The sequence below is a fragment of the Chenopodium quinoa genome, unplaced genomic scaffold (genome assembly GCF_001683475.1).
Source record: "Chenopodium quinoa cultivar QQ74 unplaced genomic scaffold, ASM168347v1, whole genome shotgun sequence".
NCBI classification, from domain to species: Eukaryota; Viridiplantae; Streptophyta; class Magnoliopsida; order Caryophyllales; family Amaranthaceae; genus Chenopodium; species Chenopodium quinoa.
Window position 1 is genome coordinate 3,077,540 of NW_018744693.1, and position 142,646 is coordinate 3,220,185.

At 37.7% G+C, this 142,646-nt stretch overlaps 13 protein-coding genes, 1 long non-coding RNA gene and 2 pseudogenes across 21 annotated transcripts in view; 8 read left to right on the plus strand and 8 right to left on the minus strand.

The window, feature by feature from the left end:
• Positions 1-1,530: 1,530 nt before the first annotated feature.
• On the plus strand, positions 1,531-7,599 carry LOC110702600. 3 transcript variants are annotated; one of them, XM_021880334.1, is made up of 4 exons: positions 1,531-1,818; positions 1,946-3,201; positions 6,739-6,867; positions 7,214-7,598. In XM_021880334.1, exon 2 carries the CDS (start codon positions 1,952-1,954, stop codon positions 3,101-3,103), a length of 1,152 nt encoding a protein of 383 aa, XP_021736026.1. In that variant the 5' UTR covers positions 1,531-1,818; positions 1,946-1,951; the 3' UTR covers positions 3,104-3,201; positions 6,739-6,867; positions 7,214-7,598. The 3 variants fall into 3 exon arrangements, with proteins under 3 accessions (XP_021736026.1, XP_021736027.1, XP_021736028.1); XM_021880336.1 differs by having other exon boundaries at positions 1,675-1,818; positions 6,744-6,867; positions 7,214-7,599; XM_021880335.1 differs by lacking the exons at positions 6,739-6,867; positions 7,214-7,598 and adding an exon at positions 5,770-6,145.
• Positions 7,600-8,714: 1,115 nt separating this feature from the next.
• On the minus strand, positions 8,715-12,065 carry LOC110702602 (UDP-glucuronate 4-epimerase 3-like). 2 transcript variants are annotated; one of them, XM_021880337.1, is made up of 2 exons: positions 10,335-12,065; positions 8,715-9,062 (listed from the first exon to the last, which is right to left on the minus strand). In XM_021880337.1, exon 1 carries the CDS (start codon positions 11,816-11,818, stop codon positions 10,466-10,468), a length of 1,353 nt encoding a protein of 450 aa, XP_021736029.1. In that variant the 5' UTR covers positions 11,819-12,065; the 3' UTR covers positions 8,715-9,062; positions 10,335-10,465. The 2 variants fall into 2 exon arrangements, with proteins under 2 accessions (XP_021736029.1, XP_021736030.1); XM_021880338.1 differs by lacking the exon at positions 8,715-9,062 and adding an exon at positions 9,117-9,411.
• A 489-nt stretch (positions 12,066-12,554) lies between these two features.
• On the minus strand, positions 12,555-15,184 carry LOC110702322 (annotated as a pseudogene).
• Positions 15,185-17,912: 2,728 nt separating this feature from the next.
• Positions 17,913-26,763, minus strand: LOC110702603 (probable E3 ubiquitin-protein ligase RHG1A). 2 transcript variants are annotated; one of them, XM_021880340.1, is made up of 6 exons: positions 25,781-26,763; positions 22,726-23,715; positions 22,239-22,430; positions 21,965-22,098; positions 21,304-21,414; positions 17,913-18,451 (listed from the first exon to the last, which is right to left on the minus strand). In XM_021880340.1, the coding sequence occupies exons 1-6, from the start codon at positions 25,982-25,984 to the stop codon at positions 18,400-18,402; spliced, it is 1,683 nt and encodes a 560-aa protein (XP_021736032.1). In that variant the 5' UTR covers positions 25,985-26,763; the 3' UTR covers positions 17,913-18,399. The 2 variants fall into 2 exon arrangements, with proteins under 2 accessions (XP_021736032.1, XP_021736031.1); XM_021880339.1 differs by having other exon boundaries at positions 21,965-22,119; positions 25,781-26,726.
• Positions 26,764-29,408: 2,645 nt separating this feature from the next.
• LOC110702604 (beta-amylase 8-like) lies at positions 29,409-41,125 on the plus strand. The gene is made up of 10 exons (XM_021880341.1): positions 29,409-30,153; positions 32,271-32,492; positions 32,567-32,647; positions 32,945-33,148; positions 34,036-34,230; positions 34,334-34,498; positions 35,408-35,668; positions 38,452-38,664; positions 38,845-39,064; positions 40,882-41,125. The coding sequence occupies exons 1-10, from the start codon at positions 29,695-29,697 to the stop codon at positions 40,914-40,916; spliced, it is 2,055 nt and encodes a 684-aa protein (XP_021736033.1). The 5' UTR covers positions 29,409-29,694; the 3' UTR covers positions 40,917-41,125.
• Positions 41,126-42,505: 1,380 nt separating this feature from the next.
• Positions 42,506-43,186, plus strand: LOC110702323 (70 kDa peptidyl-prolyl isomerase-like). The gene has a single exon (XM_021880026.1). It carries the CDS (start codon positions 42,506-42,508, stop codon positions 43,184-43,186), a length of 681 nt encoding a protein of 226 aa, XP_021735718.1.
• Positions 43,187-47,401: 4,215 nt separating this feature from the next.
• On the minus strand, positions 47,402-52,952 carry LOC110702605 (annotated as a pseudogene).
• Positions 52,953-54,906: 1,954 nt separating this feature from the next.
• Positions 54,907-58,150, plus strand: LOC110702606. The gene is made up of 3 exons (XM_021880342.1): positions 54,907-55,054; positions 56,449-56,650; positions 57,647-58,150. Exons 2-3 carry the CDS (start codon positions 56,460-56,462, stop codon positions 57,831-57,833), a joined length of 378 nt encoding a protein of 125 aa, XP_021736034.1. The 5' UTR covers positions 54,907-55,054; positions 56,449-56,459; the 3' UTR covers positions 57,834-58,150.
• Positions 58,151-58,774: 624 nt separating this feature from the next.
• On the minus strand, positions 58,775-71,603 carry LOC110702609 (ferrochelatase-2, chloroplastic-like). Of its 2 annotated transcripts, XM_021880344.1 has the most exons (10): positions 71,069-71,603; positions 70,076-70,397; positions 69,836-69,979; positions 68,516-68,617; positions 60,754-60,857; positions 60,542-60,668; positions 60,010-60,162; positions 59,736-59,836; positions 59,524-59,633; positions 59,245-59,382 (listed from the first exon to the last, which is right to left on the minus strand). In XM_021880344.1, exons 1-10 carry the CDS (start codon positions 71,152-71,154, stop codon positions 59,375-59,377), a joined length of 1,257 nt encoding a protein of 418 aa, XP_021736036.1. In that variant the 5' UTR covers positions 71,155-71,603; the 3' UTR covers positions 59,245-59,374. The 2 variants fall into 2 exon arrangements, with proteins under 2 accessions (XP_021736035.1, XP_021736036.1); XM_021880343.1 differs by lacking the exon at positions 59,524-59,633 and having other exon boundaries at positions 58,775-59,382; positions 71,069-71,596.
• A 1,581-nt stretch (positions 71,604-73,184) lies between these two features.
• On the plus strand, positions 73,185-74,021 carry LOC110702610. The gene is made up of 2 exons (XM_021880345.1): positions 73,185-73,234; positions 73,323-74,021. The coding sequence occupies exons 1-2, from the start codon at positions 73,222-73,224 to the stop codon at positions 73,937-73,939; spliced, it is 630 nt and encodes a 209-aa protein (XP_021736037.1). The 5' UTR covers positions 73,185-73,221; the 3' UTR covers positions 73,940-74,021.
• Positions 74,022-78,744: 4,723 nt separating this feature from the next.
• On the minus strand, positions 78,745-88,065 carry LOC110702611 (rop guanine nucleotide exchange factor 14-like). Its single transcript, XM_021880347.1, has 9 exons — positions 87,578-88,065; positions 87,258-87,396; positions 86,303-86,427; positions 81,082-81,468; positions 80,848-81,002; positions 80,688-80,762; positions 80,285-80,554; positions 79,816-80,166; positions 78,745-79,602 (listed from the first exon to the last, which is right to left on the minus strand). Exons 3-9 carry the CDS (start codon positions 86,391-86,393, stop codon positions 79,207-79,209), a joined length of 1,725 nt encoding a protein of 574 aa, XP_021736039.1. The 5' UTR covers positions 86,394-86,427; positions 87,258-87,396; positions 87,578-88,065; the 3' UTR covers positions 78,745-79,206.
• Positions 88,066-96,049: 7,984 nt separating this feature from the next.
• On the minus strand, positions 96,050-99,167 carry LOC110702324 (methanol O-anthraniloyltransferase-like). Its single transcript, XM_021880028.1, has 2 exons — positions 98,736-99,167; positions 96,050-96,772 (listed from the first exon to the last, which is right to left on the minus strand). The coding sequence occupies exons 1-2, from the start codon at positions 99,165-99,167 to the stop codon at positions 96,050-96,052; spliced, it is 1,155 nt and encodes a 384-aa protein (XP_021735720.1).
• Positions 99,168-108,113: 8,946 nt separating this feature from the next.
• LOC110702612 lies at positions 108,114-111,000 on the plus strand. The gene is made up of 9 exons (XM_021880348.1): positions 108,114-108,652; positions 108,752-108,828; positions 109,348-109,407; positions 109,493-109,525; positions 109,609-109,686; positions 109,762-110,406; positions 110,495-110,635; positions 110,733-110,816; positions 110,909-111,000. The coding sequence occupies exons 1-6, from the start codon at positions 108,646-108,648 to the stop codon at positions 109,993-109,995; spliced, it is 489 nt and encodes a 162-aa protein (XP_021736040.1). The 5' UTR covers positions 108,114-108,645; the 3' UTR covers positions 109,996-110,406; positions 110,495-110,635; positions 110,733-110,816; positions 110,909-111,000.
• A 40-nt stretch (positions 111,001-111,040) lies between these two features.
• LOC110702325 (trichohyalin-like) lies at positions 111,041-113,423 on the plus strand. The gene is made up of 2 exons (XM_021880029.1): positions 111,041-112,390; positions 112,479-113,423. Exons 1-2 carry the CDS (start codon positions 111,138-111,140, stop codon positions 112,561-112,563), a joined length of 1,338 nt encoding a protein of 445 aa, XP_021735721.1. The 5' UTR covers positions 111,041-111,137; the 3' UTR covers positions 112,564-113,423.
• A 21,199-nt stretch (positions 113,424-134,622) lies between these two features.
• LOC110702326 (protein FAR1-RELATED SEQUENCE 1-like) lies at positions 134,623-137,391 on the minus strand. Its single transcript, XM_021880030.1, has 5 exons — positions 137,317-137,391; positions 136,218-136,977; positions 135,674-136,003; positions 135,302-135,352; positions 134,623-135,218 (listed from the first exon to the last, which is right to left on the minus strand). Exons 1-5 carry the CDS (start codon positions 137,389-137,391, stop codon positions 134,623-134,625), a joined length of 1,812 nt encoding a protein of 603 aa, XP_021735722.1.
• Positions 137,392-141,175: 3,784 nt separating this feature from the next.
• Positions 141,176-142,646, plus strand: part of LOC110702613 — a 4,188-nt gene continuing 2,717 nt past the window's right edge. The window contains exons 1-2 of one of the 3 annotated variants that reach the window (XR_002507500.1): positions 141,176-141,352; positions 141,638-141,863. This is a non-coding gene — a long non-coding RNA (uncharacterized LOC110702613). The remainder of the gene's footprint in view (positions 141,353-141,637; positions 141,864-142,646) is intronic. The other 2 variants (XR_002507498.1, XR_002507499.1) reach the window with 2 other exon arrangements.

A 142,646-nucleotide genomic window follows, 5' to 3' on the forward strand; every position in this document is an offset into this window, starting at 1 on the left:
TTGGTTTTGCTCGATTTTCTTCTTTTGTTCGGCTTTAGTGTTTTAAGGGGCATTTTTCACCGGTAAGGAGGGGGTCACCGGCAGTGGGAGGAGAGGGCTTGGTTAGATGAGGGGGTCACCAGCGGTGGAGGAGAATGTTTGGTTAGAGGAGAGAGAGGAGGGTGGTCACCGGCAGTGGTTTGGGCATTTGGAGTTTTGGGTTGGTGGTAGTCTAGGTGGTCTAAGATGGTGTCTAAGTGGAGGAAAGGTTTGTGTTATTTTTAAAAGAATAATTTAATTATTAAAAAGTAAAAGAAATTAACCATGGCTAGTGAATTTATATTAAAATAGCAATTCTCTTTGGTAATCAATAATTCAGGTTTACCAATGATAATAAGATTTTCGCATTTCACCACTGAGAAATTTAAAAATTATAGTGTTATCAAAGAGAGTTTCCCTTATTTTTTTGTTGGAAAGAAAGAGTCGACCCCTATTGATCTTCTAGATAAATGATTGTGCACACATTGGCAGTCCCCACTCCATGTGTCAATCTTTGCTGGAGTCATTCTAACTATGATGTTACAGAGGAGCAACACATACAAGGGCGAAGGGCGAAGGGACCCAGGGGGGCTGGTGGAGGCCCGGCCTCCCCGGCCTAGATTTGTGGCCCTTGATTATTAACTCTTGGCTCCTCTAAAAGTTATTATTAATAGTGATGAAGACACATATAATATAGTAAATGAAGCTTGTCATATTGTTTTTAGCATTGTTCAAACTTCAGAAGAAAATCAAACAAAACAAGTATTCTTAAAAATTCTTTGACTAATGATTTTGCTACTATGAAAAATCGTAGAGTACGATTCAACTTTCTTTTTTTTTTGTAACAATAAAATACTAGTACATTTTAATTTTTTTCCATCAATATGTTGTTTAACAAGTCCGCCCCCCAGGACTTGAAAATCCTAGCTTCGCACCTGAACACATATAAGTAGAAGGGCACCTACACCACCAATGATGTTTCCACCATTAAAGCTTCCCCGGTCTCCACCAACGTTCCACTATCTTCCTCACCTTCATATTCCATCGACAATATCAATTAGATGAATACCCTATGAAGAAAGGGTGAAATTTAGGGCATGATCAACCCCAAAAGGTAGGGATGACTGTGTCTTTCATTGAAGCTTCAATGGAGGATGGAGGAAGGAGACCTATCAATCCGACATTGATGAAGCGACGTGGCATTAGTCCCACTTATGCCTGCGTACCTGGAAAATGTACCACAATACCTCTCACTTAGAGTCTGTTCTCATTTACTAAATTTAGCAGAACTGAACTGAAGTTAACTGAATATTTTATGAGAGAAGGAAATTAGACTAAATTGAAAATAAGATGAAGAGAACATACGCTTAATATAGAAAATGTCATTTATCCCCGTTAATATATTTTTTTTAAAGGTAAGATAAAAAAATCATTACGAAGCCCTCCTCACGAGGGGTATTTCTAATGTTTATCGGGTTGATTAACTTGTATTAGGACTTCCGTACAAGAAAGTAGTACTACACTACTGCGAGTAGAAGATAGAAATCATAGAATGGAGGGATAGCTCAAGAACTTTATTCCCGATTTTAAGATATCTGACTCGGGCATATAATTCCTCGGAAGAAACATGTTTCTCTCTCTCCCATGGTGAACTAACTACTCGTGACGTTCAAAGTTGTCCTGGTTTGGCAGTGCAATCCTACTCCACCGTATTCCCGCTGCTCACGCGGCTGCTCATTGCCCAACAGGCCAACACTATTAAGGTTGTGCTTGTGGTTTTTGGATTTCAATTCATACAAGGTACTTAACAATAAATATCTATTCTACTTTTAATTTCAAATTTTTCCAATGAATTCAATTAGAGAGATTGAAATATTGAATTGCTGTTCACTGGGTTTGTGAATTTAAATGAGTGATTGATTTGCAGGCAATTATGATAATGGGCATTCATAAATTTCTTAAAATTTGTGGAATTTTGGATGAATTGCATCTAGGAAGAACAAAATTACTAGACCCATGTCTTAAATGTACAAGATTTTGTCATTTTGAACAATACCCATCTATTAATTCATCGTTAGTGAAAATTCCTCAAAGTAAGGTAGGGATTTTCTGGGATTTGGAAAACAAACCCCCGAATTCGGTCTCTCCGTTTGAGGCTGCGATTAAATTGAAAAGGGCAGTTTCATCTTTTGGGATTGTTCGATGTATGGTTGCTTATGCAAACCACCATGCATTTAGCTATGTGCCTCCTGCAGTTAGGGAGTTGAGGAATGAGAGGAAGGTGTTAAATCGTTTAGAAAACAAGGGAGTTATCAGGTCTGTTGAACCGTATGTATGTCGGGTTTGTGGGAGGAAATTTAGGGTGAATGAGAAGCTTATTGAGCATTTTAAGGTTCATGAGAGGGAGCATCAGAAAAGGCTGAAGCAGATAGAGTCTGCAAAAGGGAAGAAGAGGGTTACTTTGGTTGGGAAATATGCAATGAAGATGGAGAAATATAAGAATGCTGCACGGGATATTTTGACTCCCAAGGTTGGATACGGATTAGGGGACGATTTGAAACGTGCTGGCTTTTGGGTGAAGATGGTGTCTGATGAACCACAAGCAGCTGATGTTGCTTTAAGGAGTCATATAGTGGATATGATGGATCATAGGCGAATACAATGCTTGGTCATTGTCTCTGATGATTCTGATTTTTTGGGTGTCTTGAAGGAGGCTAAGGAGAGATGTCTCAAGACTGTTGTCGTTGGTGACAATCATGATGGGGTGCTGAAGAGAAATGCGGATGCCTCTTTTTCTTGGCGGGATATTTTGGTTGGTAAGGCTAAAACGCAGGCGGTTTCAGTTGTAGGCCAGTGGAAAGATCGCGATGTTTTGAAGAGACTGGAATGGTCTTATAATCCAGATCTGGAAAGAGATGTTTGTAAAGGGAGTAATGCCTGTGATTTTGAGGATGTTCAGCTTGAGGAGGAAGATACTGATGATTCAATTGAAGAAGATCATGACCGTTTGCTCCACAATGATGATAGACCTTGGTGGGAATTGGATCCAGTGGATGATGGTGCATCTTCAAATCCGTTGACTTGATTGTAGACACACATATGAAAGGACATCCTTCGTGAATTATTTGATTGACAGGATGATACGATTGCAAAGAAAGCAGCAGAGAGTTCCACTGAATCAATGTGAGTTATTATTTACTGTACCCTTTTCAATGCATCACATTGACCTTATAGCTAAGCTATTGCTGTTGATGTGACATGGCTGTGAAATTTAACACTGCGTCTAAGTGGGTCTTGGGAGGGTTCTTGAAGGTTATAGGTGTACATGTAAGCATTTGCTCTATACTTAGTTGCTTATAAATATAAGTTTACTCATGTTTTCCTTCCATTTTCTTATCTAGCTCAAATATTAATTCATGTGGACTTGCATATGTACTATGTTTGATAATTCTTGCTACCTGTAATTGAATCTAGAGAATGACATCAGCTGCAGCGCACTTGTGAGAAAACAATTCTCGTGTATCCACTTTTGAAAAAGCTTTGAATTGGTTTATATCTTTGCTTCTTAAACCCATGGTTGGATTGATACTGCAGAATAGGAATGTGTGCCTTAATACAGTGAGATGGTAGACCAAGTAAAAAAGTTTCCCCTGATCTCTCCTGATAGTTTCCCTTTCATTTTTTAAAAGTAATGCATGCACTAGTGGTTCATATAACTATCAAAGTTAATTTTGGAGTTGATATTGTTGATGGAGTTAATTTTGCCTCAAATATTTTAATTTGTGAATCATTGAGCAATATGTTGACGTCTAAAATCCATAAAAATGTCTTGAGGTCTGGAATCTAAGAAACTGAAAACTAAAGTCTCCATGATTAGTGGGAGCAAATATACGATTGAGGACACTGTCATGAACACAGTAGTGATGAATTGATTATTTTTACTTCGAAACAATCAGATCAGCTTATTGATGATCTCTGTCCACTGGCCACCAGTTAACCCTTGATTAGAACTCAAGGATGCAGGACATCTAGTACATGTAGACATTAAATAATTGATCAGGATGCTGATAAGCTTTCGTATTAACAATAGCATTTCTTTAAATAAAAAAAAAAAAAAAAAGAAAGAAAGAAAACACTCAATGAAAACTACAAACATGTTGAAGATCTTACTGCCCATACTGTTTTGAGTTGTGACTGAGAGGTCATGAACTATAGCCTACTCCTTCAACTAGCCAGGAAGCCATTTGACCATTTCCCTAAACAGTCTTCGGTAACACATCTGTTGTTTTAGTAGGGGTGTGGAAAGGGTCACTAAGTTGGTTTGGTGTGTATTCTAGGCCTATTCAGTTTATACCAATTGGAGCAGGGTAAAACACTATAACATAGCTACTCTGTCTTTATGGACATAGTGAACACATTGTTAATTTGTTAGTGAATTATGTAAAAATCAGCGTTGTTTTATTTTTTTTTTGGGTTATTTTTTCCGACATATGTTAATATAATATTTGTGGAATTAGAAGTGATAAACATTGCCAGAATGCTATTAATAGCATTTGCAAGAGTAAGGAAAATTCAGCCCTACCCCTCTCCCCACCAATTGTGGAGGGTCGGGGTAGGCAAATTTAGGACTTGGATCCTATGACAACTACAACATTCCACCTTTCTGTCATGCAGTGTGCATTTCAGAATGACTAAGGTACCCAAAGAATTATGTATTCAATATTTGCATGCCATATATGGTGTTCTTGTATGTCCATTGAGTTGCTTGAGCAAAAGAAAAGTATTACTGATCTGCTTGAATAATGTATCCATTGAATTTGATAGCTGTACTCATTGAATGTCTATATTCCACCTCCTCTATAAGACGGCCTACGACTACATGATATGTGACTTCTTATTTTTCCCTGCTTCTGGCTTCTTATTCTCTTCTTATGTCCTGAAATATACTGATCCTCATCTGCTGAGATCTTTAGTAACATTAAGAAAGGGGCTTGGTAATTCCTAATCAATCGTTCTACATTGTACATTTCAAAACCCACCCTATAAAAAATGTTGGAAAATTTGCCAATTACTACCGCAAGTTAATACTACTTTGTAAATTACTACCGCAAATTAAAAAAGTTGTGAATTACTACCGCAAAATTTTTTAAGATGTTGCGATTACTACCAAACCCCCATTAAACCCAACTATGACGTCATTATATCACTTTAACCCATGGTTAAAGCCATTAACCATGTCGTCATTATATCCCTAACCCATTTTCTTTTTTTTTGGGGCTGGTTATAGCCCTTAACCATGGTCAAACACGGGTTAAAGGGATATAATGACGTCATAGTTGGGTTTAATGGGGGTTTGGTAGTAATCGCAACATCTTAAAAAAATTTGCGGTAGTAATTCACAATTTTTTTAATTTGCGGTAGTAATTTACAAAGTGGTATTAACTTGCGGTAGTAATTGACAAATTATCCAAAAATGTTACCTTGGAACTTAATTTAGAGCTATTGACATGTGATGATTTGAATAATGATCAATCTAGAACCCAATGTACTGGCCTAAAGTATGACGGATTTAATTAGGTTTCTGGGACTTATATTCTTCACCTTTTTCCCTATAGGTCAAGATGATAGCCGATAAATCCATGTCCTATCTCTTAACGTTTTTTTGCTAATATTGTCCACTATATTTAAAACACAGCTACATATCTTTTCTTCTTTCTAGATTTCCTTATATAGCTAAATTTGGATTTACAGGCCCTTATCAATGAAAATGTCAAAAGGATCTTTGCCTTTACATTCCTATATCAAGATTACTGTCAGAAACATAGTGACAACCAAAGTAATTAAAATCCAAAGATGGCTCACCAGCAAACTTCTCAATTCTCATCTTACTTTTTGGAGAAACAAATACTTGTGGAATTGCAACATTAATTATTTCAGAGGTTTGGTAGTTTGATCAATGGTGTGGCTGGAAAAGAATGATAGGTACTATCATTTTTTGATGGAGATAGTTGCGCATATTCAGCATATACTCATGTATGGAGTTGGAATTATGCTTAAGAGACTCATATTTAATTTACTCTCAGAAAAGAGAGAGAGAGAGGAGAGGAGAGGAGAGAGAGAGAGAGAGAGAGGGGGGGGGGGGGGGTTGGTAAGTGTGCATCAATGTACTGGAAAACTCAAATATTGAAGAGCTTTCAAAAATGAACAAACATATCTTGTGTACTTAAAGAGTGTGTACTTATTTTATGTGTAGTTAGGTCCTCATCACATATGATGTTTGATGTTGAAATCAGAATGTTCTTTCTGGGATTATCATATTTTCAAGCTTCTTTTATGCTGCAATATCTGAATGTGCTTGAAGAGTCAGAGTAGTATGTATGCCATTATGGCTAATGTTGTGCTAGGGAATCATTATGGCTTTATGGGAATGGGATTGAGAAATCATGAGCAAATTTTTTGGAGCCTTACCCTCATTGCTCTGTTCTGAAAATTGTATCTGGCAGTGACAGTGATCCCACTCCCATGTTTTTAATTTTCCCATGGTAACGGGGTTATTAGTAACAGAATTGAGGGACGTGATACAGTGATTATGTGATCTAAATAAGCTTACTTGAGTTAAATTTCCATGATATAAGCAAAGCCTTTTATCAATTTTTTTTTTTCTCTTAATTTTACTGTAAGTAAAACAAACTGTTATGCAAATGCTCTTTTTTGCTGAAGTGTAGGTGTTGCCTCAGAAAAGAAGGCCTGGTTCTCATGCATGACACAAGGTTCCCTTGACAGGAAAGGGAGTCAAAAATTTGCAATAACATCCGACGCATGACAGTTGAATCCCACAAACTTTTTGAGGTAATTATAAAATAATTCGCCTGCTTGATCTATGTGATTAAAAAAGAAGTGAGCTTCCAATATGGAGTCGTGGAGATGATCATTGTTCAGACATTTTGATGTCAAGTTTCTGCTCAAAATTTCTGTTTCTTCTTTCCCCTCCTTTGAGCATCGTTAGGAAAACAGAAACTTTCCTTTGATAGCTCAAAAAACTCATATTTGAGAGTTGGAGACAAAAAGAAAGATTGGGAGCTGTTATGTGTAAACTTAGTCGTTACAGTGTTGAAGACTGTGAATAGTATATGTTCAATTTTTCAATGGAATGGAAGGTTAGGTTATGCTGCTGATCTCTGAAATTTGTATGCAGATGGAACATACTGTCAAGGCCTCTGGCCTCGAAAGGTTGGCTGTGTCAAAGTTCAAACTTAGCTAATGCAAGTGTGAGAACTATCGCCGGCTCAATTTTTATTTATATTGATGTAAACTTGTTTGAATTGTTTTGTACTAGATGTGATTATTCTTTAATTGTTTTGGTAAGAATACTGTGATTAATAATTTGTAAACACCGACTTTTCAACCAGAATATCTTTACGTAGGTAGTTAAAATTTTCAACAAGGACTGGTCTAGTGTTGGTAGCACAATTGACAAATTCTCTAACGATGGAATTCTCTCACAATCATTTACTACTTCCCTCTGCTCCCAAGTCCCAAATACTAGTATTAAGATTAGGTTAAATTACTTCAAATTATATTGGTATGGTAAAGTGGAATATTGAGATGCAATATCAAAGGACCTATCATATACTTTCCCCTTTTAATTTTTAGTTACAACACTTAAATGATTACACATTTGCAATTGGCCTTCTTTGTTAATTTATAATTTTACAATAACTACTTTTTTTTTTTATTATTATTTATCTATAATTAAAATTATGGAGGGTTAAAATTATGCATTGACAAGTGTAAAAGTCAAAGTGTTGCAATTAAAAATACATGGGAAAGCACGTAGAATGTAGACCTGTCAAACGGGTCGTTTGGGTCGGGTCGATTTTGGGTCAGCAATTGTTTAGGCCAGGTTTAGGTTGGGTCGGGTCAATTTGGGTTTCGTGTTAGCACTTTGGGTCGAGTCAATTCGAGTTTGACCATTTTTCGAGTTAATTTCATGTCAGGTCAAGTTTGTGTCAAGTCACCAAAATAAATTCATTTTTTAAAAAAGTTGGAAAAATAAAGTAAAATCATTGAAAAAAAAAACCGTGAGTACCATTACACCCTATTCACTTCAGGAATCAGGTCACTTTGGGTCGGGTCAATCCATTCGGGTTAAAATTGGGTCGGGTCACTGAGTCGGGTTATTTCGAGCATTGGGTCACATTCGGGTCGGGTTTGTTAGGGTTCATGTCATTTTCGGGTCAACTTTTGGGTCGCAGGTCAAGATTGCAAGGTCTAAGAATGACTCTAGCTTAATTTGGATGTACAAGGTTACTTTTATACGTAAGTGAATTTGAGTTTAGAACACCATGGCTGGATGGCTACATGACTGACCAAAGATGGTCACCAACTCACCACTAACCAAATGACACTTCCTCGGTTCTTTTTTCAAATTGCAACGTCTGAGGGGATAAGCTGTATTTTAGAGTACTAGTAATTAGCCTATCAAGACAACAAAACAACACAGCCGTCCACCAAGAAATTCTTAAGCACAATAATTTAAACAGCAGCAGCCATAACTAACCAAATCCAGAAAATAAACAACTTCTAAGCTCAATCAAGACCAAATCCAAAAAGCCGCCGTTAGAAAAGCCATTAATCAGGAGAGGAAACTTCTAATCTCAAGAAAAGCAACAATTCAGCCAAAAAAATCAAAGATCTGATCAATTAACCATCAATAACATTGATTTTTCCAATCCGAAGAATGGTAGAATGATTCCTGAATTTTAAAAGAAAGCCACTAACTTCAACTTTCAGATTTTTAAAAAACATTACAGTCGCAGCTGCAACATTTGCAATACAACTACTAAAGCAAAATGTACGAATTTCAAGGCAGGCCTTATTGCATAATGTGATCATATTGCAACTTGACATGAAATTAGAGTTTAATCAACAAATCATGTCACAAGCAGCAAATAAAACCCATTCATCGATCCTGCAATCGTTGAAGTCCTTGAACCACAAGGATATAGCAGGCAGCAGGCAAGACACGGTGAATCAACTCAAAACTGCATAAGTGAAAAATTAGATTTCAGCACTCCAAAAAAGTGTAACGGCTGTTCAAACTATGAATTGTGAATATCAGTACATAAATCTCATGTGAATGTCATTAGTTCACCTCAAAAGTCAAAAACTCTGAGAATTTACAAGTAATGTCGTTGTCCAAACAGAAAAACAGATTTACAAGTCATTCAGCATCAAAGACAACCAGACTATATAAAGCAATAGGGGTCCATCAAAACCATAACAAATGCCAGCTCTCCTGCTAACAGATATCCCATGAGGGAGCAAGTTGTGGTGATCTCTAGCATTACCAGAGGTTCAAGTCTGCTCTGGCTACACAGTATCAGCAGAATCCTGCATCGTTGTCTATATTACTATGTAGCACAGAAGATCAAAAGAACCATAGAACAATCAGTCAAATCATTTAACCAAATGCAGTAGAGTATTGAATTTTAATCTTCTGGGCATAGGCATAAGTAACATGTGGCAAGGCCAAGGACCCATAATATGGTAATTGAAGCATCTATGCCTATAGGACTCAATAGTAATGCTCTTTAGCGTAACACAATTTAACCTCTCGAGATATCAAATATAAAGACTATACACCAAAATCCCTATAGAGCTTATACACAAAACCATTCCTTCATGAAACTCCAAAGGCAAAATCATACGCCTTACATTCTTTGGTCCATCTCATAGGATAAGAATTTAGTTTATTTTGACTAGTTCAATTAGGCTCCTAATCACCAAATAATTTCTGGTTTTTGGAATAAATGATAAATATTGAAAGCTCTAACATACTAGATGATGTAATTATCATCCTGATTTCATAGCGTTATCCTCACCGTGAAGGGAGGGAAAATGGAGGAGCCGATGGAAGAGCTAGTCAAGAATAGCAAATTATACACTGCACGGTCTTGAAGCAATTATAATCCTATACATACACCCGCAAATCAAGAATAACTAACAGAGGGGAAGGGGGTATCATTCCATACATATACTGAATATAGACACAGAAAAAATAGATAAATCAAAGTGCAATATATCAATAAAATCTAGTAAAATACAGAGCAAGTTTGGACAAAACCTCATCTACCAATCTAAAAGTATTGCAACTGGTATTTAAGATCATAACAAAACATAAATGAACCGGCGTAGTGTTATTGAAACTGTAAAGTTGTAGTCTGAATTCAGAAGCTGTACATTTGCTAACTATTAGTGATACCTAACCCTAAAAGAACAAAGCAATATGTGGACAGAAAAAACAATGAAGATACCTCCACAAATACTCGAATCGAGGTATCCTTCTGCAGACAGAAAACATGGAACAAAAACCCTCCAATTTCAGCAGATTGCCAGAAAGCAGACTTCTAGCGCGATATCTCCTCAAACATCACAAGCTCCAATTTCACCAAACAGAGCCACTCTTCTTCTTCGAGTCTGAGTAGTAACTCGAATACCATCTAACAAACTTCTTCAACCCCGTCTGCAAATCAGTAGAAGGCTTATAATTGAGCTCCTTCTGAGCCAATGTGATATTCGCGTGTGTGTATGGGACATCCCCATTCCTAGGCAGCGGCAAAATCTTCTTATTAGCCTTAACCTTAAGCAGCTTCTCCAATATACTGACCAACTCGGTAACACTAACAGGCGAAGTATTCCCCAAATTAAAGATCCTAAACTGCGCCGGCCCCTTCTTCTTCCCACCAGTCCCGGTACTCTTCTTGGCCGTATCCAACGCCCCTAAACACCCCTTCACAATATCATCAATGTAGGTAAAATCCCTAGCAACAGTCGAATGATTCGGTCCCTCAAACACCTTAATCTGCTTCCCTTTCAACATATCCTTAGCAAAGAAGAAATACGCCATATCCGGCCTACCCCAAGGTCCATACACCGTAAAGAACCGCAACCCGGTAATGGACAACCCGTATATATGATTATAAGTATGTGTAATTTCCTCCCCAGCTTTCTTAGTAGCAGCATACAAACTAGCAGGTTGATCAGTTCTATCTTTTTCAGAAAATGGAACTTTAGAATTCAATCCATAAACAGAACTACTAGAAGCCCAAACAATCGAAGGTTGAGGATTTGCAGATTTACAAACTTCCAACAAATTAACCAGTCCAGCAATATTACTATTGACATAAGATTTAGGGTTCTCCATTGCATACCTTACCCCAGCTTGAGCAGCAAGATGCATCACATGAGTAAACGCAACAACATCAAACAATTTCGTCAAAAGATCTCGATCATTGATATCCCCTTCAACCACGAAGATTCCAGCACGTTCCAGAAGCTTCTGACGAGATCTTTTCAAAGAAGGGTCATAGTAATCATTGAAATTATCAAGACCCAGAACACCATCTCCTCTCCTTCGCAACGCCATTGATACATGGGTCCCAACAAACCCAGATGCGCCAGTTACGAGCACGGTCAACCCGTGTGTGCCCTGTTTCACCCGTGCAGATTGCCGAACACGGCGCTCCCAATCGTGACCACCCCAAGTGGCGGCGGTTGCGGTGGTTTTGGACACGGCCTGGAAAGTATCCCCGTGTCGGTGGGAAGAATCAAAACGAGGGGAAGCGAAGAAGAGGAAGAGAAGAAGAGAGAGAAAGAGGAAAGACCAAAGGGTAAGTTTAGAGACAGAAGAGTACCATCGAATTCTATTGAAGTAAATCGATGATTTTTCAGGCTTGAATTTTCCTGGGGTTGATGGGATATCATCCGCCATGTGACCAATTGCTTTGAGCTGCGACATTGATTGAAAAACTGAAGAAATCAAAACCCTAATTTCCGAAATTGAAACAGCAGAAATCTGGGAAAATTAGGGGTTTGGGAAATTGTTGGGAAAAGGGAACATTTGAAGAAGAAAAGGGGAGAAATTCTTGAGGTGTGCGATAATGGTGGGTGGGTGGTGGTGGGGAATGAAGGAGGAGAGATAAAGAGGGAAAAAGGGGAGAGAAGATTAGTTGGCAAATTTTAATCTTTTAACAATTAACAACTAAGTACATACTTGCAACTAGTGATTTTATTGATTTTTTCCTTTGACAAAAGATTTCATTTATTTATTGTCTTGATTTTATAAATATTATTACTACTCTATGATTGATGATTGAGAAAAAAACTTATTATTGAATGAAATTAGTTTTTTGCTAATTTATTATTGTTTTGGTTCTTTAATGTTGAATAAAATGAATGTTACTAGTACAAATTTTTCGATAGTGTGTTGGTGGCTTTGGAAGTAGCGCGACGAGAGAAGTTTCAATGATGATCCAAAGATCCCCTTAGACCAAGTGAGTCTATAAATCATTATAATATCAAAGTTTACTACGTGTGCCACAAATGGGGTTTGATTGTAAACTTTTCATTATGTGAACTTCCAAATTTTACAACTTACAAGTTTAAAATGGTTACAAGGTAAAAAAAATTATTTTATTGCAGAATGCATATTACATCTGATATAAATATCAACTATCCAATTTTATGCAATTCCATTATGTATCATTTGTGACTTTAAATCTCATGAATTTTATGTCCTCAATAAGACGATGTAATGCTAGCCACGACGACCCACCTTCCCTCACAGCTTGAGCTGCTGATTTGGACAATCGATTTGCCCTTTGTGAAAACTCATCCCTTCTTCCCTCCATAAGATCCCTCACCATAGCCTCAATCACAGCTCTGTCACATATATCTTTCATGTCAATTCCAATATTCCACACGTCGCCCACAAACCTACTAATCACCAGTTGATCGATACCATTAGGCCAACAAAGCATAGGCACTCCTTCCACTATGCTCTCTAGTTTAGAGTTCCACCCGCTATAAGTCAAAAACCCACCAACGGCTCCATGCGCCAAGACCTTTTCTTGTGGCGCTCACTTTACAATGTAGCCCCTATCTCGTGTTCCTTCAGCAAGTTCTGTTGGGACTTGTAAGAAGATATCATCATTATCTTCAATTCCAACTAGTGAGTCAGGCCGCCTAACCCAAAGGAATCGCGTTCCACTATTCACTAGGCCATACCAAAACTCAAATAGTTGGTCCATTGTCAAAGGAACCACACTCCCAAAGCTAACAAAAATCACTGATTCTGAGGGTTGGGAATCAAGCCATGATATGCAGCTTCTATCTTCTTGCCATAAACTGTTGGATGTCACTCGTTGTTCAGATTCTAGTTGTAGTCTAGTCCTAGAGTGCAAGTGAACTGGACCAATTGTGTATAGGTTAGGACAAAGAGAATGGAGTTCATCAAGTAGAGGTCCTTCTAGGTCATCAAAAGTGTTAAGTATATGTCCTTGAGCCTTTGGCAATTTTCGGCACTCTTCAAGTACTAGTTGGATGTAAGGGTTTGTAATGTCTTGAGTTCGGCATATACCTGGAAGGTCACACCACCTTAAGGCGGTCCCTTCTACTCCTGGAATGTCACTTATTGGCTCATTGAGGTCCTTTCCTACATATTGAAACAAAAGTCAGTCATAATGAGCGCGATCAACTATGAATTCATTCAATCAAAACGAGGAAAAATTAAATAAGTTGATGCTTGAGCTACTAGATCTACAAAACATGTTTAGAGTTTTCTTTGAAATAACTGACATAATTTCATAGCTTTATCAGAATTAAAGCTGATCAAAATATAATCTAATTTAATCAACTATTTGCAACTAGAAATGGCTAGTTAATTAGTCAACCTGGTTGTTCACCTTGATTGGCTTAGCCCTTAATTAGGGCAAACCCTTTCAGATATATAAGTATCAATTTTTTTATTTAGTTTCTTTTCTTATTCATTCCTCTCATCTCAAACTTGGAAATACCAACATTACTCCACTACTTTTAAGAAAGTGTTACCTAGTTAAATTTTATAGCATAATTCATCTATTTAGTATTTACCTTTTCTAAATATTTTCTCAAATAACATTCTAAAAAAATGTTACAAGTATTTTTTTAAAAAATAGAGGACGTAACTCAAGTACTTTCTCCGTTACGCATTATGTGCAACAATTGCCAAAAAGGGAAATTACACATTATGTGCGACAAACTTTTTCTTTCCTTTTTTGGTAACTTTTTTAATATGAAATTAATATAATACCCCTATTTAAAAACTAATAGCACTATTTTTAGTTACTAATTAAAATTAATTAGGGGCCGTTTGGTTGGGGTTAATAATCAAAGGGAATCGGAATGAACTGATATCATTCCCTTTGTTGTTGTTTGTTTGTCACTTTTTTGATTCCCTTTACCCATTTTTATTTTTGAGTTCACCCATTTTTAGTCTACATTGATTCCCCACCCCCCCAGACTTTCCCATTCCCTTTCCCTAGCCACCACCATTGTACTTGCCGGAACTAGCCCAACCACCTCGCCACGGACCTAGTCCCCACCGCCGGACTCGCCGCACTTCCCCCACAACTCGCCGGAGCCCGCGCACCTCCCCCACCTCTCCCCTCGAAAACACTTCCCCTCCCCGGAAAAACTTCCACCACTAAGCAAAAACCCTAGAAAACACCATCCCTCCCCTTAAAAACGCCGGCCGACCTTCCCCCCACCCTCGAAACCCTAGCGGCTAGGGTTTCGAGGGCGGGGGAAGGTTGGCCGGCGTTTTTAAGGGGAGGGATGGTGTTTTCTAGGGTTTTTGCGTGGTGGTGGAAGTTTTTTCCGGGGAGGTTAGGGGCTGCGAGGGGTGGAGGAGGTGCGCCCAGGGCTGCCAATTTCCGTCGACGTTGTGGCTGGGCGGTGGGGTGGCTCCTGGTGGCTGGAAAAGTGAAGAAAGGGGATGTGTGGTGGTGATGGTGATTCCCTTTGTTTATTGAAAACCAAACAACACAGTACTTGGAAAGGGTTTCATTCCATTCTCCTACATTCCCTTTGTTCATTCCATTCCGATTCCCCCGCGCGAATCAAACGGCCCCTTAGATTATTTACATTAATAATTAAAAAGTTAAAAACCCATTTCTCTACCCTGCCACCATAATCACCGACCACCACCATCATCACCGACCACCCATGAGAACCACCGTACCAAACCACCAGCACCTTCGACACCAGACCACCGACACCAAGGCCACCATAAACACCTTCGATGCTGAACCATTGCAACCACCAACATCATCTTCTTCATCTTCATTTAGGGTTCATCTTCGTTCTTTATCGCCGCCACCGCCACCACCAAGGATTTCAGATTGAAATTCGAAACAATAAATAAAAGAGAATTGGGTGTGCGATTTGTGCGATTTGGCTGAATTTCGCTGGTGGATTTCGATGGTAGATTTCGATGGTGGATTTCGCTGGTATGGTGGGGGTTTTGGGATCTCACTAGTACGGTGGGGGTTTCGGGATTGTGGTGCTGGTGGTCGGGGCTTCGGGATTTCAGGTGGATTTCGGAGTTTCTGGTGGTGGTGGTCGTTTCTGGTTGTCGGGGTTACAGAGTTTCGCTGGTGGTTGTCGGGGTTGTCGTTTCTGGTGATGGCGGATTTGCGGAGTTTTTTTGGTGGTGGCCTTGGTTTTGGGATTTCTCTGGTGGAGTTTGTGGCCGTGGTTGTGGTGGAGTTTCTGGTTGTGGTGCTGGTGGTAGGGTTTCAGGTGGTGTACGGATATAATAGTGGTGGTGGAGGGGTGTTAGTTGGTGGTGATGTGGTAAATTATTAGACATACCACTCTTTAATCACTTGCCCTTTAATCTTACTAATCAAGGCTTAACATCTTTTGTCTTGGAGTTCGTGTCAATCTATTTGTTGCACATAATGCGTAACGGAGGAAGTATATAAGTTGATGCCTAATACGGCAATAACCTAAAGGACTCAGAATCAAAAAGCTTAGGAACAAAAAAGCAGCTAGCCCAAATACAACAAGGACTCAGAGTCGAGAAATAAACCACCGGAATCCCCAACTCCATCGCTTTCTCACCCACCGCTGTAAACACCCCGTCAGCGATCAAGCACGTCGCCGGCGCCGGAGATTCCAGAAACTCCGGCAAACTTCGGATGACCTCGGCTTCATAGAAGCTCACCATGGAGGCAAACTTCGCCGGAGGCCGGGGGTCGTCGCCGGAGATTCCATCGGAAAATTGGGAGAATTTAACTCGAGGAAAGCGAGACGGGAGGTCGGGGAGACGTTGGTGGACGAATTCGGCGTTGAGGAAGGTGATGTTGAGCTGGTCAGAGGAGAGAGAAAGGAGGTGAGCTAGCTTTAAGAAGCAGTTTATAGGGCCTTGTAGTGGTAAGGGGAGTAGTAACACTCTTGTATGAATACAATAATTTAACGTGTCTCTAATTTAATATAAACACTACATGACCCAACCTCACCAAACACGACTTAGAGGTTGTTATATACACCCGAGTGTGTCGTATATCAATGAGTTTTTGTTCTCATTTTGATGATTGTTTTTCATTTAATCATCAAATGAAAAGCAAAAGCTAATCTTATGTTAGTTGGGTGTATGATACATCCTATTGTATATAACAAATTCTAAGTTATCTGAATTAATACCACGAATATAGAGTATATGAAATTTGTATGGAAATGATGGAACTAATCCTAATATCACGTCAACTCACATGGATATTAACGTAAATTACAAACTAAGATTGAAAGCTTAAAGAAAATATTCAAAGTTTATTTTTATTTAAAAAAAAAATATGCAAAGCTTATCACTTACAGTCTATATTGTGTATAACTGAAATTACTCCGGACTCTATTATACAAAATAATAAGTCATATATATATATAGTTATATTATGCATTTAAAATGACTTAAACTAATGTATTAAAGTAAAAGTTTGGAAACAATGCACCTAACATTATTAATTATTGGGTTGTTTACTTATAATAATCCCCATGTAGCTAGCCATAACTAAAATATTCCACCGAAAAAACAAAATTAAATTAAACAAATATATATGGTGGGGAATAGATGTAGATTTTATTTTATTTTCCGTTAAAAGCTCACATCATACTATTGCTTTCACTCAATACAATCCACTCTTACCTAAAGCTCCCTTCGTAATCTTTTGTTTGCTCCATATGAATAAGGTTCATTTTATTAAGTTTTGGTTGTATAAAGTTCATCGGAAAGAACATTGGTGGAATCACCAATATTTTTTGCGAGTATCAAAGCGAACTTTTATGACTATTTAAGACATGGAATAAACTTAAAAGGACAATCAAAAAAAAAAAGGTTTGAGCAAATAATAGGGGATTGACTGATTGAGTACTTAGTCCTCTAATTCAATGATACACATCTCGCATGGGCATTAAGATGATTTGGAGGTCCGTAAGTCGACACTCCATGAATAAGGGCATGTTCTCTTACGTTGAAATTCAGTTCAACTCAATTCAGCTCCTAATTTCCTTCTCTTACAAAGTATTCATTTCAGTTCAGTTCAGTTCAACTCAATTCATTTCAGTTCAGCTGAGTTCAGTCAATGAAAACAGGCCCTAAATAGGTTTCTACAATAATTACAACTTCTTTCACGTGAGATTAATTGCAACACTTACCTTTTTCATCTGTTTCGTATTAATTATAACACTTCTTTATTTGGTAAAAGTCTACTATTATTTCATTATTTCTCTCCACTAATCTCACTTTCACTACTATTTCTTTCTCTTTCCCATCATCAAATAATACTCATACCAACCGTACTTACAGTATTATAAAATCCTCAGTATGGTTCTCATTTTCACACTATGTTTTTGCCTTACCAAGCTAAGTGTTATGATTAATCAGAAATGGAGGGAGCATGAGGGAAAAAAAAGAAAAAAAAAAGGACGATTTCTCGTTCTAAGATCCCAAACTTAATATTGTGTCTGTCACCATTAAAATTAGTCTGATTAGCTCTATACAGCTTAAAACATAATTACTCAATGAAAAGAATGACTTAAATAACTGGAATGGGATATTACATTTAACAGTTAATGGATACAGGTTGAATCAGCTCCTGATTGCACAATATTCACAAGGCTATCCAACCGAAACAAAGCAAATAGACTCGAGCTATATGTAACATACAACACCCACGTACATTCATGACAGTTGAAAAAATTCAGGAAATGGTTTGGAAATGGTGCATTGATCTCCTGTCCAATGTCATGCCACACTATCTTGTTGTATTCTCTTGCTGATCTTTATGGGCAGTAATTAGATATCAACCACTTCATAATGTTACAACAACTTGACTATCGAATCTTCATTCGAGTGACCAGTATCAGAAGGTCAAGGGAACAAAAGCCTAAGCAGGAAAATCACAAATCTCCCGAGAGCATCACAGGCTTCACAAAACAATTTATATTTTTGTACACTCTCCTAGTAAACACAATGCTAACAGCCGCCTCCACTCTCAACAGCTACTGCGTCGAATCCGATTTGCAAATGTCTCCACGACAAAGCGGACATACCCTGAGCAACAAGGAATATAGACGGTTAAGGATGTAAGCATCCAAAAAAAGGCATATTTTAAAAAGGAACAATCGAACACACAACAAGAGCAGCGACCAATTTGTGATGATAGGTGTTAAAGCGAGCAACTTGGGACTTGTAAGAGGCAGTACATGGAACAGATTAACTACATCAACAGGGTTGACAGCTGACTAATGAGATTATAAGAAAAATTATTTTTCTAAACATAGCCACTTCTCTCCATTAATTCATCTATAATTCACTCATCATCTACCACACCACGTCAGTGAAAAGTTTTCCACTGTTAAAGCTGCTACTATCCATAATTATTATGATATGATTAGTAATCATCGAATCCACTCCGTCAATACATTTTTACGGTATCACAGGTTCAATCTGCTCCAGTTCACTGTCTTCATAAATTTATGCAAAGCCGCTCTGACCAACACTCCAACCAGATGTATCAATCTATTGCAAATCTTTGACTGGACAGGCCCACTTAATTACATCAGTGGGCCAATTATTGGACTATTTTATGAGAGTTAGTATAACAATTCAAATTTGGAACAAAAATATTCAGGTGCAAGCCTCCAAGACAAGCAATCCTCACATGTGACAAGAAACTAATAAAACAGAGCATTTTCAAATCTTGAGAGAATCATGACTGAATGTAATTATAAAATTAAAGGTTTCACATTCTTACTTATTATAAAATTTCTAATGCATAATGCAGCCACATTTGTTGTGTCATTAACTGGTTTTTCTACAGTCAACTAAATTATTTTGATTTTGAAGAACCTTTGGAAAAAATCCCATCGTTCCCCGTTTGGTTCACAGATACAAGCCAAATAGAAGAATTTTGGATGTTAAGATTGTTTACAGATACAAGCCAAATTGATACACAGCATCTAAACACAACTTTTATAGATGGCATAGATATAGAGCATCCCCTTGACTTGCATACACTCCCCCTTGTTCTAGACATTTTTAGAAACCAAGCATTACCCTTCACTTCAAAAACCTAGTGGTCAGCTCAAGGGTAGGGGGTGGTACAGCAATGTGATTTCCATGGGTTTATGCCAGTCTGTGGCCTGATCTTGCACAGTTTATACCGGTAACAGATTCACTCCGGGCAAGTAAACGAAGCTAGACTTACCTTGATCTTTTTCTCTACTGCGCCTCTTTTACTTCTTCCTTATTCTCTTTGTCTTACCCAAAAACTGTGACATACATATTTTAAGCTTCTCATTACCTACAAAAGTCCACCTTTTTCAGTACTCCTTGAGCTACATTTTTCAGTATTCTTCATCTTTTTCTAAATTAAGCAGCCCCGTAGGAGAATAGTGATGGAGATGTACCATGGCATTCTCTTAATATTTGAAGGAGGTTATCTTAAAATACAGTCGATACCAACTATGAGTAGCCTAGTTATTCAAGACCTGGGTTCAGATTTGTGTAAATAAACCATACAAACACACATATGGTCTGTATAATATCAGTTCATCACACTTGTATAGATATTCCCAACCATTGTAAGGGATGCAACACATTACATGATGTTTAATAAAGATTAGAGATTATGACATAAATCAGTGCCTAGTATAAATTGGAATAAAAACTACAACAGTCCCCTACAAGTTAACATCTTCCATTTAAAGATGTCCTAAAAGGAAATAAAGTATTCTTATAGTAAATCTTCCTATATTTCTCTAAGATTGGGCCCATACACCCACACTCTCAATAATCTCTGTTTAAAAAGTAGACGGTCATCTGCTCCAATTATTTATTAATAACAAGTTCAGCATTTGCACATTACTTTTATTTCAAATTATTGAAGTCATACAAGATCCAGATTTTATTCCTCCCCTTGCACCTTCCAAAATCTTAAGATTCTTAACTAACTCCCACCACCCCCTCCCTCACCAAACCCCAAAGGCTAAATTAACCCCCCCTCTCCCTTGACACACATCATCATCAAGATGGCCTGTCGAAGTCATTGACAATACCAGAAACCAAATAGAGCATTTAATCTACTTCAAAAAGCCACTTTTAAAATGATCAGCCCTTAACACTATTCTCTTCACTTTAATCACCTACACAATCTCCCCTTTTGTGCTCTTTGCTCAATACCCAAATGTTTTACCGGCAACTGCAAGTGCCCAATGGTGAACAGGGAACTCCCTGCCCCAGTTCCTCACCGGTAATGATCCAAAGTCATTATCACGCTCAGCTACACTCGAAGGATATTAGACAATTTAAAGAGCATTTGACATGTGCAATCAAGGATCACAAGCATCCAAAAGTCAACAATAATGAATATATGATTTATAAGTCTAAATTAGATTTTCCTTGGAGCACATACCTACCACTGCTAGATAAGAATAAAAATTCATTGCCGGCAATTTATAAAAGGACAGCAAACCTACATAATCTTCCTTTTGAACCCCTCAAAAATATGTCTCCCCGTGTAACACATGAAATTAGTTAAAAAGGAGAATAGGACCACATCACATTGCCTTTATAATCAGACGCATTGTAGTTTCTTGTATGCATAACATGTTCATGCTATTGTCTACATGTGCAGCAAAATTGTCTTGTATGGTGCAGCTTTAGCAGGTTAAAAAATCTTGGCCTGAACAAGCTCATATTCATCAATGTACTAAATTCAATTGTAATCTACTGGTTGAATCTTATGGTTTGATTTTTTATTTTTTTTTCCTAAAGCCCCCACTTAGAACAAGATCACCAAAAATACTGCAATCTTAGATGTGGCAGGCTTGGCCACTTTACAATTCAAACATCAATAATCCTGTTTTAGAATTTTATGAATATGAACAAGGGGCAAGATTTACCTATGAATTTCCTTCAGCCACTTGTCAACACACTTCTTATGAAACTCATGATGACAGGGCAATATTCGCATGTCATCGCCTTCCTCGTACTCCAAAAGGCATATGTAACATCTGTTGAGGCAGTCAAACCTTCAAAATTAGATTATCCTATTGCCACAAACATGTTGAATAAGTTGAGATAGAACACATAGAGCATAGTAGCATACTGAAGGACAAGGTATATATTTTATTTTGAAAAAAAAAAAAAGAATACCAACCCTCAAAACCGAATCCTACAAGTAAATTAGCCTAGACTTCTACTGTAATAATATTATGGTAGACGTAAAACATTGGCACATTGCCTAACATAGATCTTAAAAAATAAATAATTAAAGATGCATACAAAAATAAAACCACAGGGGTGCAAGTAGAATAAGGACAAAACAACTATGTTGCACACAACTGTTTCCCCACATTGCCTAGAATTACAACTACTATAAAAAAAATAATTTGAACTGGCTCTATCATCTATTATAAGTTGAATTATACCCAAAAAAGTTCGTAATTGTGGACCAAAGTGGAAACATGGTTAAATGGATTAACAAAAGCAGCAGTGCAAAATTTACTACACCATACAAGGTGGGTTATCAATCATTCTCCTTCAAATAGGATTCAGACTTACTGTGCAACCTCCTCGCTCTGAATTTTTGTTGACTTAGTGTATGCTTTTACAGGTAAGGATTCTACAACTTCGTTTGGTGCTGGAACTGATCCAATCGAAGATACAGAAGGTCGGGAGGATAACACCACTGATTGCTGGTGAATTTCATCCAGAACCTAGTTAATTAAGTACAAAGTATTAAACAATCAACTGATTCTAAAATGGCAATTGAGAAAGAATAATAAATGGGATCCATTGCTCCACAGAGGCACAAAAGAATGGTAGTGAAAAATACCTCAAACAGAGCCTCGGCTAGCATAACAATTCTCGATATACTAGCTCGAGCACCATCATTATTTGAATTAGAATCTCTGGTACTGAAGCGACAAGAACAACGACCAGTACGATGCTGCCCTGACAGAATACAATACCTTTCATGCCCTGATAGATTCTCAAAACGACTACCCAAACGCTGAAGAGCCCGTACCTGAAAATGTTTACATCATTAGAAGGTGGATTAAAAAAAAAACATGCTAATTGACTTGACATTTTTGAATGATAATTTATACCTATCCTTAAACCATATTCCAGTTGGATCATACACAACATACAGAAAACTAGAATCTAACAATAGACATGAAAAATAATTAGAAGCTAAGTTCTATAACAGCACAACATAAAGTTTATTTAGCCAAGATATTTTATAAGTGGAAAAGCTAGGTAGTTGAAAGGTAAGCGAGCAGTTTTATTAATCGCCATCTAGCAATAGAATATAAACAGACCTGAGACCTAATTCTTCTTCTCCGCTCCAAGAAATTAGATCTATGCTCCAGTGAATCATGATGCCTGCCTTCACTAAGGTTTGATATCTCAACATCATTATTTTGGCTCACGAAATAGGAGTTAGGCATGTTAGGCAACGGATATGGAGAAGACACCAGAGAGTTAACAGGATTTCCATCAGAAGAAGTTCCTCTCTCCTGTGGCAAAGGAGAAAGAGTCAAGTCTGAAAATGATGATCTTCGTAGAACTCTATCACGGAGCCTTCCCACACTTAAAGTTCTACTAAATCGAACATTGCGATCTGCTGGTTCTCGTGCACCGTTTCGACGGTCCCCTATTCTCCTGTTCAAACCCTCCACATCTATATGACTTTCAAGAGAAGGTAAATGGACATCTGGCCTAATTCTCTCACTATCATCATCCACCAGATCTTGTGCAGAAATGACCTCATTATCTTGCAAAGAGCCAGACAAAATAGGATTTTCAGGGTGCCGAACTAGATTTATAGAAGAATCGCCATGAGATCCGACCGAGGTACTGGTGAATAGAGAATTCAGATTGCTATTATGTTGACTTGCATTACCGTTAATTAAGCGGCGGGGAAAACCTCCTTGCAGATGAAGGTCTTCTTCACCACTTGAAATGGCGAAGCTTGTGGGAGAAGAAGGATAAGCCCTTGACGAGCCTACACTGGCAGCTCTGCTCAGTCGAAAACTAACACTACCAGGAACAAAACTGAAGCGAGATAAAAATCGGCTCGAATGATTCAGAGATTGGCCAGAGAAAGCTTGCGATGAACTTCCATCAGCCCTGCTGCCTGCTCCAATCGCATGATCCCATTCACCAAGCTCAATATTAGAAGATACACAGGGCATGTTATCAGGCCCGTCAACTTTAGATGTTTGGTAGCACTGAACTTTCACTTCATCAGACTCTGGTTCAAGTCGCGGCAATCTTGTCCGACTAGCTTCACCATTATGATCTATAACCTGTAGGTACAATCATTCCATAAGCTGAATGCATCTAAAAAAGTGACATGAGAACTATATTCAGACTTGGCATTAACAGTCCACAAAGTACGATTATGATATATGGCTTCTCCAACTATAAACATTTGGGAGGCAGGACAATCAATTGAACCAATACCTCATTATTTGAATATTTAAACTTGTCATTTCAACTAAAAATAACACATATTTTCCAACAGCAGATCAAAGCCTCAAAGACGTAAGTTCTTAACTTCTTATCTAGAACTACATGTTAGAATGGTTTCTGCTTTCAGTGATCAGACTGGATCACATGCAAATTACTGTTGAGCATCTTGCAACACTCCAAAGGAAATGTAAGGCCCTTCTAAGTGTACTAGTAAGTTGTCATTTTCTTAAAGGAAATACTTTGAGACATTCAGGTACAGTACACTAAACATTAAGGATTGAAAGGTTGAACTGTGAAGTCGCAGCAAGGAGTTGCACATTCCCTCAATAAATGTCAGTATACCTATTAGTTACATGTTAAACCTGATTTTAGTCTAGTAATCCCTACATTTCACATCAATAACACTATCAAGTGAATCATCATAATCACACATTTTGAAAGTCTGAAGTCTGAATATCCATGGATGTGAGAAAACCTTACAAGTAAGCTTGATCAGTGAAAATTCATATCAACATTTGTGAGACCTTTAACAATAGGGGATAGTTGGATACTCAAAGAGTACTATGCATCTCCAATACCTTCACTGCCATTCACACCTAACTTGAAGTCCCAACAATCACATTGCACAAATCTTATTGAAATCCTTCCCACATACTGGTGACTTGAAAAAGTTAAAATTTATAATAAATTTCTTATTAAAATGCTTTCCTAAGGAATTTAAACATGCTTGTACAGAATTTGATCTTGTGACCTCAAGTTTATACAGTAAAGTGTTCAACACTAAACCAAGCAATATAATGAGAAGGCATCACCCAAACCTACAAACTAGTTCTTTTATAAACGATAAATTGCAATATTACAATTTCTACCTGTAATTTCAGACTTTCAGTTCATTGATATATACTTGCCCCTGTCCACAAAGATGATAAGGATTTCTAAAATATTCGGAACAAACTTGAATATACAGGATGTGATCAACACAATGTACACACTTTGCATAAAAAGTGTACGAAGGGTTGTGTTGGCAAAGGAATAATTCGTCAGAGTTCACTTCATATTCATACTAACAGATATTATGTTACAGTTTGACAATCTATACAACTACATCACCAATGATGATGTCTATAGATCAAGAAAAGAACACGATCCTCTGTAAAAGTGACTCAAATGAGTAATATCGAAACCAGAAACTCCAAATTATATATGGTCATTTAGCAGCTGTGATACTACATTTATCAACATAGGAGAGGTGAGGAATTAACATACTAACACCATAGCGGATACTAAGAAGTAAGAACCAACACTATAATTCAGCTACTTCTTACTATTAAACTCCATTTTTCCAATAGAAAGCTTATATTATAAAGCAACTCTCTTCTGAAACATTTTGGGGAAGGTGGGTGTGGGGGGGGGGGGGGGGGGGGGGGACCTCATATAGTGCTCAATAATACCATAATCTATAATTGGATTCACCTTTAAACTTTTATATTTTGTGGGGCGCAAAACTATCCTTTCAAGATTGAATCCATCATAAAGGTTAGATATACTACTCCTTCCTCCCAAACATAACAATGTCTTCCACCTTAATGAGTTGCAACTATTAACATCGAAACGATAAGCATCCATCCTGTCTATCAAACCCGAAACAAACCCCCTTAAACATCATTGATCATTCCACCTCTTGCACACCAAAACCAATAAAAACACGAAATCATTACAAAAATACACTACATTTTCAGCAACAATCTGTCAAAGACAGCACAATGCACATCAAATTCCAATTACACATTACATTCACATAAACCAATATTCAAATTCAAAAATATAAAATAAAGAACCATAAAATTAAAACCCCTAAAATATAAATATGATTAAATGTAAACAATGAAAAACAATCACCTGATCATCATCATTATCATTATCATTATCATCATCGCTTTCATAAGCTCTTGACGACGATCCAAGACAAGGAGAACTAAAAACTCCTCGATTTTTACCCCTTCTCCTACCACCAACAACCGCCGATGAAAACGACGACGTAGAAGAAGCAGAAGACGCAACACTACCCTCACTACGACGCGTTTTACTACTCCCGGATCCCATCTTCCTCCTCTTTCCCCCAAATTCACCAATCACAACAACATTATCATACAAAAAACCCTAATCGCCGGAAACAACACCCCACATTATAAAATCAAAATCAAATGAATACCCACTTCAGATCTACCAAGAATAATCAATAATCAATTATTCAACATAATTTCAATTAAATAAAAGGTTTGCTTGAATTCTGGGTCAGTTCAAATAATAGTAATAATGTAGTAGGAGAGAGAAAGAGAAAGAGGAGAGAGAGTGAAAGTAAGTGAAAGCGTGAAAAAGAGAGAAATGAAGCTTTTAAGAAAAGAACATGGCGTTTTTGTTGATGTTGGTAGTGATTATGCCCTATTTTTAGGGCGGATATTTCGATTAAACTGTATTTTGTGTGTTTGGGTTTTGATGGGGTTGGTTTTATGTCTGCACAAATATTATCATGGGGTCCATGTCCTTTTCTTGCTCCCCCTACTCTTGTCCTAATGTAATCTCAATTTTTATTTTTTGTTTTTTTCTTTTTAATTTAGGCGTGGAATTGAAGAATTTTTCAATTTTTAAATTTGAAATGTTCAATTATGGTGTCTTGATTTGATTATTTTTGATAGAATTAGACAAACTTTATTTTGCGCCGTTAAAATGAAATTAATGTATTTTGACATGGTTACACGCAATTCTCATTTCTGTTGATATGGGCACACGCAAATTTCATGAAATTGTTGTCAATGTAACACATACTCTGTATTATCTTTAACAAGGAAGTCAAGAGCAGTTCTCCAATACTTGTTCCTGTGGATAACATTAGCTAAATTCAAACCTTCACCTTCCAACTCTAGAAATTGTTTTATACACCCGGGTACACGGTGCACCCAAGAGTATTTTTTTTTATCATTTCAATGATTATTGCTCATTTTATCATCAAATGAACAAACAAATGTCCTTGGATGTACCGTACACCCGAGTGTATATAACAATCTCTCATTCAACTCAGCTTGATGAAAGACATACTATTCTGCCAAGTTGTGGCAAACATCCACATAAATCTCACTGGGAAGAAGGAAAAAATATCACCTTTTATGTATTTAGCAAACAAACAGTGATCCAAACTTGTCGCATAGTTGACCAATTGAAAATTAAACTACACTATAACTATAATTGATGCATGCTCACTATTACATAACCCACACCGTGCATCATTGGAAACGTGTATGTCTCTCGGCAAGCCTTCCCAGTGTTGAGGATTTACTAAGTTTCAAGGAGCATTAATATTACTTTCATACATCATTTCTAACTCCAGCAAGATGCATATATTGAGCACGCACAAGATCCAATTAGCCAAACCAATAACCCATTTAGTGTCTGTTCTCTTCAGATTATTTTCAGTTCAGTTTAGCTCTAATAAGTTCATTTTAGTTCTTAATTTTTCCTTCTCTCATAAAATATTCAGTTCAATTCAGTTCAACTCCAATAAGTTCAGTTCTCAGTTTAGTTCAGCTCAGTTCAGTCAATTAGAATAGGCCCTTGGTCATATAAACAAACGTTATCTAGGGATGTTACCAATATTTGATATCAATCAATGTTAATTATTATAAAGTTGTCTATTACTGAATGATCGTAAAATTTTCAATGCATAACTTCGCCAATGGCCTTAGAAACACCTAAAATATTGATTCAATGCATAAATGGTTGATGCTTTTAGCATTTCGCAAAGACATCGGTGTCTCTTTAAAATCAAAAGGCACCAATTCTTACAAACCAGTGCCTTTAATGCCCTTTTTTCACTATTTCCCTTAAATGCATGCATACACTTACATATACGATAATACAAACTTAGACACTGTATATAGTTTCATTAGTAATGCTTGTCATATTCAATTAAAGAACTTCAATTTATTCAACCGATACTATAAATGAACCAAATAAAAAACACTTATAAGGATTACAATCCAAATTTTGAGGTATTTTCACCAACTTTACAACTTGAAAATAGCTCACAAAAAAAAGTCATAATGAACCTTTTGGATTATTTGAAATACCAAGTGATCCATTTCAATTCAATTGAGTTTTTCACTTTTGTAAACTCTACATAAATTCAAATATGGGTACAATAGTTTAAATAAACATACGACGAAAGTTTTCAATTGAGGCTCATTTTGCATTAAGATAACGAGAAAACAAAAGTCAAGCCTATTCGAGCAATGGAGATCTTAGGCCATTATACTAAAATGGTTATAAAGTGGATCGAGTTAGCTTTTATCTCTACCTGTGTGACAACTTATATTTAGCCCACAAATGGATATACATAGATTATCATGGAGAGTCACTGAATATAGTTGGGTACATATCTTAAGGGCACTTTGCGCGTTTTGTAGAGAGATATTGGCCGAGAGAGAAAGTGAGTAATTTGGAGAATCATCACCAACATTCTAGGGGACCGTTTGGTTGGGATTAATTATCAAAGGGAAAAGGGTATCATTCCCTTTGTTGTTGTTTGTCGTTTGTCCATTTTTGTCATTCCCTTTCCCCATTTTTATTTTTGAGTTTACCCATTTTTATTCCAAATTGATTCCCCACCCCTAGCCCTTTGCATTCCCTTCCCTAACCACCACTTCACCACCAGCCACCACCTTCTAACCTATCTCCACCACCCAGTTGCCCACCGACGCCCCTCCCATGCCCACCGACTCCCCCGATAAACCCTCATCTCCCCTGAAAATATTCCTCCACCACACAACCACCCTCTCTTTCTCACTTTTCGGGGGGGGGGGGGGAAGGGTGATCGACTATTTTCGTGGTTTTTAGGGTTTTTCCGTTGGTGGGGGAGGGTTTTTGGGAAAGAAGATGGGTTTTTTTTGGGGGGGAGAGGGGGCAGTAAGGGGTCGAGGAGGGGCGGCGAGGGGTGGGGAGGGGCGGCGAAGGGGGTAGTGGGGTGGCTGGAAAGGTGAAAAAAGGGAAGGTGCTGTGTTTATAGTGGTGGTGGTGGGGTGGTGTTTAGAATGGTGGTTGGATTCTTTTGTTTTTTTGGTAAACAAACATCATAGCAAATGGAATGGTTGTTTATTCCATTCTTTTTCATTCCCATTGTTCATTCCATTCTGTTTACTTTGTGCGAACCAAACGACCCCTGGATTTATATTTGAAGAGGTCAAATCCCAATAAACATGCTGCAAGAGTTATGGAGCATATGCGAATCACTGAATGTAGCCTGAATGCATGATGTTAGCATAGTCTAAAGTGTTAGGCAACCTATTAAAAGACCAACTCATTTGATCGGATTCAAGTGGTGTTCCACTCCACCCGCCCACATATTTAACATTTATTAATGTCATCCTAATTAACTAGTCAATCACCGAATGCTCCTTTTTCATCCATGGATGATGGAATCTGTGGGTGGTGAGTTAAGCGAGTGTTGGACGTGAACTAGACGGAATCATAGTTGTGTGCGTGTGAAGCTTATCACTTGTCGAATTTGACTCTTTTTTAAGCTCATTGCTTCTCTTAATGTTTACGTGTACTTTTACTTCATTTTATTTACGGTATCTATTTTAGAAATTATGTATCGGTCAAACCGATACGTACCATGTACTTCAAAAAAAAAAAAATAAAAAAAAAATATAGAGGGATTACCACGATCAAACAAAGTGAGTGACGGACTTAGAGGAAGTGATAGGAAGAAAACACTCCAAGTCCAAACTCCACCGTCGATGACACCCAAATAAATCAAAATGAACGGCACCGGCGAAAACTCAACTCCGGCAACCTTCGATCACAACGAAATCCAGCAAAATCCCCAAATTCTCAACCCCCGAATCCCCAACCCTAACCCTAACAATTTCCCCCACTCAAATTCCCACCATTACCATCACATTTCTCAGCCCCAGCAACAGCAGCAGAGCAACCGCCGTCCTCGAGGCTTCGCCGTCACCGCCGGAAATTCCTCCGGAAGCAGCGATGGTAAAGGGAGGAGAGAGAGAGAGAAGGAAAAGGAGCGAACCAAGCTTCGGGAGCGTCATCGGCGAGCCATCACGAGCCGCATGCTTTCCGGTCTCCGGCAATACGGGAATTTCCCGCTTCCTGCTCGCGCCGACATGAATGACGTGCTCGCCGCTCTTGCTCGGGAAGCTGGTTGGATGGTTGAGCCTGATGGCACTACTTATCGATCTTCTCCTCCACCTTCTCAGCTGGTTTGTTTCGTTTTCTTCCTCATTTATTGTTATTAGCGGTGATTGAAAAATTGATTATGTTATATGGAACCCCAATTGCTGATTATAAGCATTAGTTATGATTTTTAAATGATCCTGTGTTAATTTAGGAATGCACAGCAAAATCACGCAGTTGGTTGGTGGTTATTGATATTTGTGTAGAATTGTGTAAAACTCGAAACTTATTAACTAAGGAATTTGCTTTGTATACTCTAGGTTTCTTTTATTTGTTTTCTTGGTATTATTTGTTGGTGGTGGTTTTGAGTTGTCTTTGTTTGTTGAGTGATAATATGCAAAATTTGAGACTTGTAGTTGGAATAAAAGATGTTTGGGTGGAAGTGTGTACTTATCTCTATTCAGTTGTGGCTTGGTCTTCTGAAAATAAAGATTTAATCTGCAACGCGTTGGATAACCTGATTGCTTGATGGATACTAAAGGTAGCCTTAGCACTTCGAAGGTAAAAATGGGTATTGCCTGTTAGGTGTTGTGTCCATGTTATATATGGGACATTATAATAAATGAAAAATTGATGGAATTTACTATGGTTTTGGTATCAGCATTCCTTGATTGCGTCTGGGTAAAAGTTGTTTGTTTTGGTTCCTTGTTGTAGCAAGGCTCGTGCTGTCTTTTTATAATAAGCACAAACTGAGAATCTTGGGAACAAATCTATTTTCATAGAGAACTATCAGCTGTAGTACTTGTAAAGGAATTATTCCTGATTTTGTATGGTATAATGACTGGCATTTACAGAATGGAGTAAATGACAGGGATTAAATGAAGCGTAAGGATTTCCTGGGATTTATGTGACTTTAGTGTGGTGGAAGTGATCAAGAGCTTAAGATTAAGGAATTAGGGAACATAATGGGGAAAATGACAGGGAATTTTTGTGCAAGGAGAGGGAAATATGGTGTTTCGGCACAAGAACATGATACTTGTGGAGATTTTGGTTCAATGTCACAATTAGCCGAATTAGGTGCTGGAAAGAGTATATAAATGAAATCATTGGAAGTATATTAGTGATTTGTGGATTTTATACTTCTAGATTTCTTTAGGAAAAGTATTGGCTACAACAAAACCAGAATCTGAGATGTTTATTTAGAAGTTGGATATCTGTAAGCTACTGCTGTCCTAAGACATCTTTTACCACCCCCTGATTGATTAAAGTTGCCCCAAGCCCCCAAGGGCTAAATGAAAATTTGTTTTCTCTCACCTTTTACCCTTGTTCAATTAGATCAGAAAAGAGCATTATTATGGTTGGACAACCTTACTACACTGAACTTGCAGATGATACAAGCTGATGATATCTGTCCTTATCCATTTCACTAACCTATAGTATGTATTCTCATTCTAGATTCTGTGGTATCCAGTCCCATTTTGTCTCAATAAACTTAATACAGAAAAGAAATCGTGGTAGAGAATTTACCAGTAATGGGATGTTATAGAAAAGGACTTCATCTGGGAGGGTGCAGCTTATTTTGTTCAGCTGTGTGCTTTTTTTTTTTTTTTTTTTTTTTTTTTTTTTTTTTTTTTTCCTGTTTTGCTTGGCAGTTTTCTGTCCCATTTGTTTTGTGTTTTTTTCTTGATTGACAGGGTCATGACTCTTTTATTTCTTTATCCGTCTGTAATGTAAATACTGTTAAAAATATATAGCTTGAAGCATGCAAATATAAATGCCTATTGCTGGTTACAGTTGATTGCTGAGTCCACCTTGTGGCTGTTCTGAACTGAATATTGAACGGGCGGGGAGCCTGAAGTATTATTAGTTTGCATTTGTTTATAATTTTATATGCTATGTTGTTATGATCACATCAAGATTGTTAGATGATCATTATGTTCCACTTAATGTGTAATTAATCGAGAAAATCTAGGAATACTATTATTTTTTAAGCAATGCTCTTTTGTAGCACGCATTAGTTTCATCAGACACTCTTCTAGTGTAAAGGTCAATATTTGGTCTGTTGGGTCTGTGCCTCTGGCAAAGTCTTCAAGGTCTTTTGTCTGTGTCACTGTGTGAAGCTGAAAATTCCTTACACATTTTGCTACAAGAATTACATGACATGTGGCATTTAGATGAATTAAATAATTAATAATGTTGACAGGGAGGGCTTCCTGTTAGGTCATCTGAAAGTGCCCTTTCTGCTAGTTCTTTGAAGAATTGTTCCATGAAAGCATCATTAGACTGTCAGCCAGCAGTTCTTGGAATTGATGAAAATTTGTCACCAGCATCTCTTGATTCTGTTGTCGTTACAGAGATGGAAACGAAAAGTGAGAAATATAGCACGAGCAATATTGACTCACCTGAATCTTTGGAGGCACATCAGGTATCATACTTTTGCTTTCTAGTAGGAGGAAGCCCTGCCTTTTCTTTATCTGATAATGTGGTTTTATGCTTCAGTTGATACAACATGTTCAATCAGACTTTCACGAGGATAATTACTCTGGAACCCCACATGTTCCTGTGTATATTAAGCTCCAAGTAAGTGATACAGGGTTTAGCCCCTTTTTTTCGTTGCATTTTTTTTTTTGCTTATCCATTGATTACTTGCTGTGTTCCTTGACTTAATTTTTTCATGTTCTATCTGTTTTGTTTATCTTCTACTGATCGTCTGATCAATACTCTTGCTTATGATATTATGCATTGGCCTTTGCAATAGCCGCTACTTGAAGCCTCTTTCATTTCCTCTACAATATAGTTACTGTTTAAACTCTCTATGGCTATATGATTACCTACATGTAATATAATTTTTGTATTCTATGGGCTTAACTATGCTAGAGTGGCATCATCAACAGTTACTGCCAGCTTGTTGATCCTCACGGCATTAGACAGGAGCTAAAGCATCTGAAATCATTAAATGTGGATGGTGTCGTTGTAGACTGTTGGTGGGGAATCGTTGAAGGATGGACTCCACAGAAGTATATGTGGTTGGGATATCGGGAGTTGTTTATGATCATCCGAGAATTTCAGCTAAAAGTACAGGTAGTTGCAGTTTTCCTTGAAATTTTTTCATCATCATTATGCTGTTGTCACAATCTGAACCTTGTCTTATTTATACTATGTCCTTAATCTGCCCTGATCAATATCTACAAGACTACATATACAACAAAAACACAATTTTGTAAAAGTAACACACCTAAATCTCTGCTGCAAGCATGGGTCTGTAGAGGTTTCCCTGACTAGTGTAGACTGCAGAAGAGGCTTTTCTTGAAGACCTACAACTGTTATATTTGAAAGAGGGGGAAAGTATTTTTTGGATCACTGCTGTTAATTTTGTAAATGTAAAGCTGAACATACCTAAGTAGTAATAGTGGAAGGAAGATTGCATAGCTAATATCTGTTAGGTGAATTTTTTTGGTGCATAAGTGGATGGTATTCTAGCATTTCAGGATTCACAAATCTATGGAATAGGCAAATGTGTATGTTTGATGACCACTTTTTTTTTTTTTTTTTTAGATTCTTCAGGAGCTTATTCTATATTCTATAGTACCCCTTCATCCCGAGCTGCTCCTTGCACTATCTCTAAAGAGTAAACAATATAATGAAAACAAAAACAGTTATCTCATAAAGATTAGGCTTGAGTTACGATGCTCACTTTGTGCTCTGAGGTTGCAACGTCAGAGGGTGGTCATGTTACAATCTGCCTTCTAATTTATGGGGCAAGATTCCAGTTCCATTTTCACTTGTTATGTCTTAGGGTCGAACGGTTTGTAGGCTATGAGGATGATGTCTGGGCTCTTTATATTGTCCTGCTACTTTGCATTTGAAGGTGATAATCACTGTATCTGGTTATTGTAGCTAGCAGTGATAGATTATTTAGAAGCCATCTAACTCTATCCTGTAGCAACTGAATCATGAAATATCTGAAGGTTGTGTTGGCTTTTCATGAGTATGGAGGAAGCGATTCTGGTAATGTATTCATCTCACTCCCCCACTGGGTCCTAGAGATTGGGAAAGACAACCAAGACATATTCTTCACAGATCGCGAAGGACGGAGAAACACTGAATGTCTATCATGGGGTATTGACAAAGAACGAGTATTAAGAGGAAGAACTGGTATCGAGGTAATCATCTTGTTCTTTTTTTTGTTTGTTTGTTTGTTTTTATAAGAGGAAAGCAGAACAATTTGTAACTTACCTGGCAATAGCATTCTGAAACAAACTGTAGGTTTACTTTGATTTTATGAGAAGCTTCCGTTCAGAGTTTGATGATATATTTGGTGATGGTCTTATCACTGCTGTTGAAATTGGTCTAGGAGCATCAGGGGAGCTGAAGTTTCCTTCTTTCCCAGAAAGGTTGGGATGGAGATATCCTGGTGTTGGTGAGTTTCAGGTATATATTTGTTGATGCTGACTCTGTCTTTTGTGCATCTCTTTAGTTTCTGAGTAATGCATCTTAAGAAACCAATAAGGTTGAGTCTGGAGCGTGAATACGCACCTTGTTATGGAGTTAGTGGTGTGTCTCAGGCAGGCAAACTTTGCAATATCAAGAGAAAAATTTGATACTTGAAGGGCCCTTGTATTAGTCTCTAAAGTCTAAGTCAAAGCTTAGAGTGACTAATCTTCATGCTAGAATAATGACATTGCTTTCCCTGTGGCTCCATCGCCCATACATGAATATTTATATGTTGAAGAAAGATTACTATAGATTTGTAAGATTTCTTTTTATGGAAAACTCTTGAGGATTTCTTCATCTGGTTATGGTTCTCTCATGTCATCTGCTGCTATTTCAGCAGCGTGCTGTGCATGATAATCCTTTCTGAAAGGAACCTTGAATGAAAGGTTCTCGTCAGTAGGTTTCTTGTACATTGGCCACCTGAAGTATATCTTCAATATTTCAATCATACAAGAATTTAAGCAATTTAAGATGAGGATAAGACATATAAAGCATCATTAATGTATCAAGTGCTCAGGCCATACTGTTGGCGAGTCCTTGCAGAGCATCTTTCGACTTCTTGCATACGTGACACCGTGCCAGGCTAGTTGCATTGGCCTGTATACTTCCCAGAAAATAGTAATGTTGAAGAAATAATTACGTCAGCACTTCTCTTTATTGTGAAGCTACCATCTCATTTATTTACTACACCTGTTTAATATTGTGAAATTATCTAGCTTTGTATGTATCCAAACACGCTACCATTCAATTTATGACATACTGTGCCTTAGTTTTATTAAATATGCTCGTTTCAGTTTTCTTTCTCCTGAAATCAACCTGGACATGTGACCATAAAATTTGATTCAGTGTTACGACAGATACTTGCAACAGAATTTAAGGAAGGCTGCAAAATTGCGTGGCCACTCATTTTGGGCACAGGGCCCTGATAATGCAGGGAATTATAATTCAAGGCCACCTGAAACTGGGTATTTCTGTGAAAAAGGTGATTATGAAAGCTACTTTGGACGTTTTTTCTTGAACTGGTATGCTCAGATGTTGATAGACCATGCTGACAATGTATTATCATTGGCAAGCCTCACATTTGAAGAAACACAGATAGTTGTTAAGGTAACTTTCGATTGCATATTCTCTGTGTATAATGATGTTATTGCACCTTTTTGCCTGTTTTATTCTTCCCCTTTTAAGCTTCTCTAGACTTCAGATTTGTTAGTGTTGACTATACCCATACCCTATACCAATTCTTTGTGCCTGTGGCCTCTATTCTTTGTAGCTGTAGAGAACTTGAATTTCTTCTCAGTCTTGTGTGATGGAGATTACCACAATGCTCACTGATTGCTTTACACTTTCCATTTTGATGGAGTCAATAAGGTTGAGTCTGGAGTGTGATATTTGAAAACAATTGTGAATTTGTGATGGAGTCAATGTGGTTGACCTCCATGGATTTGTCCCTGGCTTGTATCGTGAATCTGTGATTGTTATAAATGCTTGTGTATCAAGTGATTAGTTATTGATTGATAAATGTTTGAGTATTTTTTTATTTCCGGTCCGTGGAGTCTTGTTCTTTGTTATGAAGTGCCCTGAAGCTATGTTACTTCGACATCCTGTTGTACATTGGGGGTCTGTAATAGACTACACCCTCACAGCAAACAAATATCACACAAAGAACAATGAACAAGCAAATAAATAGACAGCAGCAAGGTTAATTGATTGAATATCAAAGTAGCTTGAGGCTACCACTCTCCAAAATAGTATCTTTAGGATACAACTATCAATTTCAAAATAGTCTACTCTCATAATCCTTACTGATTTCCTCCCTCTTAATTTATATACAAGGTGTACAAATACTAGCTGTTACTGCTACTCTTTTTACTCTACCAATGCTGCTTGCCAAAGTTCCATTACTTGCTGCTGCTCTGCTACTCTCCCACTCTTAATTGCTTTTGTCCTCATGTGCCACCTCCTCCTCTTGCTGCTCTGTTGTGAACGCCATTGTCCCTTGTTTCCCTCTTCCCTTCTTTTCTCTTCTCTGATAATATTGAATGATTGGCAGCCCTTGGCCTTGATCTATTGCAATGTCGCGTGTTAGATCCTCTGACACTTTGACAAGACACCCAAATGGCCTAATATATACTTGCCTTTTATAAAATTTCATAAAATCTAGAGTGTTTGAGGATCAGATACTTTGTCGGACATAGCCCTGGAATTTTTATGATATCTTGTTTTGTTGGGAATTATAAATAATTATGGATAGCCAAACTCATTGATGATAAAAAAATTTCCATTTTAACACAAGGGAGAAATAGTGGGTGGAAGAGATCTTTCAATTTATGCCTAGGATGAGTGTGTTACAATGAAGGATGATCTTTATCTGTAGAAAAACTGTAATTCAAGTACTAAATACTTGCCAAGACATTGGATGGTGATGGTAGTTGGGCACAAGATAATCTCAGATCTGTTGTATCTTCGTAGTCAAAGATTATAATTATGAAACCAGTGAAGGATAGCCTTACAGGGCTAAAATCCATGCGCATCATTTTTCAGAGTCTTAACTCTTAAGCCTGGTGCGAATGTAATGGATAGTTTGGATACTGTGATGATAACAGAGTTGTTTTGAATTGCAATGATCAGTGTTTGGAATTTTGGGAATGGAGTATTTGGGGATGACATAAATGTGTTTTTGAGGATACTCATTCATCTGAGTCATGAATCTACTTTTTAACGATTGGAGTGTCCTGTTCTTGATAATATCTATAGGGCATCAAATCTTATTCCTAAGGTTAGGAATAGAGCACATGCTTTTTCTAGAATGGGCAGGCATATTCATCTGTCACACTTACACTTTGTTTGGATAGCAAAGAAGGAAGGAAAGGAAGGGGAGGGAGAAGAAAGGGAGAGGAAGGTGAGCTCCAATTTCCCTCCAAATCTTTCCAATTTTGGAGGGATTATGCTTATTAAAGAGAGGGAAAATTGACCCCTGCTCTCCTTTCCCCTTCCTTCCCTCAATCCTTTATCCAAACAAGAGATTTTTTCCCCTTCCCTTCCCTTCTTCTTTTCTTTTCCTTCTATCTAAACAAAGTCTAGGAGTAGATAATTCAAATGATGATGTTTGACTTGTTATTTATGAATAGGATGATGGGATTTTGATTGGGATTACATGGTTTCATGCAAAAATGAGAGTTGGATTCATGGAAGGCATTGTTTCCGTTAAGGGTTTGATAGAGTATGTAAGAAGATCAAAGTCCTTTGTGTTTGTGGAAACTCATGGGTGCTTGTGGTGCGGTGCAGTGCCATGTTTACCTGTGGAGGGTTTCTGTATGCTTATATGGTTCAGTGAACAGCATTTTTGATGCCATATATTATGGAGTTGAGGAAAGGTCAAGAGGAGAATCAGAGATTGTAGCATATGTAACAACCAAACCTATCTTAGTAAAAATGTGATAAAATTTACCACACGTATGGTGGATGACACTACAAGCATGCCATGTGATGTTTCAAAATGTCCATTGTTTCCTATAGTCCAAAACTGAAGCACCATATAGAATTCTGTCGGAGGGGAACAAAGAAAACCCCTTTCAGGCATGATAAAACTTAGATTACTGCTACTATGATACAATTTTGATCTTTTTTTTTCTTTTATTGTTTGGAGTGCAGTGCCCTTCTCTTTTACCCAGTAATAAATTTTCTGTCATTCAATTGGTCCATGACATAAAAAAGCTCTCAAATTGGTCAAGTGCCCTTCTCTTTACCTTGATGCATAATATTTGATGGAGAAATAATAAGGCTTGACTTCAAAGTCCAAAGTTTGTGTCCATACACCTGCATTTCAAGTTTAATTCACATACAGATCCCTTATAAAGAAATAATTTGATGGATCTGCAATCCTTTTGCAGATTCCGGCAGTCTATTGGTGGTACAAGACCCCTAGCCATGCAGCTGAGCTTACTGCAGGGTACTATAACCCAACAAATCGGGATGGATACTCTCCTGTTTTTGAAGTTCTCAGAAAGCATTCTGTGACAATGAAATTTGTATGCCCGAGATCCCATATTTATTTTCGGGAAAATGATGAGTCATCTGCTGATCCTGAAAGTTTGAGTTGGCAGGTGATTGTTTTGCCTTTTTCATTGGCAAATTAAGCGGTCAAGCTCATTATTTGGCACTACTGTGATTTCCACTAGTAATTTAATGATATAAATTATAAAATCTTAGTAGCTAACACTTTTGTATTAATAATTAAACAATTGCAACACATACATGACCTGAAATACACTCTGGTTTAACAGGTATTAAATACAGCCTGGGACTGTGGTTTGACTGTTGCTGGTCAAAATGCTGATCCATGTTTTGACAGGGGAGAACACATAAAAATGGTTGAGACTTCAAAGCCAAATAATGATCCCGACCGCCGCCATTTTTCATTTTTTGTGTTTCAGCTACCATCTCCTTTCGTTCAGAGAACATATTGTTTTTCAGAGTTGGACCATTTCATCAAAAATATGCACGGTAAGTATTTGATTTACTCAGGGATTGTTTTATTGATCTAATCAAAAGGGAATTTGAATGCAATTTATTCCTGCAAAATCTAAGTGATTAAATCTAAATGACCAAAAAAATTGACATGAGACTAACAAAATACTATTTTTTTTTCTTTGGTATTTTTATATAGGAAAAATTGCCCGCAATAATCCGACCTTTTGGCCGTCCGCTGAAAATAATCCCACCTACGGATTATTTTTAAATAATCCCACCTTTATACCCACCCCGCTATAAATGATCCCATTTTACTTGGAACCGGTTGAGCAGGTAATTTTTTTTTTTAAGTAGAATTTACACGTGTCACTTATTGATTAGTCTAAAAAATAAATAAAAAAAAGTAAAAAATCACCACCACCCCCTAAGCAACACCTATTCAGCCACCACCATACCCACCACCACCCAACCTAAACCCTGGAACCGCACCCACATATGAAACCACCGCGACGGAGGAAGGAGAGAGAGGCCGAAATCGCGACGGAGGTAGGTGAGAGAGAGAGGCCGGAATCGCGTGAAGGAGACTAGGGGAGAGAGGCTGGAATCGGGATGGACAAAGGGAGGAACGACCGGAATTTGGACGGGGATGGGGAGAGGGACTGAAATCGGGACGGGGGAACAGGTTTTTGAGGGTGGTTGGTGGTTTCAGGGTGAGGGGACCACGAGTCGGCGGTTTAGGGGGAGGGAGAGGGTGGACAGATTGAGTTGTTGGTGGCCGACGGCGCTGACGCTGGAGTTGGGGGGCGGTGATTTCGCGACGGAGGTTGGTGCTGTGATTGCTGTCGTGAAGGAAGGAGATGGTGGTTATGTGATGGAGGGAGGCGGGGTGTTCAGGGGAGGGGGTTCAAGGCACCGCCGGCGCTAGGGTCGGGGGTCTGGGTGACCGGTGCTACGGGATGAGGTGTCAGGGGTGGCGGGGAAGGCTTGGGCTGGTGGTGGTTTTTAATTTTTTTTTTTTTAGTTTTTCTTAAAAATACATTTAACTTTTTTTAAAATTTAATTTATTTTAATTTTTTTTTTGACAAATAACATGGCGACACGTGTCAAGTAACTTGTTATAACAGGTTACATGACCGGTTGGGACCATTTATAGCGGAGTGGGTATAAAAGTGGGATTATTTAAAAATAATCCATAGGTGGGATTATTTTCAGCGGATGGCTAAAAGGTCGGATTATTGCGGGCAATTTTTCCTTTTATATATTGGTTTGTAGTATTACTTGTAAAAGACCAACAAAATAATCCTTCCGTCCATCTGGATCTCAGTGGACTGTTTATTATTTTCAAGATACATGACTAACCAATACTTCCTGAAGTGTAAGATACATATGTTACCAGTACTTGTAGTGGTTGTATTGAGATTACTAACCTATATAAGAATGAATGAATGACTGTTTCTTTGCAATTTGAGGGATACAGTAGGTTTGGTATGGCGATCATGATGTGGTTGCACTGATATTAAAAAATACAACTGAAACTACTTAAGTCTGCATGAACCTGTTATGATGTGATTTGAGTTGCAGGTGCTTCTTTTGTGGAGTTGTAGTTATGTGAGTTTAAGGGTAACGCGATATATCTTTGTAGAATTGTAGTTATGTGAGTTTAAGGGTAAAGTAATATATCTTGTAGAGTTGTAGTTACACGAGTTTAAAGGTAAATCAATATAATTTCAAGTTAAGTTCAATTGAGAGTTGGCTTTCCTCGCCTATCATCTGTAAATTATGAATTAGTACTAGTGTTTTTTTTACCTTCATTCTTTCTTTACCTGCTGTAATGGTTCATTGTCCTCTAGGAGAAAGATGTCATCAAGAACCTGCTCAAGCCTAGTGTACGGACTCCTTGAAATGTCTCTTTTAAAGATTCCTGATTCGAACACAACCTTTGCTCGAACCCAAGCTAGCTGCAAGCTGAGATTTGGTTAGAAAACATGGTATGATCACTGTTGCAAAGTGCTGATGTAGAAGTGTAGATCTGAGGTGATGTAAAACAATATTTCAAGGAATGAAATTGGAAGTTTTCAAGTATGCAAAAGCCAAGTCAGTTTCTATTTTGTTGGCCTGAATTACTTTTGTGTCTGAAATTTCTTTTCTCATACATGTCTATACATCATTCTTCATCCTCCTGTAATTAGGAGTGTTACATGACTACATTCTCTTCATGAAATACCATGAGAAGATTAACTACCAACTTCCATGATTTAAGGATCGCAATAATCGAATAATTATATAGGCTTCTTCCCCTTTCTGCTAAGTAACCATTAAATTCCTTATAATCCACTAGAGTAAAAATCCATGTGACTAATGCTCCATAGCCTATAGTATCTTTTTTGTAAGATCTTGAATGGTTGTCAAAAGCTTCTTCAAATAGGCTTAATAGCTCATAGATTCCAAAGCTATCTTACGAAAGGCTTTGATTGTATATTGTTGAGTCCAATGAACATAACTCCTTGGCTTCGATTAAAGTATTAAACTCAAGAAGCTCAATTTTTTTTCAAGTGATACGAGTCTGATACTTTTCCACTCCATTAGAGGGACCATTCTAACAGCCGTAATTGCTGTTACCAAGTTTAGCGGACTTTGTGAGAAGAGAGACATAATCCACATAAAGAGATCTTCAAGTACAGATAATACTTGTAGAACGAATCACATTAACCTTTGAAATCAGATTTTCTTTGCTGGTTTGTTAATCTCCATTATTGCTGATTTATTGATGTCAAAATCTTGCCTGCTCTCTTCGATCAGTAATACAAGGTTTTTGTTGGGGGTGATAACTGGGAATAAGTTATGTGTGAAACTGAGACAATATTCGAGGGACAAGGAAGAATGGTTGAAGGTAAGCACAAATTTTCAGTTTTATTAGTTGGTGATTTATTTTATCTCATTACAAAATTTTAGTAGACGTCATTACTATTTATCAACACATAAAAAAGTATGATTATTTTAGAAGACAAATTGCTTAAATAAAACTTTCATCAGTACCATAAAATCTATTTCAATTAACTTAGAAGTTGTCTGAAGAACGCGCCCCACACTTTTTCACCAAAAACCAACAAACAAAAAAACCGACCCTGGTTTCAAGAAACCACTCTCCAGCCAGCAGCCTCCCCCCGGATCGCCGGCGGTCGGAGAGGTTGGGCTTGCTCCTCGATCGCCGGCGAACCCCCCCTCTTCCCTTCAAGCTCGCCAAGGCATCATCGGAGCTGTTAATTGACCAACGCCCCTAGCCTTCCCTTGCACTCTCGGGTGGAGTTCCGACCACGACTGCCGTGAACACTGCTGGCGGTGACTACGTGGTGCCTGGTCCCTAGCGGTAGCCGCCTGATTTCTGGTCCTGAAGCCCCCCTCCGTCGGTACTTAATTATGATTTCCTCGTTTTTAACGTTTTTTTCTTAGCTTCTTTTTTTCAGTCAGTTAACTATGGATTACAAGCCTTTAATAGATGATCTTATGGTCATGCATTTGAATGATGACTATGATGATACTATTGTTAATTTTGCTCTTAATAATTGTTCCCGTGATATCTATAATCAAGCTCAATGGTTAAAGGATGAGGGTAATGTACATTTTAAGAATGGTGAGGTTGTCTCTGCCGGTGCAAAGTACGATAGAGGCCTAAAATTTCTTTGCTTTGGTTTACCGAGTAATGCGGATGATAGTGTCATGCTCTGGAATTTAGCAATTGTCTTGGAATTGAATCTTGCAGCTTGTGCCCTTAAGGTCCACGATTATAATCAAACTAAGAAGCTTTGCTCCTTAGTCTTAAAGTTTGATGGTAGCAATGTTAAATCTTTTTATAGAAGGGCCTCAGCAGAGATTAGACTCTACCAATTGGAAGAGGCGTATGAAGATCTTGGCAAGGCAGCCAAAATAGAGCCAAATAATAAGGATATTCTCCGCGAGCTGGAAAGGTTGACGGGACTACGTGGTCAAGCTAGCAAACTCAATGGTAAGAGGGGTGCCGAGAATTCTGACCTCACTCACTGTACTCACACAAAAAAGGGAAAGGCCTCTGAACCCCTTGTTAGCCTTGTGTGCAACCCGTCATCGCATAGTGAGGATCAAAGTGGTGTTACTAGCTGCCTTCCAACCACAAATTAGGCTAGTAAAATGGAAGTAGAAAGCACCATTCCAACCCACAACTCTTATGCCCCTCTGGAAGAAAAGGATGAAATCTCTTCCCTCCCTACAATGAATAAAGAAGCAAGGCACTCAAATGGAAAGGATCGCGAGAATTTTCACTACTTCTCCAATAGAATGAAAAAAAACCAATCCCTTAAACTAACCACCTTGTCTTACTCGCAACTCAAACAAGGGAAGACTTTAAATTTCTTGAACAAATCTGTTGACTCATGGATGACTGTACAAATGAAGGACAAGACTACTTGAGAGAGGCATCTTAAAAATCACAAGCCTACTGACTCACAAAGTCCTTATGCTTCGTGGATGCCATCTAGTTTGGTGTGTTCGAGTGAGAGGAGCAACGACAAAAAACACCATAAGGAAAAGGTCATGCCTCCCCCTAATATAAGAGTGGTCAACTATGATATTAGGCCTGGAAATCCCAGCGCTAATCGAAACACGGACTTAAGTACAAAGGATGGGAGTGATGTGCCAGCGGAAGATGTTAACCCCACTAACCTTGTGGAAATGGAATCCGTAGGCTCAAATGAAGATGACCCCATGGCTTTTGAATCCGATGTAGTACTAGCTATCCCCACACTCACTCACTCCTTTTTTGAGTTCTCCACCACAAAAAGGAAATATGGAAGGCCTCATAAGTCAAGAATGAAGAATAGGAAAGGTAATTTAATTTTCAGGGTTTGGCATCACAGGTCCAAGAAGCGAAAAGGAGCCAGCCTTGAGTATCTGAAGTCTATGATCGGCGATGAAGCTTGGGAACCCTCACATTTGCATTGTTCAGCATGTTTTAAAGATTGTACCCCCATTCCCCGTTTACTTCCTTGTATTGGTTCTGTTAAAAGAGTTAAACTCTCTCCTAGTCCTTATCTTTACGCCTTTGGTAGTCCCGAGGCTGTTGGGAGCTAGTCTCCTTTTACTCCGCTGTAAAAAAAAAAAAAAACTTTCATCAGTGTCGGAACATATCACAAAGTGGTATCTAAATGCGCTCATTGGAAAAAGTGAATTGCTATTTGCCACAATGAAATTACTCAAGTTATAATATTAATTGATTTTCATGCCCCTTACAATTTTAAAAATTACATAACAATCCAACCATTACTAACTTTGCCTTTGCTCCACCTTCACCATTAGCTCCACCACCCATACTATCACTCACATTGACTGGTCCACCACCACGACTCCACCTTGATTGGTCCACCACCACGACTCCACCTTGACCATCATACACCACGACTTTACCTTGACCACCCACGAGATATAAAATGAGCCGACGACGGTCGGCGTTCATATCGAAGGCACTTGGCGGGGACGATGAATCGTCGACGCCGTCGAGTTAGGTATATGTCGGATTTTTTTTTCAATTTCCGATGTGCCCGGTCGCATGCTATATGCGACTATACCACGGTATAGTGTATAGTTGCATATAGCATGCGACTACACCACGGTATAGTCGCATGCTATATAGTGGTGCTACCGGTGTCAGAAGCGACAAACCTACCATCTCTAGCCCTTCTACCAACCACTACACCTGACGTATCATCATGCCCACCACTCTGATCAAAATTACCCTCAAACTCCTCCATCTCCTCAGACTCACTAGCTCGTCCGTGATCAGGCTCGTCGTTAAAAGGAACAGATACATCATCAGAAGCACCATCAACAACAAATTTTCCCAATCGTGCAGCATCCCTTTCTCTCTTAACAGAGGCATCGATGTTTCGGGCTCGAGTGTGTCGCGGCCCCGAGCTAGTCAACACATCATTCACCGCAATCGATTTTCCATCTTGTCGCTATTTAATATAATAATAAAATTTCAAATTATTATATTCATAATTCTAACAATAATTATTATTATTTCAAGTATTATTACTAATAATTTTACTATTAAACAATATACTATTCAAATCATTTTTTTTAAATAACATAATCCTTTTTTTTTTGAAAAAAAAAATAACATAATTCTAAATATTTACAAATTAAAGCCAATGCCTAAACCAAATATACTACTCCCTAATTAGTAACAACAATTATATTTGCATATAACAAAACAATGATTACATTTATTAATTATTATTAACTACTTATTACTATTGCTAAATAAAATTTTTATGACTAATTTGAAATTAACTTTAAATAAAAAAGTTATATTTTCAGTTGGTTTTATCTTAAAAAAAATTTTAGTTACTCCCTCCGTCTCTAAATTACATTCCTCCTTTCTATTTTTGGTATTTCAAAATTACAATCTCCTTTCTATTTTTGGTAAGTTTTTTTTAATAAATCAACTCTCTTTTTCTGTTTTATTATTTAATTCTTTTTCACTCATCCTTACCTAATCTCACTCATAATCCTTGTGCCAAATTACAATGAATATGATTGGTTAAAAATTTTCAATTAGGAGCATGTGATTGGTCCTTTTTTTTGCAAAGGATGATGACATGTCATGAGCAATAACTAATCTATCTTTGTACTTCCCATTGCATTATCTAATTATTGTTATTTGTCTTATTCTTTCCTCCTTAATTCCCGTGTAAATTTCCAAAGAGGAATGTAATTTAGGGACGGAGGGAGTAGTTGTTATAAAAAAATTTAAACAATGATTACATTTGGTTTTTTAGTTATAAAATTTTTTTTTAAAAAAAAAACAAAAAAATAAAATCCCCACAACTCACGTTAGTTAGTTGTTACCTCCAAAAAAAACAAGTTATTTGGATTTTTTTAAAAAATTATCCATGTTTACTTTGTTGACAATTGTAAAAAAAGAAAATAAATAAAAATTGTTGACAATTATCTACGTAGTCTTTGACTCTTTCAAGTATAACTTTTTTTTTTAATAACTACTCTCTTAAATCATACATATCTATAGTAATATATAAAGAGAAAGGGCTTTTTGGGTGATAAATTTCACTATCTCCAAATTGCCCTCTTTAATTTTCAATATTACCTCTTTTATTCACAATTAAAAATTAAAAATTATTTTTTTATAAAAAACTAAAAATAACTACCTTATCATAACTGCTCTCAGTCATTTTTTTTTCCTTTTTTTTTTAAAAAAAAACAAACTGCTCACACTCCCTATAATAATTGAAATTGCTCTAATTTTTTTTTTTGTTGGGAAACTACTTGATTAGATTAATTTTTGTACTTTTACATAGGAATTGGTTATATATATATATATATATATCTTTCCCATCAGCTTTTAAATTTACCCCAACAAATATTTATCGTTAAAGATGAGAATATAACTTAATTAATTTTCTATATTTCACACACACGCATTGCGTGTGTTTCTTACCTTGTATATCTTAGGAATAAAGATAAACTGATTCAAAACAAAAACATTGATGATCATGGAATTAAGATAAACATAGATCAAGTAAAACATGATTAATAATTAAATTTTATTATCAAATAAAATATTAATTCGAATGCAAAAAAAATACCATAATTAAAAAAAAATATTAATTCGAATTAAAAAAAATATTAATTCGAATTTTTAAAAAAATAAAAAAAATAAGATTACCATAATTCAAATTACATTACTAATTTTATCACCAATTCAAAATTAATTTACGGATGTCAATTCAAAATTTAAAAAAAAAACAAATTACAACCATAATTCGAAATTTAAATTAAAAAAAAAAAAACATAGTCACGTGCTATATGCGACTCCACCACGGCATAGTCGCATATAGCATGCGACTCCACCACGGCATAGTCGCATATAGCATGCGATTATACCGTGGTACAGTCGCATATAGCATGAAACTACACCATGGTAGAGTCGCGTGCTATATGCGACTCCACCACGGTGTAATCGCATGCTATATGGGACTGTACCGTGGTGGAGTCGCATATAGCACGCGACTATGCGATTTTATGCGAAAATAAATAAAAAAATTACCGACGAATTGGCCGGCGTTTTCCTGGCAAACGAACCCCCTTCCCATGCCGCGATTCCATTGTCGTAAGCCCCTTCCTTTTTCTGGTTGATTTGGTATGATAAGTGGTTGATTTGGTGTGATAGATAGTGAGAAATTGGATGATTCCGGCAACCTTAGGGTGGTGGTGGTGATGGTGTGTAGGGTGATGGTGATTCCGGTGACCTTAGGGTGGTGGTGGTGATGGTGTTTAGGGTGATGGTGGTGGAAGGAGTATAATTGGTGAGAAATTGAATAATGTCAAACATAGAATTTATAAAGGTAGATGAGTCATTTAATACTGCGCCCTAAGTAATTTCCTTGTGGCATTTAGTAACACCCTTGGAAAAATTGCATCAAATCAAACAATATACAAGTATTACATAGATGATGCCAATAAATAGCACTTTAAAAGATCTTAGTTCTGGGTGTTCCATTAATAATCAGCAGTTCAACTCTCCAATCTAATCCCTGGACATCGTAATATGTTTTGTGGCTATTGCTTCCAAGTTTCAATCAAGTCACCAAGTGTCCTGAGACAGCAATCTCCAAAGTATCACGAACATAAATCTTGATGCAAATTAGTAGAAGCGTGTCTTCTTTTTCATTCATGTAACTGCAACACCCTTCAGCGAGTGTGGCAAAAATATTGAGAAAATTAATTTTCTCAAAATTAGCAAATTTCTTCATATGCATGAATCTCAATGCAACGAACAGAGAGCTTCAACCCTTAACCAAGAGAAAAAGAATCTGGCAACACCATCATCCATTGCAATTCCATTAGCTGGTTGTTAAGCTGTCACTACATACAGGTTACCGTTACTGACACAAGATCTCTCTTCTCTCTCTCTCTACCTCTGAGAGTCACAATACTGACCATATTCACAGCAGCAAGGTCTTGTACGGACCTACACCATAAAAGCCGACAAAATTACGGCCTGAAACCCATGCAAAACCTACCAGCAGTACAAGGAATCGCTAACAGGAACAGACTTTATGGTAAACAAATTTCTTTTTAAATGCAGGGAGTGATGGAGTGCAACACAGACTTTATGGCAAACAAACTTCTTTAGTACAAGGAATCGCTAACAGGAACATGAACTTCATTAGCTACATAGTTCCATGCTTAAGATATGCAGAGGACAATTACCAAAGGGGTGGATAAATTAAATAGCAGATAATAATCTAAAAGTTTTTTCCTGCAAGCTTACACAAGAAAAAAGTTTCATGAGGTCAACTGACGTAATTTTTAGTTCAGGCCATATAAAAAATAGGGACACATTAAGTGATTTGAAGGCAACAAACATCCAAATTACAGTAAAAAAAAATGAAGTAAAAGATAGTTTTACAAGAAGAGGGAAAACGGAAAAACAAATACCTTGCGCAGTGTGAAAGATACCCTTCTTGAGGCCCTTCGAATCAAGCTGTCTTTCACATTGTCAATCTATAGAAATCAAGGAAAATATGAGGAACTGACAAAACAAGCTGAGCAAACAATTAGGCTATTTCTGCAGCATCTAGGATAGACCAGCACAGACAGCAAGGATAATAGGGGTGTTTTTGATAAAGATAGATTTAAACGTATATAGCATAAGTTGGGTCAGTTAGCAGATGGACCAGGTCCATAAGTTAACTATAAACAAGATGATTATTTAGAAACTTGGAACTACAAGACTGATCTCAACATGATAATTTCTAAAATGTTACATCCAACAAAAAAATCATCAACTCGATTGGGCTTTTAAGGCAAAAATAAATGTTCCTGACCAAAGACATAACTAAGGAAAACCCAAACAAGAATGTTATCAACAATAGTAGCAACATTAGTTATTTAGTTGGGGGGGGGGGGGGTTTGTAAACTTGTAATCACTGACTCACTGTTCAGAAAACACAAAATGAACATCTCAATTTGCTTTTTATGTTATAACCCAACAGGGAATTTGAATTGCTCAAAAAGTGAATACAGAAGAGGGTATCAGTCTTTCCAACACTTGACACTAAATATATCTGAGAAGCAACAAAGATAGGGGAAACTAGAAAAATATAGTAGAATTTTAATAGACTGACAAGATTATTCAAGCAATTCTACTTCTGTTCAAAGTTCAAACAGAAAATTTAGCAACACGTATTAACCTGTTCAGGTAATAGCCCCATATCACCCTGGTGTCAGCAAGAGCAATTGACCAGGAAAGTCACCTCATTTGAGGTTTTCATGAAACAGTAAACAGTGAGCCACAGAAAAATACATCCAACTATCCAAACTATTCTCCAGAACAGAGATTGTTGAATACAGGTATAACGAGTTAATGACCTTTCAATTCCATATGATGTATAATTATTTTTGCGATACTTGGTCGACAGCAAATTAGTAAATGCAGCATTACTTGCCTCCCCTGATTATTACCTTATGGTGTGGGATGTAATGATGCCAAGCATAACGTGCCTCCCCTGATAATAGAAGGATTGACCGTGGGGGAAGATATATAGCTCTTCTTAAGAAGTTTGTGGAATTTTCGGTATTCTCTTCGTGCACAGTCTTGCTCATTGCAGGATCAGATTGCCAAATACCTCCTTGATACCTCCTGAATTCCATAATGCAAGGCCCTGCTAGCGAAAGACTGAAAATCTTATCCTCAAATGCTGAATTAGTATCAATATGAGGAGACAATCCCACTCCAGGTGGGTATTCATTAACCTGGAGATATACGCCCAGGTGCTTCAGTTAACAAAACAAATAAAAAAAAAAAACATAAAGATGAAGTAAAGCAATCAGAAAGTGAGTGTAAGTCAGAAATGAGGATGGTAAAATGTTGAAGCATACTGTTAACTGGTCCAAGTTTATAGTTGCAGCATCATCAAGAGAAGACGCTGAGATTCTTTCTAGCACAGGTGAAACAAATGATGGAAGTCCACCCAAGAACTTTTTTGTGTCAACATTTCTAGTCTGTCAGCCAAAACGTGAATATATTAGAATAAACTTTGGCCTAATTGATAGGTTGAAGAGATCAAAGCATTGGAAAACAAGAAAAACATGAATAAAGCAAAGGGCTACCGTAACCGTTCATGCAAAAAACAACTAAACAGTGACAACTGACAAGTCAACAAAAAATAATCAATGGCCCAGTTGAAAGGGAGACACGGCCACATAGTAGTTTTCAATTAATAGGATTAGCAAACATTCTCTGTTGAATGCAATGCACCTGAAACTAACACTATGGCCCGTTGTTTTAACATTATAAAACTAAGTTTCAGAAGGGGAGTATGTTCAATTTCTAACTACAAATATGGGCCAAAGTTTTCAGATTGCTTTAGAGTTCCAGTTGCAATAAACATAACTTAGGTGATAATAAACAAACACGTGGAGATGGCAAACTGGAAGTGGGAGGTATACCAGCATCATTTAAGCGCTACATTTTCACAATGTTTCATGGAAGTGGCACATAATGACATTTTATCCAACTCTCATTGCATAAACCATGTATACTCCATTCGCTTCATAGTGAAAAGTGCAAAAGGGTAAAAAAATATTTATCATACATAGCCTAAGGTTATATAATGCGTTTTCTTTGCATAAACTTTGTACATTCCAACCTCCATTCTTAATTAGCTTTTTTAAGTCATCCGAAGCATGCTTTAGAACGACAAGTAGCTATTCAAGGTTATACACTTTATTTCCCGTCAAAAAAAAAAAAAAAAAAAAAAAAAAAGAAAGTTATATACTTTATTTAAGTTGAGAATTAATAACTTCAGCTATAATAACCACAAATATTACAGCAGCAAAAAATGTAAAGTTCTGAAACACTGATAGGCTCTTCATAAGTTCATAGTCAAATATAAATGATAACCTGATAGCAGAACTCATAACCATAATGCTGAACTCTTCTTTTAGCAAGACTTATCCAGGGTCTCGAATCAACTGCTGCAAGTAGTTCCTAGGAGGAAAATTGATTAGCAAATATAAAAGACAATAACGCAATGTCTTGTGTGAAAAGCTTCAATTAACAAACTACCAACCTCCTCTTCTTTTGGAGTAATGAAGTCCATAAACAAGTGAAGGCCAGGTATATTTAGCTCATCAGCAGTCAACGATACATCCACCATATCACGATCTCGTACCTGAAAACATGTGCACCTTAGCAGCCTTTAATTCAAGTTTTAAAAAATAAAAATAAATATGTCACAGCATATCACCATCCATCTAAGACACACACAATCACTCGTTTCCATTCAAGAGCACAGATTACTCCTACATTACCAAACCTACCAAAGTACCAAACCTCCACTAGTCTACTCGCCCTCCCAATCCAGCACATTCACATATATCTACATAGATAAATATCATGACAGTTTTTAAAGTTGTCGTATGCAGCACTACAAGGTTACTCTGAAAGAGTCCAAAACGTAATCATTAAATATATTTCCTAAATTTGTACACTATATTTGTTTAGGAGGGAGCCCCAGTTCATCTTCATGATGAACAAAAAACGTTTATCTAGTGGCAATTCTTACATACAGAAAATCAGTGTTATTAATGTTCACTTTAAGCTCAACTTTCTTATTTGAACTTCTTACATACAAAGTATTAATCTTTAGAGCTCATTATATCATTTTCATTATATAAGACTAAACCCTGAAATTACCCATCAATAAACAGAACATAACCCATTTTTATATATCCATACAATCAAATCTCAATTTTCCAACAAACAACATGCAAATTAAATCACACCCACCAAATAAAAGCTCAAATAAATCAACACCTACAATCAGAAATCAAAATTCCAAGTAAAAAATTATAATTTACCGGCGAAGATGGGCGAGGTACAGAGTAGCGGATATGCAAAAACCGGTCAGAAAGCTGCGAACAACGGCGGCCATTGAAAGCGGTGAAAGCTGATTGAGCTGAACCCTCGTCGGAAAATGAGACGATAACACGAGTGCCACTGTCGTCGGCGGCGTGAACTCCTCGGACGACGCCGAATTGGCTGAACGCCGTTGATATGGTTTCGTTATGAGAGTCCCACTGCTGGGCCACAATTGGCTATGTAAAGGTTTCAGCTTACCAAATTGATGGGTTTTTCTGGTTCTTCGCCATTGATTTGTGGTTTTGGGCGCATGAATTTGGGTGGACCCATTTCGGGGTTTTGTGATTTTGGTGTTGGTGAGAGTTTGAAAGAGAAATGTGATGGGTTAATGGTTTATTCTTCTTTATTTCTGGGGTTTGACTGTTTGAGAGAAAGTAGTGTCTAAATGGTCTAATGAGTGTAATGAGTAATGTGACAAAGCTACAGAATGTCATGTTTGATGAGCTTAATCCGGATTAGAGTCGGGTTATACTGCTTTTCTAGGGTTTGATTTGAATCCAAGATTTTGGTTAAAATAAAAGACCCTTTATTAGTTGATCCAAGCACTTGTTGGTGAGTTAACACACTACATCGTTTATGAATGATTCATATTAAAGAAAGATGACATTTATCAAACTACATCACCCCTTTGCATTCATGGCGAAGCTTAGTTGAGGCCTAACAGGGCCATAGCCTGCATGGTGTTTCGCCCTATTCGCACTTATATTAAAGTAGCATGAATGCATATTAGACCGCCCTCCTCCTCAATCGTGCTTATTAGACCGACCCTCTGTTTAGTCAAGTCTGGCTTTGCTCCTGATTGCATATTAGCATTCTCTATGTAACTACCCCTACCACACCACCTGCCTCCCTTATTTCATTCTCTTCCCCAAATTAAACCTAGCATGTCCTCCACCCCTCTCCTTTCTCATTTCAACTCATCAAAACCACTAGCTCTTTTGTCCTTCTCCTCAACTCACTCATTCCTAGGTAGCTCATGTCTCTTGCATGACTACCATATCTAATTTGTTAAGCAAATGCTTAGGCAAAGAGAGTATGTTGTTTTTTTAACGCACATCAATTCTATTTTTTAAGGAGTTTAAATACTATGAATTATCTATGTACAAATATTAATTTAGGAGATACTTTAGATAAAAATGCTCCAAAAACCCTTAGGTCTTACATTGATATCCAATTTATATTACCTATCTAATATCCTTATTTTTAATTGTGATTTTACTTTAGGCTATATAGTTGGAGATTAAAAAAAAAAAAAAAAAAAAAAAAAAAAAAAAAAAAAAAAAAAAAAAAAAAAAAAACCTTGGGAATTTAGCAATGGTCTCCACAAAAATTTGTGTCCAACATTTTTAGTAAAATTGTATATAAAAGTGATAATATATATATATATATATATATATATATATATATATATATATAATTCTTGTGCAATTGTAACTACTACATATATAAAAGTGTTGTTTGCAAATTCAAAATTGTGCAAAGTAATTCTTTTAGCATAATGTTTCTCTGATAAAATAAAGAGTAAGTACCATAAAAATTTAGTTAAATCACTATAAACCTTAATAAACTCAAAATAAACATGATTTTTTTTTTTTTTTTTTTTAAAATAGAACAAAGCCTAAAACAATCTATTATTTTTTGTTTTATGATACACTTTATTCTCAATTCCTTACCTTCCCCCGGTTACTTCATTATAAGTTACTTTCTTTATAAGTTTTGATAGAGAGAAACTCAGTGAGACTGAAAGTACTATATATGATTGTATGTGACTATAAATTTGAAGTCTTTCATACCTAATTATGGTACAGAAAGTATTGGGTGCAGATCGTCATCGTCAATTTCTGTGGTACACAAAGTATTGGGTGCGGATCTTCATCATTAAAATTTAACGCACATCGTCATCATCAAACAAATTATACATATTCTCAAACAAGTTATACATATCTTCCATCAAATAATTTTTATCCTCCTATAATTTATACATATCCTCTACTGGCTAGATGATATCCTCTATTGGTTATATGATATCATCCCGTGCTGGATGATATCATCCATCAAATAGAGGATATCATTTAGGTAATAGAAATATCATCCAGCCAATAAAGGATATCATATACGAAATAGCTAATAAAGGATATCATCCAGTCAATAGAGGATATCGTTCAGGTAGTAGAAATATCATCCAGCTAATAAAATGATATCATCCAGTTAGTAGATGATATCATCCAGCCAATAGAGGATATCATCCAGGTAGTAGAAATATCATCCAGCTAATAAGGGATATCATATAGCTAATAAAGGATATAATCCAGTTAGTAAAGGATATCATCTAGCCTGCTAGCCAATAGAGGATATAATCTAGCCAATATATGATATCATCCAACCAATTGAGGATAACAAAAAGCCGCATTTTATCAGTCCGGACTGACACAATACCTTCTCATTATGGTATGAAGCAAACTTAAGAGTCAAATTACTCTCAAACCTTAGGTATTCTTAGAGGAACATAAAAAGGGAACAATATAGGTTATTTATTCATATATTCGTCAATGTATTTTAAATAATAATAAGATTTTGCAGTTAAGTGATAAGCACAAATCATCTATATGGCGCCTAAATCGCCTTGGCTTATTGTAGGTAAGCCTTCTCCATATGAGCGACCAACAAAGCAACACACGTAAAATGTCACCACAACCGAGGAAATAACACGCAATGACATCTATGCATCAATACACAAAAACGGGAAATTGCCCATATGAGACTTGTTGGCAACTTGAATAATTAACACCACATGTCCACAAACTCCCCATTAACCCGATCCAAAACTACCAACCCACTCCAAATAATAAGATCCATCTTGAAATTTTGGGTGGGTTATTTTTAAAGTATTAGGGTTAAACCATTAATAATAAATAAAGAAAAATGAAAAATCAGAAATAAGACCCACTCTAAAGCAGAGCAAGCACACCTTCCTCATCTTCTCTCACATTTCTTCACTTTCTCTCTCCTCCTGGTCGATCTCACTCGCGCGATCTTCTCAGAGGGTTAGTTTTCTTTCTAATTTTTTTGGGTTTTTAAATTTGTGGGTTTTTGATTTTCGTATCAATTTCAAGTTTTAGCTCGTCGATTGCTTTGATGAATTTGTCTTATGTGCTTTGATCTTTGATATGACTTTATTCTTGATTGATGATTGGTGGGGTTGATTTTGTGTTTTATTTGGTTGAATTGATTTATTAATGTGGGCTGATTTGGCCGATGTTTGAGGGATTTGTTTGTGTTCATGATTGAGGGGTTTTTGATTTGTTGTTGTAGATTCAGAAATGTGACTCTTGAATTGGGAAATTTGCTTAGCTTTGTTAGATGATGGATTGATTAGCTCGAGGGATTTGCATTGGTAATTTCATTTGGGAATTTCGTTAAATTTTGGGATTTTGGCTTACATTTTCTGATTTTAGGGTTTGCATTTGAAAATTGAAATGATATAAGCTTGTTTATGGTCTTTGACAAAGTATCGATACATATGTAGGGTTTTGTCTGATTACATTTGTGGGTTTGGGGTTAGCATCATCTCGGATGGTCTAGAGCTGAAAGTAGCAGCAAATGAAAGAAAAAGTAAAAGGATGAGCCTATACAATGTATCTTGTTTATCGTCATTATTGAGCCCAAGTATGGGAATTTTGTTAACTAGCAAGGGTTAGCCCTCAATTGCTGTGGAAGAAAATGATTTAGGGGAGGCGGGGGTAGCAAATGAAAGGATTCGGAAGATTATTGTTGTTCAACTGTTCCGTTTCTTATGTTGAACATGTTGTTTATAGATTTGTTGGAGTATGTACTTTTTAATCAGTTTATATCAGACAGATAGGAAGGACCTTTTGTTGGTATTATCTATTTTTTGATTACTTTGTATTGGTTCTGCTAGTTACCCTCTCCATTTGGATGCTTGTGTGGTGCTTATGAATTTTGTGATTGCAATGGGGACATAGAGTATTGGTGAGGAAAAGATGTTTTGTGGGTTTTTGGGCTAATCTGAGTTGGGCCATTCTATCATATTTGATTATCCAAGGTTGGGTGTCTAAGGATTGAAGAGGACTCCAAGGTTGGCAATCATATCATATATGAATATGATTCTTATGAAAATGGAATTCCCAGATCCTCTCATGAAAATATTTCTTATACTAAATAATTTCATTATGCAGAGAGCCTTATATGGTAGTAATTGCACCTGTGCTTTAAGGCTTGCGCTAAATATTTGAAAAGTCTATTATGTTGCTTGGTTATGAAATTGATTCATTTTTTTCAATCCTATCAGTGTTCTACTCACATCTTGTCTCCCTCTCTCCCCCCCCCCCCCCCCTCACACTGTCCATATCTACATTGTTCATGTCATCTACTATGTTTTATGATGCTAAGATGTTTCTATCAATGTGTATGTCTTTAGTTTTGATTTCAATGGCATCAATTGCATCAAAGCTTCGTCAGTTGCAGTCCAAGGCTTGTCAGGCTACCCAATTTGTCTCCAAACATGGGGAAGTCTACTATAAGCAGATGCTAGAGCAAAACAAGGAGCACATTCAAGAACCTCCCACTGTTGAGACATGCAATCGGTTGGCCAAGCAATTGTTTTACACTCGTCTTGCCAGGTGTGTATACAAACAGAAATGGATGTTACAGAAACTCATAGTGCCTTAATTTTGCTGCTGTTTGTTGTCTTCACGGAAGAACCATAATGGTTTTTTATTTTTATTTTTTTATCTGTCATCATGGATAGGATAGGATACATAAGCTATATTCTGTTTTATATAAGCAGATTAATTTTATCTTGTGAGTTTGGGTGGGATAAGTACTTCCATGATATTCATTGATCTCTTCATTTAAGCAGGCTTACATTACCTTGAATGTATGTTTGCAATATGTGTAAATAGACCTTGAATTTATATTTGAAATTCATGTTAGCCGTCCGCAAATCATTTTGGGACTAAGGCTTTGTTGCTGTGTAAAACTGTAAATAGAGTTGCTGTTAGTAATGATCTGGTTACAAAAGAGTATTTGTTCTTAATAGTTATATTATTTTGCTGTGAGTACTATCAAGCCACTGAATTGGACTGGAAAAGTGAAATCATAAATGTGTGGGCCTCGGCTATGTTGTGGTCATATTTTGGGTGCTTTTTATCTTGTCCTCTACAATTGGGTCTGTGGTTTTAATACTTTTAGTATTTATTAATTTAAAAAAACAAGTCTAATTTGCTGATTGCATTTAGAAATACTGAAGTTATTGGCTTGGATTCTTAAGGTATTATTATGTATTTGTTGCATATTATGTGTCAATGTTTGACCTTGCACAAGTCGCTTGTTCCAAGGCATTTTGATCCAGTCATTTTCTCTTGAGACATGGTTGTAGATTTGTAGTGCATGTCTAAGAAGGGGTATGTATGTTTATGACTTGCCCCATGAAAAGGTATTTTGTATTTCTTAATTTTATGGTATTGTTACATGGGATTATATGTATCAACTTACGTTGTCAATCACCTTTAAACTGTTCGACTATCGATGATCTTCACCAACAAAAGCCATGTACTGTGTATACTCTCATTCAAATGTCAGAAAACTGACGTGTCTGGCTCTTAATGTTGATGCAGCTTACCTGGTCGTCGTGAGGCTCTCCGGAAAGAAGTTGATCAAGTAAAGCAGGCATGGCAGAACAGGAAGGACGTGAAAGTTGAAGAACTTGGAGTCGCAGCTTTGTTTGGACTGGAATGCTTTGCATGGTATTGTGCTGGTGAAATCGTAGGACGGGGATTTACCTTCACTGGCTACCAAGTTTAAGTTGAACGTCCACATTATGTGACTTGCTTTTAGACAAGTTGCCTTCTTTCCATTCTCTTTTACCCCCAAGTGCGTAGTTGAGCTGAAGATTTTTGAGAAAAACCAGACATGATGAGGATTTTTGTAATCAAATCAAAGGGCTAAAGCTCATTTCCCTTTGAAACATGTCTCTCTTCCTCCCTCCCTTTTAGATAACACATAAAAGGCAAACTTTATACTTCTGATATTTGGCTGCTGATTGCTGGTAAATGCAATGTATTTGACATTAAATGGCTTATTAGTGAATGAATAACTATCTTCTTCAGGTCTGGTGAAAAGCGTGTTGTGAAAAATACATATGGAGACAAATCCAACAAGGCTCATGTAGTTAACTAGTTATGTTTTTCTCATGTATAAATATTTTCAAGGTGATAAAACCGCCAAACCGGAGTATGTGGGTTAATGCAAAACTCAAAAAAAGGCCAACTGAAAGAAATAAGCAGGATCTAATACTCCATTGTACCAGGAAGGGGAAGTGTGTGTTGAGTAATCCCTCAGTATACCCCCACAGTAGAAAGTTCAAAATTCTTGTTCCTTCCCTTCATTTTTGACCACAATCTTATTGTACCAAAATCACCACTGTTGACAAGCAGTTATGTAGTCGGGAGTTTTACGATGAGGAGATGAATTTACTCGGAAGTAAAAAAATAAAGTGACAGTGCAAATTTGTAGCCGAGTTTTGATCTCATGTCATTGGTGGTTTGGTATCACTCACAAGACCATAATCAACTAATCTAGTTTGTATCAACTTGGTTTTAGTTTCTCCAACCAAAGAAAACTAGAATCAAATATGGTAGAGTTATGTGTATGCCATGAGTTTCATACCAAATCTCATGATCTATTAATGCACGACTAATGATCTGTTAATGCACGACTAATTCCATCTTATTAGCATGGTGGGGAGACTTGCAAGCAGGATAGCAGCAATTGAATTGTAGAAAACTATTCAACAATAATTTTTTTTACAGAAATCTCCGTTCCAATTTCTATGCACGCATACTTGTTACAGATGTATATTTTTAAACAATAACCATCCGGAGACAAAATAGACTATATACATTTGTCATCATTTGGAAGTTGAGCAAGAAATCAAAAGGAAACAAGTATCCTCTCAAGTCCATGTATATGATTCTCATCTGCAGTCAGTTTAGTGTATACTGTGTCCGTGTGGCTTCAAAAACCTGGTAAGTCTTCTATCAATTTCTACAAAAGGTTGTTCCTAAATGCCAAGAATATCTTTCGGGACAAAAGCAGGAGAAAGGCCAATAGAGAGCCAAAAAACAATTTTATGAAAATCTTGGCCGGATCATTTACTTCTTCAGATGTGCTGGTTGAGATTGCAGTTGCTGAAGGTAACGCTTCAGTGACAGCATCAGCTAGATCGTTGATGAAAGAAGAAGTGCAGTTGAGAGCAGGAACACGACCCCAATTCTCAATGCCAGATTCAAGCGCCAGTTCCTTGTATTCCATATCAATCTCTTCAAGCGTCTCAATGTGCTCACTCACAAAACTACAAAAACATGACAGTCAGCAATCCAAATAGACATTGTTAATCAGATGATATAAATAAAGCAAAATTAGTTTTTAAACACCAACATCAGTGAATTTACATGTATATTTCAATATCATCATAGAATAAGGTATTACTTACTGGTTTTTTTCTTTCTCCAAAATATTGCGGAGTCCAAACAGAATCTACTACAGAGTACTTTCAACTTCTTACAAGTTCCCTTATAAACAATTTTGTACAAAAACAGAGAACTGCTACTCATCAATGAGAAACAGAGTAATGAAAGAATGATAGCATTATAATAGTAGGTTGAGCATACACAAAAGAAAGCTTGTTAAATATTTGTGACTTACCTCACAGGAACAGCCAGCAGACTCTTTACTCCTCTTTGGCCAAGCTCAACAAGAACTTTATCAGTGTAAGGTTTCAGCCATTGCACAGGACCAACTCGACTCTGAACAGGGAGGATATGAGAAATATTATTAGCGAAGTGAACACGTAAAAAGCACTACAAACAACTCCATGGTATATTTATTGGGTGGTGGAGACACAAGAATATAAATGGGAAACAAAAGCAGCAACGAAAGAACTAGCTGAGATGGAAAACCATGCAGGCTCATAGCAAACCTGATAAGCAAGTGTATGACCATTGTTGATTCCTCTAGCTTTTAATTCTCTCATAATTAAGAAGATGCAATCCTCCATCTGATCTTTGTATGGATCTCCAGCATCCTCGACATAGCTAACTGGCACACCGTGAGCGCTGAAGAATATCATAACCTATATATTGGTGACAGCAATGACAATTAGTTCCATTTATCAGTTAGAATGCCAAAAATTTCAAAAACAAATCACCAGGTGCAATGAGAAAGCTAGGGTGTACATTTAAATGAAAGAGCTTGTAATAGACTAACCTAGATAGGCAATTTGGGAAGTCTAGTATTATTAGGTTAGTTGTTTTTAGCCTTAGTATAAATAGAGAGAATGGAGAAAGGAGAAGATAGGCAGAAATTGGAATGCATCCTTTTGAGAGTTGTGACCTCAAGTCACTATTTAGAGATTTGTAAGCTAAACCATGTAAGCTTTGAGCCTTAAATTTCTGCTTATTTATATGAATATACAAATCATATTATATAGTCTATCACAGAGCCTAACCTACCTCATCTGGCATGGAAAAGGATTGAAGCTCTTTCTCAATCAAGTTAGCCATGGACTTGATATAACCTTCTCGCTGGTACCAGGATCGAATGATAGCTACAGGCAAGCGAGACAGATATGCATCTTCCCTGACAATGTTTTAAAATTGGTAAGCCAATTTAGAGTGTGGATACATATACGAAGTTTCCCAATTAGGTCCTAAAGATAACATACCTGAAAATGTTTTGAAGAGCTCGGAGGCTGGAACCTGTTGTAGATATAGAAAACTGAGGATACAGAGGAAGGACAACAAGTCTTGTAACCTTGTCCCTCTTAATCTGAAAAATATAAGAAGAAAAATTCAACTATATAGCTCCAACATATCTTTCATAGGACAGCAGGATACAGAAAAAGATAGTTGGATCGGAGATCATATGAACACAAGCACGAACTCCAACATATAATATTCATAGAAATGAAACTGCATACAGTAGAAGCCCTAGAAGGAATATAAAGAAACAGAGCCTCCCTCTGTTATAGACTGGATTTTGTTGTAATGTAATTGTACTAATTAATTCAATTAATGGAAGAAGGGCAGATTTCTTAGATGATTAATCAAGATTACAGAGGATAATTAGTAGCTTGAGGCTACAAGTCTCTAAGCCACTTGAGGTAGCCACTCTCTAAGGATTGTCTTACAATTTTCTGGATGAAACTACTACAAGGTTGAATTAGCATATTTAAACTATTGATCAAAGCTGACCTTAGGGAAATGCTTGTGACTACTTTACTAATTAAGAAAAACCATAAATGAACATAACAAAAGATGGTTGCTTTTCTTTCCCTCCTTCTTCTTAATTGTTTTTGGCCCTTAGCAAGGAAATGCCTTCCCTAGGCTGCTGTTGTTGCTGTCCTCTCTTGCGCCTCGAGTACACCACCCACGGTTGACTTGGGTCCATGACAATACTTCCCCCCCAAAGCTTCACCTTGTCCTCAAGGTGGAAAGACGGAAAACGATCCACGATTGTTTGATAGTCCTCCCAAGTCGCTTCGAACTCCGGTAACCCTGACCACTGAATGAGGACCTCTAAGACCACCGTGCTACCTCCCCTACGCTTGCGGACATCGAGTAATCAATTCGAGATCGGCTGTAAGTTGCTCCGGAATGGTCTGATTGCCTGTGCTGGCCCCCGTAGCCTTTTTCAATTGAGACACATGGAAAGTGGGGTGTAGCTTGCAGGAACTGGGTAGATCGAGTTTGTATGCCACCTTGCCTATCCGCTGAAGAATCTTAAAGGGGCCGTAGAAACGAGCGGCCAACTTCTCGAACGGTCGCTTGGCCAAGGAACGCTGCCGATAAGGACGGATCTTTAAAAATACCTCATCTCCCACCTCGAACACCTCTTCGCGGCGGTGCTTATCCGTGTGCTTCTTCATGATATGCTGCCCTTTTAGCAAATTAAGTCGCAGCTCATCTAACATACAATCCCGTTCTCTAAGTTGCTCCTCCAGGGGTCCCACCGCCGTCTGCCCCACTCCCACCTTCAGCAATTTGGGTGGGTCGCGGCCATAGACCACCTTAAAGGGTGTGGTTTTAGTGGCCGTATGGGGGGGAAGTATTGTATGCATACTCCGCCCACGACAACAACTGAGCCCACCTCTTTGTTTGGCTGGAAGCGTAACATCTCACGTACACTTCAAGGCTCTTGTTCACAATTTCGGTCTGACCGTCCGATTGAGGGTGGTACGAAGTACTTCTCTGTAATTGCGTGCCCTGTAGTCGGAACAATTCGTTCCAAAATATACTCAAGAACACCCGATCTCTGTCAGAAACAATTGATGAATGGAAACCGTGAAGCCTGACTACCTCATTCACGAAGAGCTCCGCCACTTTAAGGGCGGTGAAGGGGTGTTTCAACCCCAAGAAATGTGCGTACTTAGAGAACCGGTCCACCACCACTAAAATCGCATCCACCCCTTTTGACGGCGGCAAGCCTTCGATAAAGTCCATGGACACATCGTCCCAAACGGCCGTCAGTACCGAAAGTGGTTGGAGGAGACCCGCTGGACTTTTCTGTGACACCTTGTTCCTTTGACAAACATCGCACGATCCAACGTACTCACCCACCGCCTTGCGCATCCCAGGTCAGTACCACTCGGCCGCCGCTCGAAGGTAGGTTTTTACCTCCCCATCGTGACCACCCATCGGAGAATCATGATACTCATGTAACAGTTGAGGAATAATGCTAGCTGACTTTGGGAGGACAATTCTCCCCTTGTACTGGACTTGCCCATTAATCAAAGTGAAACCATTGGGCCCAACTTCATTCGGCCGTAACCCCTTCTTAATTTCAGCAATCCACTCATCCTTCTCTATCTCCTGATTCATCTTGTCCCAGTTGATGCTTTGAGTACTCAACAACGTCTTCAACTCACATGGTTTCCTTGATAGAGCGTCGGCCACCCGGTTAGAGGCTCCGGGTTTATATTGAACTTCAAAATCGAACCCCACTAACTTCCTCATCTAACGTTGATATTCGTTTCCCACCTCATGTTGTTGCGTTATGAAGCGTAGACTTTGTTGATTCGTTCGCACTACAAAGTGTCGACCCAATAGATAATGCCTCCATTTAACAATAGCTAGGCAAATTGCCATAAGCTCCTTCTCATAAATGGACTTAGCTTGAGCCCTCACCCCTAAAAGCTTGCTATAATACGCAATCGGACGACCACCTTGCATCAAAACCGCCCCAAGTCCATAACCGGAAGCATCGGTTTCAAGGACAAACTCTTTCTTAAAATCGGGCATGGCGAGTACCGGCGCGGTGGTCATTGCCTTCTTGAGTCTTTCGAAAGCCTCGGTAGCCTCCTCGGTCCACCCATACGCCTCCTTCTTGAGTTGTGCGGTTAGTGGCCCGGCCACTTGAGCATAGTGGGCTATGAACTTGCGGTAGTAGCCCGTCAAGCCCAAGAACCCTCTCAATGAGATTTCGTGGGCTGGCCCAATCAAGGATGGCCTTGATTTTTTCATTGTCCATTGCCACCCCTTGCCGTGATATAATATGTTCTACGGAAATTTCATCAAATGCCACTAAGCAATTTAAAAATTCACCAAATGCCATCAGACTTTTCAGAATTCACCAAATGCCACCCAGTTTTAAAAAATTCACCCAGTGCCATTAATGACCAACGGCCGTTAACTCCGTTAGTAATTAGGGGTTAATCATGACACGTGTCATGACATAATTGGACCATTTATCTTAATTCATAAAAATTAAAAAAAAACAAAAAAAATTAAAAAAAATAAAAAAAAAAAAAAAAAAAACAAAATTTTTTTAAAAAAAACCCCAAAATTTTCCCAGCCACCGCCAAACCCTAACCCCTCCCCTCATCTCGCCGGAAAACGGCCGGTCACCACCGGAACCACCAACAATCGGCCGACCGACCATGTAGCTCCCCACCTGACCCACCGCCGACCCCCAAAACCACCCACGCTGCTCGTCCCGACCCCAAAAACCCTGCTCCCTCACTGCCACCACAGCAACTCCACCTCCAAGCACCACACTGCCCCCTTTGCTACACCCACACGCACCACCACATCAGCCACGATTAGCACCACCCAGCTCCCTTCGCTGCTCCCACGCGCACCAATTGGTCCAAATCCTCAACCCCGATGCACCGCCACTTCACCGCCACCACTACAGAACCCATTTGGGTTTCGGATTCAACCCAGAAATCCCATTTTCTAGGGTTTCGGGTTTTCTGGGTTAAGTCGATTTTTGGTGGTTTAAGGTGAGGGAATGGGGTTTATAGAAGCCGGAAAACAGGGGAGGGGGTGGTTTCGAGGCTGCGGTGGTCGGGAAGGGGTTGAATCAGAACCGTTGCTCGTGAAGGTGGAGGTTGGTTGTGGTTTTCGCGGGTTAAGGTTAGATTGGATGGGTGGCGCGTCAGGTAGGGGAGGTCAGAGTAACAATGGGTGGGGGTCGGCGACAACGGGTGATCCCGACTCCGACAAGTCGGTTTCTGGGCTGGGGAGAGGTGAGTTGCGTGAAGGGAAGGGGAGAGGGATAGGGAATGGTGGTGAAGGTGGCGACTGGCCGTTTTCCGGCGAGATGAGGGGAGGGGCTAGGGTTTGGCGGTGGTGGGGGTGGCTGGGAAAATTTTGGGGTTTTTTTAATTTGTTTTTGTTTTTTAATTTTTTTTAATTTTTTGTATTTTTTTTAACTTTTTTTGTTTTTTTTTAAATTTTTATGAATTAAGATAAATGGTCCAATTATATCATGACACGTGTCATGATTAACCCCTAATTACTAACGGAGTTAACGACCGTTGGTCATTAATGGCACTGGGTGAATTTTTTAAAAACTAGGTGGCATTTGGTGAATTCTGAAAAGTTCGATGGCATTTGGTGAATTTTTAAATTGCTTAGTGGCATTTGGTGAAATAGCCGTATGCCCTAAGTAGGCTACCCTTTGACTTCCAAACTCACACTTTTTATAGTTGGCATATAATTCATGCTCTGCTAACTTGTGAAGAACTTGTTGCAAATGATCTTGATGCTCACCCTCATCTTTGCTATATACAAGAATATCGTCGAAGAAGACTAACACAAATTTCCTTAGGAATGGCCTAAAGATGTCGTTCATGAGGGATTGGAAGGTGGTCAGGGCGTTAGTCAACCCGAAAGGCATAACGAGAAACTCGTAATGTCCCTCATGAGTTCGAAAAGCCGTTTTGTGGGTGTCCTCGGCTCTCACTCGAATTTGATGATACCCGGATTTTAAATCCAACTTCGAGAAAATGGCCGCGCCATGGAGCTCATCTAGGAGCTCATCAATTACCGGGATGGGATACTTGTCCGGCACGGTTTCACGATTGAGAGCCCGATAATCGACGCAAAATCTCCACGACCCATCTTTTTTCTTCACTAGCAAGACCGGACTTGAAAATGGGCTCGTTGAAGGTTTAATTATTCCGGCTTCTAGCATCTCTCGTATCAACCTTTCAATCTCATCTTTTTGAATTTGAGGGTATCGATACGGTCTTACACTAACCGGATCCCGACCCTCTTTCAAAACAATTGCATGCTCCCTGCCTCTCGAAGGGGGTAGCCCCTGTGGTAAGTGAAAAACCTTGTCAAATTTCCTTAAAATAGGCCCCAAGTATTCTTGCAGCCCAACACCTTCACAAGGCCCATCAGTGACTTCTCCTTTCTCTTGGGCCTGCTCAATCTGATTTATCTCCACCCATAGCCCATTTCTTTGTTTTGTGATGGTTCGAAACATAGCCTTGAGGGAAATGAGTATGGCTTCCAAGGACGGATCCCCGATTAGTTTAACCGGTGATCCGGCCACCGTGAAGCTCATCTCGTGCGTCTTCCAATTTGTCGTGACCGTGCCTAGTTTCTCCAACCATTGCACCCCTAAGATGATGTCGGAACTACCAAGGCCAAGCGGCAAGAAATCTTCTACCACGGTCACCCCTCCACTCAATTTGACTCGAACTCCTTGGCACACCCTTTTTCCTCGAACGGTATCCCCGTTCCCGAGGGAAACTCCGAATTCTCCCCCTTCCGTGAGAGGAATATGAAGCTCCTCCACCAACTTGGTGGCAATAAAGTTATGAGTCACCCCCGGGTCGATCATTACAACGACTTGTCTACCCTTGACCACCCCTTTGAGTTTCATTGTCTTCGGGTTGGAAATTCCAACAACCGAACAAAGGGAGACCCCCACATTGGGCTCGGGTTCCTCCCACTCCTCGGCACCATCGAGTAATTCGCATTCATTTCTTCCTCTTCGCCCCCTACTCCGGCAATCAAGACACTCATCTCTTTCCTCTTACAACGGTGTCCAATGCCCCATCTCTCATCATAACGAAAGCAAAGCCCTTTGGCTCTCTTCTCTTGGAGTTCACTCTCCGTAAGTCTTCTCGACCCACTGCTAATTTTCGATACTTGTTGGGATGAGCTGGCTGGCCCACGTTAACGGAGCCCTGTGACTCGGGAGCCCGTGGCCAGGCCCGACTGCTGGGTGTGGAAGAGGGTAGGCCGTAGGATTGGATCAATCCCCCTCCACTCCGGCCCACGTTCTGAGTTTGGGCCAGGCCCATGTGACTTGGTCCACCCTTCCAAGACCCTGAGTTACCCTTGCCCCCTCCATTCACCCTGTTCCTTTCCTCAATCCGCCCGCCCAGCCAAATCCATGGCTCTCTCCAATGTCACTGGATTCAACAACCTCAACTCCGCTTTAATTTTCTCATTCAGCCCGTTCACAAATTGGCCAAGCATTAAATTTTCAGGTATATCTTCTAAAGGAAAAGCGAGTTCAATAAACTTACGTCGATACTCTTCCACGGTGGACACCTCAGTAACGGCGAGCCACTGTTCGTGGAGGCTGCCGGCGTTAGAGGGCCGGAATTCTCGTAGCAGGCAGTCCTTCAAGTCAATCCACCCTCCGAACGACCTTCTTTTGTTCTCCCAGTGAAACCATTGAAGTGTCGCGCCGTCCATTGCCACCACGGCCGCCATCACTTTGTCCTCCTCCGTCAGCCGGTAAAAATCAAAATACATCTTGGCTCTCATGACCCAGTTATCGGTGTCTTTTCCCTCAAACACTGACAGATCTAATTTCTTGTTTTTGCACTTCACGGCGTCGCCACCATCCTCGTCCTGCCACCTTCTTGGGTCGTGTGTCCTCCATTCCGGCATTCCAAACCCCCCATGGCGAGGAGTCGTCACTTCATTCTCCCCGTGTTTCTGGCTGTTTTCATCATTTAAGTGTATTAGCGGCGGAGGTGGTGGTTGTCTGGTTTGCGCCGCCGTGGCCAGGGTTGCGCGCACCTCTTCTTGAAACTTCTCCCGTTCCTTGGCTGCCATTGCTACTTGCAATTCCTGGTCGGAACAAAGACGGTCAAACCGTCCTTCAATTCTCACTCTGTTTTCACCCTGTCTCTTTTGCTCGGCTTCGAAGAGGGCGGTGAAGTTGTCGGTAATTGCCTTCTGAGTGTCGGCCATGGCCCTGGTTACGGCTTCCGCTACTGCACGACAAACGGAGTTGCCGTGGTCCGTCAGCTTCTCCTCAATTGATTTCAGCCTTGACTCGACTTCCTCCAACTTCTCATCCACCGCGTCGGCGCTGGGTCAATGAAGGTCCCCCCGCCATGATTAATGGATTTTGTTATAGACTGGATTTTGTTGTAATGTAATTGTACTAATTAATTCAATTAATGGAAGAAGGGCAGATTTCTTAGATGATTAATCAAGATTACAGAGGATAATTAGTAGCTTGAGGCTACAAGTCTCTAAGCCACTTGAGGTAGCCACTCTCTAAGGACTGTCTTACAATTTTCTGGATGAAACTACTACAAGGTTGAATTAGCATATTTAAACTATTGATCAAAGCTAACCTTAGGGAAATGCTTGTGACTACTTTACTAATTAAGAAAAACCATAAATGAACATAACAAAAGATGGTTGCTTTTCTTTCCCTCCTTCTTAATTGTTTTTGGCCCTTGGCAAGGAAATGCCTTCCCTAGGCTGCTGGTTGTTGTTGTCCTCTCTTGCGCCTCGAGTACACCACCCACGGTTGACTTGGGTCCATGACACCCTCTTAGCAGAAAGGTAATGAACAGACCTTCCTCATAACAACGGCAGACAAACACAAGTTTACATAATTAACATCACTTTATACAACACAGGATGGCACATCAGAACATTGTACCTCATGATTCTTATTGTTACACTATATAGGTAGAACTTGGTTTGTTTCCCAAATCTGAGCAGCACAGTAGTGGGTTATAAATGTAGAATAAGTATATTACACAGTTTACGGGTACGCATACATATATGGTGATAATTGATGAATCAACATACAGTTCAGTTTCTAGAGACGGCTAAGAGAATATCACAAAAGGGAGTTCCAAAACAAAGACATGTTTTTTCAAACAAGTGATTTTGGCACAGCAATAACTAAAGAGAACAATAATGAAAACGAACCTGTTGAACCGCCTCTTCTGTAAATGGGTACCAGTACCTCATACCAACATAGACAGATACATTCTTATTCTTTGCTTCTAGTGCCAACTTAAGTGCATTTGCCTTCAAAAAAGAGTTCAATACAAATAAGACTATGCAATAATGGAATTACACAATCCAAACACAAATAATTTATTAATGATATGATGTAGCCCTAGCCTACTCTGCCATCACCAAACTGCCTGAAATAAATCAACGTCATGTTCAATGGGTTTGAAAGTCCAAAGCCCCTCCAAAATACTCCTTTTCCATGTGGATCACTTGGTGGGATAGGTTACCTCATACACAGCCCCTTGCACGAAGAGAGATTGTCAGGTTCTATATGTGTTCTCTGTCATAGTACAGAGGAAAACTCTATCCATGCTTTGCATGATTAGTGAAGTTTGGCACAATGCCGTGGGGTGGAATTTCATGGGAGATAACAAATAATGGTTGGAAGTGAACATCAGAGATAAGAATGATGTTCACGGGCTGTAATGGTGTTTTCTATTCCCTTTCTTTTGCTTTGAATTATAACGAATAGGTTTATTTTCTATCAAAAAAACCCATGACCCACCACATGAAACTGCAAGAAAAGCCATCTCTCTGGGAATGCAAAGCATCTCAAACATTGCCATTTCACACACACCGCTGCCATGCCTATGGTGGGTGTGTACTCAACCTCACCTTACCTCACCGGACTTATGTAAATGTGGATGCTTCCTTTGTTAACATTAATCTCCCGTCGAATATCAGGCACATTCTGGGACAACAATGATTTGGATCAATGGTTTTGACAAATTGATCTATGCAAATAGCCTACTTCATGCAGAATTCCTAAGCATTGTTGAAGCACTACACATTGCAAAACCAATAAAAAAAAAATTTAAAAATAATAATGATAAATAAATAAATCCAAAATGTGGTGGTCCTCTCTGAGCCTAGAGGCAACAAGAAAGCTGAAGGAGGAAAGTGTGGGGGCTGATTGTTTTTACAATATTTTTCACCTTGTGCAGGGAGTTGCAGTGGAGTGGCTGGAGTCCCAATGACGTCAAGCTTGCCTACGTAAGAAGAGAAGAAATTCGATTTGTGGATAGAATGGCAAAGAGGGGTAGAAGTCCCTATGTAGATGTAAATGTGACTAGGAACCCCCTACCCCCTAGTTATTGGTAGGACATTTACAAGTTAGATTGTAATGGCTATAAACCATGAAGCATATTAACTAATGAATGCCTTGTTCACCAAATCACAAGATATGCTAAAGAAGAAATTTGGAAAGTCCACGAAGAAAAATTGTCTCACCTGCTCATCAGTTATCTTTCTCAAAGGTGAACCCCCTCCTATCGAAGCGTATCCTTCCTTGCTTTTAGAGGCTCTAAGCATAGAAATTAACCTAGCAAGGGGTCTTTGCAGAAAACGAAACAATGATGGAAGGCGAATGATGTCCTGTCCAATGGTTAAGAGACACAATTTAGATACTTCGTATACATTATAGCTTTAACTACCTTAACAAAAGCAAACAAACTTGTCCAGGGAGCATACTGGGTCAGCAAATAGATTAAACAAGAACGGCTGAACATCGTTAAGAGTATCAGGTCCTCCAAGATTCAGTAGAAGCACCCCAATCTTTTCCTCTGCAACATAAGAGGGATCTTTTGCCAGGTTTTCATCGTATGCGCTTGTGTATAAAGCAGCAGAACAAAATGTTTTTCCCACACCTACATTACTTCTCTTCTCTGGTTGAAAATAAGACAATCCACTGATGTTGCTGCTTTTACTGTCAACTGAGTCAGAAGAGCCATATGAAGAATTCTTACATGTATATCTACAAGGAGGGATGTAATTTCTGATTTGTGGACTTGACCTGCCATGATGCAACATCAAGGTGTAAGAAGCAGGAGCGACATTCACTCGAAGCCAATCAACCCGATTTGACAATACTAGCATGTCCTACATCCATCCGGGTTTCATTCCTATATTTCATGTTTTTAGACTTGGTTGCTACATTTCTAGTATAAAGACTTCATCGCTACATCTCTAGTTTAAACTTCAAAGGTTCCATTGCCGCATTTTTACTTTAAATTACACTATCGACGTGACAACTAATTCCAAGCGGCCAGAGGATTATAGTATGGACATTGCAAAGGCAGGAAAGAAATAATTACAGAAATGAATTATGGAGAAAACAAGAGTACAATTTACGGTGCAACTCCAACGAAAATTTGTCATTAATTGTAAATTGAACATGTAAGTTATCCCCAATTCAATAATTGAGAGATTCAAATGGGCATTATTAATTTGAATCAAATCCCAGAAAAAAAAAAAATGCAACCAAAAACAACAAATCAATCAAACAAGCTGGAATAAACATCATAATTTTCCAATCAAAGGGTATGATCATACCCATGAACAATTTCAAATCAAATTCAAAGATCAAAATATGAGTATGTTAAAATTGATCCAAGCATGCAAGAATGACAAAATGGAATCATTTCGTAAGAAAATGAAATAAAAATGGCAAGTCCAAAAACTCACTTGAGGAATCTAGGTTTGAAATTACGAAGGGAGGGAGATGATAATCTCATCTGCGAAACCACAGTGGAGCTCGAGGTTGCATCCATGGCGGTGATTAATAGATATCCAGAAGCCGCAAAGCTGAAATTTGGCAGTTGCAAGATCAATTACACAGATTTTTTAAATTTTTTGATGGGTGTTTGTAACTTTGTACGCATGAGATTTGTTTTTTTTTTTTTTTTTTTTTTTTGAGTAATTTTTTTTGGGTTGTTAAAGGGAAAAATTGACATTTACTACCACAATCAAAGCAACATGCATCACATTTACTATCCATTTAAAAAAATATTTTATATTACTACCACCCAAAATCACATAATTTAAATTGGGGAGTACTAAATGCAGGATAATTTTACCTAAATGCAGAATAAATTATTTTTTTTTAAAAAATTATGTTCTAATTTTGTCCTTGTTTTAACTTAGGTAAATACAAGTTAATTTCTGAGATTCACAAAATTTGTGTATCACATGGCAATTTTGTAAATAAATCAACAACTTTTTCCATAAAAGTGGGTCCTACAGTAATGATGACTGGATAAAGTTGTTGATTTATTTACCAAAATGTCATGTGATAAACAAATTTGTTCCAGAGATTAACTGGGGCTTCCTCTTAACTTAATCCTTTACACTTTTTTAAATGATTAAAATTAAATCATGTAAACTCCTAACTATATAATCATCCCAACTATTTAATTTACAATCATATTCTAACGTATTCAATCTTGTATCCTATTTAATACGGAGTATTCAATACTATACAAATTCCTAAACAATAATGAAGTGCACTACGACATTTTTTTTGAGGTATGAAAATTATATGATGTAATAGATGAACAATCAAACAACATAAAATTTCCATCTTATATGGCTAAGATTTTTGAAGGTCTCTAGCATCCCCCATTCCCCCTTATACAATTTCCGGGGGTCTCAAGAACCCCCCGGCTAGGATTTCCTGGGGTCTCCAATACCACCCCGGCTATGATTTCCAGGGGTCTCCAATACCCCCCGGCTAAACTTTTCGGGGGTCTTCAGTACGGGACTTGTTATTCATCGCCCGCAAATCTCTACATAAAGCCCACATTTTATAATTTTTTGACAAATTTGCCCTTTTTATAATTTTAACCGAAGATAAATTTTTCGCACTAAAAAAATGTGGAGCAGCATCGGATCGCCGAGGATCACCGGAGAATCGCCGTCGTCATCGGAAAACGAGGTTCGTAACGCATCGTAAGGACGAAATGGTGGCTGGCGCCTAGCCAAAAGGCCATGCCGTGGTTGTGGCGCCTAGCCAGGACGCCGCCACCGTGGTAACGGCGCCTGGTGGAGAAGCCTCGACCATGGTAGTGGCGCCTGGTCAGGACGCCGGAGCCACGGCCAGGGCGCCTGGCCAGGACGCCGCCACCATGGCGGCGGCGTCCTGACCAGGCGCCCCGTCCGTGGCTCCGGCGTCCTGACCAGGCGCCCTGGCCGTGGCTCCGGCGTCCTGGCCAGGCGCCACTAGGGGAATATATTTTTTTTTTACTTTTATTTTTTATTTTTTAATTTAATCCCCTTTTTTTTTTTTTTTTTTTTTGGTTTTGTTTTTGTTTTTGTTTTTATTTGTTTGTTTGTTTTTATTTTTGTTTGTTTTTCTTTTTTTTTTTTTTTATTTTTTAATTTGTTTGTTTATTTATGTTTGATAAATTTGAAATGAAATGTGTGTTATTATTTTGTTTTTTAAATGTATTATGCGTTAAATATAAAAATGATATTTAGAAATTTTAATGTAGTTATATTTATACGTTATATGTTATTGTTACAGGATTATGGTGGAGACGGAAATGATTACAGTGGGATTTTTGTACATGATGGCCTGTTCGAAGATGCTCAACAAGCGATTGATTGGGCAAAACAGGTTGCAATTAGATCAGGCTTTTGTTTAGTAGTAGCAACTCATAAATCTCAACGGGATGGTAGAATGGATCGCATTTTGAGATGCGACCGTTATCGCAAAAGAGAAGAACGAGATTTCAGTAAAGCGATTCGGTTTGACTCAAAGCGGAAAGGTTGTGGGTGTCAGTTCCGAGTTAAGGGTTACATCCTCATCAAGTGGCAGCCAATCATCGTCGTCGGTGAATATGCCCGGCACCGGTAAGACATTCGACTTCAATTTCTTTTGTTGACTGTTTGATTAGTTTACTGTTGACTTGTTTATTGTGTTTATTGATGTGTGTAACAGGGAGAATGGACATTGAACATTTTCCATATAAGGACAGGATCCCTAATATCATGATGCCATTCTTGGACGGGTGGAATGATGTCATTGCAGATGGTAACTGCGGATTTCGGGTTGTGGCGGATGTGTTTCAAATGGGTGAAGACAACTACGGTTTAGTGCGGCAGTTGATGTACAGTGAAATCGCATCAAACCGAGATGTGTATGGCCATGTGTACGGCGAGGACTTGGATAGGTCTCTGCAGCGTATCCGGTGGGGAGGGGGACCTTGCGATCATAATCATTGGTTCGATGCGCCACTTGATCTCTTTGCCGTTGCAAACATCTACAAGTGTGCAGTCATGCATTTCGGCCTTGGTTTACATAGTCGAGCCTATTATCCATGTACAACGGTTCTGCCCTGGTGTTCGCGCGAGACCGTCACTAGACCGGTAAGGGACGTTGCTATTGGATTTCTTGGGCCGTCATACAGACATTTTATCCGATTAGACATGTCACCCGATTTTCCGGTCCCACATATCATACCGAAGTGGTATGAAATTCGTAGAGCAAGCGTGGAGGGTTGGGATGCTTTGTACCATGCTCGCGTGCAACAGTGGAACAATTTAATTGCCATGTAGTTTTTGTTGATGTACACCTACCTTTTACTATGAGGCCTTGTATTGTCAATACTATGTCATTTCTATGTGTTCATTTTTAAAAGATAATATTGAATTTTAAAAACTAAGAACAATAATTTCAAATATTACAAACTAAAAAGATAATGTCTAATTTCAAATATCAGTAATCCCTCTGTGACGCCCACTGCCACTGCTCAAGGGTCCGTTCCAGATCGTCAATAACAGCTCTGCCTGATGCACTCGTCATGCAGTCCCTTTCCTCAAAAAGTCGGTGTCCCAACTGCATAATCTTGCCCATCCACTACACAAAACAAAAAACATGAAACGACGTATTATACATATATATATTAAAATAAGAGAACAACAAATAAAAGATGAGACGTACCGCATAAGAGGCAGTGGCAGGTGGCACATCGTCATCATCTGCGTCGTCGATGTCTTTGATCAACCTCGGGTGCGAGTGCCGGATGTACCATTCCATGTAGTGCTGGTCACACATGGCAGTCACCCCACATAAAAAATAAAAATATAAACAACACAATATAAATAAAAACATAAAAAATATAAATATAAACATAAAAAAATATAAATATGAACAAAACAATATACCAAAAACAAAATATATAACCAAAAACAAAAAATATAAACAACAAACTAAAAAATGAAAAACATAAACAAAAACAAAAAATCAAAAATGCAAAGAAAAAACCAAAAACAAAAAACTAACAAAACTTAAAAAATTTAAAATTGCAAAAACTTAAAAAAAAGAAGAACATCAAAATTTTAAAGAAAATTTATAAAAAAAAAGGGAACTTATAATTTTTTTACATACAAAAATATAATTCAAAAAAAAAAAAAATACATAGGAACATAAAATTAAAAATTAAAACCAGAAACAATTTTTTTTAAAAAAAAAAATAGAACATAAAATTAAAACAAATAAAAAAACAAAATTTAAAAAAAAAAGATAAAAAAAAAGGGAACATACAATTTAAAAAAAAGAAAAACAAATTTTTTAAAAAAAAAAAAAAAAAAAATTCGAAAATAAAATTTAAAATTAAAAAAAAACAAAAAAAAAATTTTTAAAAAAAAAGAGAAGGAGGCGCCTAGGCAAGACGCCCGTACGGTGGTGGCGGCGCCTAGCCCAGACGCCACTACCACGGCCGTGGCGCCTAGCCTATGCGCCGCCGCCGTGGTAGTGGCGTCTGGGCCAGGCGCCGCCACCACCGTATGGGCGTCTTGCCTAGGCGTTTCCTCCGTGGTGGTGGCGTCTCGCCTTGGCGCCCCACCGTCGCCGGAGGTTTTTTTTTTAAAAAAAAAAATTACAAAAATTTAAAAAATTAACTTCTGGCCGGCAAACCGCCTTCCGCCCACCGCCGGTGCCGCCACTTCCTTGCCGGGCCGCCTCGACATAGCTCTGGAAATAATTTAGAGAGAGAAAGTGGAAGTAGAGAGTAGAGAGAGAAATTGTGTTTTTTAGTTTGAGGGCAAAAGTGTCATTTCACTCTTATTTTGTGGGCTTTATGTAGGAATTTGCGGGCGATGTTTAACAGTTCACCTTCAGTACCCCCCGGCTAAGATTTTCGGGGGTCTCTAGTACCCCCGAAAAATAAAGTCAGGGTACTTATAATGAAAAATTATAACAATTCAACAAAAAAATTAAACGAAAAAACCTAAGACCGGATGGTTTATGAGCGGTGAACGACTTCTTCGTCTCTAGGGCTCAGATTGAAGAATTTTAAGGGAAATGGTGGAATGAAATGAATTGCAAAAAAATAAAAAATAAATGGTGACTGAAATTGTGAATGAAATGAAAAAAATTGGCGAGTATAATGAATAGCAAAATAAAAAATGTAAAAACAAAAATCTTGATAAAATGGCAAATCAGTTTTTTCATTTTGGAAAAGGGTATTTCAGTCATTTTATTATTTTCATATCATTAATTAATTTCTGCATTTAGGTTATTTTGTATTGCATTTAGTACTTGCGTTAAAATTTCACTACCATTTAACGGAATGCGCTAAGGTTCTGTTAAGTTTATTCAAAAAAAATAAAATAAATTGAAATCTTTCAAAAAAAAAAAAAAGTAACCCAGCCACCCATCCCCTCAACTGCCACCTCTTCCCTCCCCCTGTCGGCAACCGATGCCCAGAGCTTCGGCTGGCGCGAACCCACCCCCTCCCTTTCCCCCCACCCCTACGCAGCTAACGAACCCCCCTTCCCTTTCCCCGTTCTCGCTGCCCCGACCCCCACCCCTATGAAGCATTTCATTAATTCCGTACAAGCCTCAACCGTGAAATGCCTCGAACCATGGGTATGTTTGGTCGAATTTGAAAGAAAGTTAGTGGCAAACTTAAATTGATTTCTAGACGAGGTTCGATCAGATGTCTGCACCGTTTGCTCGAACCTTGAGGATTTGCGATTTGCTCTGATTTCGGGGCTGTTTGCTGCGACTTTGGCGGTTTGGAATTGCACGGTTGCTGCTGTGTGAGGTTGGGGCAGAGGTGCGGCACGACTGCAGGGGTTGCGATTGTGGGCTGGTGTTTGGAGAGGAGCTGCGCGTGGTGGCTGATTTGGTTGCAAGTTGTGGTGGTGGTTTGATGTGGTTGATGGAGCTGCTGTTGGTTTTAGATGTTGGTAATTGGAGGCAACAGCGGTGATGGTGGTGGAGATTGATGGTGGTTAGCGAGAACGGGGAAAGGGAATGGGGGTTCGTTGGCTGCGTAGGGGTGGGGGAAAGGGAGGGGGTGGGTTCGCGCCGACGCCGACGCCGGAAGGGGGGAGGGGGTGGCAGTTGAGGGGAGGGTGGTAGTGAGGTGGAGGGGAGGGGTGGCAGTTGCGGGGAGGGTGGTGGAGGGGTGGCTGCAAGGTGGTTGAACGGTGGCTATACCCAACTAACGGAAATAGTTCGGCATAAGTCACTTGGTAGTGAAATAAATATTTTGGAGATTTGGGTGGTAGCAAAATAAAATTTTATTTTAAACGGGTAGCAAATGTGAAATAGGGTGCTTTCGCTGGTAGCAAATGTCAATTTTTTCTTGTTAAATATCGCCCTCGAATATCTAACTAACGCCCGCAAAATAAAATTACGTATTTATCCTTATAATAACGATTATAAAAATAATTAATTTTACCTCAATTTCACACTTTTACTGTACACAAAACTTTTTACCGTTCTCTCTAGTGGTCAACGGCCACCAACGCTCATCGGTCAACCACCTCAATCACCGTGAGTTTCAAAATCAAACAAAATTTTTAAATTTTGCAAAATCAAATTCGTTAGATCTTATGGACAACGACGAAATACCAGAAGTACAACCTTAGACGCTCGCCAAAGGCTTGTCGAATCGCACGAAATCGGTACGTCGCGATAATTTTTTTAAAAAAACCCGAAACCCAGAAAATGCCTAGTTTTTTAGAATACCTTAGGCTGAAACGCCTAGTTTTTTGAATACCTTTTGAATAGCCTCGGGTATTCTAAAAAACTAGGCGTTTCACCTCAAATGCCCAGATTTTTCATACAACCACACGATTGTTCGAACTAGGCGTTTGAGCCTAGATGTGCGAAAAATCTAGGCGCTTGCCGCGAATTCAGAAAATAATAATAAAAAAAAATCTTTTCTCCGCCTGCGACCGATTTCCCTTTGTCCTTACTCGTCATTACCGCGGCTGTGTAGATCATGAAACCAGAGGTAAGGAGTTGGTGTTTAAAAGAGGAGGAGGAGGTGGTGGTGATGGTTGTAGTGGTGGATAGTATGAAGAGATGGTGGTGGTTATTGTTGTTTAGAGAGTGAATAAGGAGTGAGTGAAAAAGGGTAAATTTGTAATTTTAATTTATTTTGCGGGCGTTAGTTAGATATTCGAGGACGACGTTTACTTTACCACTTTTTTTTATATACTACTTTCTATTTTAGTCACTTTAGTATTATTTATTTATTTTTGTTTTAACAGTAATGCTATATGTAACCCTTAACACTGTTAATAAACATTTAAGATCTTTCTTGATTTGATACGAACATTAATTTAGGAATTTATGACAAAAATAACACGCAAATAAGTGTATTTATTTTTATATTTTTATTTGTTTTTTTTTTTTTTCCATTTTTAGCTAAATAGCCATAAGGGCTTATAGTATTTTTCTTATTTTAACCACCACCAATTCACAAAAACACACTATGCCTTGTAACTTTGTAAGTCCCAAAAAAAAAAAAATCAACCTCTTTTCTTAATACCGATTAAGAGCCTCTTCACATTCACTGAACTGAACATAACTGAAGTGATTGGAGCTGAAATAAACTGAACTCAATTGAACTGAAATGAATATTTTATAAAAGAAGGAAATTAGGAGCTGAGCTGAACTGAACTGAAATGAATATTTTATAAAAGGAAATTAGGAGCTGAGCTGAACTGAACTGATTGAAGCTGAACTGAACTGAAATTAAGCTGAAGTGAACCGACCTTAAGTGATTTCTTGTTGAACGTGTCTTTGTCGTATGCACATGATCCTGGACTTCCATTACATTGAGGAGCCTCCATGGGTTTGTGCAAAACTTAGTACTGTATGTGAAATCCTTAAAAGAAATATGCCTACTGTTGGTATGAATAGACACCAATTTTATTGAGAAAAAAAAGTCTGTAGTCTGCCATGATGAAACATGGGTTCTTCATGTTCAGCCTCGTTATCAAATTCAAGATATCTTTATAAAATATCTTCCAGGTGATTTTTGTGAAAGTCTAAGCATATGAAAACCTCCCACTTTGATCACAGGAGTGTAACAAAAAATGATCTCTAATTATATTCATAGTTAACAAATCAATGGATCAAGCAATTTTATTGTCTTAATAAATCAAGACCTAACACACTCAGTTTTGCCACTAAACCAAGACCTCATTGATTCTAACAATAGACATGTAGTTAGTAGGTAGTTTGTAGATAAACTACTGATAGTGTGATGTTCAACTTTTGTTAACTTCAGTCATCAGACCGGCCAAACGAATCCTTATTGAAGCAACTGCAACAGCTTTTGGCACTACTTCATGGTAAAGAAGCTTTGCTATTATCAATACTGTGTCCTAAATAGAGTGATCGATCTAAAACTCTTGTTTTGGATGTGTCCAAATAGTACTCTATATATACTTCACATATATCTGTATAAATATGAGATACCAATCATGAATATGTCCACTTTCTGATGAAAGAAATATAAGGAAAAGTTCTTGATTAGAAAGTCATACTTATATACAGGGAAGCTAGCAAAGTAGATAACTTATGTGAATGAACTATCTGGCGAAGCATTGCTGCAGCCATCTTTGCCAATGCACCAGACGCGGCTGGAACTAGGTGTTGCAGTGACTGAGCTAGATTTTGCATCGGTACTAGAAGAAATCTCTGAATCAGAACATCTGCTAGGGTTTGAGTCACTAAAATACCCATCCACTTTGTTCATTCGTTCAACTAGGGAGTGCCTTATATGTGGGTTGCCTATGGGGCTATCCAGTATTCCGTTGATGAAAGATACTGATGAAATATAGGGCGTTGGCATTGGGGAATTGGGATTGCTCGAGTGATCTTCTTGTAGGATATCTCCGATCCTTGTTAGTATGCTGTAAGCCAGGTTTCCAAGAACTCTGGAATATGCTTCAAGAATGGAATGTCCAATATCCTATTGAAAAAGAAAAACATATTAGAAGTCCAGCAAAAAAATCAAATACAACGTATACATGTTCTGAATGACTTTATTTTAATGATTATGTAGCAATTAGCCAGAAACAAAAAAGATTTGCTACTTAAAAGGTTATTCTTGGACTAGAGCTTGAAAAAAGAACATCCTTGGAGAACCCTCATTAGAGGTCATACTGTATCCAGTTATACTAACCTTGCCATACTGTATTTTCGTGACATCGAGGAATGTGTGAGGAAGGCATGGATACCTCATCTTCAACTGACACAGAATTGCATCTACAGAGAGCAATAGTGACTCAGACTTTTCCACCTCAGGTATGGGCTCCTTCATAAAGCGCCAGGATTTTCTGACAGGAGTCTTGATACCACTGACTTGCTCTTTGATTTTTTCTCTCCATGCTAGTGCTGCAGCCTCCAGCTTATTGATAATGTCAAGAGCATCATGTTCAGATCTCAGTTTCAGGAAATCAATGATTTCAGATGCTGAGCTTGATCCCGAGGCTATGACTTTATACAATTCCTCTCCCAGACAAGCCCTTCCAGACTGCATTAAGTAAGATATTTTCATGAATTGAAACACGAGGTAATTTTACTCAATAACTGCAATGAGTTACAATAAACAGCAATGTCTAATGCTTAGAAAGAAATAAAAATGGGCTTGCCTTGGGGAGTGCATCTTGAATGCCTTTAGGAACTGGCATTTCAAGCAAGATATTTTCGTTGATGGATTTGGCAGCCTTGAAAACCTGATGGACCATATTACCCTGAGAAAGCAACTTCTTTCGGGCAGTTTCTGAGAGACCACCAGCTGGGACTCGTGGAGACGGAAGCCACCACCTTCTGCTCTGCCTTTCACTCCCCCCTCTTCCATCTTTTCGGCTATTGCCTTCTGCATACCAAAATTCTGTCTCCACCATCGAGTTCAGAAATTCCTGATGAATTTAAATTCCATAGGTTATGTTAGATTGGGAAAAAATGGCTTTTATTTTCTCTCTTACAATAAAAAGGCTCCTCCGTTCATAATATAACAATTTATACATTCAATGGAATGAAGAGATCACCTACAATTAGCATAGAGTCAATCTTCTGAAGTGCTGGAAGGTTGATATGCACATCTGCACGAGCTTTGGGTGTCATTATCTGGTCCAACATCCAAAAAAACTGAAGTTAGAACAAGATTATCTTAATAAAAGTAGTTCAAAGATTGTAGAGGAATAGGAGGCACCTCAAAGTTCTGACCATTAGTATCACTTTGCTTAGCAGGAACCAATTCAACCATATAATTGGCAGGCGAAAGTAACCAATCCATCTCCTTTTGCCACTTAGCGCTATTTTCTTCAGATAAAGGTTCCAACTTCCACAACTCCCCGAAAACAGATGCTGTAGTTGTTAATTAACAAAGTTAACAACTGGTAAGAATGAAAAGAATAGTGAACTAACAGTTAAACAAAATCGATACCTGCAAGGTTTGTTATTGAGTTTGATATTGCTAGTGCACTGCATATGCCTTTGCGTCCTCCAGTCACATCCTCACCTAACAAAAGTTTCGCGAATTTCTCTTTCATAGCCTCCACATCAGAGAACTGAGTAGTATAAGCAGCTCTGTCTTTGACATAAATATGTTCTGGGCTTTCTGGGACACTCCACTCATCTGTTTCTTCATGGTTCCTCTTCATAGTCCTATCAGAAAAGAAAGATCCGAAAGCATCTTTGCTTGATGAGCAGCTGGTTTCTCCTCCATTAAAAGAATCTGCTGGACAATCATTCTCCCCACAGATTGAATTCTCATTTGTGTACAATCGACTGTTGAAAATGCAACTCTCGAGACCATCATATGTCATGATTCCTGAAAGATGTTTGTATAAATTAATGCGACTATATGTAACATACAAAAAATGATGACAAATTTACAAGGCATATTCCCATTGAGAGTAAAAGATATAGTTTCATCTTCAGTTTCAAAAGTGACACATTCAAATTTCAGAGTGATTTTGCAAGAGATTAAGCATGAAACAAGCATATATCAACTGGTTAACTTGACCTTACACTAAAGAAAGTGATCCTTTATAGTCGAATTTAGTTTGATCATAGACGGTCTTTAGGTAAATAAACAATAACAAACGAATTAAAGTGTTATGAGCATATGGTAGTTCACTTTGAAATGAAAATATCAGGAATCACATTGTAAAGCAGATAGTTGAAGTATTTGACAACATTTACCTGATGTAAAAACTGATCTAATTTTTTTCGAAAATTTAAGGTCCAAAACCCAAAACCCGAAATAATAAAATAAGAAAAAATTAGTTTATTACTGCCCTAAGTCACCCAAACCAACCTATACCAAAGTACCCAAACCCGAATACACCTGACTGGGCGATTACAAGTCTGCCTGTGCTTGCATTTTGATATACAGCTATTTCTCGTTAACCCTTAGCACAGGGACATAAGGAACACAATTCTATTGCATATATAAGAATATAAGATACATTTACATCATAGAAGTGCAAAGATGGGGAAGAAAGAAAAGAAAATGAGTCTAGTTTATACCCTAAGTCTCAACACTTTAATATTAGAGTAAAAAAATAAATAAAATGGAATCATAACCACAATAATAATTACTAGGATATTTTCCTTTTCTAGGCAATATTAACATATCCTTAAGATATGCATATCTTACCCAAAAGGAATAGTATAAGTCAATAAGAATCAATAATAGACTAATAGTTAATAAAAAAAAAGGAGGAAATAAGTATTATACTACGTATTTGGCAAAGTAATTATTCACAGAGTACATACCTCAAAAAGGGAAGAAAAAGAATGGGCCCAACAGAATAACTACTGCCTAAAACATCATTAGTCAAAGATTCCCTCAATTGGGCCTATGACCCAGCAAGGTTGTCACTTGTCAGGCCTTAAAAATGGATGATCCAGTGGGTGTGCAATTATGAGTTTATTACCACCAAGAATCAACAAATTTTCGTAGTCTTTTTTATTTGGTGAGGAAATTATAGAAATTATAATCTACTTTTTTCTTTTTTTTTTTTTTTTGAGGAAAAATTATAATCTACTTAAACTATAACAGAGATTCAATTAATATGTCAAAAATTATGTTGCTATAATATAATGCCTACAAATATCTTAGAAAATACGGATTTACTTTCATATGCAAAAAATTATGACATGTATTTTGATTTACTTCAGAAAAAATGTTCTAATTTCTTAGAGCAACTACAATGGTTGGCTAAAATTCATATAATAGCTTGTTGTGCCACATCATCTTTTTAAGCTACAACAATTCTAGCTATTTGTTGCTCCAATGGTTAAGCTAGTTATAATTTAATTTATTTTTAAATTTAAAATATTTTTTATCTAATAAATATTTACCAAGCTAATTAGCTCTACAAAGCTAATTTGCTTGCCAAAACTAATCAGCAAGATGTGCAACAATGGTATAGTTATTGGTTTATAAGTTTTAATATTTACAAGCTAGTCCCTTTTTTCAACCATTGAAGTTGCTCTTAAAGATAAAAGACTGAGAAAATACAAATTCGAACAAATTAATTACTTAGATCCTACTTTTTAGTTGTATAAGAAAAGTTATAATGGGTCCAATTGTTTAATATTGGAAGAATTAATTTGTTTTAAAATAACTTGGAAATGTTATTTTCAAAACCATTAAGAAAAATACAAAAAATGTGATAAGTGCGCAACTCATACATTGATAACACGTAAACAAGAGGGATTAGGGAAGCATTCAACCATAGGAAATTTCCGTGGACCTCTTTTTTTTAATAAAAACACTTTACTCTTCTACAATGTATTTTCTTCATACCTCTTTTTCATAAGAGAATAAGACTTCAGAATACAACAAATTCTCCTTCCCCTATTACAACATTTTTTTTTTGACACAACATTACCTTCATCCTTTTCTGTTTCCATATACTTCTTATGACACAATTTCATGTGCTTGGACTATGCAAGTGTTACATATTCTACCTCACCTTCTTTTTAGGGGGGAAAATTACAAGAATATATTCAACTTTTGTCGTATTCTTTTGTCAATCTCACATTTTAATTTTAAAATTATGAGCAAGTCTTTTCAATTTTAATTCTCAAAATTATAGGGGGTGTTTGGTATGAAAATTTGTAACATAGGAAACGTAAACAAATAAGTGTTTTCAATTCTATAAATTTGGTATGAGCTATAAGTAACAAATACCGTTTCCAAACGGTAACAAAATCCCCCAAATTGTTACCCTGGCCTTATCCAACTAGTGGAAACAAAAATGTGTTTCCCTCCTCAATCATAAACTCCTCAATTTATTTCCATTTTATAAAGATACCAAACATATATCAAAGGTAACGTGTATCATTACCCTTTCCCTTATATAAATCCTTTCCATTCCGTTTACGGAATTTATACCAAAGGCCTCCTTAGTTGTGAAGATGAATCAATCCAACATTTATAACAATTTAAACTTTATCAATAGAATAATCCCCTTCGATAAATAAATAATACAGAGTACTTTGTAATATTTAGAGTTTAAACATCAAATAACTATTTTATCTAAAGATCAATTTATTATAATATGGTTCTTAAAGCATGGAATAACATTACTACATAGATAAAAAGAATAAACTCACAAATTTAAAAATTCGAACTAATTTAGTACTGCACAGTTGCACACAAGCAAAGGAACCAATGGAAAATTGAAAAGGACCTTTTACTCCAAAAAAGTCTAATTAATCCATACATTTCATGGGAAATAGTGCAATTAATTAGTTTTAAAACTCATGAAAAGTAGCATTAGACAATATCCAACAACTCATTTTATAACATTTAAAAATGTGTGTATGTTATGCCAAAGTCAAACTAGAGTAGCAAAAAGACTCCCCTACCTTGAGCCAAAAAATGTTGGTGCTTTTTTTTGAATTTGACAACCAAAAATCTTTTATGCATATTTACTGTATCCTATGACCTGGCTTATTGTTTACACCAGAAATTATATGTATGATATTCTAGGAGAGTGCTTGTACATCAAAATCTTCGTTCATGGTCATGTACGATCTAGTTCTCTTTTTTTTTTTTTTTCATTTAACGTGTTGTTTTATCCAATTACACTTGTATTTATATTTATATCCGTTTCCATACAATCTAAATTATTAACATGTTTTATATTTTTGTGACATTGTTGAATTTGTTAGTGGACCAATTCAACCAAAAGCTTAAGCTGATAGTTGAGGCCCAAGAATATGTTTTATACTCTATCACTCCCCCTCACATGAAAGGTCCTTTGGGCTTGAAATGTGGATGCAACACAGGCCCACCTATACCTGGTGCGAATTAATTCCACTTTGAAGGAGGGACGGATGAGATTCGAACCCGTGACCTTTAGTGGACCAACTCAACCAAAAGTTTAAGCTGATAGTTGAGGCCCAAGAATATGTTTTATACTCTATCAGGATTACTAGTAGGTCTTTCTTACACGTTTTTAGAAACTATATGACAGATTTGTATACAACTAAGTCCAGCTTGTACATCAGTACATTCATTTCAACAAAAAAGTCCAATTATATATGTTTAGTTGTTTACAATTGCATCTATCTTGCTTCATCCCGAAATTCCGAATTGACAATTTCATTAGCAGATTTTATTATGCTCCCTGATTTACGCCCATTGAAAGTGCCAAATTACCGAATTGAGCTATAGTAACATTATACTCCGCAATAACTTTTTGATTCAACTATTGCATTTTTTAAAAATATATAATATCTCACATGTATATACTTCCTATATGAGTAGAACAAACAAAAACAAACGTAGTACGGAGTAGTAGAACTCGTATTTCCGAACATGTGGACTACTCCCTTCTTTTTTATACGAAATACAAGAAGAGGCACACAAGATGTCAAGATCTACATACATATTACATAGTACGGAGTAATAGATTAGCCTCTAACCAGATCTCGATTAATGAGTATAAAGAATAATGTAGGTTTTTTTTGTTAATGTTTGGGTAACGTTTTGTTTTATTCATGGTTTGTTTCTTTGGACCATAAAATATGTCTACTCCGCAGCATCTAAAGCCAATGACGCACGTTGATAGCCATGTGCCTCAGTCCCTTATTGAAGTAATACAACCTTAGTTTATGTCACACTTACTTTGCCATTCCCGAATTAAATACTCTACCAAATTCGAGTGATGCTACACATACAATGGTTGTATGGGGACTACCACATACAATACCATTGTATGTATGCCACGTCAAAAAGAAGTAAAAAAATAAAAGGAAAAAAAAGAGGGAAAAAGGTGGGCCCCAAAATGCAAACCAATTAAATGCTGCCAACAATGGTTATATGTGGATGGCCCACATACAACCATTGTATGTGTAGTCTTTTCCAATTCATTCACAAGTAACTTATCGTAGATATAAATAAACTTGTCATTTTAATTGTGTACTCGTAATATTCATCATACAACCAGTTGTACCGTATACCCCGTGTAAATCCGTGTAATCAAAGTAAACTCATTAAGCATTTAAGAGGGGGCAACCAGATACTATTTCAGCAATAATAACATGATGGCTATATAATATCAAACATAATAAAAATAGGATGGTGAAATGTAACGGAAGAAAATGAAATGTATAGGAAGAAGAGAGAGAAAGTGGAAGCTTACTGTTGTTATGTTCATTCTCATCAAAATCAATGCTAATATCTCTACTGTCTCTCGTACAGCAAGCCAAACTCTTCTTCATCCCCATCCTCATGTTTAATTTTGCTTGTGTGCCCACCAGTCCACCACTATACATAAATAAATATTCACCCATTAATTAATCTTATATACACAAATTACATGTGTTAATTATTCTAATTATATTAGATACGGAGTATTTAAGACATTTATTTTTGGTAAGAGATCATTAATCATGGTAATAAATACAAAGTAAGAAATATGACACAATTACAAGAAATTACTGAACCTTTTTATAGTAATCACTTAAATTTTCTTTATCATATAATTTCATTAATAATACTCCATCCGTTCATGTTTTCTTTTAGCATTTATTACTCACATAATAATAATAAAAAAAAAAGATTTAATTAAGAGACGGAGGTAGTACATTATACAAGTAATCATTAACACTCCGTAATCATATGTAGTAATAAACGATAATGATGCCGTGCGGCCCGTGCACACTCACATATTCACATTAGTCCATGTAATACTAGTATTACCTACCAATTAAGTACCTCATAACAACAAATAATTAGAAGTAATGAACCATATTCCATTATAATCACTCATATAGTCAAAATCATAACTATTTCAAACTATATCAAATTGGTAATTAGGACTTAAAATCCGACTTAGAAATTCCATATTTGCGAATAAATGCGCGACTCATTTCATATAGTACTCAAATTACTTTTGCTTTCACCTGATTACCTTTTAAAAATGAAATCATAATAAAGAGAAATAACTTTAAACAAAAATCATTGAAATATTCCCAAAAGATCATTTCATATGTACCAAAATAAACAGATAATTTCAACAGGACCCCCATTACATAATTTTTTTTTCTTCAGAAGTTAGAAAAATAAAAATTGAAGAAGAAGGAATGAAAACACACCTGAATCAGAGATGAGTAATGAAATAGTAATTCCGAAGAGTAGGAGAGAGAAAGTTTCAATTGGAAGACGAAAGAAGGGAGTGGAAGAAAGTATGAACCATCGACGCCATTCACGAGCAAAATGTGAAGATAAATCCCACTAACATAACATAACACACAAGAATCAATTGAATTTATTATTCATTCCATCTGAGCAGATAGATAAATAATAATATTCCGAGAAAAATGAGTAATAATGTAAATTAAAAACGAGTAATGTGATAACTAAATTTGGACGGGGAGCGAGATAAGGGTAGAGTAAAGAGTAGGAGTATTATTACCTGGTACGGGACAATGGGCTAATAAATTTGAGCAGAGGAGTGGGTGAAAATATTGAAGGAGAGGGAGTTTTGAGTGATAAACCAAATAAATGAGACAGAAAAAAAAAAAAAAAAAAAAAAGATTGAATATTTTTTTGGGGAGGAAGCCAGGAAGGAGTTTTTTAATTGGAGGAGAGAAACTGAGGAAATAGGTAATGGTGGGTCCAAGGGTAAAATTGGAAATTAAGGTTGGGCTTTTATTTTTTGTACGTAGTATTTTTGGGTTGAGAAGTGAGATGTGGGTGGGACGTAAGAGGTGGGGAGTTGTTTTTTTGATGGGCTCAAATGTGAGTGGAATAGGTGCCTAGCGTCAAATCGTCAATCCCTATATAATTTTTTAAAAAAATATTTTGAAGTTAAACTAATTTTTCTAGGGTATAGTTGGGGACTTGGGGATACTTTGATTGACATTTTACAAAAATATTCAATTTTTTAGTTTGTTACCATTTAAATCAGGAAAATGGCGTTTGTGATGACAAATACTAATTTTACTCCCGTTACATATTATTTGCAACGATTAGGAATTATAAACATAACAAAAGAATATATACTCATAAAGTCATAGAGCAAATTAGTTCAACACTTAGATAAAATAAAAAGGTACATAAAAAAAATGCTTAGAATATCATAATCAAAATGCTAAGTGTTTTATGGTCCAAAGAAAATATGAAAATTTTGTAGCCCAAAAAAAATTCCTTCCTTTAAGGGTAATGCTATATGTAGCCCTAAGGGGTATATATAAGCATTAAATATACTCTTGAAAATAGTATAAAATTAGGAATTCATGACAAAAACACACGTAAATCAGTGTAATAAGTGTTTATATTTTCATGATTTCTTAACTTTTTACGATTTTTAAGAGTAAATTTAATGTTTATATGTAGCCCTAAGGGCTATGTATAGCATTTTCCTATTTTTAATTAACAAAATTTTCATATTAATGACAATTTACTTTACCTCTTTGGCTTTGAATCATTCTTATTCCCAATAAGCAAATCAAAGCAAAAATCACCGTCCCAAATACTCTATATATATATGCAATAATACATCTAAAATATATCAAAATTATGACTTGACATCATCTATAACCGCTAATACTAGTGTTATCATCACCGTATTCATCAACATCAAAGGATGATCAAGTTTAAAGAGAAGATACTAAGTCTTGTTTGGGAGTTAGCCGATAGATGTTCATGTTAACAGGTTTAACTACTTGTTGGTTGTATTAAATGATTTGACTAAATAATTATATAAATAACTGATTGTGTAAAATTATTTGATAAGTTATTGTTAGGGCCTGTTCTCTTACATTGAAATTCAGTTTAGTTCAGTTCAGTTCAGTTCAACTCAGTTTAGTTCAGTTCAGTTCAGCTCCTAATTTTCTTCTCTTATAAAATATTCATTTCATTTCATTTCAGTTCAGCTAAGTTCAGTCAATGAGAACAAACCCTTAATTATTAGCTATTTCAATGTATGTAATAATAATAATAAAAAAAATGTCCACATTGCTATATCAAAGTACTTAGTTTTAAAGTCTAAAGTTAGTTGTGTACTTGTTTTAGAATGGTTATATATCTAATAGACCTCAATAAGCTAAAAATTTTCTAAACATCTCTTTCCCAAACAAAACCTAAAACAAATTACTAGTACAAAGTTTATCATATGCAAATGCGTTTATGCACTTTCGTGCATTGATTTTCGTTATTATTCAAACCATATTATATTGGGGCAAAAGGGTTGAGGTAGGAATTTGTGAAACAATTTGAAAATGCTAAAGTCAACACCAACATAAAGTAACAATAAAAAAAATGTCCCATCCAAAATTCATATTGGAAGTCAACAACTACTACGAAAAATTATTTAAAAGTCCAAGAATTCAAAAGAAAAACATTCAAAAAAATATAAGATTGTGCTTTAATTTTTGTTTTATGATAAAATAATAATAGTATGTTTGTTCCTACAATACAAACAAATTACGATGTATATATTATATTTGTTACAACTCAACGGGTTAATTCTCCACTTTATATCTTATGCAAATTTTATGTTTAGTTACTAAAATGCAATTTTGCAGAATTAAGGGAAGAATGTTGCGAAATGGAGCGTGGATTTTGATGAATGTCGATGAAATTGGGGTTAGTATCGCTAAACGCCGGGGTAGTACCGTTGTAGTTTTACAATAAAAGGTTTCCACCCCTTTGCCACTAACAACTTAGGGTATATACACCTCCAATTTCTTATGTCATTAATTTTGGATTTATGTTGCACTAAATTAGTTGATATTCACACACTATTTTATTAATGCATTAATCATTTAAACTAAGTTAGTTGATATTCACACGATTTTGGATTATCTAAATTTGATAATTTTGCATTTGTGATAGTATGTTTTCAATATACTACATGTGCAATCAATGAGAGAGTGGGGCATTGTCTCACTGTTTGGATGGATAAGAGCTATACAAATAGTTATTGGGTCAAATTCAAATTGTTTAGCAAAGGCTTTGTATAAGATATTAAGATATAAATAACTGATTAATTAGCTAGTAAAACTTCTATTAACTAAAAAATATATATAAAAAAAAATGATTTTTTACCATAAACTATTTAATAAAACCTAAATTTTATGAGAAACTACTTAGTAAAAAAAATTGTTGTAAGAAATTACCTAATAAAAGGTAAAATAAGATACTAATTTTAGCCGAATTTCCACCGTTGATCTAATTTTACGACATTAACCCATCTCAAAACATCCCCAAAACCACTACCACTGCAAGGGTTGGTTTTTAAGGTGTTAAGGTTATATTCAGGGTGGTTGAAGGATATTCTAAGTTGGTGAGGATAAGTTTGTGCTTCGGGTTAATGGTGATTTTGGGGTTAGAGGTGGTGCTTTACGGGTTGGAGGGTGGTTTGGCGTGGTGTAGGCAATTTCAAGCAGATTGTGTTAGATTTTGGGATGAAAGCGGTAGTAAAGCAAGTAAATTTCTTCTGAGAATGAGTTTAGCTTTGGTTCGAGCTTGCATCAATTCTTTGATATATTACTCATGTTGTATGTTAGATTGCTAGATTCAAATTAATTAATTAAGCTAATGTCCAATTAGATCAACTTTAATTTTGATTGTATTTAGAATGCATGCGACCAAATCAAATAATTAAGATCATATTTAGCTTAATTTATGTGAAGGTAATAAGGTAGTAATTTGTGTGTTATTGGTAAGCTTATAAATTAATTAATAAATGGAAGATGTTAAATACGCATACATAAAGTAATGATGATGATGTAAATAAAAGTATGACAAAAATAAGGATGATCGAGAATTTAAGATAGACTGTCGAGTAGGGGTGTACAAAAATTGGCCCGGACCTGAAACCGGACCTGAACCGACCTGAACCGGACCGGACCTGACCCGGACCTGTTGATTCAGGTCCGGTCCCGGTTCTTAAAAATCCAGGTTCCCGGTCCCGGTCCGGACCCGGTCCAAACCCGGGGTTTTCAGGTCCGGACCTGAAACCCGGAAAATCGTAATTTAAAAAAAAAAAAGAAGAAAACCAAACTCTGAAAAATTGAAACTGAGTTTTCGTGGACTTATTTGTATTTTCGGTGGACTCATTTGTATTTTTGGTGTTTGAGAATCGGGACTTTATAGACTTTATGTAGTTTTGTAATTGATAATTTTGGTTTGTATGTAATTATTAAATTATGCAACAGGTCTAAAAATCACAAAACAGGTCCATATGCAGGTCCAACAGGTTTTGTATTAAAAAAAAAACGAAAAAGACACAAAACAGGTCCATTCAGGTCCAAACCCGGACCGGACCTGATTTTTCAGGTCTGGCCCGGAACCGGACCTGTTAATTCAGGTCCGGTCCCCGGTCCTCGTAATTACCCAATTCAGGTCCCCGGTCCAAACAGGTCCGGTCCAGGTCCGGTCCGATTTTGGACCGGTGTACACCCCTACTAGTGTCGAGAGTTTTAGTTTAGCGCACAAGCTAAAGGGGGAACAAAACGGCGCGGACCAAAGTCCTGCTCCTGCATGCAACTCTGCTGTCTGTAGTTAAGTTAAGAACACAATATATTTAGAAACAAATCATTGCTAATACATTTTTCAAATCCATTCATAAAGTAGTCAAGTTTTTTTTATTATTTTTTTTATTTTTTATTTTTTAATTATTACGAGTATTTTTTTATTTTTAATATGTATATATATTTATTTTTGGCAAATTAAAATAATTGTTATGGATGCAAATTAAAGTACAATAAAGAATGCTTTTTAATCATTTTCTCATTAAGCGGAACTCCAAATAAAAAATCTACAACGTCTATAATAATAGTTCTTCTGTCATTTTGTTTAGAGAAAATTATAATGACAACTCTTTAAATAAAAGAAATTATTCCTATAGCTTATATTTTTATTTTCTTAGACATATGTCAAGATTATCTTAATTAAAAATTAGATAAATCTCGAGCGTAGGCATAGAAAAAAAAAGTGAGAATGAAATCTTAATTGGGGTCATTTTGCTCAAAAAAAAAAAAGGATCACCATTATAATGTAGCAAAAATTAAATGTTACGATTGAAAATTTTACAATTATCATATAACTAATATATAAAGCTAAACTTTTAGCCAGAGCATGAGACAACGACACTTAGGGCCTGTTCTCATATGTTAAAATTCAGTTCAGTTCAGTTCAGTTCAGCTCAGTTCAGTTCAGTTCAATTCAGTTCAGCTCATGTGTAATGATATTGCTAATGATATAAAGCCAAATTTCATTCTTTTAAGCTCTTATTACAACAACGATAATAATAATAATAATAATAATAATAATAATAATAATAATAATAATAATAATAATAATAATAATGATGATGATGATGATGATGATAATTAAATAATAATAATAATAATGATAATTAAATAATAATAATAATAATCAATAAATAATAATAATAATCAATAAATAATAATAATAATAATAATAATAATAATAATAACAATAATAATAATAATAATCAATAAATAATAATAATAATAATAATAATTATCAATAAATAATAATAATAATAATAATCAATAAATAATAATAATAGTATATTTTTCTTAAATATTTTAATATGTATATTTGTATATACACATGTGTATAATAATAAATAATCAATAAATAATCAAAGATCACTAATCCGTTGTTAAAAATCACTAAATAATAAGTTCAGTTCAGTTCAACTCATTTCAGTTCAGTTCAGCTGAGTTCAGTAAATGAGAACAAGCCCTTAGGCCCTATTCTGATACGTTTATTTTTAGTTCAGTTCAGTTCAGTTCAACTCTAATAAGTTCAGTTCAGTTCAGCTCCTAATTTCCTTCAATTATAAAATATTCAGTTTAGATCAGTTCATTTCAGCTCAGCTCTAATCAGTTTAGTTTAGATCAATTCAGTTCAGTTCTGTTCAATTCAGTTCAGTTCTGTTCAATTCAGTTTAGTTTAGTTCAGTTCAGCTCAGTCAATGAGAACATGCCCTTAGTGTTTCAACTTTTCGTCCAGTGTAGCGCAATGTTTGCGATGTATAAAGATTATATTGACACGTATGATGGTATGTAATCGAATTGGATAGATTTGTTTAAGATAAAAAAATTTGTTTTGAGTATTATTTTTATAAGACTTCTAATATTTCATACTTCATATGTATAAAATAAATTATAACTTTAAAAAATCTTATTATTGTGTTATTTACCTCATAAATAAGATTCAATAAAACTAATATTTTAGCCAAAGCACGAGATTACAACACTTGGCGTTTCAACTTTTCACTAAATGTAACGTCACGTAGGCAATATAAGGATTATTTTGCCACATATGATTGTAGATACTTGAATCCGGTAGATTTGTTTAGAATAAAAATATATTTTAGAGTTAAACTTTTTACGGGAATCCTAAGGTTTTATATCTATAAATTAATTATAACTACTACGTATAAAAATATCTAAAAATTAAATAAACTATTTGGGCATCGCACGGGGCGGCCAAAACGAGTAAATTATATGTAACTTAAGCAAATTATATATGTACATTGTATCTGAAGTTAATTGTAGTAAAAAACTAAAGAAAGTATATTTGATGTACATTGTGATAATGTGATGCGGTTCCAAGGCATCAATATTGTTATTATAATTATTTTTATTGTTATTTTTAGTTTATTATTAGATGACCGAATTTATTAGGATATTTTTGTTAGTTTAATTCGGTTAGTATAAGATAAGCTTAACTTTAAAGATCATATTTGCAACATATTATCTTTACAAGTTAGAGTTAGTTTCCTAGTTAGATTAGAATTTGTTTTACCGATTTTTAGGCTAATTATTTAGCTTATAAATACGTGATGGTGTTTAACGAAAAGTATGATTGATTGATTTGAAATTTATAAAGTTTTACGTAAGCTTGTGCTTGTGTATTCTTGGCCTACTTTAGGTTTTAAGCTCGTGTTGCTTAGCGTTTCTTGACCGAGACTCAAGATTCCAAACCTTTCAACTGCGATTGAAGGTTATATCCATCAAAATTCATATCATAATGTGAAGATAGTGAACATCATAAAATGATAATATGGAAAAAGCGTTGGGCCATGAATGTAAAGTTACAAAATGGGCCAACAACACATGAATGGTCTAATGAGCCAGGAATGTCCAATACCATTTGCAGCAAGCCAGCAACAGCCTTTTAATAATGAATGCGGGACCTTTTTGTGTATTCTTTGTTCTTGTTTACAGTATTTTTGCCTTAGTAAAGTTCCTGACAGTTTTTGGTTTAGTCTATAGGGAAAATAATCTTTTGCAATTGGGCGAACTATGCTTTCTTTTTTTTTTCTTTTTTTTTTTCCAATTATATTTTGGACATAATTTTCGTAGAAATTGTTTGAAGATACTAATATTAGTCCATTTGTATGCAACTGGCCACAACGTGTGGTCTCTTGTAAGAGAACAAAGTAGCCTTTCTAACACTGACTGAGTAGCCATTTTAATATTGATGAACAACCCTTTTAATACCGACCGAATAAACCTTGTAATAATGACCAAGTAACCCATTTAACGTTGCTTGGCTAACCCATGTAACACTGACTAAATAACCCCTATAACACTAATGAAGTAACCCCTTTATGTTGCCAGCCACGCACATATAAGACTTTCAAGACTTTGTATACCAAAATTCGTTAATTACTATTCCATTTAAAAATAAAATTCTTCCAAATTGTCCATGTCATCATTTTTTTGTCAATCAATATATTTTTAATTGGTTCCACATAACCACTATTTGAGGCTTTATTTGACATCGTTTTTTATTTTCTCGGTTTTCAGTTTTTTTGAAAACAAAAAACCAAAAATAGGAAACAAGAAAAAGGTGTTTATACTTTTTTATTGTCAGTTTTTAAAATTATCAAGATTTTAATAAGTTTGACTAATTTTTGATTCATATTATGATATATATCGATCATATGATTTTGAAAAACAAAAAAAAAAAAAAAAAAACAGAAAATTGCAACAATGCCAAACGAACCCAACTAGTGGTTTTATAAAGAATAATAATGTTTTGAGATCAGATCAATTAGGGAATTATTTATAACAATGGCAAATAAATCAAAACTAACACATTATTTATTTATTTATTTATTTATTTATTTATTGTAACGTGTCTCATATTGTGTTTGCCAATCCATAGTTTCATTTTCTTATATCTCTATTATAAATCGTAACGTTTCACAGTTCATGCTTGTCAATGCATTTTTTTTTTTAAATAATTTTTTTTTTGTTTTGTTTTGGTAAAAAGGAGAACCCTATTGAGTCAAAACTATCTTTTACAAGTCAACCTGGCCAGAATAACGGGCTAGTGCATTGCATTCCTACATAGTGCGGTACTTGATTGTAATTTGTAACCAACGACACATCCCATTTACTAAGTAAATATGTAATAGAGGCATTTGATACAATAATAACTCTCTCAATAGTAAGAAGTAATAAACATCATTAGAAACTGGAATCATGTCCCAATACTTCATATCTTACTTAACATTATTAATAAAACATGCTTAACCTTCTAATAAGTAAGTACATATATACCACTAACTCAATGCTAACATAGTATGTAAATAATGTTATGCTAGAATTTAGGAATCACTATTCATCAATTTGGAAATCTCATCTATTAATTAATCCTTCATTCTTGCGCATGTAATTAAGCTATGAAGTAGTACCAAACCCGGAAGCTTTAAACGACCTTAATCTTCAAAATCATCAACCATTTTAGTTCACACGTAATCAAGCAATTCAACTACTACATCCGTTAAATGTTATGTGCAATTTTGGGGTATTATTTGCGAGATATAAAATATTTCAAAGTTGCACATAACATTTAACAAAGGTAGTATACATGCGTGCATTTAGCAATCTAGCTAAAGCCTAGCAATCTCATAACTTGCTTGTATAATACGTGAGTTTTCACGTTGATCATCAACGATTTTTCGCAACTCTTCCTTTAACCTACTCATAGCTTGTAAAGGCAAAAGCATAAGCACAGCCCTAACCATTTCTCCTCTATCATTCTCAAACCGTGTAAACATACTTTGCACAAAATGTGGCCTAGGAACTCCGGCATACAACGGAGTTCCCCACCCGAAATCAACCTTTTCGAGTCCTACATACACATGATTTGTGGTCATCCAATGCAAATACTCCGTATAATCCGGCCTTCCATTACTAACCGTATAATCCAACATAGATCTAACATATTCCTCGTTCGCTTTTTCTTTTGATTCCTTTACTAATTGTAATGCATAAGTCCATGAATTTTCGCGTAACAAATCCTTAGCTTTTGTGGCTACTGCAGGGCAAACAACGGCATTACCATAGTAACCGGTTGGTATAGGCGTGAATTGTTTTCCTCGTATACTTATGTACATCGAAAACTTAACGATTTCATCGGGTTCGGGTTGAAGGGCAATCGTACGACATCTCCACATGAATGCACATAGTAGCTCAAACGTCGAGCTAGAGTGTTGTACGTTGGGAGGAAATAGGTTGCGGATTGCTCGTATTTGTTTCGGACCAAAGTGGAAGCATCCTCGGACCATGTTGCCTCCATCCTTAAATTGGTGTTCATGATTTATTTCTCCTGCCTATTAGAAAAAATAAAATGTAATAATTAAGATCAATTAGGTATTGTTCACAAATTTTGAACTACAAGGTTGCATTGTTGATAACAAATTAAAGTGATAACTTATAAGGCAGTTGTTGGCTAAATTTCCAAATATAAAAGGTGATGCGAGGAAATAAAAAAAAAATTCTTTTAGAAAATTATTTTCATTGTTTTCATGACAATTGAACATAATAAAAACTTTGTCAAGACAAGGGTGTGTAACATTAATGAAGAATTTTTTTAAGATAAATATATAATTTGTTTGTGATTTTTATTAATATTTTTTATTTTATTTTTATTAATATATTTGTAAACATTTGTTCATACAAAATTCTTCTTAAAGTCAACCTAACATGTTGCAATTTACGAAGTATTAGATGTGTGATTAGTAATAAAGGAGTAAAAGTTACTTTATTTTTTATTTTTTTTTGAAATACGGAGTAAAAGTTACCTTTGTTCCATTTGAATTGCCCAACAAATCCAAAAAAATACTTATTAAATGGGTCAAAGAGGACAAGTAAATACTCCATAGAAAAAGGGAGTAAAAGAATTATGTTAAAGATTAATCATTTAGTTATTAATTGAGTACGAGTATTAAATTATTATTTCCTACATTTTTTCAACCATCGCTTTACTCTATCAACATTCATGTAAAAAGTTAAATGGTCCAATTCGTCCAAATAAAGACTTTTGTACAAACAACTAACCTGATAAGAGTCTCATTGTATATTCTTACATTAGTTGATCGAATATATTGTGAAACTGTACGTAAATAATAAGTTTTTATTAAAAAAAAAATGTAAATGATAAGTAATAAAAAATCCGAAAATTATACAAAAGGATGTGGTCCAACAGTAACATAATAAACACACTATGTACCTTAGTACCTTACTAATTTATTTAAACAAAATCTATTTTTATTTATTTATATGTCATTACATTACACTGATGAGTACTTTATTTATCTTGCTTATTTAACTCAAAAAAAAAAAAATAAAAATTGATGAAGTAAAGTATATATCGTACGAATTGTTGAGATTTTTTAAAATAAATTTTATTTACCTCTTCATATTCAAGATGTGCGCAAGTCACTCGCGGGGGGTTTTTAGCGATCAGAAGCTCCCTTTTCAAAGAGGCATAACGGAAGGTTTTGGTAAACCTCTTGATAATTCAGCCATTGCTTGCAATAGTTGCGCAAATCCTGGTGTATCACACACCGTATGGTTGAATCGTACTCCCAATATAAAACCACCGCAAATTAAACGAGTCACCTGCATTAGCACAACTTTTATTCGATTAATTATTTTTGTACGATGTTTTAACTTTAAAATAAATTAAAAAAACTAATGCCTCCGTAGTTGCAACTTTAAAATATTTTATATCTCATAAATAATACTCCAAAGTTGCAACTGATATTAAATGGAGGTAGTATTTTAATTCTATCACCCAATAATTTTCTTGACCTAATTTTTTTTATTTTATTTTAATAACTTTATTAAGATCTAGTGGTCTTAAGTGACTACTGTGTGATAAAAAGAAATGTGTGTTAACTAAATAAAATAAAGTACTCCCTCCGTCTCCGAATATTTGTCACGAAAATTCATGGGAATTATGGTGGAAAATGTTGAGTAATGAAAGTATTTTGGAAAGTGAAATTCCCAACAAATAAAGTAATAAAATTGCATGTAAAAGAGAAATTTCCAATAAAAAATGTTAGGATAGAATAGGAAGATGACTTAATAAAGATAAAAAAATGAGGGTATGTAAGTCTTTTTTTATGTAATTTAATAATTATGAAAATATAAATGTTACAAACATATAGGGCCACTCAAAATGGCAAAAGTGACAAACCTTTAGGGACGGAGGGAGTAATATTTTTTGATTGAGTTATTCATTAAAAGATTAGGTAATTTTTAAGGGACGGGGCGAGTACAAGAACATACTTGAAATAGCAATAAGGGTAAACCTATAATCCCCTTGGAGCCAGGGATATCATAAAGGAAGTCCTCCAACAAAGGACATGGAGGTAGAATTCGAGTTCGAATCTCCTCCAAACCAACATTGGCGTCTGCTTCAATAAACAACACACCTTCGTCGTTACAATCAACCATCAACTTCCTATTTGGCCCTTCCCTTAGCCTACCGGCGAAAGGGTAGTAGTACATTAGGGCTTTTGCAAGAGCCTCCTTGATCACTTTCGCTGGATCTTTCCCAACTTTTGATCGGTTCGCTTTGAAAGCCATGGTCACTTGAGGTCGAACTCGAAGGCCTTGTTGATCATCTATGTCTGATAGCTCTTTTAGTTCTCTTCTTGAGGGTTTTTCTAGCACTACTACCACTGCTTCTTGCCTTGTTATTTTGATGATCTTCTCCATATGTAATATAGCTTTAATTTAGGGATTTACTCCTAAATTTAGGGTACTTGTTTACAGAAATCTAGGAATTGTATTCTAGTGTCTTATTATCTTGGGGATTTAGGGAATAGAGAACCAAGCTTGAAATGTGTAAGAGCCTAGCTAAGAAGGCACGTATTTAAACAAAAAGAAATAGCTATCCCCACATACCCACAAAATTTGCCCGTTTTCAAATAAAATACTCGTACTTTGTAACATTTTGCCTGAACGGTATATTTGTCCCTAAATAAAAGTTTTATTTTATGAATATTTATTTCTTTTTAACCTTTAATCAACAAATTATGGAGTATCTTTTTAAAATTTTAAATTAGTTTTAATTTACCATTTAAGAATCAAATCACATGTATGCATTCACCTTCTATCAATTTTTTTATTCACCTTCCTAAAAATTTGTGACAACGACTATTATTTGGAATTGAAGGGACGTACAATGTATTGCATAAAAATAGCAATCAAAATTCAAAACATATAAGTTGGATGGTCATGTTATTGTAAGGAACTAAGGACCATAAAAAGAAACTTTTAACTAAAAGGAATAATGTAAACTAATAATCCCACCTTTAGTCGGTCTTCCACAAACAATCCCACCTTTTGAAATTCTAGAAATAATCCCACCTTTGATAGGGATCTTCCACTAACAATCCCTTTGACCTACAACCTGTTAAACAGGTTAAAAAAAAATTCCCTTTATTTTTAAAACTAAATCTCTTCTACGACCACCAGCCACCACCGTGGTCACCCCAACCCTCACCCTTTACCGCCACCTCCACCCATTAGGCCACTACGGAACCCCCAACCACGCCGAAATACCATCACCACCCCCAAAACCCGAGCCTCACTCAAATTACACCACCCACAACCTCGAAAACACCACTGACTGCCCCCGAAAACACCATCCACAACCCCAAAAACACCATCGAAAGCCCCTGAAAACACCACCCACAGCCCTGAAAATACCACCCACAACCCCAAAAACACCATCCACAGCCCCAAAAACACCCACAGCCCCGAAAACACCACTGACAGCCCCAAAATAAACACCATCCACAGCCCCCAAAACCACTAACACCCCCGAAAACACCGCTTACAGCCCTAAAAACACCAATGATAACCCCGAAAACACCACCCACAGCCCCAAATAATTCCTCTTGGCCCTAAAAACTCAACCCTTAGCCTGAAAAACTCCATAAAAACCACCCCATGAAACCAACCTATACAAAACCCACCACCCCCACAAAACCCACGCCTACAGCCCCACAAAACCCAAGTACCACCCCGATGAAATCCCACCCCCACGAAAAATCTCAAAACTCCGTGTGTTCGAATTACATCATCGTTGAACTCCGAGATTGTGCGAAATTGATGGTTGTGGAAGGGGTGTGCGACTGGTGGTGTTTTCAGGGTGGTGGTTGCCGGAGAATGCAAGGGCGGGGATGGGGAAAGGAGTGCAGTGGCAGGCTGGGCTAGTGGCGGGGCTGGGGGTTTTCTTCTTTATTTTTTTTTTAATTAGATTTGTTTTTTTTAATTATTAAAAATCGGACTAAACCTATTAAAAACCTACACGTGTCTTTTAACTTAAGAAAATCGGTTACCAAATCAATCCAACCGGTCAGGGATTGTTAATGGAAGATATGGGCAAAAGGTGGGATTATTTCTGGAATTTCAAAAGGTGGGATTGTTTGTGGAAGACCGATTAAAGATGGGATTATTAGTTTACATTTTTCCATAATTTAATGATTAGGGGATAAATAAATCACACCAACGGTAAATCGCATCGTGATTTGAGATTTAAATAAACGTGATCCAATGTTCGCAAAATATAGACATCGTATAGTGGACTTAATTAGATCAAGTCATTAAGCCAGACAACTAGAGTATACTAAATTGTGCTTAGATGTACATCGTATGTACAAAAAAATCTAATCCATCCTAGATGATTAATCCACAACCACCTTAGCTAAAAAGGTGCGGAATATACTTGATAGAGTATAAAAATATACTCCTACGCCTCAACCAAAAGCTTAAGCGGATGGTTGAGGTTTAGGAATATGTTTTTTACTCTATCAATACTTATATTTTTAAGAAAAAAATAATTTTCTATTTGAAGGAAGCATATAACAATTTAATATTTGATTCATTTTTAATTATTTATATCCTACTTGTAATTACTTAATAAGGTAGCCAGGTTGGAAGCTCCCTCGCAAAAGCTAGGTAATTTACTCCGTATATGAATAGTACAGTACTCTTTGCATAAAATTTAGTGTTTCAGAAAAGCATTTGCGCGTTGCCCTATGAATTTATTATATTCTTCATGCACATTTAGCATGTTACCATGTATATATTGAGATAGAAATGTAATAGGAAAATTGTAAACTAATAATCCCACCTTTAGGTGGTCTTCCACAAACAATCCCACCTTTCTAAAATCCAGAAACAATCCCACCTATTCCCCCTATCTTCCATTAACGATCCTTCACCTGTTGAAACCGGTTAAAAAATTAGATTGGTTAGAACAACCGGTTTCTTCTAATTTAATTTCCAACCGTTAAAAAGCTTATACACCATTAATGCCTTCTCCCCTGTTCTTCTCTGAGAATTTTATAAATTGCCCCCCCCCCCCATCAATTAATTTTTTCATCTTTCTTCATCTTTCTTCATCTCATCTCTTCTCTTGTACTCAAAGCTTTCTTTTTTTTTTCCAGTTCGCTATCAATGGCAAGTCATAATTCAATTGGCTCCTCTTCAAGGTCGAGGTCGAAACAAACCTCGTCTTCTTAGGTGGTTTGCTACCACAATGAAATTGCACCACTGAGGACAGTGCGCTACGATGGTCCAACAAAGGGGAAGCATTTTTTTGGGTGCTCATACTGGCCTGTAAGTATTTGCGCACCAAATTGTTATTTTTTTTTTTAATTTGCTTTGTTATTGCTGTAATAGCCTAATTTGGGTGATTTGTAGGAGCAGAGGACTTGTGGCTTTTTCAAGTGGGCTGATGAGGTGGATGATGTTCGTAATCTGCAGCATTTGGTTATGGAGAAGGAGACCAGAATTTGTGAGCTTGAGTATGAAATGGACATGATGAAGGATAAAGTGAAGAGGCTCAAGGCAAAGAAAGAGAAGCTGGTTGAAGAGGTGGAGGAAATGGGCATTGCAACGACTGAAATAATGTTTGAACTCAAGGAAAACAACACTGACAAAAGGCTAATGCTTACTCTGGTCTTCTCTTGGGCATTTTTCACCCTTGTGATGTTGATGAAATAGGGTGTGTTGATGATGGGGTGAAGGTAGTTTTTTGGGGTTGCTGTGAAGGTGTAGTATAAGTGGGTTGTGGGTTGATTGGGACATCTGTATTTTTGGTAGTTTTCAGATGTGAAAGTGTTTGGTTTTTTTGCTTAATTTGGCATGCTAGGATGGTATTCAGTAGGCTAGGCTTGATTTAAAGAAGGAAGTAGGGCTTGACTGTAGTGTAGGTGCTGACCATCACTGACTTTTGTAACCATGGAAATTTCAATGAATATATGACTTATGTTGCTTGGTTAAATTGTTGTTGCTGAAATTCTTGCAATTTAATTGTTGTTGCAGCCACTGTTTTAAACACTTTAATACAACATATATACTATGAAAAAATTGCACAAACAGAGAGCATATATAGCATAACATGAAATTCTTCAAAATACAAGACAAACTCTATTCAAATGAAGATACATAAACATAGGTTTGAATTGCATAAACTTAGGAATGTCATTGATCTTAACTAACTAATACATCCTTATTACATGTTGTTCTAATTTGAGGAACCCTGACTGAAGTTGTAGGAGAAAGTAGTGGTGTATGCAGAAACATCTTGAGGTCCTGCACTTCCTGGTGGCTGCATTGAAAAAAAAAGGAGTTAGTTTTGTTTGCACATAAATAGGCTTTGTAATAAAATAGTCAATAAGTTACTGTCATACATTAGTGAATGTAGAGCCATCTGATGTCAAATAAACACCAAAACCTTGGGGGACCTGATTTCTTCCTCTGCCTCTTCCACCCCTTGATCCTCTACCACCCCTTGTTCCTCTACCACCTCTGTTACCTCCTGTTGTTGTGGTAACACCTCTTCCCATACTGCCTGAAGCTTCCCCTCCCCTACCAGTTCTCCCACCCTTACTAGTTGGAGCATCCCTTCCCCTAGCTCTGCCAGTTCCCCTTCCAGCTGAGTTACCTCCCCTGCTGATCACTCTACCTCCCCTTCCTATTCTTGAAGGTTCAGCTGTTGCTATTAGATGAGTAGAAGAGTATGGGTGCGTAGGTTGGGAAGCTGCAGCCTCTTTCCTTGGCCTATCCCTTGCTCTCTTTGCTGGAGGCTCATCTGGGGTTTGTGGGGCTTGTGGCAGAGTAGCTCCTCTGTTGGGGCACCTTCTCTTATTATGGCCCTTCCTTATGACAGAAAAAAATTGCAGCCACTGCATGGCAACATGGGATCCCACACATGTCCCATTTTCTGCATGTGCAAGTTCTTTTTTCTAGGTCCACAGACATAGTGTCCAAGATATGGCTCACTTGAAACACACTCTGTGAAGAAGGAATGACCTCACAATTAGCAGCTTCCTCTTTCTCTGATTTTAGCTTCTTCTGAATCCTTGGACATAAAACACTCTTCCATTTTTCCATTTCCTGCCTCTTAATCACCAACCTCCTCATTAAAGCTGCCCTTATATCCTCCAACATATAAAGCAAATGTTTTGCCCTAGCATTAATGATATACCCATTAAATGTCTCAGCCATGTTAGATGTGATGGCATCTGCCTTCACATCAGTTTTCAAAAATGCCCTGCAGAAGACATTTGGGTTGTAACTTTTGAAGCCTGCAGCAGCTGCAGCATTAGTTGTCTCCAACTTATTAAGTGCATCTCTATAGTCAGCTTCACTATATGACTTTGCACAGCTCCAAAACATCAATTTCATTTCATCTTCGTTTAATTGCTTTAATTTGCAAATTTAAGAAAGCTAGGGTTTGTCGAAAATTTACCTCTAATTAGCCCACCTTGAATTGCTGTGCTAAGGACCTTAATTTCCTTCAATCAATGAACAATTGCAGTCCTTTCGATGAAGATAAGTTTCTGAAAGTTAATTTTTTTTTTAATTGTTACTTTGTTTCATAAAATGGCGAAACTTATGTTTTTTTGGGGGGAAAACCGTTGGAGAAGAAAGACTTTAGGGAGGGAAATAGAATAGGTTCACCGGTTTAAGGGGTAACCTGTAAAAAGGATCTTTAATGGAAGATAGGGGGAATAGGTGGGATTGTTTCTGAATTTTAGAAAGGTGGGATTGTTTGTGGAAGACCACCTAAAGGTGGGATTATTAGTTTACAATTTTCCAATGTAATATGATATGATATTATGAGAATAATATCATAAGAGACATTATTGTGAAAAGATATACATGAGATATATTGTGAATAGATTTAGGAAGTTAAGATAATCATACAATGGGAAAATACAATGGAAAAATACAGAGAACTAAAAAAAAAAAATTGTAAACTCTCACAATCTCACTACATTGAACGCACATAATGAATAATGCGTGCAATTGATCACTCCACTTACACGAATTCTCGTGTTTAAGATATTTTCTCCCATGGCCACTTGATGAGAACGTCATTCTTTTCGAACCCATCAATATTGAGATATAAATGTAATATGATATGATATTATGAGAATAATATCATATGAGACATTATTGTGAAAAGATATACATGAGATATATTGTGAATAGATTTAGGAAGTTAAGATAATCATACAATGGGAAAATACAATGGAAAAATAAAGAGAACTATTTTCCCCAATATTTAACATGGTATCAAGAGCCTAGGGAGATCTTGGGATAAACACGAGAGTTCGTGTGAGAGAAGAGGATAAAAAAACCTTAATCACAAGAGTTCGTGTGAGAGGAGGGGATGAAAAACACGAAAGTTCATGTGGGAGAATGAGAGAACCTTAAACATGAGAGTTCACGTGAGTAAAGAGAATGAAAAACCCTTAATCACGAGAGTTCGTGTGAGAGGAGAGGATGAAAAACACGAGGGTTCGTGTGAGAGAATAAGAAAAACCTTAAACATGGGAGATTGTGTAAGAGGAGAAGAAAAAAATATGACGGGTTCGAAAAGAAAGACGTTCTCGTTGTATTGATTGATGGGTTCGAAAAGAATGACGTTCTCATCAAGTGGCCATGGGAGAAAATATCTTAAACACGAGAATTCGTGTAAGTGGAGTGATCAATTGCACACATTATTCATTATGTGTGTTCAATGTAGTGAGATTGTGAGAGTTATAATATCATATTACATTGCTATCTCAATAGTATATTATACATTTATACTATAATATTTTGCTCCCTATAAACTACTTGAAAAATACTTCCTCCGTTTTTTCTAATTGATACAATTTAACTTAATTTTACGCAATTCACGAACTATAATTTAATTAGATTTTGTGATTTATAGCTACGATAAAGTATTTTCAAGTAGAATCTTATTTTAATCATCTCAGTGTATATTTTATTAATATCCTATTTTTATTATTTTAAAATATAAAGAATAAGCAATATTAATCATTAAAATTGTACGTTGGGAAGATTGATAAAAGAAAGGTATCAACTAAATATAAACGGAGGTAGTACTACATACGTACGTAACAGTAGTATTAATTTATAATTAGGCAATAAAAATAAAGTAATATACGGTTGTGCCAAATTACTAAAATACCCTTCCATGCAATCTATATATAAATATCCATGAAATGTTGCTCTCCCCTCACATACCAAACCAACAAACACATTCCCTCTTAATCCTTAGCTTAATCCAAATTGAAGAAATAAAAATGGCCTCCAAGTCCACCATTGCCTTTATGATGGTTAACCTAGCCATCTTCACTTTCGTGTCAACTAACGCCGTTACTTGCCCTGCCCTAGATGTGAATGCGTGTATCAACATTGCCAATGCAAAAATTCTGGGTACCCAGAATTGGAACCGGAACCGGTTAGGAATCGGCGGGTCCGGAACCGAAATTGGACCCGGTGGTTCCAATTTCGGGTAATAAATTAAGGACCCGGTTATAACCAATTCCAATTCCAATTCTCAACTTTTTGGAACCGGAACCAGTTGGGTACCCGGTTACCTAATGTATGCTAAAATAAATAAATTTTAAATAATAAAAATATGTTGAATGTATCTATTTTGTAAATTAAAAAAGTATTATTAATACCTAACATAGATACAAATAGCTTAATGCATATATAAATATAAGTATTAAACGCTAAAAATGAACCTAACTAAAATAAAAATTATAATTTGTATTATATTTTAACAATTACATACATAAGTGGATACCCAGAATCGGTACCCGGTGGTTCCAATACCAATTCCTAAATTTTAGGACCCGGTTGAACCAATTCCAATTCTGGATCCGAATTTTAGGACCCGGATCCAACCAATTCTAAGTCCAGATCCTAAAATTTTTACCGGGTACCGGTTTGCTCACCCCTAGTTGTGACCTCATTTACAACAATATAGCCGATGCTGATCTTGTTGTATGCCTTTGCACTACCCTGAAAAACACGCCTCTCAGAAGCACCCTTGGTGGCCTCCTTAACGCCCTTGGTGGTCTTGGGGACCTTACTGGCAATGACCTTCTTAACAAAGAGCTTGTCACCGTCGTTAATGCCTGTGGATATAGCAATCCCGCTCAATATAAGTGTCTTGTCTAATCATGTATTATGTACTTTTACCAGTGGCGGAACCAGAAATTCTACATTAGGGCGGCCAAGATCAATTATGTTTATAAACATAAAAATATGTATCTCAAAATGAAAAAAAAAGAGTAGCAAGAGTCAAACTCATAATCTCACGTGAGAAATCCCTTAAAAATCTCATATTAAGCCAACTTAGTTGTGAATATTTGTTTAACAACATTTACAAAATTAAATTTTAAACATTATCAAGGGGGTGGCCATGGCCTACCCCAGCCACCCCCTAATTCCGCCCCTGACTTTTACGTTATTGATTTGCTCCTTTGAGGGTCATCTCAATTTCGTATGCTGTTGTTGGAGTGTGAATTAATGCATTGGAAAATGTGACTAAAGATACGTGTCAGCTAAAAAATCGGAGTGAGGAAGTATTATATACTGTACTCATCATAATGTAGCTATTAATAGTCTAATTTCTTTAGTATGCACACTCATGTTATTGATTTGCTCCATCTACTTTTGAGGATCATCTCAAATTCTCAATTTTAGTTATTGTCGTTGGAGTTTGAATGGATGAGTAATCTTTAATGCTTTATGCTATGTCTTGTACTATTTCATTTAAAGTAGATTAATTTGATTATTATGAAGTTATGAAAACGTGTTTGATCTATACGCGGAACCTAGCTAGAAAAATAATATAAACATATATACTTCCTCCGATTAAGTCGCAACACACACTTTTTCACGGTGTTTAAGAAAGGTGGGGTTTACATGATATAATACACTTTAAAATAGGATTAGTGGTTGTTATGGATGTAATTTAGTGGGTGGGGTCATGTGCTTAAATAAGGGAAATAGTGTAGCTTTCCCCTAAAATAACTTTCTATTTATAGTGTGTTACAAGTATTGTGACATTTCCATTTTTTAAAAGTGTTGCAAATATTAAAAAACGGAGGAAACATAGTCATATAGTCAACAAGTTATTTAGTGGGTGGGGTCATGTGCTTAAATAAGGGAAATAGTGTAGTTTTTCCCTAAAATAACTTTCTATTTATAGTGTGTTGCAAGTATTGTGACATTTCCATTTTTAAAAAATGTTGCAAGTATTAAAAAACGGAGGAAACATAGTCATATAGTCAACAAGTTACACAAATAACTCTCCTAGTTCAGAGTTAATGTGCATATATATACCTAGTGATGATGATATTGCTACACTATTGTGTTGTCCCAAACTCAATGTAGTTAGTTCCTCCAGTAAAAAAAAAATGTAGTTAGTTCCGGGTCGTGATGGGCCGTTACCAGGTAGGGACACGTATGTCCAATACCAGGGGCAAATCCGTAAAATCTCGTTAATAATAGGACGGTAACTACGACGGTAACTTTTGGTTGTTACTGTTGTTACTGCGACTGTAAAAATCATTTGTTTTCTCTCTCTAGAATTTTCAGCCCTTCCTTTTCTCTCTGTAAAAAGGATCTCATCGGGAAACGTCATCGGAATTCCAAACCCAAATTTAGCCATAAATTAAGCGAGTCTTGATCGGAAAACGGCCCGAAAATCGTCGAATTAGGCTGGGTTGGTTGCCGTTTAGATAAAGGGTTGAGGTGTTGTCTTCTTTTGGTGTCGTTGAAGAGATCTGGGCTAAAGTTGTTCGTTGTTGTAGAAGGTATATCTGTTGTCGGTTGTCGATACACCTCGCAAAACACTAGGTTGAGCATGGCAGGTAAACGACTTTCGTTATTTATAAAGGATTTAGTTTTTTTTTATATTTTTTGACGAGTATAAAGGATTTTGTTAGTAACGAAATGGTTAATTGTAGCAGGTGGCGGAAGCAGGGGCGGTGGAAGGGGTGGTCGAAGCGGTGGTAGAGCAGGACGTTCTCGTGGTATAGTCGAAAAGGTAAGTGATTTCAAGAAATTTCACAATATAACTAGTGAATTCAAGAACTTAATTAGGGATTAAGTAGTTAACTTTGAAAATTCGAAATTCTTAATCATGTTTCTTTGTCTGAAGTAGTTAATCATGTTAATTAGGGATTAAGTAGTTATCTTTGAAAATTCGAAATTCTTAATCATGTTTCTTTGTCTGAAGTAGTTAATCATGTTAATTAGGGATTAATTAGTTATGTGAAAATTCGAAATTGTTAATTATGTATATTTGTGTCAAGTAATTAATCATGTGTAGTTGTCTGATAGTAGTTAACTTTGAATAAGTATGTGTTTATGAGTAGGTTAGTGATTTGGAATTGAATACTTGATTGTTGTATGCTTTTGGTTGATTTATGTCTTATAATGTTGGTTTTTGGTTTTTTTTGTGGAAATAGTATTTATAGTTAGTTAAATTTGTTGTGGATTATGTGAAAGACCCTTATCTGTGTTGGTAATTGATTAAATTGGGGTATTTGTGTTGATTTTGAAGAATGTAGGAGAAGAAATAATCGATGAAGATGAGTTAGAATCTCTTGGTACGAAGCAGAAGGTAATAATAACACATTAGGTCTCTGATAAATTGTTTGGATGGTGGTGGTGAGTGAAATGGTTTGATGTTGTTGTTTTGATTTCAGGTTTGCAAGAAAATTGATGATGCTGTCTGCCGGGTGAGCTTGTAATTGAAGTCCACACATGTGTTGATATTGTTTTGGTCAAAGTAGGTGGTAATTTATTTTGGTGTTTTTTGTAGGACAATAAACTTAGTGAAGGAGGAAAGATGAAGGAAAATGGTAAAGTAATTCAAAGAATGAAGGAGGAGCTCAAAAGGGTAAGTGTGTGTTACATTTAACAGTTTGCTTTGTTATGTGTGTGTTGATATCGATAAGTGTTTTTGTTTATGTAGCCTGAAAACATAAATTGTCGGGTGGAGGATTTTGGCATGATTCTAAATGAGTTTTGTGAAAAGAAGAGGAAGATAGTTGAGGAGATGGGATTTTCTGGACTGTTTGGTTTAGTGGACAGACAACTTCCTAGGGAGTTGTGTTATTGGCTTGCTACGAGGGTTGATGTACCCTCATACTGCTTGGTAACACCCGATGGGCTGGAGTTTACATTTGACCCCATTCAAGTCCATTAGGTTCTAGGGATTCCAAAGGGTCATTTGCCGGTTCCGAAGGTAGCCGTCGATGAAGATTTGAAGCATTTTCTTAAAGGTGTACTTGCGCGATTCAGTACGACTTCCCCTACCAATGTGAAAGGGATATCGAGGAAATACCTAGTATAGGCAGTAGAAGATCCACTTGAAGATGTGTTTGAGTTCAAGGTTGCTTTCTTGCTGCTAGCCCTTGTGAATATTCTGTGTCCTACTACCTGGTATAGGCTCTGTCCTAAGTTACTCCCAGCAGCAATTGCAGCAGTGGACCCTCAGTCTTATGACTGGTGTTCCTTAGTGCTTGAAAAACTTATGTATTCAGTTTCAAGCTTTGCAAGGAGTGTCTATCCTTCAGGGTTTTCAAAGGGTTGTGAAGGATGCACAATTTTTCTTGCGGTTAGTTTTACCATATGCAGAATTATTTTGGTTTAAGTGAAGTAATCAAACCTTGTATATAATGTATATGTGTTGGTTTGTGGTGTAGATAATGTATGTTGATCGTTTGCGAAGGCCACCTGTCAAATGGGGGGTATTTCCTCGGTTGAAGGCCTGGTCAGAAGTTGAAATTAACAAGGCAAAGAAGGCTGATCGCATAAGCCGCGGAGGTGACTTTGGGAAGTTAGGTGTAAGTAAAATAAAGTTCCCCTTAATTGTGTAATTATGTTGTTTATGTATTGTGGTGTGTTGATTATTTGTATTGTATTGTGTTGATTTTTTTGTAGTGTGTCAATGCGTCTTATGGAAGGCCACATGAAAGGGCTGCATTGGACCGTATGCTTGTGAAAATAAGTGTTATGGCTGTAGAGGTGAGTCTAATTGGTATTATGTGGTATGGAGTTGATGGTTATATCTGAATGGAATAATATAATTTGAAAAATGTATATAATTTTGAAAACAGATTGTTGAAGTGTTAATGCAAGCTGTTGATATAGAAGAGGAGGATGTAGGTGGAGGGGATCTTATATCCACTCAAGGAGTGAAAAAGCGTCCAAAGGAAGGACGCGGTTATTTTGGATAGAATAAGGGTTCAGGTATTCATACAGAAGTTATATCATATATATATCATTTGCAATTTGCATACCACTCAAAATGACATAGTAAAGTTTTTGATAGTAAACTTTTGTAATATGCAAACTGACTTAACTGTATTTTCATTTGCAAAAATTGTCAAAGGTTCTTATTCTGGTTCTGGTGTGCATGACGTGTCAGAGGACCTTGGGAATGGGAATGGGAATGACATCAATGGCAATGACATTTATGTTAGTGACTACATAGCAATTGGGTTAATGTGTTCAACCCCTATTTTGAACAATGAATGGGAGGACTCCCAAAGGAGGGAGAGGGAGGAGATTGAGAGACAGAAGAGGGAGAGACATGAGAGGATTCAGAGGGCGAGACAGGAGAGGATTCAGAGGGAAATACAGGAGGAGAGACAAGAGACAGAGGATAGAGAGAGACTGGAGAGAGAGCAGAAGGACAGGAATGACAGAGAGGAGCAAGAGAGAAAGGAGAGAGAGGAGCAACAGAGAAATAGAGAGGAGCATGAGAGAAATGAGAGAGAGGAGCAAGAGAGAAAGAAGAGAGAGGAGCGAGAGAGACAGGAGAGAGAGGATCAAGAGAGAAAGGAGAGAAAGGAGAGAAAGGAGAAGGAGCTGCAGAAGGATAGAGAGGAAAAAGAGGAGAAGGAGATACAAGACAGAGAGGAGAAGGAGAGACAAGACAGAGAGGAGAAAGAGAGGCTGATATTACAGGAAATAGAGAGGGTGGCGATGGAGGAAAGGGAGAGGGTGGAGGAGGAACAGAGGCTGGAAATGGAGAGGGTGGAGGAGGAGCAGAGGCTGGAAAGGGAGGAAAGGGAGAGGTTAGAGGAGAAAGATAGGTTAGAAAGGGAAAGGGTCGCCTTGGAGGCAGAGAGGCTGGAAAGGGAGGAAAGGGAGAGGCTGGAGGAGAAAGATAGGTTAGAAAGGGAAAGGGTCGCCTTGGAGGCAGAGAGGCTGGAAAGGGAGGAAAGGGAAAGGTCGGAGAAAGAGCAAGAGGCATTGGATAGGCTTGAGAAAGAGAAAGAAGAATATGATAGGATGAACAAGGAGAGGGTGGAGAACAGAGTAGTCCGAGGACCACAGAGCCCGGAAAGAATTGATGAAGAGGTTAGTTTCAGTTCAGAGGAAGAAATGAGTGATGATTGTGTAGGGGCAGCATTGGTTGAACATGGTGAGCGAAGTCATCGAAAACGGAAAACAACGACAACCCTGAGCCGATTAGTACAAGGTTATGTAATGAACTGGCGGCCTAGGAAGAATCGGCGATACCGGCATGCAATTTTCGATTATGTTAGACTGAACACCAATTTTCCACCACGGAGGCAGCACATTATTGACATGTATGCATTCTATACATTACAAACAATGATCTGATTTAGTTAACAGCTACTGCTGTAACAAACAGTTTTCTGGTTTCCTATTTTGTAGTGAAGAAGACCCGGTGATGCTAAGCTGTGATGGCCATATAGCTAGGCTTAGTCTTTGTGCTGGTATAGGTTTGTCTAGGGGGTAGGTTGTTGACCAGGTAATAAAAGGAATTTTATTTTTAAACATGAAAGTTAGTTATTTCATTTTTTTATGTTTGATACTATTTTATCATGATATGCGTAGTACGTAAGGGTTGCTGCTAAAATGTATGAAAAGGTTTGGGCTCATCGACTTGAAGGCCGTAGTCGACGATTCATGTTGGACCCCACATTGGCATTATGCAAAATATTATTTGGTTTACCAAAATGTTTATTTCCTTTTTATAATTTTTAAGTAATTTTGTTCGTCTTGCAAGACTCGTGTGTTAAACATGAAGTCCCCAGAGGAGTTGGACAGGACCACAAGGGTGTATACTCGGCAAATGTTAGGCTTATCTCCAAACCGCATTAACGTTGTAAGTAATTTGTGACTTTGTTATTACTTTGTTAATGACATGAATATACTTTTCAATAGGTCTTTGTTCATGTGGTGTTGTTGAATCATTGGTGGTGTGTGGCCTTTTCACTAAATCGGGAAGAGATTTTAGTCATGGACTCCATCGAGACGTCTACAGCTGCAGATTTGCACTCCATTAACGTTCAAAAATTGGTAATCTAATCTTTGTGACTAATGTGTCATGATTTGGGTATTTTATACCCGGCCAGGTGGCCTAATCAGAAGCCGCCACGTGTCCTCCATATAGGTGCCATTCGGACCTATGGAATGATGACACGTGGAGGGTGGACTCTTCTCTGTCCTACGCGGACTGAAGATCCAGTAGGGACCATTCAGGTGGCGACACGTGTCACTCAAAAGGTGCCTCAGAATCCTTTTGGGCTCAGTGACACGTGTCACTCTGGCATTGGCCCTGGGATGGCGGCCTTCAAAGGCCCAAATCCCGAGGCGCCGCAAAACGGCGTGACTTAATTCCTAGGTCACCAGATCCTAGGAGGGGCACACTTTTCAAAAGGACCCTATAAATAGGAGGGGCGTGACATTCTGGCATTTATGACAGGGAGAGAATTTTACACGCAATACGAGACAATACGTCACTTATCACACCTTACCTGAGCTTGGAATCCGAGCAGATAACTTTATTTCCGCACGTTTTATTACCGAACGTTTACTAACTTAATCTTCGGAGGCGGACCCCCGACCATCCGGCGGTCCGTTTTCTTTGCAGGTACAGGCATCCTCAGTTGAATCCAACTTCAGGGTTGTAACTCTCCCAAGGGACAAAAACCCCCGAAACATTTGGCGCCGTCTGTGGGGAGAGTACCTCTGAAATGGCTTCACAAGAACCTGTACCAAATCCAGAGGCCATTCGGCCTCCAAATGATATAATGGTCCAAACGGACCATGACTCAGGGGACGACGCTGACGTCGAAACCTATGTGGATCCAAATAGATCCCTCATCTCTAAGCGCATCTGCAGTAAGGAGAGGCGTTAGCACCACCATGACCAGGCAAGGCCAAGGAAAACTGCTGATCAGCCAAAGAAGCCCTCGGGGCGGCCGGTTGATCCTTCCCAGGCGGCAGGATCAACTCCCGTCACTTGGGATGAGCTAATGTCACTCCTGAGCAGCCTCAGGGGTGAAATCAAGCAGCTCGCCTCAAAGAAGTCGCCTGCTCCTAGAAAGGAGCAGTCGGCCAAGAAGCCAGCCCAAGCTGGCAAACAGAAGTCGGTCAGGGACCTTCAGCCGACTCCTCATCCTACTCCTAAGGAGAAGGCCAGGCCCCAATTTGACCTTACTCGGCTCCGTTTCCCAGAAACGGGCACAAGAAAACCCATCCGGCACATACAGCCGGATGGTAGCAAGAAAACGTTCTCTGACGCTCGGCAATACATTGAGGAGAGGAGAACCCAGCAATCAGAGTCGGCTTCAACGTCGACTTATCATGATAGCTTTCGGAATACCTCTGTGAGGTGTTCCCAGTCTGTACATGAGACCCCAGCAAGCAGCAACGGGTTCAGTCTGGGCCTCATATGATTCAGTCCGTCCAGTACATGGCACAACCATTGTACAAGGCGCCAGTTTTACCTTACATGCAACCTACCCTCTATGGAGGACAGGCGGCATACGGCTATCAACCGATGGACTGGCAGCTTAGGCTGCAACACCTTGGAGATCAACCCTCTGCTTTCTCCAGGGAAATAACTGAAGCCGTACAACCGGCTAAAGTAAAAACGTTCTGGTTGGAGCCTATGACGGGACCTCCAACCCAGAAGACCACCTGCTAGCATACACCCACCTCATGTATTTACAGGGGTTGGATGATGTCGCATGGTGTCGTTGCTTTCCAGCCACCCTGAAGGGCATAGCCTAGCAGTGGTTTGGCAATCTGCCGGCTGGTTGCATAAATAGCTTCAAGACGCTTGCGTTCTTATTTGCTTCAAACTTCTCTATGAACATCCCTGCCAAAAAGACAAGTCTTGACTTGGGCAATGTACAACAGGGAGATAGAGAAGGCTTGCGTTCCTACGTCAGGCGGTTCAATCTGGTCCGAATCCAGATTCATGGGCTGTCTGATGAGGTCGCTTTCACAGAATTTTTTAAAGGTCTGGAGGACGGGTCTACTTTTAAGTACGAACTCGTCCGCAAACAAATCTTTACTCTGCAAGGAGCCTTGCGAGAGGCGGAAGCCTACATACAGGCGACCGAGCTCTGCTCCTCCAATAAGCAGTCGAACCATAAGAAGTCTGACCGACAGAAGGAGAGTCGGCCTGCTCAGCCGGCTCCTAAGCCAGAAGAAAGCAAAAAGAAAAAGCAAGTCTGGGCCATTGATAACTCTGATCAACCGGCCCAGAAGAAGAAAAAGGAGTGGAAACCGTACGTCCCAAGGTACGAATTCCACAAGGACTGCTGCTCCATCCTCTTGGAAATTAAGGATCGACTGATTCTTGAAAAGCCGACTCCTATAAAAGGTTCTGCTGAAAATCGGAACAAAAACAAGCATTGTCATTTCCATGAGGATGTTGGCCATGACACCGACGACTGCTTTAGTCTCAAGCGGGAGCTTAATTGTCTGGCCGACAAAGGACAACTAAAGTCCTATGTGAAGTCCAAAGTGACTTCAAAAGCAAATCCGGGGCAGTCCAAGAAAAAGACTCCCCAGCCTGCTGTGAGTGCCGAAACTGATGAAGAACTGGTGTACACCATAGCAAGTGGATTTTTTGGTGGTGGCCCGACCATTCGGGGTACCAAGGACCATCTGAGAAAGATGGTCAACTCTGTTGAGGAGGGGGATGCAGCAAGCGCATCCACCTTCCCTAAAGTTGTTATCACTGAGTAGGACAGAGGTAAAGTCCGTCGGCCGCATGATGACCCTGTTGTCATTGAGTGCAAGGTCGCCAACCAGCTGGTTGGCCGAATTCTGATTTGACACAGGAAGCTCCTCTGACCTCATCAGCCTCAAATGCTTATCCAATCTCAAATACAAATCGGATAGCATGATGGAGGTCTCCCACACCCTTGTTGGGTTTGGGGGAGGACTTGTGCACCCAGTCGGACGAATTGACCTACCTGTCCGCCTGGGGAGCAGGGGAGACGGTCGACACATGACCATCCGTTTCCTAGTGGTTGAAGAGCTCACAACTTACAACCTTATCTTTGGCCGACCCACTCTTAACGAGTGTAAGACCGTCATCATCCCCGCTCTCATGCTAGTCAAGTATGAGAAGGATGATGGCACAGTCGGTTCCCTTAATGGGGACCAAAAGACGGCTCGAGAGTGTTACCTCTCGGATGTCAAGCCCGCGGCCGTAGCATCTGGTCGGGGCAAGAAAACAATCGACCTCAACGATGTTGAGGAAGATCAGTCGGCCCCACCAGCCGGAAAGAAAAGAAAGACTGATCAGCTAGTGGTGGTCAAAAAAGAGAAGCAATAGCAATCACTGACCGAGGAACGGTCGGATGATCTTCGTCACCAGCCTGCTAGTGAACACATTGATATCTCTCTGGACGACAGCCGTCCAGAGCGGACTGTTAAGGTGGGGACGATTGCCTTTGCAAAGCTGGGTGAAAGCCTTCACCAACTTCTGAGGGAATTCAAAGACATCTTTGCCTTTGAAGTGGAGGAGATGCCAGGCATCAGCCCGGATCTCGCTGTCCACAAAAGATCCTAAAAAGAAGCCCATCCGGCAAAAGAAAAGAAACCACGGCGAAGAAAGAAGTCAGGCGGCAGCTGCCGAAGTAAAAAAGCTATTAGACGCCAAGTTCATTCGGCCGTGCAATTTCCCTGAGTGGGTAGCTAACGTTGTGTTAGTAAAAAAGCCAAATGGAACTTGGCGGATGTGTGTTGACTACACAGACCTCAACAAGGCATGTCCAAAGGATAGCTATCCATTGCCTAAGATCGACAGTCTGGTCGACTCAACAGCCAGACATGCCCTGATGAGTTTTATGGACGCCTATTCAGGTTTCCATTAGATCCCCCTGTGGAAAAAAGATCAAGAAAAGACGGCATTCGTCAATGATCAGGGGTTGTTCTGTTATACGGTGATGCCGTTTGGTTTGAAGAATGCGCCTGCTACTTTCCAACGAATGATTAATACGGTCTTCATTAATCAAATCGGAAGGAATGTAGAGGCGTATATTGATGACATGATAGTCAAATCCAAACTACAGGCGGATCATCTTGCTGATCTCCGAGAAACATTTGCCACACTCAGGCGGCACAAGGTCATGCTTAACCCAAAAAAGTGTGTCTTTGTTGTTGAGTCTGGGAAGTTTCTCGGATTTTTGATTGACCAAAGGGGAATAGAGGCCAACCCTGAGAAAATACAGGCGGTAGTTGACATGCAGTCGCCCCGTACTGTGAAGGAAGTTCAAAAACTAATAGGTTGTCTGGCGGCCCTGGGAAGATTCCTCAGTCGGTCAGGCGACAAGTGCCTCTACTTTTTCCAGGCAATAAAAAAGAAGACAAACTTTGAATGGGGGGATGATGCAAAGGCGACCTTTCAAAAGCTGAAAACTCATTTGCACTCTTTGCCGAGGCTTGTCAGCCCATTGCCCAAAGAGAAGCTCTTCATGTACTTAGCCGTCTCTGATCATGCCCTCAGTGCCGTTCTCTTAGCTGAAAGAGACGACATTCAGCTCCCGGTGTATTTCATTAGCCATGTTATGAGAAACGCGGAGCTTCGGTACCCCATAGTTGAGAAATTCGGCCTTGCCCTTTACATGGCCATCAAGAAGCTTAAACCCTACTTCTTGGCGCATGCGGTAGAGGTTTATACTGACCAACCGATCAAACGGCCACTCACAACCTTGGAGTCTTCTAGACGAATGCTCAAATGGGCGATTGAAATGCAAGGACTAGAAATCACTTACGAACCAAGGAAGGCAATAAAGGGACAAGCATTCGCTGACTTTATTGTCGAAATGACAAGGCCGGTTGTACCGGACAATACAGACCAGGTTTGGAAAGTGTATGTGGATGGGAGCTCCACTGTGAACGGCTGTGGTGCAGGGATTATCTGTTAGTCTCCTGAAGGAGATAAGTACAAATACGCACTACGGTTCAAGTTTCAGGTCTCTAACAATGAGGTCGAGTATGAGGCCCTGCTGGCCGGCATCCGGTACTGCAAGGCGGCAGGGGCAAAGAAGATATCCGCCTGCTCTGATTCTTAACTGCTCGTACTCCAGGTTAATGGAACGTACGAGGCCACTCATCCGGCCATGATAAAATATTTGCATGCGGTAAAGAGTGAAGTTGGGTCACTTGAAGAGTTTCATCTAAATCAAGTGCCCAGGTCTTCAAACAATTAGGCGGATGCTCTGTCCAAGCTGACATCATCTGCCTCCTGTGAAACGCCTCGGTCAGTTTTCTGGGAGGTCATGGAAAGAAGAAGTATATCTGAGGAAGACCCCATTGGAATTCTTGACCGAAGCTCAACCTGGATGGACAGCATCCGGGCCTATCTTGCAGACGACACGCTCCCTGACTCAACACAGGAGGCGGCTGTTCTGAAAAAACGAGCAGCTAACTTCGAGTTGCGACAAGGCGAACTCTTCAGTGTTGGCTTTTTGAAACCCCTGTTGAAGTGTGTTACCCCTGAGAAGGGTAAGGAAGTCCTCGAAGAGTTGCATTTGGGATTCTGCGCCTCCCATATAGGCGGCATATCCCTCGTTGCCAAGGCCAGGCGGCTTTACTTCTGGCCAACTCTGGAGTCGGATGCAATGGAAATGGTAAAAAAATGTGACAAGTGCTAAAAATTTGGCAAGCTCATCCACCGTCCGGCTACAGACCTGACGGCCATCTACAGCCCGATACCTTTTGCCAAATGGGGTATGGACATTCTGGGCCCATATACAACTGCACCAGGCGGCATGCGCTCTATCTGGAGGAACATAATCACTCGTTTCGGGATGCCCATGTCTATGATTTTTGACAACGGTCCTCTATTTGAGACGCCTCACCTCAAGACTTGGCTGGGAGACCAGGGGGTCTCAAGCTTCTTTGCATCAGTCGGCCGACCGCAAGCAAACGGCCAGGTCGAAGCCTTCAACAAGTTACTCTCAGACGGGATTAAAAAGAAAATTGAGCGGGCTGGTGGCCTTTGGGAGGATGAATTATCACACGTCCTCTAGTCCATCAGAACGACTGCTAAAGGGGCAACTAGAGAAACCCCATTCCTTATGGTGTATGGGGCAGAAGTTGTTCTGCCCATTGAGCACTATGAGCCGACTCTTCGAATCATGTTGTATGATGAAGAGGCGAACTGGGAGGCCATGCACCTGGCATTGGACTCACTTCCAGAGCGCAGGGGCAATGCTTCCTTGCGTCATGAGATATACCGTCTGAGAATGACTCGGGCTTACAACAAAAGAGTACACAAGCGTCCTCTCAAAGTGGGGGACTTTGTGCTACGGAAAATGGAGGCAGTCGGTAGGGCGAATGAGCAGGGAAAACTAACCCCAAATTGGGAAGGCCCCTACCGAATCTATGAGGTAGTAAGAGACGACACCTACCGCCTGGAAGACCCAGACGGCAGGCAGCTGCCTAGAACTTGGAATCTAGACAACTTGAAAAAGTACTACTTCTAAGTACGAATGTAAAGACCTCAATTTTGTAATCTCAAGTTTTGTTAGTGAGAATATGCCTTCATTTCCCAACTTGTCTTTTTATTTAAGTTTCTTAGTGTCACCTATATACAATACAGGCGGCCAATACGTTTGGAGAGCGTCTGTCCCAACAGCAGGCGCCCCAATTCCTCTGAGGGAGTCGATTGTTTTAGAACAGTTGTCCCTACGAAATGCACAAAGTTAATATTGACACTTAACAAATATTTACTCAACAATTTAAGAGGCCTAAGGCCAGATAAAATAATGATGAGGCCGATGGCCGGATATTAATAAACAAAAAGAGACCGAATGGTCACAGTCTGCTCCAACATGAGTATGACCGTATGCTCCAACATGAGTTAGATAACCGGCGACGTCCATTCGGGCGAATTTGTCGAGGAGTAGCATCTCCCATTTGGGTGGCACATTGCTCTACAAATATAACAAGCGGCCCTACCGAATGCTAAGGCAGCATTCGCAGTCATTTGTTTTAATCGAAAGTGAAATATAAAAGGCCCGAATTTTCTAACTGTTCTAGCACAGCTCGAAAATGGTCACTGTTTCATAAGTAGAGGCTAATGAGGCATTAAGCTGGATGCGCCTGTTTTTGCCCAGGGGCAAAACCGGCAGAACATTCTTGTTAATATACGAGTTAAGTTAACTGCTTAAGCACCTAATAAGGCTTTTTGCCGGATGACGCCTGTTCTTTGCTTTTGGGGCAAGAAAAGCGGACAATTCTTTTTAAAAGAACATTTGATAAGTTATAAACTTATCTTATCTCAAAGAGGCCTATGGTCGGATGCGCCTGTTTTTAGCTCACGGGGCCAAACAGGCGGAAGTTTTCCTCTAGCAAAATTTGCTAAGTTGGAAATTTGAGTTTTGTTCGAGCCAATGGCCGAATGAAAACTTTAAGTTGCCTATTCTGGATGGACGTCTGCCGAGTGGTTTGGGGCAATCACCATAGTGATTGATTGACTTGGAAACCATACATACTCTTCTAAGTATCAATAATTTCTAAGACAATCAATCCAATAAACCGAAACCACTCGACATCCGTCCAGGGGCAAGAAAATTCGCATGGTATACAGGTTATAATACTTAGCCAAAAACATGCAATGAAAAATTCAAAAATACAAAGGACAACAATATGAATAACTTCAGCCAAATGGCCGAATGATTTAAATTTAAAAGACCAATCGCCATCAGACGACTGGTTAAGATTGTTTTCTGGCAAAGCCAGATAAATTGTTAGAATACCCGACCCCTTGGTCGGTAAAGATACATCCATACTCGGCACGCAGGCCGGAAAAGCAAAGTACATGGTCGTTCGGCCGCATAAAACATAAAAAGCTTAAGTGATCAGGGGAGAGCCTCTTCATTGGCAGTCGGCCTGTTGTCCTTCGGCTGCTCTTCTTCATTCTTCTCTTGGTCCTCCGCCTGATCTTCCTCCTCGCCACCAGAGGACGACTCCCCAGAAGAGTCGGACCCAGAGCCTTCCTCGGTCGCAGTATTCTCAGCCTCTTCAATAAGGCGAGCGTCGAATGCTTTGCTGGCTTCATCAAATTTGGATTTCCAAGTCTGATAGTCTGAGTCCGGCTGCACAGCCGCCCAAGTGTCCCGCATGATGGTATCATAGTCGCTCATCATTTGCTTAACAAGAGCCTCTTTCTCTTGCTAAGCCACAAACTCAAACTTGGACTTCAGCTGATGCTCCTGGTTTCTGAGGCGCTGCTCCAGGCGGCCCTCCTTCTGCTTGGCTCTCTCGGCCTCTTCTTTGGCATCCTGAAGAGGCTCGAGCTTCTCCTTAAGATTTGTAATTTCTTTCTTAAGGGAAGTGATGCGCAGGCGGGCCGAGTCCAGGTCCTTCTTCACCTGCATATTGGCTTCCGCCTGCGAATACATCATATCAAGCGTCAGAAACTCATTTTGAGCAATATCAAATTGAGCTCGATCCAAGGCAGACTCGGCCCGAGCCTTAGCGGTTGTTACCTTTTTGGACTTCTCCTTGAGGGGTCGCCTGAGCCCTTGGACGCGCAGCATGGCCTGCAAAAAGAGCCGAATGGTTAAAACTAGGCGGATAAAGCTTAAGTTAAGACTCATACCTCGCAGAGGTTCCCCAAGATGCCATCCAAGTCCAGGGTGCCGAATCCTCTGACAGACGCCTTGTCGTCAGGATCAATCACCCTCAGCATGGACTTGGCCATCTGGATTACAGTCGGCCTCTGCACAGGAACTGAGAAGGAAAGAAAGTTAGAAAAATAACACAAGTATATCTAAATGGAAGAACAATAAAGACGAATGGTTTTTACCATTGTCCTTCGGTTCCTCCTCTCTCCCAAGACTCCTCCTCTCTCCTGCTGAGCCGACAGCAGCGGTGGGTTGCTTGAAGCCACCCTTCGATGCCCTCTGGGCATCCGGTTTTCTGATCTCCTTTTCAGCTTCAAGAGAAGAGGCGTCTGGGCCCTTCTTGGGCTTGTGAGCAATGTGCTTCCGGCCACCCTTGCCGGATGCGCTCACATCACCCGCCCTTGTCTTTTGGACCTTAGGGTCGGATGGTTTTGAAGGAGATTTGGAAGGCGTACCCTACATCAACACAAGATAAACGCAAGTTAGAAATCATTCGGGCAAATTTAATATTGGTCAGAAATGAAAGTATAACAATTTCCTACCTTAGGGGTGCCGCCAGTTTTTTGCTCATCCACTTTGGTGTGGGTGGTTTAGGGTTCGACCTGTATCGAGCAGCAGATACAGCCGGCTTCCTTGTGGCCGAGAGCTTCTCCATTGCTTTGTCTGCAAAAATGAACAAGTGTTAGCACCATTAAACAAGTACTGAAAAGCAAAAGTAAATTGCATACAAAACAGACGGCCGACTACCTCTAGGCATTTCAGAACTTAGCCCACAGGCGGCTAAGAATGTTCCTTCTTCAAACCACTTGTACAAAGGGAGATAACATTGAGGGGTGACCTCCTTGTCCCCCTCATCATTCGTCCTCACGGACACGGTAAACAATCCCGCGTCCATGATCTCCTCCTTTGCCCGCCTGGGAATAGGCGGCAATGCGCTCCTGCCTGCTAGGAGAGGTGGATTCTTATTCCACCTGTTATACTTTTGGTTCAGGCGGCTGTCGGCAGACTTGACTATGTAAAACTTAGTCCTCCAGTCTTTCCACTTGTTCTCTTTGCCAATAGCCATCATGTACCCCTTGCAAGTGGTCAAGGTGTACCAGCCCTCACCGCCCCTAGCAGGCGCCCTGCTCATATAGTGCATGTGGGCGAACGCTTCAAAGCTCGCCTCCACCTGCAGCATCTCACAGGCGGCAACATACCCCAGAATATTAATCCAGGAGTTGGGTACAAGTTGCCAGATACCCAGTTGGTATCCGTCCAAGATCCTCTCCACAACCGGATGGAGAGGGAAGCGGAGGCCAGCTTGGAAGGCCGCTTCATAGCAGCCAAATTCTCTGTCCTGATAGCTGGCCTGGCTCGGCCAGGTTATGGTGTCGCCCTCGTTAGGGACCGACAAAGTGTAGCCATATCCTAGGACGACCTTGCGCCTAAAATTGGCAAGGCCGGATGCGATGGAACTCCGCCTGCCGGGCGGAACATGATGATAATAGGGGGCTCTTTCCAAGCTCTTGGAAGCGCTCGGCTCGGTCCAGCTTCCCCCCTTATCCACTGCCAGGGATTCTCTGGCAGAATCTATTTTTAATCTAGCCTCCTCTGAAGTTATTGAGGCATTCTCTGAAGAATATGACGAGGCCGACTCGTCATCAGAGCTCTCATCAGAGCTAGGGGACCGCCGACTGGTTCCAGCGGGGTCCTCCCCTAGACTCTCTTCCGGCGCCTTTCCAGAAGGCCCGGAATGATATTTTTCATCCGCCTCCCCCATGATTCCATCACTGGGAGTTCCACTAGATGTGGGTGAATGGTAATAGGTGGGTGTTGGAGGAAGATAAGAAGGGCTGTCAGGGTGTTCCGATAGCTCACTTCGAGGCACTCTTATTGAGCCGTCTAAATAAACAGTCGACCCATCCGAATGGTAGAAAACTCCATCGGAGCTACACTGCCTTGATGTTCTTTTGGTTCTAGCCATAGTGTCCTGCACAGACACGAAAACGGTCGGATTCGGAGAAGTTCGCAAAGCAGGGTCTTTGGCCAAGCATTCGGCACTGCTAGTTCTAGATTCAGCCGTCCCCGGTGACCGGCTGATCACTATCCTACGCCGTGCCGCATGCAATTGGGGAGCCATTTTTTCGAAAACAAAGAAAAAATGAAGAGTAAAAGAAAATACAGGCGTTACCTTTAGAAGAAGGGAGAAAGACGCTTGGTTGACTAAAGATCGGTCGGACTATTGGCCGAGTGTCGGATGCTTGAAAAACGCTTAGGGAATTTTGAGATTCTTTAAGTCAAAAAGTCCAAGATTCTCCAAAGATTCGCAAAGGTGTGAATCCAAGGGGGGGGGGGGGGGTCAAACCTCAATATTTATAGGGGGGTAAAACCCTAATTTTTTCCCTCCAGTAATTTTTGAATCTGACCACTCAGATACTGACACCTGTCATAGGCGCCATGTGCAATACACGTGACCCCTGTGAGGGGCAAATGATTTGGGTATTTTATACCCTGCCAAGTGGCTCATTCAGAGCATGACACGTGTCACTGGAAGGGGCACTTTGTTGGATCATCCAGATGGTGACACGTGTCGAGCAGATATTGCCCCCTGGGATTGGCGGCTTTCAAGGCCCAAATCCCAAGGGGCCCTTTAAAAAGCGGCGTGACCTAATTCCTAGGTCACCAGATCCTAGGAGGGGCACACTTTTCAAAAGGACCCTATAAATAGGGACATTCTGGCATTTATGAAAGAGAGAGAATTTTACACGCAATACGAGACAATACGTCACTTATCACACTTTACCTGAGCTTGGAATCCGAGCAGATAACTTTATTTCCGCACGTTTACTAACTTAATCTTCGGAGGCGGACCCCCAACCATCCGGCGGTCCGTTTGCTTTGCAGGTACAGGCATCCTCAGTTGAATCCAGCTTCAGTGTTGTAACTCTCCCAAGGGACAAAAACCCCCGAAACACTATATGTAACCATTATGTGTATATTAATTTGTATTAATGAACGTGCTTATAATAATGGTATTTACAAACATAATACAAATATTAAACTAATGTTTTAGCAGTATATATTTATTATATGAAATTTTTTAATACTATTTATAAGTACCTTTAGTATGACTTGACTACTTAATGTATGCTTAATATGACGACTCGTTTTCAGGAAGTAAAATAGCAATATATGTGCAAAATATAATTGTAATATGACAACTCGTTTTAAGGAAGTAAAAGAACAACTTTTTGCAGAGTATTCGATGTATAATACGACAATTCAAGATATGATTATGTGTATATTAATTTATATTAATGTCTTTGTTATTTTTGTTGTTATTACTTCTTTTTTGTTTTTGAGATTTTGATTAGTACACATGGTAATCACATTATAAAATAAAATAAACAATCATCATCATTATAAAATAAAACTATTAAAACTCCATAATTAAAAATACATAATTAATTACTAATGTCTAGAGATCATCAGGAGCTAAAACTAATAAAACATTACAAACTAAGTGCCATAAACTTAAAGATCATCATAAGCTGAATTGAAAACATCTACTACCACTCATCATCATCATCGCTTGAATCACCACCAACCTCGTAATCTGAACCTGATGAATCCCTTGGCAAGGTGTCTGCAATCTTCTCGGCGTAGATCAGAATAACATTTCCCATATTATCCTTGTACACAGGTGGAAAGCCCTCTTCACTATATGGTTAACGGTTGATTAATTCTGGGTGGTCTGCAAAATTAACACCATTTATAGTACACATGGTGGCCATGAACTCGTTACATTCAATTTGGTTATTCTAGTACACAATAGCAAAGTCTACCGGGCCAAATTTAATCCATTCCAATGTACAAATGTCGTCCCTAGTCCCAGTAATTAAACCTGTAGTGAACTCCCTTCCAACTACCATCAATGCCCAAGACTCTGCCCCATGGGTGTTTATCAGTTCTTCCACAATGTCGGTTAATCTACCAACACTTGAGAACATATGGAAGAATCTGATTTAGTACCTGTACCTAAACTCCCAATGTGTACATAGCACTAAACAGCAACGCAACTCCCCTAGGTTAACCGAAAAATAAATTTTGAACAAATCGAGACAATAGTACATGAAGCAGTAGGCCTCTTTGCGGAATTCCACGGGCTTTGTTAACTTGAAAGGGGATAAATATGGAAAATAGGGATGAAATTTCATACCTTTAAGCGCAAAATAACCACGGGCAAGTGTTGCAAGTTGATGCGAAAACATCAAAGTACGGTTGCGTCGTTTTAGACTGACATACGCCAATGCACTACAGATATATGGAGGTTCGGTTTTAATGGCCTCATTCAGGGTATCCACATCATCCTTCGGTTGTTGGCCGCGGCGTCGTTTAAAAGGTGGCGACAAAAAATCGTAGTAGGTGGGGTCAAAGGGCTGGATCATTGACAATAATAACAACAACTGAGTAGAAGAAGTGGAGGAAGATGATGTTGCCATTATTTTGAAATGTCATGAACCAATGGAAGGGGATAGAATGGAATTTATATATATACATCGAGCGTCAAATACTAAACAAAAATATAACAGTTTGAAATAATAACATAACAGTATATATATCTTATTAACAATGTACTACACAATAACAGTATTTAAAACTATAATCAACAATATTTAAAACATTAATCAACAATATTGTAATAAAAAAGGAAAATTAATATGCCTCTAACCCCTTATTTGTTATGCGAAATGCGCATCTACGTCCTTTTAACTGTGTTTCAGTGCTCTTAACTACCGTCCACTCTCGGTACCACGATTGGTCGGTGGTTTGATATTGCAGTGAAATGAACATTTTGTTTGGAATCAAACTATCCCAGAATGTTCCCAAGGATGCCTTAACTTCTCGTCCAAAAGTGTATGTCTTCATGGTGTTCATTGAGGCTAATGTGTCAAAGACATCAGTAACTTGATTCACCATAATGAAAGAAATGCTGTAACTCCTAGCAATTTCTTTCATTTTTTTTTCTGCAGCTGCTAATGACCGTTTACGCTCCATGAAGCCCTTTGATGTGTAGTCATGGTCATGCCTTAATAAATTGGCTATTGAATCAAGTACTACAACTCTCGTATGTCTACAACCTTCATGAGAATTCAACACCATTTGCTCCACTTGATTTAGCACCAAAAATAATTGTCCGAGATCATCTATTTTTTTCACATGGACTAGATTTAGTGGGGGAACATCATCCACCTTTTTTTCAACCAAATGTGTACTTATCTGCTTAAGTCTGTTCGCCGGGAACACTGCTCATGCTTGAATATAAATGGAAGATCCATACAACCCACCATCACTTGGATCCAACAAGCACGTAAGTAGTAGTTGCAGACATATTTGTGTCTTTCCAACTCCACTTTCCCCATACAGCTCAGTTACTTCCCCTATTCGTAAGCCTCCATTCAATGTGAAATCTATTCGTTCACATTTGGTGATACATTTTTTATTCATATTTTGGTGTTATAATTTGAAAGTTTCGTGATCCCTCGTGATCCCATACATATAAATGCTAAAGTAGTTGCTCCTAAATTACTCATATTAACTGTTATATTATATGCGCACTGTTAAAATTATAATTCAAAGAAGTTATAAAATGGCATCTTAAAAGGTTGTCACTAAGCACCAAATAACAGCAGCAATGTGCTGGTGCAAAAGTCTGTATTGTGTTAGTACATGTCATACTTTCTTCCTTTAATACTGTTATTATTGTATTATATATCGTTTTAATCATGTTGTATATTGTTAAATGTTATTAAATACCATATATTATTTGGATTGGTTAGATAGGACATGTACATGTTAGGATAGGACATCACCAAGTAACTTGATTAAATTTAAGCACACAGTTAAATATTACATAAATACTGTTATAATATATTTGTATACGGTTATATATTTCAAATATATAGCTATTTGTATTTTTAACTTTATATGTGTTGTTATTTTATAATGTAAAAGCTATTATCCTAGTGTAGTTTATCCTAGTGTATATAAAAGCCATGCTTTGGGAAGTCCTAAGGTGAAGCAAACATGGGAGATCAGCAACAAAACCAAAACCAAATGCCCTTGGTAAGCTATGATTTCTGTGTTGTAAAATTTTATTACCTTTAATGCCATATATTTACCATGGTCTTTGTTTTTGTGCCAGGTCCGAAAAGAGGAGTTTCCAAAAGTTCAACGCAAGAAGTTAATGTTGCAAATGATGGCAGGGATGAAGGTCGGAGAGTTAAATGAAAATGCGAAAAACCATAACCCAAGAAAAAAACCATGAAGTTAACAAAAGTCCATAAGTTAAAATTGTTCTTATTCGTTTAATTCTTATTGTATTGCGTAGTATTGTTTGACTATTGTTCCATCTCTAATGAAACTACTACTAAATCAAACAACTATTGAATGAATAGTGGGAATTTATTAGATCACAAGCACTTTGTACAAGGTTACAATGTCGGCATACAGAACCAGCTACAATTGCTTAAATTGAAAACTACATAAAATAGAACAATAAACAACATCTAACAACACACTCAATCATCAGCTAGACTTACACACGGCCCTCCAGAGTCCTCAAAGTCCGCAACCGGGGGCAGTGGCTGCAAAATAAATAGAATATGTTGTGTAATTAACATACTTGTAAGTCATTGCAAAAGTAAATAGTAGTCATTATAAGAGTTAATGGTAATAAACAATTTGGTATTATCATTAGTGTCCCGTCAATTCGAATGGGATATGTTGTTGTACACACTGATATATTGCCGGTGGTAGCTCTAGTTTTATCCCAAAGGACAAAAGATCCTCCATTTAGACCGACAGTTGAATCAAGTTCCCAATCCATTTGTGAACGCCCAAAATCTTTAAGGTTTGCCATACCTTTAAGAGAAATCCTACATTCCGTTAAAATAAAAAAAATTGGGTTGTGCATTGCCAATAGCTTATCAAAATTCTCTTGGAATGAGGGATGACAAATACCCCGACAATTCCATATAACTAAGGAAGAGCCCAATGGGAAAGTTGGGTCCCCACACTGGAAATCTGGTACAAGTCCTACTTTTTGGTACCGCCGAAGTGGATCCTCTTTCAAGCTTGACCTCCTTATTATAAAAAATATGGAGGAAAATGTGACATCCATATAAAATATCTGGAGGCCATCGGTGAAGCACCCCATTATGGTGTCCACATTTTGCAGCTTCAGTGGATATACTGGACCCTCAAACGTCAATTCTGGAGTAGGGTCAATTATATCTTCAAGAAACAAAGGAACTATTTCAGATGCACAGTCGCTTCTAAATTGAAGGCAGCAACGGGTTAACCTCCAAACCACGTCTTGCAAATTCATTTTACCAATGACGTCAACGTAGTTAGGAAGGTGAATAGGTTTAGGATCCCTACCATATTCACCAACCATAACCATTGACAACAACTTCTTGTCCCATGCCTTGCTAGGTCGGACAAATAGTTCCCTCACAACCTCATCCTTAACTTCTACCAAAAAACCATCGTCTTTCTGCATGAAGTACTTGTATGAATAGATATCCATTTCCGGTATGGTCCCGGAAGGAGGTTCCCAAAATTCATAGTGGTGTTGTGTAGGGACGACAAAGTAACCATCGGGAATTAGGTCGGTAAGGTTGGTAGCCATTGTTGGATGAGATATGGGTTATGGTTCAAGCCTTGGTAATACCTCTATAAATATATACTACGTGCAAATGATGATTACACTAGATTCATTACGGACAAATAGAAATATTTTATAGTAAACACACATAAAAGGACAAAATAGTCCGGAAAATATGACATAGAATCTAATACCAAAGACATTAAAGTTGACAGACCTTTACATTACAAAAGGTTTTCACGTGGGGAATTCTATCAACTAACAATATAAATGTATCCCAGTCATTTTTAATAATATACTGTTATCCATCCTTCATCCTTATACAAGTTTAGTTTTTGTAAAACTAGTTATTAATATAAATTTACGTCCACCAAATATTTCACAACATTTATGTAGCATTTAGAAAACATCACGAAGTGTACATTTTTATTTTATTACTGTTATATTAATAATATATGCCATAAATATTCTTTTACGCACTGTTATGTAGGTTTATATGCTGTTAAAATTCTTTTTACATATAGGTAAATTAATAAAAAATGGATATATGTGCAGTGCATGATACTACGCTTTGTGTGAAATACTAACTGTTTTTGGATACTTATAAGCGGAAGTGATTAACTACATAACAGTATTTTAGTCACAAATACAAAAGATGGTGTTGACTTCCGTATTCAATGTTTCAATTAACTAATATGTATAAAATATCTATTTAGTTAGTTGTTTAATAAATGTAGCAGTACTAAACTTGTCCAATCAAGTTAAATTTGTGAAAATGTACGCAACAACAATCCCCGAGACGTGTAATTTCAACCTTATGTCTTTTTTGAATTTAAACAGGAATTATGAATTAAGTAGTTGGCAAAGAATAAATTCTACAAGCCACTTACATTACTACAAGCCACTTTGCTTTGGTCGTCAAACAATCAATTGTATTAAAAAAAACTTAACATCAAAGCTCTAGCATCACATATTTTCCCAATGTATCACCGACCTCATAATGTCTTCATCTTCTTCATCCTCCACCGGCACCGACAACACCAATGATAGTGTTGTATTGGTTGGATTACCACTACGCACAATGTGTGACTTGCTTATCAAGGGTGGAGAGGTGGATGATGTAGGCCTCACGTACCAAATTCCTGTTGATCAAACCTTCAACTCCGTATTTCTACCCTATGCTAAGAGAGCCGGCGTCCTCCCAAGTGACCTTCGGTTGTACAACAGGGGTCACCTTATTACACAGACCGAGACACCATACCGAAGGGGTTTTTGCAAGGATGAAATTGTTCTCGCATATAATAAAGTAAGCTACCTCTATTACTTAACACTCAAGGCATTCTCATGTACTTGTATGCGCATGAAAATGTTACTCAATAAAATAAATTTGTTACATAATATTTTGCAGGAAGGGGAACCCGTGGTCGTTAACCCAGTAGGTGTTACTACGAGGGAAAGGAAGGTTTTCCATATTTCTAACTTATTTGAACGTCGCAACACCTTTCAATTCAGAGTGAGGAATGACACTCCGATGGATACGGTGTACGTACGTTGGGGGACTGATAATCGTGTTGATCCTCAACGAGTACGGCTATTACTGAATGGTAAGGACTTGGATGACAAGGTAACCGTCGAAGAAGCAGGAATAGCGGATGGAGCATACCTTTATGCACATATTGAGCAAGACGGATTCGAAAGACGACGTTACCATCACTTCCTTCGCATCAACTAGTGCTGCACTACTCCAAGTAATATCAAAATTGAAGAGGTATAAAGACCTTGTTACAAGACTTTGAATCAAGCATAAAATTATATATAAATAGTAAAGTATTTTAATTAATATAAAAGTAGTAATTAGTAATATAAAATTAGTAATATTATATATATACATAGTAATGACTTATATAAAATTAGAAAAACAGTTACTATTTAAAGAAATATAAGTAATGGATTATGTAAGTTAATATAAAATTAGGTAAGAAATGATATATATACAATTACTATTTAAGTCAATATATGGTTAAATTTTTAATGATTCGGATATTTAATGATTTATTTTAGGGATATGTAAGTCAATATATGGTTAAATTTTGAATGCTTCGGATATTTAATGATATTCAGATATTTAATAATTTATTTTAATGATTCGGATATTTAATGATTTATTTTAGGGATATTTAATGATTTATTGTAGGGATATGTAAGTTAATATAACAATTGCTAAGTCTTACGTAAAAATATAAAAGTTCATTATGAAGAGTGTTCCTTTTGTCTAAGATGAATTTCAATTTCTAAGAATTAACAAGTAACGTTCCGTCGGTTTTGAATTTTTTGTTAACTATTATATTGCATTGTACTTATTTGTACTTATTTGGCCGCTTTTGTATTAACATTTAAATTAAGGGTACTTACTTCCGACTTTTGTGTTTCCGACTTGTGTAACACAAATTAACATGTTCATTTCCAATTGTGTTCAGATGTTTCCATGTATTGATCGACTTGGGAACAAGTATTAAATATAAATAAACTAAATGCACCGCATTGCAATGATTGTACTACATTTAACAGTTAAATACACTAAATAGAATATATTATACATATAACCGTTTTGAATAAGTAAATAACGGTATTTGATCGTTTGGCACATTGTTTAATGCGCGGAAATCATAATTTAATTTGGAAATTCAACAATCAATTCAATTGTTGTAGACCGTAGACAGTAGACCCCTAGTGATTTGACCTTCCTTCCAGTAATAAGTACATAACCTAAGCTAAAAGCTTCATTCGAACTTCAAACTGTGAGGAAGAGAGAATGTCGAGGGTTGCGAAGTGATGCGAGTGTGGTTTTCCAGTAGCGAAGAGGACGAGTTGGACTCATGACAACCCGGGAAGGAAATTTCTAGCGTGCAAGTTCTACAATTTCGAAACGGGCGTCAAGGGATGCGATTTTTTTGAGTGGGTTGACGAGGATGTGGTTGATTGGCAAAGAGACGTAACCAACATCCTGCTCGCTGAGAAACACAAGCTAAATACAGATATCACCATAATGAAGGGAAGATTGGAATGTATGGATGCAGAAAATGATAGGCTTTCAAGGGAAATACAAAGCTTAAACCGAAACCGGAACATCGCATCTAATGACTCAACCTTAATCCTACTATGCGTTTTCTTATCTGTTGTGGTCAGTGTAACCATTATGAAGTTCCTAAGTGCTTAGTGTAAGGGTGATGTAATAGGTTCCAATATTAGCTTTAATCTATATTAGAGGCATACATATGTAATCAAACTTCCTACTATGCACCGTATTTTCAGATACTGTCAATATAAAATAATGTATATTACATAATGTTCACATTGTAAACGATAATCACACTGTATTTTCAGATACAGTTATTCCATAGATATATACTCTTACCCCGACGTTTTATTTAGTTATATTATAAAATAACACTATTATATTAATATTAATATAACAGTTATATGACAAACGATAATTATTGTAAAACGATAATTATTAACAAACCGATATAATAACTAAAAATTTGTAGTAAGAACTAAATATGTCAATAATTAAGTAAAGCTAAAAACGAACTATCGTTCGACTTCAGATTGACTATTTATAATAACTATCGTTTGAAACCTGTTAAACCATCTAAAACAAAAAACATAATCAATTAATATTTTCTACATGCAACAATAATCAATTAATATTTTACATTATTAGCTTTTGATGATTTATAGCTGCAGAACTGTGGTGTTAAATAATACACATGTTAAATTTATTAAATTTATTATTATATTTTCTGTTATCACGACGCTATTATTTCTTACAATCATAATCATACATTAACATTTAGGTATATATAACATTTAGGTGACGAATACTTTTGGTTCAAACTGATGACATGTTTTACATTAACAGTTGGCCATACTTGTCCATAGTCACAAATGTTTTACACACAAAATTGCTTCCATTCTTTAACATACTTCCTAAAATAATGGAAAACTAAACGTCTATTAAGTCAGTGTCCCACTATAATGTACATAATTGACTAATACAAACACCACATTATAGTGTCGGAAATAACTTACAAACCCAAAGAACCAAAAGCACATAATGGAACACAAACACCACAGACCATAAGACCTCTACCCATTATATTGCTGCTGAACATAAGAAGTTGCACTCCCATTATAGTGCTGAACATAAGAAGCTGCACTCATGCTAGCACTAGTAAACGACAACACATCCCGGGCAACCCACTCAGGACATGATTGAATTGACCTGGTAAAGTACCCAAGCTCACCATAAGCTGGACCATACCCAATCCCTCCAACCTACATCGTAGGGACTGTTCCATCCACCTGCACATGTCCCAGTCAAAACAAGAACAAAGTTTTCATTTTATCTAATGTATATTTATTTTAAAAAAATATTCACAATAAGCACATACACCCATAGCAGTTGCAGGAGCTTGCTACTCTTTCACTTTCCTTGGCCTTCCTCTTTTTTTGGTACCCTTGTTCACTTCGGCCTGCTGACCACAGTTCCCCTACAATCAAGTGTGAAGTTAGAAAATTACAGAATTATAATAACGTTTAAGGTTTACACGTTAGCAAAAATTAAACACACACATTGTTTGTCTTAGTTGTTGTCTTAGTACGAGCAGACGATGCTTTTTTGGCACATTTCTCTACAAATGACAGGAAACGCTTAGCCCTGGGTCTATGTGGTTTTTTCCGAGATATAGAATCCCCAACAGACAACGGCTTTTGCACTGATCCGTCACCAGCAGAAATGTTCTCATTCACAGAACTTCCGCAATTAAACCCACCCTCATTTGGCACCAGCTCCATTGGAGTTGGAGTGTTATGTAATGGGTCAATTGATATTTCATTAAGCCCCAATGCAGATCTCTCGTTGACAACAGAATCACCCAAATCATTATGCAGCATCACAGAATCAGAATCCTTATAAACAAAATCCTTATTCACCGATGGAGATGATTCCATACCAGTATTATCACATTCAACATCTTTTTGGATAGTATCGGTGCCACTGCCCTTCATGATAGCATCATCCTATGCTTTATCAAGATTGCTTATTGCATCAAATGCAATTTTAACATACTCTGGACGGCTGGCTGCCTTGAGACACACATTCTCAAACTGGACCATTAATCTATCATACCTCTTTACTTCATCGGTTTCGGAAGGATCATGGTATGCAACCTTGACCCATGTGTGGCATCTATGGACGTCCTTACGCCACCACCTCAATATATATTTTGAAGGCTTCTTTTACCCCATTATCATCAAACACCTTAAACTGATGACTACACATGATTCCATGACATTCAAAAAGCTTGCACTCACAAAATGCATCATTGGTTTCGGAGTTGAAAGTTACAGAGTACACTATCTTCCTATCCATAGGAATCTCCTTTCTCAACACCTTATCAAAGAACCAGACCCTATCTTGTACCAAATGCTCCACAACACTGTCAGACACCTCCATTTTCCCAACAACACTCAAATACATAAGCCTTGTGCATTGTTCCTGTATCTCAACGAACTTTGCATCCGTATAGACATTCTGGAAGGCTTTCTCATATGCAAAACTAGTTATAGCATGCCTCGTTCTCATTGCGCTGTTTGCATTGGCTTCTTTCTTGGCGTTTGCCCTGTTTTCCATGGCATCACAGTACCTTTCCACAAACTGGTACAAACGAGTATCCCTCTTCACGTACTTGTCAAAAAAACTATAAATGCTCTCTGAACGTTGCGTGGTCTTCATCCCTGCCCAAATAAGGTGTTTCATGTACGCAGGGATCCACATATGCCTCTCCTCATACAGACCTACACATGATCATAAATATTTGTCACCATTTTCACTGATTCAGGACTCTTGTAGGATTTTCAAATCACTTTAAGCAAAACACCACTGATTTCAACACTGATTTGAGGATGCACATCAACACTGATATCAAGGACTGATTTATGAAAAACAAGACTGATTTATAAATAATAACATACTAGGCAATTTTGAGAGAAATAAAATAGAGGACTCGATTGATATGAACTGCAATGATATAAACCTTTCTTACATTTATAAATATATAGTGAATGATCATTGATTAAATTAGAGTGAATGATTTATAAATATATAGTGAATGATTTATAAACTTCATAAGCAAAATAGTGAATGCAAATCAAAAACTCTATGGTCTGACTACGAAGCATTATACTTCGTACATTTCTTGAAAGTTAGAGTTCTAGAATAAGTGTATAGTCTTAGGGAAAATAAAAATCACCTAAGAGCCACTCATCCATTACAAGTCCATAAGACTCCATTGCTAATGTCCAATTCAGCTCAAACTCATCTTCATTTAAACTGTCATAAATAACATTTAGTAAATCATCATGAAATTCCTGGTTGTTAGCATAGCTTCCAAGATTCGTACCAAACTTATTCACAATATGCCACAAACACCACCTATGTCTGGCATTGGGCATCACATTACTAAGAGCTTTCCTCATTGCAGCACATTGATCTGTCAAGAACCCTACAGGTTGTTTTCCACCCATGCAATCAAGCCAATTGCTAAACAACCACTCAAAAGTTTCTGTGTTCTCATTGGAAACTAGAGCACAACCCAAAAGAATGGTCTATCCATGGTGATTTACACCCACAAAATTTGCAAAAGGTAGCTCGTATTCGTTTGTAACATATGTCGAATCAAAACAGACTACATCCCCAAACTCTTCATAAGCTACCCTACTACGAGCATCCACCCACATCACATCCGTTAGCCACCTCATCATCTAATCTGTACTTGTGAAAAAAATTATGATTACCAGAACACATCTTGTCAAAATAGGCAAGCATGGCATTAGCATACCCCCTCATCATCTGCAACTTCTTCTCACGAGCCAGTACATTCCTCAAGTCCCTCTCCGTAAGGGCCATGTTCTCTACCCCACCTCGCTCCTTTGCTAAACTACGATGGACTTGTGTAACCTGAGTACCAGCACTACAATCATTGAACAACCTCCTCCTAACCGCATTTATAATTTCTTCCTGCCGATACATAGAAATATATCGAGACTTTCTGGGAGTTGGATTGTGATTTACATGTGCTGTGATTGCCTTCCTCACTTCCCAACAACCATCAGGTTTACAAACAGCCCTCATTTCCACAGGACAGCCACACTTCTTAGTCTTCCTCCTATTTAGATCCAAAGATAACCCACCACCATATACCCTTTTCTCGTTTACTCTTCTACGCAAGTCTGCCTTACCAGCGCATTCACAATGCCAAATGTAGCTCCTCCTCTTACTCTTGTCTGTTTTCCCATTCTCTATCTTGAAATTCCCAGCAGCTCGGTATACTCCAAATCCCCTTTGTTTTCCATATTTCCTATAAAACTTATCGGCATCCTCCCAACTACTAAAAACCATACCAACTTGAGGATGGTCAAGCAAATCTTTATAAGCCCCTTCATCACTCTCAACAACACACCGAAGCGGTGTTGTTGCTGCATTACCATCATTACCATCCTCAAACACACCCCCAGACCCTAACACATCAACCACTGGGGTGTCCATCACACCAACCTGTAAAAATCATATATTACAGTTTATCACAACTAAATCAATTACCTAAACCAGAACACTCATGCATTACAATTTATTATGAAGTTAACTATAAAACTTTGTAACAGATTTAAACAATACTAGCCAAATACAAACACCAAATCATAGCTATATTATATAAACAACACTAACAACTATCCCATATCTATCACCACGCATATAAACTTTCCAACACTAAACATACCCCTAAAGCTTCAATTTTGCAAAAATCACAGCTATAACTACAAACAATATCAAATGATTCAAACAATTATACCAGTCCATTCCCTAAACAGTACACAAAAAGCAACAATTCATTACCTCCTCAGCAACTTCCAGATCCAAATCCAACACCTCTATTTCATGGTCACCAACCTCCTCTTCATTCAATTCCATTTACAATTATTCCTCTAAAACAATAAAAGAAGCACATTTTCAAATTACATTACTTCCCAACCCTAAGTTTGAAACATTAACAAAATTGCATAAATGGACTGAACAAACCTTCCTCAGGCCGCACTGCAGATTTCACCGACAAAATCGTAAAAAAATCACCATAAATAATAGCGTCGCGCCAAGTTCTCTCTCTAACGCCGGTGCCGGAGTTGAATTTCGCGGGAAAATGAAAGATAATTGGGGCCAAGGTCTTTTCTCTCTCCTCAGTCCTCTTTTTTTTTTACCCAACTTTAACTTTTTTACCCAACCTTTTTTAATTTCTCTTTTTTTAAATTAAAAATATTATTATTTTATTTGGGTATTGGGCACGGGGAGCCAATACCAGGTATGGGGTGATACTTCCTCGTTAGTTTCTATATTATATTTTTTTTTTTGAAAGAAGTTCCTATATTATCTAGCAACAAATAATTAGTGGGTTTGTTTTATTAACATATTTTTTAATCAAGTTTATTTCTTATTAGTGGGTCACGTACTAGCTAGTTTTTCTTCGTTCCTAAGTTTAACTTAATTTGTTAGGCTAAGACCCTGTTCTTTTGAGCTTATGGGCAGAGCAGAGCCAAGCAGGGGTCAGCAGAGCAGAGAAGAGCAGATTTCAGGATAGCAGAGTCGAGCCGAGCAGAGCAAATTTCAGCATTATTATTAATATTATTATTATTATTATTATTATTATTATTATTATTTTTTTTTTTTATTACTATTATCAGTGTTATTATTATTAATGTTGTTTTATTACTATTACTATTACTAAGTGCATATACCATTGATTTAGGTGAGTGAAAACATAAATATATGTATACCATATTTAACATATGTTAATAGTAGAAAGATAAAATACAACGGTTTACTTATATTTATTTCACCAAAATTTTAAAATAAAATGATTTAATGAGTAATAATGATTTTACTTATAAATTTGTCTTAATAATATATTTTTAACCATAAAAATAATAATGATATACAAAGTACTACTTGAAAACAACCTCTTTTTTTAATTCTAAAATTGTACGGAAATATTTGAAAAATAATTCAACTCAATGAACTAACAATCAATACCCACATACATATAATCTTTCTACACATTGTGAATATAATATCAAATGTTTATAAAAGAAATTGTTATTAATTGTTATTATTATTATTTATTTATTTGAAATAATTGTTATAATTATTAGAAATTATTAGTTAATAATGTTATTAAATATTAATTCTTAATAGTTTGAATTATTAAATATTAATAATGATAACTATTATTATTAATTATTATGATTAATAAATATTAATTATTATTATTATTAATAATTATTATAATTATTCAAAATAATTAATTATTATCATCAATACAATATTAATTATTATTATTATTATTGAATATTAATTATTATTTGAAAATAGAGAAGAGCAGATTTCTTTTGACCAGATCAGAGCAGATTTGATTTGAGCAGAGCAGAGCAGCTCTAAAGAAATAAAGTCCTATGATGTAACCTTACAAATGGATTAAATACAAGTTGGTTTATGTTATTCTTCCCCCTCTTATCTCTATTATATACTTTGTATAATTTAATTTCAACATATTATACTTAACATCTAGCTAGATATGTAGAAGATTTTTATCAACTTCAGAAACACAAGTCTTATATGTGGCTAGTCACAGCGTATGGCAGGGGATACTTCGTAATGTAATAGAGGTTACTTGATCCGTGTTAAAGGTGTTACTTCACTAGTAGAAAAAGACAAATGTCCACCGGTTCAAACCCCCTTATTCCACCGGTTTCGAACCGCTGGGCATTTGAGGGGTGGCAATAATCTAATAAAAAGCCACCGGTTCAAAACCGGTAGCAAAAACGTAACAAGTATTGACACTGGTTAACCGGTGGCAATACTGTCCCAAAAGTAATATTTTTTTTTACTTAAAAATCAGGAAACATTAAAATATAATCATAATATACATAAATCAAATCTGCAAAATTTCATACATAAATCAAATCTGCAAAATTACATATATAAATTAAATCTGCAAAAATAACATAAATTTGCAAAAAGTACATACATAAGTTACATTAATCTACAAAATTACATACAAAAATTACATAAATATTCATAATATACATAAATCTACAAGATATATATAAATCACCCACGACCCACCACCCCCTACCACCACCAACCGTCATCCTACACCACCAGCTCCAACCGACCCCAGCCCTCACCTCACGCCACCAGCCTCTAGCCCAGATCCACGCCACCCACCGTAAAACCATCACCCAGACCCACCCAAACCCTTACCGAACCCACAACCAAACCAAAACTCTACCCAACTCCCCACCCACAACCCACGACCCACAACCCACCACCCACGACCCACCACCAAACCACCTATAACCACCCACCAGCCACAAAAAAAAACCACCCAAACACCCACTAAAAACCACCCACCAGCCATGAAAAACCATCCATCCAATCACCAACCATCCAAAAACCGAAAAAATGAAAAAAAAAATTAAAAAAAACACACAAATCTTCATTCGACAACTCTTCATAGCTTGAAATTCGGTTCACGAGGCCAAATTCGACCATAAAAACTCTAGATCTAGAGTTTTCATGGTCGAATTTGACCTGAAAACCATAAAAACTTGTTGTTGATGTCGGTCTTGGTGGCTGCGGTGATGGTAATGGCACTACCTATGGTTTAAGAAGAGGAGGGCGACGAGGGAGAAGGAGAGAAGTCAAAGGGAAAGAGAAGTCCAAAGAAAGAGATCGAAGAAAGAGAAGTGATGAAACGGAAAGAGGAGATGAAATAATGAAATATCATAGAAAGAGGGATGAGAGAGAAAGGGAGAGCGGCGAGTGAAAGGGATGAGAGAGAAACCTAGGGCTTGAGGGTTTTATATAATCCAAAAAAATCCGGCTTTATTTTTTAAGGTTTGGCACCGGTTCAAATCGGTGAGATTATTATTGTTCCCACCAGTTTGTTTTAAACTAGTGGCAATACTCTCCTCTAAAAATCCCGTTTTTTCCCCCTTGTTTCCCCCCTTGTTTTCCCCACCGGTTTTTAAAAACCGATGGCCATTGAGCAGTGCTAATTACTATTTTTCTACTAGTGCTTCGTCGGTGTTATAGGGTTACTTGGTTAGTGTTATAGGAGTTACTCAGTCAATATTATAGGGGTTACTCAGTTAATATTATACGGGTTACTTTGTTCTTTTATAGGTGGTCACACGGTATGACTTGTCACACACAAGACATGCTGTTTATTTTGGTGTTTAGAGAGCCATAAAGGACGGGAATTAAAATCGATCCTAGAATCTCTCGAAATCAAAAGGGAAGCTCTAACCACTTGAGCTATCCCTATTATAGCTATCCCTCACTCTCTGATGGCTTGATCTATAATGTACATAAGAAATTCCATTCCAAAACCATTGGGAGAAGTAGTTTCTCAAACTCTTGTTCATACTATACATATGCCTTGAATATCAACTCTATTTATATAATTAATATATATGTTCGTTGTGCAACCTTACCATGACCCTCCATTGTGTTTTAATTTGACATAATTCTATAACATATATAAAATCCCCAAGCACCCTTACTATTCCCCATTTTACTGTTCCTTATGAACAGGGAAATGACCCGCTTGCCCTCAGCCCCTTTTTCTGATTGACCAAATTGCCAGGGTTGTTTTGGTCATTTCCTTTTGGCATTCTAGCTTTTTCTTGGCCCCTACCTTTTTCTTTACTGCCCACGCTCACTTGCCCCCGTTACTCTCTCTTACCTGCTTTTGCTTCTCCTCAGTCCTCATCCTCACATCTCCTGTTTTGATTTTGCTTTATTTCATTTTTTATCTTCAACCAATCCAACTGATCAGTTTTGTTTGCTCACAGCCTTCTCGATACTTCTCTTATGGGTACGATCTTCTTCTTCAATTTTTGTTTTCAATTTTTTCTAATTTTATTTGCTTGTGAAATGATGAAATGGGATTTTTGGTTTGTATTCTGGTATGAAATATGGGTTTTGTTTTGTATTTTTCTGATTATATTTGCTGGTGAATCGATGAAATAGGTTAATTGAGTTGTTCGATTTTTTATTTTTGCTAACTATTTTTATGATTAAATTGGTAGTTGAATGATCAGAGAACTTAAATTGTTATTAGTAATCAATTTTCAGTTTGGTTTTTGTGGCCATTTCTCAGGTTTGGGTCCAACAATGGTTGGGATGCTGAGTTTTGTAAATTTTTGTTGTTCTGATTTTTCTGGTCAATGGATGCCCTAGTTGTTACACCTCGCATTCCTCTCTCTCCTCATCACCACCGTCGGATTTCCTCCCGCTCATTTCCAGCGTTCATCTCCGACGCTCCAATCAACCTCTTCGTCTTCGCCGCTCTCTCACCTGCTCCGCTATTTCTTCTCCTTCGCTTGGTACTTTCGTATATAAAAGCCCCAAGCACCCTTACTATTCCCCATTTTACTGTTCCTTATGAACAGGGAAATGACCCGCTTGCCCTTAGCCCTTTTTCTGATTGACCAAATTGCCAGGGTTGTTTTGGTCATTTCCTTTTGGCATTCTAGCTTTTTCTTGGCCCCTACCTTTTTCTTTACTGCCCACGCTCAGTTGCCCCCATTTCTCTCTCTTACCTGCTTTTGCTTCTCCTTAGTCCTCATCCTCACATCTCCTGCTTTGATTTTGCTTTATTTCATTTTTTATCTTCAACCAATCCAACTGATCAGTTTTGTTTGCTCACAGCCTTCTCGATACTTCTCTTATGGGTACGATCTTCTTCTTCAATTTTTGTTTTCAATTTTTTCTAATATTATTTGCTTGTGAAATGATGAAATGGGATTTTTGTTTTGTATTCTGGTATGAAATAGGGGTTTTGTTATGTATTTTTCTGATTATATTTGCTGGTGAATCGATGGGTTAATTGAGTTGTTCGATTTTTTATTTTTGCTAACTATTTTTATGATTAAATTGGTAGTTGAATGATCAGAGAACTTAAATTGTTATTAGTAATCAATTTTCAGTTTGGTTTTTGTGGCCGTTTCTCAGGTTTGGGTCCAACAATGGTTGGGATGCTGAGTTTTATAAATTTTTGTTGTTCTGATTATTCTGGTCAATGGATGCCCTAGTTGTTACACCTCGCATTCCTCTCTCTCCTCATCACCACCGTCGGATTTCCTCCCGCTCATTTCCAGCGTTCATCT

What these genes read in the sequence shown, in the direction of transcription:
- LOC110702600 (XM_021880334.1), top strand. Translation starts at nt 1,952, where the DNA reads ATGATAATGGGCATTCATAAATTTCTTAAAATTTGTGGAATTTTGGAT.
- LOC110702602 (XM_021880337.1), bottom strand. Translation starts at nt 11,818, where the DNA reads ATGTCGCAGCTCAAAGCAATTGGTCACATGGCGGATGATATCCCATCA.
- LOC110702603 (XM_021880339.1), bottom strand. Translation starts at nt 25,984, where the DNA reads ATGGGATCCGGGAGTAGTAAAACGCGTCGTAGTGAGGGTAGTGTTGCG. An exon ending in GAAGAAGAATTAGGTCTCAG is followed by an intron (nt 22,431 to 22,725) that starts GTCTGTTTATAT and finishes AAACATTTTCAG; the next exon opens with GTACGGGCTCTTCAGCGTTT. An exon ending in TAGCCGAGGCTCTGTTTGAG is followed by an intron (nt 22,120 to 22,238) that starts GTATTTTTCACT and finishes TTAATTAACTAG; the next exon opens with GTTCTGGATGAAATTCACCA.
- LOC110702604 (XM_021880341.1), top strand. Translation starts at nt 29,695, where the DNA reads ATGAACGGCACCGGCGAAAACTCAACTCCGGCAACCTTCGATCACAAC. An exon ending in GAGGAAGAACTGGTATCGAG is followed by an intron (nt 34,231 to 34,333) that starts GTAATCATCTTG and finishes AACAAACTGTAG; the next exon opens with GTTTACTTTGATTTTATGAG. An exon ending in TTTCATCAAAAATATGCACG is followed by an intron (nt 39,065 to 40,881) that starts GTAAGTATTTGA and finishes ATTGTCCTCTAG; the next exon opens with GAGAAAGATGTCATCAAGAA.
- LOC110702323 (XM_021880026.1), top strand. Translation starts at nt 42,506, where the DNA reads ATGGATTACAAGCCTTTAATAGATGATCTTATGGTCATGCATTTGAAT.
- LOC110702606 (XM_021880342.1), top strand. Translation starts at nt 56,460, where the DNA reads ATGGCATCAATTGCATCAAAGCTTCGTCAGTTGCAGTCCAAGGCTTGT. An exon ending in TTTTACACTCGTCTTGCCAG is followed by an intron (nt 56,651 to 57,646) that starts GTGTGTATACAA and finishes ATGTTGATGCAG; the next exon opens with CTTACCTGGTCGTCGTGAGG.
- LOC110702609 (XM_021880343.1), bottom strand. Translation starts at nt 71,154, where the DNA reads ATGGATGCAACCTCGAGCTCCACTGTGGTTTCGCAGATGAGATTATCA. An exon ending in GAAAGATAACTGATGAGCAG is followed by an intron (nt 68,618 to 69,835) that starts GTGAGACAATTT and finishes TCTTTTTTGAAG; the next exon opens with GCAAATGCACTTAAGTTGGC. An exon ending in CCTTTTCCATGCCAGATGAG is followed by an intron (nt 60,163 to 60,541) that starts GTAGGTTAGGCT and finishes ACCAATATATAG; the next exon opens with GTTATGATATTCTTCAGCGC.
- LOC110702611 (XM_021880347.1), bottom strand. Translation starts at nt 86,393, where the DNA reads ATGAGGATGGGGATGAAGAAGAGTTTGGCTTGCTGTACGAGAGACAGT. An exon ending in AGATTGACTCTATGCTAATT is followed by an intron (nt 80,555 to 80,687) that starts GTAGGTGATCTC and finishes TAAATTCATCAG; the next exon opens with GAATTTCTGAACTCGATGGT. An exon ending in CGAAAATACAGTATGGCAAG is followed by an intron (nt 79,603 to 79,815) that starts GTTAGTATAACT and finishes CTTTTTCAATAG; the next exon opens with GATATTGGACATTCCATTCT.
- LOC110702324 (XM_021880028.1), bottom strand. Translation starts at nt 99,167, where the DNA reads ATGGAGAAGATCATCAAAATAACAAGGCAAGAAGCAGTGGTAGTAGTG. An exon ending in TACCCTTATTGCTATTTCAA is followed by an intron (nt 96,773 to 98,735) that starts GTATGTTCTTGT and finishes TTTTTCTAATAG; the next exon opens with GCAGGAGAAATAAATCATGA.
- LOC110702612 (XM_021880348.1), top strand. An exon ending in CTCTTGGTACGAAGCAGAAG is followed by an intron (nt 109,408 to 109,492) that starts GTAATAATAACA and finishes TTTTGATTTCAG; the next exon opens with GTTTGCAAGAAAATTGATGA. An exon ending in TGAAGGAGGAGCTCAAAAGG is followed by an intron (nt 109,687 to 109,761) that starts GTAAGTGTGTGT and finishes TTGTTTATGTAG; the next exon opens with CCTGAAAACATAAATTGTCG.
- LOC110702325 (XM_021880029.1), top strand. Translation starts at nt 111,138, where the DNA reads ATGCAAACTGACTTAACTGTATTTTCATTTGCAAAAATTGTCAAAGGT. An exon ending in AGGCAGCACATTATTGACAT is followed by an intron (nt 112,391 to 112,478) that starts GTATGCATTCTA and finishes CCTATTTTGTAG; the next exon opens with TGAAGAAGACCCGGTGATGC.
- LOC110702326 (XM_021880030.1), bottom strand. Translation starts at nt 137,391, where the DNA reads ATGGAATTGAATGAAGAGGAGGTTGGTGACCATGAAATAGAGGTGTTG. An exon ending in TTTTGACAAGATGTGTTCTG is followed by an intron (nt 136,004 to 136,217) that starts GTAATCATAATT and finishes GTTGTGCTCTAG; the next exon opens with TTTCCAATGAGAACACAGAA. An exon ending in AATGGATGAGTGGCTCTTAG is followed by an intron (nt 135,353 to 135,673) that starts GTGATTTTTATT and finishes TTCATAAATCAG; the next exon opens with TCCTTGATATCAGTGTTGAT.